The sequence below is a fragment of the Odocoileus virginianus genome, unplaced genomic scaffold (genome assembly GCF_023699985.2).
Source record: "Odocoileus virginianus isolate 20LAN1187 ecotype Illinois unplaced genomic scaffold, Ovbor_1.2 Unplaced_Scaffold_13, whole genome shotgun sequence".
Classification (NCBI taxonomy): Eukaryota; Metazoa; Chordata; class Mammalia; order Artiodactyla; family Cervidae; genus Odocoileus; species Odocoileus virginianus.
The window spans coordinates 1,112,848-1,257,026 of NW_027224275.1; the positions used below are offsets into that span (position 1 = coordinate 1,112,848).

At 41.1% G+C, this 144,179-nt stretch overlaps 1 protein-coding gene and 2 non-coding genes across 3 annotated transcripts; 1 reads left to right on the forward strand and 2 right to left on the reverse strand.

The window, feature by feature from the left end:
- Window positions 1-18,280: 18,280 nt before the first annotated feature.
- PASD1 (PAS domain containing repressor 1) lies at window positions 18,281-87,233 on the reverse strand. The gene is made up of 13 exons (XM_070462768.1): window positions 87,189-87,233; window positions 85,266-85,321; window positions 83,732-83,853; window positions 78,594-78,655; window positions 76,266-76,355; window positions 68,663-68,762; window positions 67,914-68,027; window positions 65,658-65,785; window positions 63,479-63,561; window positions 41,619-41,685; window positions 19,709-19,891; window positions 19,208-19,399; window positions 18,281-18,847 (listed from the first exon to the last, which is right to left on the reverse strand). Exons 2-13 carry the CDS (start codon window positions 85,295-85,297, stop codon window positions 18,281-18,283), a joined length of 1,740 nt encoding a protein of 579 aa, XP_070318869.1. The 5' UTR covers window positions 85,298-85,321; window positions 87,189-87,233.
- Window positions 53,885-53,991, reverse strand: LOC139033513 (U6 spliceosomal RNA). Its single transcript, XR_011486068.1, has one exon. It is a non-coding gene; the product is annotated as a U6 spliceosomal RNA (small nuclear RNA).
- Window positions 87,234-92,579: 5,346 nt separating the features above from the next.
- Window positions 92,580-92,685, forward strand: LOC139033514 (U6 spliceosomal RNA). The gene has a single exon (XR_011486069.1). It is a non-coding gene; the product is annotated as a U6 spliceosomal RNA (small nuclear RNA).
- The last annotated feature ends 51,494 nt before the right edge of the window (window positions 92,686-144,179 follow it).

Consider the following 144,179-nt stretch of genomic DNA (forward strand, 5'->3'; position numbering starts at 1 on the left):
CAACTTAGCAACTGAACAACAACAAGGGGACTTGAGCCCCTACAGTATCTATCAACATCCACCCCCAATATATATTTGATGTGGACAATTAAGATTCCCTCAACCTTCAAGAATCACCACCTACTCCTACTGACTAGAGAGCCATCCTGAAGATACGTCTCTAAAGCAAGTCTGAAGCCACAGCTATACCACACTGATTGAGGTGTCAGTCCTGCCATGTCTGTATCACATATTCTTGCCTCTGTTTCTAGTGTAGCCTGTCTCCTCATGCCAGCCACACACTGCTAAGACCAGTGTAACTCTAACAAACCTGGAATATAGACTAGGGCAAGTACCCTCTCACCCTTTGCCCCCAATCATATCTACTTCTCTCCCCCAATAGTTTCATTATTAGTGATTTACTCTTCTATCAAAACTCTGGAATAGTTTCATAAAGTTACAAAAGAAAAATAACGGCATTGATATCACAGTTATAATTGCATTAAATTTGGAGAAAACTGGTATCTTTACAACATAAATCTTTTCACTCAAGCTAATGGTGTTTCTTTATACATGTATATTTTTCATTTTATTTATTTGTTGATTTATTTTTAGCTTCCCTGGGTCTTCATTGCTGCACTTGGGCTTTGTTCAGTTGCAGCAAGTGGGGGTTACTCTCTAGTTGTGTTGAGTGGCTTCTCATTGTGGTGGCTTCTCTTATTGTGGAGCACAGGCTCTAGGCACACGGGCTTCAGTAGTTGCAGTTCCTGGGCTCTAGGTGCACGGGTTCAGTAGTTGTGGCACATGGGCCTAATGTCCCACAGCATGTGGAATCGTCCCAGACCAGGGATTGAACCCATGTCCCCTGCATTGACAGGCAGATTCTTAACCACTGGACCACCAGGAAAGTCCTGGTACTTCTTTTTGTTTTCCTAAATCTTATGTGATTTTTCCCAGCAAGTTTTTTGAGTTTTGTTCTTATAAGTCCTACATATGTTTTAATATTTTATGTATATAAATATATAGCATATATGTTAACATGACAAAGCTAAAACAAACCTAGATAGCATATTAAAAAGCAGAGACATCACTTTGCTGACAAAGGTCCATATAGTCAAAGCTATGGTTTTTCCAGTAGTCATGTATGGATGTGAGAGTTGGACCATAAAGAAGGCTGAGCATCAAAGAATTGATGCTTTCAAATTGTGGTGCTAGAGAAGACTCTTGAGAGTCCCTTGGACAACAAGATCAAACTAGTCAATCATAAAGGAATCAACCCTGAATATTCATTGAAAGAACTGATGCTGAAGCTGAAGCTCCAATACTTGGGCCACCTGATGCAAAGAGCTGACTCATTGGAAAAGACCCTGATGCTGAGAAAGATTGAGGGCAGGAGAAGAAGGGGTGACAGAGGATGAGATGGTTAGATAGCATCATGACTCAATGAACATGAATTTGAGCAAACTCCAGGAGATAGTGAAGGCCAGGGAAGCCTGGTGTGCTGCTGCAGTCCATGGAGTTGCAAAGAGTCGGACATGACTTAGGGACTGAACAACATCAAATATGTTAACATATGTTATACAATGTTATATGTAGAGTATAATGTATATTATGTATGACATGTTATTATTAACATTAATTACATAATGTATAAAGTATATATATTTATTGCAGTTGTGAATGGAATCTTTTTTCTGGCTAACTATCGTTGGTTTATGAGAAAGGTGATGATTTTTATAAAATTATCTTGTACCCATCTGTCTGGCTAAAAATGCTTCTTAATTGTGGAGTCTTCCAAGTAGGTGACATAGAATTTGCAAATGGGAAATGTCTTTTTTTTCCAGATTCTTCCCATTTGTTTCTTGTTCTGATCCCCCCACAATGATCTGCCCTTGGCTGTCATGGCAACACTGCTAGGGATTCACTGTGCATACTGATGTTTCATTTATCAGTGGTTCAGATATATTTAATATATCATGTTGATGGAGAATTCTTTTATTCCTGGTTCACTTGTATTTGTTATTTTAATCAGAAATGGAAGTTGAATTTTATTAAATAACTTGTGTTGATTTGCTGTATTTTTTAATGAATACAATCAATTTCATTGTATGGAGGTTTCAATATGTACCCAACCATTCCTCAGGGAATTGGAGGCTTGGATTTTTTTCAGACTTTCATTACTGTAAATGATGCTGCAAGTGATTATCTTTATAAAAAATGAATATGCATTTTTTTTTTTTTACATGAGCAGGAAGAAAAGCAAGTGACCAAGATTGTCGAGTATCTCCTCTGGTTCTAGTACTGGGGTTGGTCTTTCAAACCTGCTGGTCTTTCTGGTTCACCCATGTTTGAAATAGTTGGGGGACACTTCTAGCAGCTAAATTTTGATGAACATGCGAATGAGTAGGAGTCAGCTAACACAGACAGAGGAGTCTAATTATTTTTTTAGACTTCTATTTATTTTTCAGCTTAATCCAGCTCAATACATAACCCCTGAGTGCTTCTTGTGAATCAGAGATGGTGTGGATTTAAGGCAGACTCTACTCAGTCTCTGCCTTTAAGGGTCTCTTAGTCAGCACATCCTCAAGTAAATGAGAATACGGATCTGTTTCTTAAAAGTAGAATCATGGAGAAGTACCTGGTGGCCTACTAGTTAGGATTCTGGGCTTTCACTGCCATGACTCAGGTTCAGTCCCTGGTTGGGAACTGAGATTCCAACAAGCCTTGAGGCATGGCCAAAAAAAAGGCAAATCATGGGTCCCTAGCTGTAAAATTGGCTTCCCTGGTATCTCAGTGGTAAGGGATTCACCTGCAATGCAGGAGCTGCAGGAGACGTGAGTTCAATCCCTGGGTCGGGAGATCCCCTGGAGGAGGGCATGGCAACCCACTCCAGTATTCTTCCCTGGAGAAGCCCCATGGACAGAGGAGCCTGGTAGGCAATAGTTCATAGGATCACAAAGAGTCGGGCACAACTGAAATGACTTAACATGCATGCAGAGCTAGAAAATCATTTGGTTAAAAAATTTGAACCTTTATAGGGTCTGATTCTGAGAACTGAGATGCTACACAACAAGGTTGGTCTAAATCCCAGTGTGCAAAAGTATTCACCTCACTTTTGCTAGCAATAAGTATGGTAGTTTAATTTTCTGTACAAAGCTTATTAAAATATTCCGTTGCTTTGTGGTCATAGTGGTTTAGTTGCTAAGTCATGTCTGACGCCTTTGTACATATTTACACTCTCACTTGCCTTTTATTAATGCTTATCTTCTTGTTTATCCTTTGTGATTCTTTCCATTTCTTTTAAACACAGAAAATCTCACCTATCCCAGGGTCAGAAAGATATTTTATACATTTTTTCTTAGTTTTTTTACAGCTTTATTTTTTTTCAATCACTCAGTCATGTCTGACTCTTTGCGACCCCATGGACTGCAGCGCACCAGCCTTCCCTGTCTTTCACCATCTCCCAGAGCTTGCTCAAACTCATGTCCATAAGTTTATAGTCCATGAGTTTTAAGTCATGACTTCAAAGTTGGAGGAAAAAAATCAATCTCCCAGGCCTTTGCTATGGAGGTTTCCTCTCCCTGTAACGTCCACCAGCCCCCCTTCTCCAACTTCTAATGTTCATTTGGAGCTGAGACCGAGGATAAGCCTGCCCTGCCCCAAGACCCCTCTTACAGCTAAAAAGGGTCTTGTCATCATTTTTACCTCCACTCAACAAACGTGCTTCCATTAGAGCATCTCCATTTCTTTCACTTTTTTTCCCCAATATATAACTAACACTTGTCCACCCTGTTTTCTGGGCTTGGGAGAGAGTGGGGAATCAGTTTGACCCCACTCTATGACGCTAATCGTTCAGAAGTAAGGACAGAAGGTAAACAGTTATTTATTCAATGTGTTTAATCTATTAAATAACATATTTATTCAGCAAAATAATATATAATGTAAGTACACATGGAGATAAATTGTGCTGTTATGAGCATTTATGGGAAGGGAGAGGGTTTAGTTAATATAGTAACATTAGAATAAGAAACAAGAGACACACATACTGAAAATAATACATTGTAAAAGTGTATCATTAATAGCAAATTCTATGATTGCTTGCTTAGAAAGCTAAAGATGATTAAGAAATCTTTTTAGGAAGGCAGATGGATACAAGATTATTTTATCCAAAAAACTTAACCTTTTTATTAATCAACCACCAAATAGAATGAAGAAAAATACTACTCACAGTTGCAACTTCCACTTTGAGGAAGAGATATTGAAACAGAGACCTAAAGCAAAAGATGAAGTCTGCCATGTAAGGGACTTTTAAGATAGAAGCCTTTCTGGCAGAAGCAATAGCAAGTACAAAAGCCCAAGGCACAAAAGTGCTTGATGTTCAACAGCCACAAGGGAGGCTAGCATGGTTGGGGCATATGGCAAGCGAGGGTTGGGGGCAGACACAAGACGTGAGTTCAAAGAGATGGCAAGGCCCTAGAGGACTTTGCAAGGGGCTCACAATTTCTCTAAGTACAATGGAAGGTGTTGGAGGGTTTGAAACAAGCAAGTGACATGCTCAGTTTGATATTCTATAAAGACCACTCTGGAAGTTGTATAGGGAATGGATGGTAAGGAGAAAGAATGTAAGCAAGGAGACCAGTGAAGAAGGCATGGGAGAGACATTGCTGGGAACTTGCAGGTGAAGAGCAGCAGGTGGATTCCAGATAGATTTTGGAGGAGATCTTGAGCTAACAAGATATTTCTGTTGAGTGGATATGGAGAGTTAAAGAAAAGGAAGAGGTTAGGGTTGGTCCCAAGAGCATTAAGACCACAATTGCATAGCTGTCTTCATCACCTGGGGCTACCATAACAAAATACCACAGGCTGGGTGGGCTTAAACAATAGACAGCAATTTTCTCACAGTTCTGGAGGTTGGGAACTCCAAGGTCAAAGTGCTGGCAAATATGGTTCTTGGTGAGGGCACTCTTCCTTACTTGCAGATGGAAACCGTTTCAAGGTGTCCTCACATGGCCTTTACTCTGTGTGAGTGCACTGAGAGAGGAATCTCTAGTGCTCTTTCCTCTTCCTCTAAGGATACCAGTCTTATTGGATTAGTTCCCCACCCTTTCAACCTCATTTAACCTTAATTACTTCCCTAAAGATCTCGTCTCCAAATACAGTCCCATTTGGGGTTAGGGTTGCAACATATGAATTTGGAGGGTGGGTATAATTCAGTCTACAACAGTGGTTTAAGTAATAAATTCATTGTCTCACAGCTCTGCAGGCTAGAAGTCCAAGATCAAGGTGTGGGTAGGGTTGGTTCCTTCAAAGGCTGAGAGGGAACACATGTTCCAGGCCTCTGTGCTAGCTTCCAGTGATTTACTGGCCACTTGTGTGTTCCTTGGCTTGTAGAAGGATCACCCCACCTGTCTTCATCTTCCCATGTGGTTCTCTGTGTGCGTGTCCACGTTTCCCTTTTTGTATAAAGACACCAGTCATGGTGGATGAGGGACCACCCTGCTCCAGTATGACGTCTCATGTTCACTCATTACATCTGCGTGACCCTATTTTCAAAGAAGGTCCCATTTGGAGGTCCTGGGGGTTGGGATGCCACTATATGAATGTTTGGAGGACACAACTCAGCCTGTAACAGGAGATCTCTGCCTTAGAGAACTAGGTGAACAAAGAGTTCCATCTACCGATAGAGGGAAAACTATGGGGCAAACAGGCTTGTGGGGGTATCAAAAGTTTTGTTTTGAACATAATATATTTGAAATGCCAAGTGGGTATCTAAGTTTTGGGGTGTAATGTCGGCAGTTGTGTATTATGACTCTGGCTCAGTAAAGAAATGTGGTGTGACTGGTATATTTAAAATGGATAACTAACAAGGACCTACTATATAGCACAGGGAGCTCTGTTCAATGTTGTATGCCAGCCTGGATGGGAGGGAAGCTTGGGGGGGAATGGATACATGTATATGTATGGCTGAGTCCCTTTGCTGTCCACCTGAAACTATCACAGCATTGTTAATCGGCTATACTCCAATATGAAATTTTTTTAAAAAAAGAATTGTGAGGTGTGTGTGTGTGTGTGTGTGTGTTTTATAGTTAGGGGACCAAATGTGATCACCTAGGGTATGAAAGAGGTGCAGAAAAATCCAAGACCCAACTTTAGGAGTTGGGAGGAAGAACCAGCAAAGGAGAGTGAGAAGGAGTAGCCAGTGAGGTAGCAGATGGGCAAACAGGAGTGAGGTGTCCTAGAATCTTAGAGAAGGGAGTGTTTACAGGAAAGGCTGTCCAGTGACTCAACAGTGCTGAGAGCTACAGTAACACTAGGGCAGATAGGTAAAGGGTGAACTTGACAACACAGAGTTCATAGGTGACCAGTGATAAGAGTTATTTTAGTGGACTTGTGGCAGCTGAGGCTGGATTCAAGAGCATTGATGCCTACAATGGGAAGAGAGAGGAATTGAAGACAATACCCACAGACAAGTGCTTTGAAAGGAAGCAGGAAAATGTGGGGAAAGAAGATAGGAGTCAAGAGATGAATTTTTTTTTCAGCTGCTAACAAAGACAGCAGGTTTGCATGGTATGGGGATGGTCAAGTAGAGAGGGGGAATTCAGTGATGCTGGACAGAGGGGCAAGTGGAAAGGATGGATCTAGAGTGCAGAGAAGGCATCAAGCCTTAGAAAACAGAAGGGAGGCATCTGCTGTTTTAGCTGCGGCAAGGAGGAAAGGTTGGTTATAGAGGAAGGCAGGTGAATATGCTTGATGATGGTCTGATGAGGGAGTTTCCATTCCGTGTATTCTAATTTCTAAATCAAATATGGACAAGGCGAGCAGGAGGAAAGTGGGAAGACATGGGGACTTTGAGGAGAGAGCAAATCGCCATTGTAAGAATGGACTGGAAAACACAAGACAGAGGTCCTCCCTCACAGCAAGGTGTGCCCAGGTGAGTTGGAGACCATAAATCTCTAAGGCTGTGCAATGTGCCAGCTTGTGTGATTCTTTCCAGCAACACAGAGATGCTTAAGTGCAGGTGCACAAAGCATAAATGGTTGGGTTCATCCAATGTTGGGGATATGTCAGTCAATTGTGAAAGAAGGCAAGAAGGGACAGGGAGTGATGATATGATGGTTCATGACTCTAAGGGCACTTGGAGAGTAGAGACAGGAGATATAAAGAGATCTGATCAAGGGATGGACTGAAATCTTGAGAATAAGATTCTGTCCCACATGTAGAGCCTGGCCCTATGTAGGTGCTCAGAAAATATTAATTGACTTGGTCACAAGGGAGGACACCGGAGAGCTGCAATACTGCAACCATACACCAGGGGGCAAGAGACGACAAGAAATGAGTCTAATCAAGCCCTGCCTAAAGTCCGGGGACTGTGTGGCCAGACCTCCAGGCCCCCTCCTGCCTGCTCTCAGTTTCCCCGGGCAGTGGGAACAAATTATACTGCGTATCCATGCTGGAGTCTACTGAAGGTACCACCAGGTGGCTGGTGGTGGAGCATGTGGGGCAGGAAGAAACCATGAACCATATGACAGAGATAAGGGGACCTCCTTCATGTGTGCCTGTCCTGGGCTCTTGGTCCATGTCTGGGCTCTGGACAATGCCCCAGCCCTGTGCAACCACAGGAAGCAGACTCGAAGTGTTCTTGTGCACCCTCACGTACAGAAAACTGGTACCAAGAAGTTCAATCTGTGTTGGTCCTGAGGAGCCATCCCACTTCCCCTGAGGCTTGTCCCATGGGATATAGAGCGGCCCTAGAGTTACATGGCCCAAATCGTGTTTTGCTGAAGCAGGGGTCTGGGGAGCTTCTGGAGGAGAGGAAAGACCCATTGCTCAACATACCTTCCATATGCCTCCTGGACACCCATCCCATGTTGGGAGCACAAGACAAGGTCGACTCGCCAGTCATCTGTTCACCTACGTGCTCCCTCATTTACTCAAGCTTTCCCTGCCCCTACTATGTGTTAGTGAAGGTAACAGGCAATTATGCCCAATAGGATAGACCACAGAAAGGGAGGTGTCAAGGCCAATGTCTGACTACTGGCCGGGGTAACTGAGAGGACGAAGGTGCCTCTCCCTGAGTGGAGACCTAGTTTCTGGAGATGTTGAAGAACCTGTTTTTGGCTGTATCAATCTTGACATGCTCAGAGGACACCAATGGGTGGTGGTTTAGTTGTTAAGTCATGTCCAACTCTTGTGACCCCATGGACTGAAGCCCGCCAGGCTCCTCTGTCCATGGGATTCTCCAGGGAAGAATATTGGAGTGGGTTGCCATTTCCTTCTCCAGGGGACACCCATGGGGAGATATCTAGTACATAGTTGGATCTAAGGGCCTGGAAGCCAATGGGTAAAGAAGGGTGGGGTATTGGGGTTTGGGAGTCACGTCATTTCCCAGGTAGGGGCTATGGGCTGCAGAGGGGTTAGCACAGGCGTCAAAGATGGCGGTGGGTCTGAAGGGTGACTGCCTGGGGCCTGCTGTCCTGAACATGCTTGTAAGCTGAGCAGAAAGGACTCAGTGGGACTTGGGGGGAGGTCCTCACAACAAGGAGGGGACAGCTTCTGAAGTTTTGTCCATCTTCTCAGAGACCAGGCACTCTCTCTGAATCTTCATGAGAACTAAGGGGGGGCGTGGCACAAGGGCCATATCGGCAAGGATCAGACTTGTGTTTACTTCTTCATCCATTGGTCCCTCAATCCAGGAGGGCTCTTCATTCTGACCCCACTCTGGAACAGGCCTCATATCCTTCCCCTGCATTCTAGAGAATCTCACCAGGCACACAGAGGTAAAACAACTTGCTCACAGTCTCAGAGCAAGTGGGTAGCAAGTGAAGCCTAAAATAAAAGTTTAATGTCCTGCTTTCCTCAGCCCCATGTCCAGGTCAGGAAGTAGTGGGAATTGTTGTGTGTGGATGAGGCTTAGTAACAACTGCATGGCCCTGGCTCCTTCCCACGTGCCCTGCTGTCCACAAGCCCCTCTTTGCACGAAGCTTGCTTTTCCAGTGGACCACATGCTCCAAGGTTCTGGGTGTGAATCTCCCCATGAGCCAAGCTCTTTTCCGGAGACCTGCATCCTCGGTTGAAATCTCACCCTACTTCATCCAAACTTCCAAACCCTCTTCCCCCGGGGTTGGTGGGCTAACTTCTAAATAGATTACACAAACATTTGAATGTGCAATTCTAAATACTGCAATTTGTCTGTCCTGTCTGTTGACCTTTGCCTCCACGCCTTTGACATGTTTTGATTCTCCAGGGTTGTGGGTTTTGTTTCATCAACAAGGTGACCATGTGGTTAATTACCCTTTGACCTTCGGGGTCAGGGCCTCCATCTGGGCAGGAAACACCCAGAGCTCCAGGAGTTTCTTGGCATTTAGTTGTCCCTGCCAACAGCTCCCATGCTCCCCCCACCACCACCTCACCTCCCTGCAGTGTTCCCGCCTGTCTCTCTCATCCACCAAGCCCTCCCCCAAGTCTCACCAGAGGCCAGGACTTTTGCCCCACGGCAGCTACAGGCCATCCTCATCTCTGAGTCCCTTGTTGAGGACAAAGCCTGAGGCAGGGTGGCAAGATGACTGGATGAAGTTCAGTGGCTTAAGAACACCAACACCTGAGCTAAGTGTTAGGTGCACAGGGGAAGCCGCCTTCCTGGGGCCCAAGGCTGAGAAAGTGGGATGCCTTGTGCCCTAGGGATGGCCTCCCAGAAGTTAGCCCTAGAAGGCTCGAGGGCCTCACCAGCTTGACTTGTCACTTGAAGATCCTGCATCAAGCAGCTGGTTTTCTTTGTGAAATGTTCTTCAAGTAGCTGGATGGCCCTTGGTGGAGGACGTTCTTGGGGACATTTGTAAAAAGAAGATTCTGGCCTGCCCCTGAATCTCAGCCTAGAGGAGGCAATGGCATGTGTGCAGCAGGGGCTGAGCAGAGACACATGGGCTTCGGTGAGGCCCAGGTGAGGCAGAAGAAAGGGGAGCACAGAGTCTTCAGGCCGGGCTCTGCTTCATGGGTGAGGATCAGAAATCCAGAGGTGAGATGGAAGGATGTTCAAGGCATGGAGAAGAGGGACAAATCCATGAGGGTGGAAGAACCAGGACTTGTGCCCAACCCAGTGGTTCCACAAGGCTGGGGCAGAGTGTATGAAAGGTGGAGGGCCATGCAGTTGGGGAGGAAGGGTGAGGCCAGGCCCCCAGGCCAAACTAAGATCTTGGTTTTATTTGATAAGCAGTGGAAGCCATTCCACATCGTCTTGCTTAGCCATGAAAACAGAAAAACAGTGCAATGCTTTTCTATGCCCTGTGGAACATTTAATTGAGTCATGGTAATAAACTGGAGTCTTTGTTATGGTCGTTGGGGCCTGTTTTGAGAGTTGGGGATGGAATTTGTGGCAGCCCTAAGCCCCCTATTCCCACCCTGGGACCTTCTCTCCCTTCCAACATTTCTCCCAGGGATTTTGGCAGAAGTGAACAACACTCACATCCCAGAACATTCTGAGGCTGCCTTCACTTTCACTGCCTTCAGCTGGAACCCTTGAGATGCCATGCAGGGCCTTGGCCGGGTGGTGTCCCACCGATGCAGATGAGTAAGATCATGGAGCATGGATGGCATTTTAATAACGTTCTTCCTTCTTTATTGCTTCCCTTGTGGTTCAGCTGGTAAAGAATTTGCCTGCAATGTGGGAGACCTGGGTTCAATCCCTGGATTGGGAAGATCCCCTGGAAAAGGGAAAGGCAACCCACTCCAGTATTCTGGCCTGGAGAATTCCATGGACTGTATAGTCCATGGGGTCACAAAGAGTCAGACACGACTGAGTGACTTTCACATCACATCACATCCTTCTTTATTATCAAAGTCATTTGGGAATAGGAACAGTCACCAAGTTTTGCTGACCTGCAAATTACATGAATGTTCGGCCCGTGAAGTCTGCACTTGGAATATCCTATTATATCCAGACTGAGGCTTGGTCAGTGAGGAGGCTGTGCCACCCACCTGGGGCTGAGCTGACAGGGGCGGGGATTGTGGTATATGTGTTTGGAAGGGTCTGCCATGCAGGGGCTGCTGTGTAATGTTCCTCCAACTTCCTCTGCCCTCTCCACCCACAGAGAACTGTAACTCCAGTGCTTTCCCGGACAGAAGCTGCCAATTTGGCTTTATGCTGGAGGGGTAAATAAATCCTTGCCCAGCCACCAGGAGGTCTTCTGGGGTGGTTAGGCGACAGTGGTCACTCTTGCTGACTTCCTTACTAGGGGTACACACTTTACATCTTGGGGTTGCTGGTGGTACTGTTGAGGGAAGGCAGGCCGGGGTCTGGAGTCCTGGATCAACTGTGTCTGGGCCCCCTTCAGCTGTAGGAGCCCTGCACCCACAAGATCACGGTGCTCTGGCCACTCTGTGCCTCTACCCCAGCCCCACCCCAACATCGAAGCTGGTGGGAGCTGGGCAGCTGTGGTGAGGTTGACACTGTCCAGCAGAAGCACCAAGGCCAGGAAACTTGGGGTAAGTTGCCCCCATGTCCCAAGCCATGTGCCCAGCCACTAGTTGTGTGTGGGTCCCGGGGCTCAGGACACCACCCAGTAAGGAAAGCCGCATGGCTGAGGCTGGCGTGCTGGGCGTGGGCATCCAGGGATCAAGGCTCGCTTGGCCTTTGGATGGAGTCTCCCTCCCAGGCCCTTCCCTGACACGCACCTGCCCTTGGGCTGTTGGAAGAACCTCTCGTCTCCCTCAGAGAGGAGTCTGGGAGGAAAGACAAGCTGATTGAGTGTGTTGTGCACTGTGTGAGTGTGGCCTATGGGGCCTGGCGGGAGGATGATAAGACAGAAAAGCTTTGTCTTGTGTTGTTCCAGGTGTAGCTTCCATTTGTGGCACGGGCTGCAGAGCCCCCAGCACCTCCTGGGGCAGTTTAGCACAGACTGTGGGGACAGCCATAGCTATTTCCTGGTGGAGTTGTGGCCTTGGAAGCTTGGTCCATGATCAGTCTTCTTGACACAAGTCTGCTTGCTTCCCTGGGTAAGGCTGGAACAGAACCGCCCCCTCAGTTCATGATGAGTGCATGCAGGTCTCATTCCTTTGGTGCTAAAGCCACCCCTGACCCTCGTGTGGACACTGTCATCTCTTGGCCTTGTCACCCTGTCTTTCCCTGCACCTGGCATCAGACAGCTTTCTCTTGGGCTACAATCATCAGGAGACCCTCTGAAGCTGGGAGAATAAGAGCTCATGCCCGGGAAAAGAAGAGAAAAGAAAGTACCAACTGATCACAGCTAAAGCCATCAGTCTGCCCAGGCAGCCAAGTCTAAGGTCTCAGCCAAGAGTGCCAAGAATGTGTTGGAGAAGTAACTGGGCCTAGAACTGCCTAAGAGACCTTCCTCACTGTGTTTTGCCTTTAGTCACATTCAAACCAAACTCATGCTGAACCAGCCGGCACATGAGCACTGGTTCTGGGCTTTGAGCCCCGTGCCCTCCACTTTCTCCATCCTAAGATGGGGTGAAGCTGCAGCTACTGCTGTGGGGATCCCTGGAAAAAAGCAGGCCCGGGCAGCTGGCACCTCTGACCCTCTGGCCACCTGGCTTGGGGGCTGAGCTGGGAGCCGAACTGTTGATCAAGGTAGAGCCTGAGGGAACCACAGACTACCTCAGCTCAGGATCCTTGTCTGAAATCCAGAGGGTGGTGAAGCCAGAGTCATCTGGGTCAGATGGGACAAATCCTGGCCCAGAAACACCGTAAACATCAAATTCAAATAATAACCCCAAGTGGATGCCTCTGGTCGAGTCAACTTTTGTAGTGCCCCTCTTGAAGGCTCTACAATGCCATTAAGCATCATCTGCTCTTGGAGCTATGTAGAAAAGGCACCATCTCTTTCTCCTTCCTTTTTTTTCTGATGGATAAACAGAGGCCCAGAGGGCTTCAGTGACTTCTACAGCAGACTGAGGCTCCAGCTGCGTTATCTTGGGGAGTGTGCTGCTCTAGGACCTGCCTGACCACCTCTCCTTTCAGTGTAAAGGGGAAAATACTATACTCCAGGAGTTGGTGATGGACAGGGAGGCCTGGCGTGCTGCAGTCCGTGGGGTTGCAGAGTCGGACATGACTGAGCAACTGAATTGAACTGAACTATAGTTGGGGAGGGTGGTTGCTTCAACGGATTTTTATTTCTCACAGATCTAAAGGCTGTCAAGGAGATCAGGATCAAAGTGACAGCAACATAGGTTTTATTCTGAGACCTCTTCGATTGGCTTGTAGGTAGTCACCATCTTGTTGTGAGCTGATGTGCCTCTTTGTGCACAAAAGAGAGGGATCAAGCCATTTGTGTCTCTTCTTCTAAGTGCACTAATTCCACTATAAGGACCCCACCCTTATGACCTCATCTACAGCTAATCACCTCCCAAAGGCCCCACCTCCAAATACCATCCCATTAGTGAGAGAGTTTTAACATATGAGTCAAAGGGGGGCAGGCATTCAGTCCATAGCACCGTGGTAGAGATCTGGCTGCCTGGCAAATGTCAAGCTTCTCCTGTGGGTCTGTGGCCTCACTGCCCCTTTAACCTACCACTGGGGATGGGGGTTTCCTTTGCCTTATTCCAGCAATGGCTCAATACTTTAAGACTGATGTTCACAGCACATGATGACTTCAGGTTGGGTTATCCAAGCAACCCCTACCCCCTCTTCCCCTCCCCAGTGCACACACCGGGGAAGATGCTCTCCTTGGTGCTTGACTGAGAGCAAATCACTCTTCCTCCAGGGAGAACACTTGCCCAAAAGAAGAGAAGGAATCTGGGTGCAGAGCAGATGGGCACTGTGCCCTTGGGCAACCAGGCTCACCTCTGATGGGCTATACCGGGCACAGCCACAGTCTACAAAGAGAGGGTAGCACCAGGCCAACTCTGTCGGGACTCGGCTACCCAGAGGGCTTGGGCACATGGCCACTTGGGAAGGCAGGTGCCATTTCTAGGTTCCCAAAGTCAATTCTAAGTTCACAGAAAGTTGTAGTCAAAGATAGTTTTTATTAAGCAGCAGAACTGTGATGATTTTAGCACAATTTGTTGACCTATTTCAGCTTCCCACAGTTGGATTGCTATTTCCCATGGGTTTCCCCAGCACAACTGTGGAGGAGGTGCAGGCCTTGATGGTTGAAACCAAGGCCTCGAAATTCTCACAGCTTGAGATGGAACAGCTGCTTACTAGATTGCAAACCATGCTGGAAAATATTTCTTGGTAGAAAAAGGGTATTCTAAGCAAACTGCAGCCTGCCTGCCCATGGTAGAATAGGTAAGTGCAACACTGGGCAGCAAAATTTCCAAGACACAGGTTGTGAAGAACTAACAATGAGAACAAACATATTAGGAAAGAAAACCGAGTTTTTACCCCCCACCCCCCACCCCCCAGTCCAGGGGACCTGGAGGTCCCCTGGCTATGCAGGCTTCATTGGCCTGTCTTTCCCCCCTTCTCTCAAGGCCTGAGAGAAAAGTAGAGCTAATGCGGCTCTACTGATTCAAGTAGGACTGCTGTGATGACATATAGGGCTTTAGCTGGTTTGGCCCATTATTCCCAAAGACTTGGACAATCTCCAGTCCTGAAGAATGCTGGCCTTGTTCAATGGGTGCCACCTGTTGAGAGAAAGGGGACAAGATGGAGTCCTTTGCTAGAGTTCCTGGGCCCATTTTGCAGTGGTGTGAGGATCCCTTTGGTCTGAGCCAGTAAGCTGCTGAGAAGGACGTCTTTGGAAAACACAAGCCTGCAAGGTGCCAGTAGATGTTGGAGCTGGGGAAATGGTATACCCCCAGCTTCTCTCTCCAAACAGCATAGTAACTTAAAGAGCAGCAGAAGTAGGCCTGGGCTCTCCAAAAACTTGTCTGAAGGCCTAAGGCTACTGGATCTGGCTGTCCCCGACCCAGCTCCCGACCAGCCATGGCCAGTCAAGGCATTAGAAGGTCTCTCCAGCCTATCCCTGCCTCTAACTTTAGGTCTCACCATTCTGCACAGAATGGATGACTTCCATGCAGAGCCTCCCTGGCAGCTACCTGGCTCATTCAATGTGACACAGAGAGGTAACAACCCATTCTGGCCTGCGGACAGGGGAGGAGGGACAGACACCCTGATGGTGTCACCAAGAGTGGACTGTGGGGCATTTTGTGCTGGAGAAAGAAGGACCCCCTTGGACTGGTTTCTGAAAGTGATAGATTTCATTGAGTTGAACTCAAGGGGGTGGAGGACAAGGTTGGGGAACCAGAAGGAGCAGGGCTGGGCTATGGCAGAGGCTGAATGTGTTGGAGGACCTAGGGAGAGCAAGGCTCCAGAGCGTGGAGAAGGGGAGCCAGGGCAGGGTGTGTGAGCCCCTGCAGTCTTGTGGACAGGGAGCATCTGATACGGTCCTGCCTTTGGCTGCTCCCCTGGTTCTTCTCCCACCTGTGTCACATCCCCAGGTCCTTCTTTCTCCACTAACTGGGCATCTGCTTCTCAGGGTAAGTGCCTTGAGAACATGCATGAGGGTCTCAGTAGAGTCTGGCTTAGTAAATGAACCACAGTGTCCACTGACCATCTGATGGCATCATACAGGCTGTCCCTCTAATGGACCACCTTTCTGGAGGGCTGGTGGCCCAGCTGGTCAAGGGGTGTTTGTGAAATGAATCATACCATTTAAAATACACAAATTCCTTCATTCTGCCTTAGTTTACTGGATTTTTGTTGTGGTTAGTTTTTTTTTAAGGGGTTAAGCTCTTTTAAGATTTCTAAAGCCAGAACCCAAACATCCTTTGTAAGTGGTATTAGTCAGACTGAGAGTTTGTGGTCCCCAAGGGGACTGCTGGGAATGTATCTGGGAGCCAAATCTGCTATGTGACTGTGGTCTCGACCAGCTCCCATCCCTGCCCTAGCAACATGGCCACTGCAGATGGTCCCCAAGGTGCGGTTTGCCCTGCCAAATACGGGGCACTCCATGATTGGATGCCAAACACTCATCAGAAGGACTCCTGGTTTATTTTCAATACGAGGAAACGATCCCACACCAGACCTGGCTGGATGGCATCACCGACTCAATGGGCATGAGTTTGAGTAGACTCTGGGGGTTTGTGATGGACAGGGAGGCCTGGCGTGCTGTGATTCATGGGGTCGCAAAGAGTCGGACACGACTGAGCGACTGAACTGAACTGAACTGAAAGATACAGAAGTTCAGAAAGGTCTCCCATCTAGGGCATTGAGTTCAGCATATGGCAAGACTCACTCTGCCCAGGGAACACATTTTTGAGACGTTTCCAAGTAGGACTGCATTTAATAGCTACGAGAACAGCTCACTTTTTCATGGAAGCCTAGAGACTCTTTTTGCTCAGCTGTGACTGCTACCCCCATGTGGGTACCCATCCTCAAATTTTCTTGTGCTTTAAAGTGTGGATTTCACACACGGAGCCTATGCAGAAGGGGTGTATCCCTGTGCAGAACCTCCAACCTGGGTCGGGGGCAGAGAAGAAGGGAGTGCTATACCTGAGCATAGGTGGCTTGGCCCATGGTGGCCTGCTCATTGGGAGCCCAATTATTCTGTTGGACTACTTGGTAAAGATGATTTTTCGGATCTTTCGGCTGTTGCCAGAGGTGGATGTAGTCTTGTGGAGTCTCCAGGTTAACAAGCTGTGGGTTTTGGGTGATGGTAGTAGTCTGAGGAAGGTTGGTAGAATAAATGCCATGGGACCCTGAGCCGTGGGTCATAGAGAATAGATTCATGCAGGGCTGATATTGATTTTCAGGAAAGAATCTGTAATAGAAGAAACATGTTACAGAGACATGGGTCTAGCAATAAGGCCCAAGAGACATAGTCTTGCTCATTAAGAGGTACTCAAAGAACTTTTGGTTTGGGTGGCCAAATCAGGGGCCACTGGCTTGGACTCTCACTTTGGCCTGAATAAGACTCAATTCTCCAAAGTAAAGCAAATGGAAACACTGAGAAAATTTAGTGATTTGTATCAATGGTATTGTTGCTATTACTTGGACAGTCCTGCTTCTTTCAAGATGGTGATCTCTGTTTAAGTCACTTCACCGACTCTGAAGTCAGGGACTTGCCCTTCATCACTGAAGGAACCTGAGACCCAGAGGGGCTGCAAGTCCACTTTCTCCTCTAAGTCCAGGGCTCCCTCTATCACCCTAACCTTGAGAGCTGTGTGATAAACAGAGATTTCTGAGCATCATCCCAGACTCTGAATATGCACTTTCAATAACCTCCTCAGGTTGATTCTGATAATCAGGCCAATGAGAAACATGGCACTAACCCATCCCACATGCCTGGGTCACTGTTCCTAAAGGAAGACCCAGAAGGAACTCAGGAGAGCTTTAGGAGACCCGGTCAGAGACTGGCATTCATTCAGAAATAAATATTGGGCACCAAGACTGTGCTTACACCACCTTTCATTGCTGAGCAGAACCTTCTTTTTCTGGCATTGAGACCAAAGATTTTATCCCTGAGCTGAAACTGTGTTCCTGTCCTCATACTGCCTCCCAGGACTTGGTCTTTCTATGTTTTTGGCTCTTTAGGTGTCCAATGCCATATGGATTGTCAGTGATATGGAGACCCCTTCAGCTGCTCTACTGTGACCACAGGATCCCAGGAAAATGGAAGCAGGGAGTTAGGAGCCAGGAGTCCCTCAGCTGGGGATGCTCGAGACTTCCCGATAGACACCCTGTGCTGTGAAACGGCTTGGCTACAAGTCAAGCAATTTCAAGACTGGAATGCTACTTCCCTAGCTTGGAGGCTTCCTGATCTAGCCTTCTTATTTTCATAGAGACAGCTCTGTTCCATCGAGGCATGCTTGGCTATGGATCATGCCAGCAGAGGCAGCAGGGCCACAGAGCAGGATGAATGGGAGCAGGTTGCTTGGGATAAGGGTACTTTGGGTGCCCATGGGCACGTCACCCATAGTTTCGGGTGTGATGTCCAGCCACCATCAGAAAGCAGTGACCTCAGCCCTTATGACCATCTTGCGGCCTTCTTACCTGAATCTACCAGGTTTCTGGTCATGGAAGGTGTCAGCACGATAGTAGCCAGAGGCATTGAGGTTTTCAGCACGATAGTAGCCAGAGGCATTGAGGTTTTCAGCACGATAGTAGCCAGAGGGCTGCTGTTCAGCTACCATTTTGATAGGAAGAAAGATGGGTGGTGGTGGTGGTGGTGGTGGTGGTGGTGGTGGTGGTGGTGGAGGTGGTGGTGGTGGTGGTGGTGGTGGAGGTGGTGGTGGTGGTGGTTGGGATAGGGGCAGGGGCATGAAGCCATCATTGTAGCGGACCATAGAGAATCTAGGTTGGTTTGGCAGGTATACATGCAGCACTTGGTTCTCCCTGGTGGTATCATATTGTTGTGGCTGCTTGGGCAGCTGCTGCTGCTGCTGCAGTTTCTGCAGCTGCTGCTGCTCCTGAAGTTGCTGCAGCTTCTGTTGTTGCTGCTGCCGCTGCAGTTGCAGCTGCTGCTGCTCCTGAAGTTGCTGCAGCCGCTGTTGTTGCTGCTGCTGCTGCTGCTCCTGAAGTTGCTGCAGCTGCTGTTGTTGCTGCAGCTGCTGCTGCCGCTGCAGTTGCAGCTGCTGCTGCTCCTGAAGTTGCTGCAGCTGCTGTTGTTGCTGCAGCTGCTGCTGCCGCTGCAGTTGCAGCTGCTGCTGCTCCTGAAGTTGCTGCAGCTGCTGTTGTTGCTGCAGCTGCTGCTGCCCCTGAAGTTGCTGCTGCTGCTGTAACTGCTGCAGCTGCAGCTGCAGCTGTTTGCTGCTGCTGCTGCAGCTGCTGCTGCTGCTGCAGCTGCTGCTGCTCCTGCTGCTGCAGCTGCTGCTGCTCCTGAAGTTGCTGCAGCTGCTGTTGTTGCTGCTGCTGCTCTTCCTGCTGCAGCTGCTCTTGTTGCTTCTGCTGCTGCTGGTACTTCACCTCCTCCTGAATGGGCACCGGCATCCACAGGAAAGAGAGAAGAGCAACTCAGTGTCTGCCAGAGCCTCATATATGGAACAAACTATCCACCCTTTGCGGCAGAAGACAACAGGAACATTTCCTCTCTGGGCGCCCCAGCAGTCTGGTGACTCTCCGCTCCCAGCTGTGAGAAGCTGTGGTCCAGTACCGATACACACGCATGTGTGCATGTGTGCCCAGGTCCAGCAGGTCTGGACGTTTTATCTCAGGCAAGTGAACTGCACCCAACCGGGAAACCACCACTCCCACCAGAGAAACAGGGGAGCCCATGCTTTCCTGAGAATGAACTCTGCCTTTGGCTACAGTGATGAAAGCGGCCTGTCATACCTGGGCAGAAGTGTCAAAAGTCTGCTGAAGCTCCTTGGGGGAATGGGAAGAATATGGCACACATGAATCACTGACAGATGTGGCCTCCGAAATATCGGAGAAGGGACTCTTCACTGCCTCACAGTGTGGTTTCTTGGGTGCTGGCTCCAGTAAATCGTGACTGTGAACATGGCCTGTGATGGATGGCAGCTCCTGTAAGGACACAGTATCACAAAGGTCTTACTCAGGGGCCACAGCTTTCCTTAGGGCAGAAGACATTCTGGTCATGGAGCAAGACTGCCTACAGGCCAGCTCACAGAGAGCCTTGGCCCACCTCAGCTCCTGCAACTAAAAGAAAAGGAGCAAAGCCCTAGGTCCCTGCTGAAGATCATTCCAGATGTGCCATGCTGCCCTGGAGGCAGTTGCCCTCACTACTAGCAGGCTCTATTAACTAACCCCTTGAAGGCTGTCCAGGTCCCTACTCATCTCCCTTTTGCCACTGGCATAGAACTGGTCTCTGACCTGTGACTTGGAATCGTGCTTCTCTTGGAGCTGCTCCTTCAAAGTCTCCAGGGAGCTCCTCTGGTTTTTGATTTCGGCTTGCAGTATATGTGTCTGCTTGTCCAGCTGCTTCTGGAATTTCTTCATCATTTCCTCCTCTTGTCTCTTGATGTATGATGTTATGTGTGATGACAGCTGTAGGGGCTGTGGGGAGACATCATTATGGTTTATATATGGGGCCACCAGCTTCTCCAAATTCTACCACATTGTTTCATTCCCAAGCTTTGGCATACTGAGAATGTGAACAACACCACCCCAACCCTGATTTCATTCACTACTAGAAAGTGTGAAGAAATGTTAGGGAATCCAAAAATCCAATAATCAGAAAAGATTATGAGTAATGTTTAGTCTAATTTTTCCCCAAACATTGACTCAGAGACATGAAATAACCTTCCCACAGTCCTTAGTGGAAGAGTCAGAGTGTAGCAGGTCAGATCACAAATGAGACATGTAGAAACATCCATCAAAGCTCCTGCTAGTGATGCAGAAAGAAGGAGGCTCAATTGGCACTTCCTTTCATCCAGGCAGTCGTCTAAGCACCATCAGAATCCATAAATCTAACTTTCCCACAACCATGGTGTCCACACAACAATACTACTTGGAGGAAAACTCTCCCCTTAGCCCTGGAAATCTAATTTTAACTTGAGTATCAGTCTCAGATCTGCCGATAAACAAATGTATGTGTGTGCTTAGTCACTCAGTTGTGTCTGACTCTTTGTGACACCATGGACTGTAGCCTGCCAGACTCCTCTGTCCATGGGGATTCTGCAGGCAAGAATACTGGAGTGGGTTGCCATGCCCTCCTCCAGAGGATCTTCCCAACCCAGGGATCAAACCCAGGTCTCCCACATTGCAGGTGGATTCTTTACTGTCTGAGCCACCAGGGAAACCCAAGAATACTGTAATGGGCAGCCTATCCCTTCTTCAGGAGCTTTTCCCAACCCAGGAATTGAACCTGCATTACAGGTGGATTCTTTACCAACTGAGCTACCAGGGAAGCCCAAACAAATGTATAGGTTAATAAAATTAGAAACCGTGTTGCAGGACAAACTAATGCTTTGCACTGGCAGGAAAGAAGGGATGAGGCAAGTTGCACTTGAAAGGGAAGCTGGGAAAAGAGCCTTGTGCAGACTATACACATTTAGGTGGCCAGGGAACTTAAACACTGCAGCCAGGAGGCATGTTCTAAAGCACAGATTTGATTGGGGAAGTGACATGCTCAGATAGTGTTGCAGAACATGCCTTCGGGCAGCAGTGTGGAAGATGAACTGACAGGACAAAGTAAGTCTGGAGTCAGAAAAAAACATAGTGAAGAGGCAGTAGAATTAATTTAAGATAGAGATAACTGGGACCTGAAACTGATCAGAGACAGGAGACAGATAGGAAGAGTCAGGGGAGTGCCCAAGATGGAAGAGCAGGAAGACCCTGAACTCATCTGCTCCCATGGGCACACCAAAATTCTATCTACCGAGCAACTATTGATGAGAAAGATCTGAAGACCAGCACAAAAGATCTTCTACAACTACAGATCTTCTCTATAGAGAAGGAACCATGAAGAGATGAGTAGCAAGAGTGGGAGTGGCACGACAGTTCAGACACATACCCTAGGGTAGGTGACCCACAGACATGAGGACAATTACAATTGCAGAGGTTCTCCCCGGGGTGCGAGAGGTCTGAGCCCCACATCAGACTTGCCAGGCTGAGGGTCCTGCCTGGGAAGCTGAGTTCCCAGGTCATTTGGCTTTGAAGGCCGGTGGGACTTACTTTCAGGGGAGCCAAGGGGTATAGGAAATAGAGATTTCACTCTTACAGGATGCACACAAAGTCTCACATGCTCCTGGATCCAGGGCAGAAGCAGTAACTGGATAGGAGGCTGGGTCAGACTCACCTGCTGATCATGGACAGCCTCCCAAGAGGCAAAAGGCAACTGCAGCTTCCCCCAGGGACACAGACACTGACAGTAGCCATTTTTGGAGTTCATTCTCCTATGTGGACACTGTTGTTGGCAAGGGCCATTGTGGGATCCTCTCTCAAGCTTACTAGCCCTAGGACCCAGCCCCACCCTGACCCAACAGTCTATAGGTGCCAGTTCTGAGATGCCTCTGGCCAAGCAAATAGCCATGCAAGGATACAGGCCCACCCACCAACAGGCTGGCTGCCTCAGGGCCACCTGAGTCTTCAGCTACCTCCAGACTTGACCCAATCCATCAGCAGGTTCAAGACATGGAGTTGCCCACCAGTGAACTGGCACTACTCCTGGGACCTCCTGGGTCCCCACCCTGCTCACTAGCTGGGAAACATCAGCTCTGGGAGCCTGAGAGCTCTGCAGCCAGAGATATCAGCTCCTAGCTCCATTCACCAGGAGCTGGCACTATCCCCAAGATGGCCCCTGTCAGGACCTCATCTAAAGATATCACCAAAAAACTACTAGAATTTATAAATGAATTTGGTAAAGTTGAGGATACAACATTAAAATATGGAAATCTGTTGCATTTGTATACATTATTGACAAACTATCAGAAAGATAACTTAATAAAATAATCCCATTTATAATTACATCAAAAACAATAAAATCCTTAGGAATAAACCTACCTAAGGAGTTTAAAGACCTGTACTCTGAAAACTGTAAGACACTGGTGAAAGAAACTAAAGATGACATGAACAGATGGAAAGTTATACTGTACTTATAGATAGAAAGAAATAATGTTGTTAAAATGACCATACTACCTAAGGCAATCTACAGATTCAAAGCAATCCCTATCAAAATACCAATGGCATTTTTCACAGAACTAGAACAAATAATTCTAAAATTTGTATGGAAACACAAAAGACACTGAATAACCAAGACAATCTTGAGAAGGGGGAACAAAGCTGGAGGCATCATGCTCGCTGACTTCAGACTATAGTACAAATCTACTGTAATCAAAATAGTATGTTACCAGCACAAAAACAGACATATAGATCAATGGAACAGAATAAAGAACCCTGCTTATAACATATAAGAGAACCACAATTATATGTGTAATTAATTTACAACAAAGGTGGCAAGAATATACAATAGAGAGAAAACAGTCTCTTCAATAAGTGTTGTTGGGAAAACCTTACAGCTACACGCCAAAGAATCTCACAACATACATAAAAATAAATTCAAAATGAATTAAAGAGTTAAACGTTAAGCCCTGAAGCCATAAAACTTCTAGAAGAAATCATAGGCAGTATGCTCTTTGATATCAGTCTTTGTAATATTTTTTGATATGTCTCCCCAGGCAAGGGAAACAAAAGTAAAAATAAACAAGTGGGATTATGTCAAACTAAAAAGCCTTTGGGCAGCAAAAGAAACTACGAACAAAATGAAAAGGCTGCCTACAAAATGGGAGACTATATTTGCAAAAGAAATATCTGATAAGTGGTTAATATCCAAAATACACAGAGAACTGATACAATTCAACATATTCAAACAAATAAACAGTCCCCAAATGGGCAAGGTATCTGAACAGATATTTTTTTTTCCAAAGAAGATATATAGATTACCAACAGGCACATGAAAAGATTGTCAACATCACTAATCATCAGGGAAACATAAATCAAAACCACAATGAGATGTCATCTCACACCTGTCAGAATGGCTATCATCAAAAAGACAACAAATAAAGTGTCAGTGAAGATATGGAGAAAAGGGAACTCTCCTGCCTTGTTGGTGGGAATGTAAATTGGTACAGTCCCTATGGGAAAACAGTATGGAGGTTCCTCAAAAAATTAAAAATGAAACCAGCATAAGATCCAGAAATTCCACTCTTGGGTATTTATCTGAAGAAAAGAAATGCACTAGTTAGAGAAGATATATGTAACCCTATGTTCACTGCAGCACTATTTACAATAGCCAAGATATGGAAGTAACGTAAATGCCCATCAAAAGATAAATGAATAAAGATGGAGCATACATACAATTGAGATTCCAAGGTAGCACAATGGTAAAGGACCCGCATGCCAATGCAGGAGATACAAGAGATGCAGGTTCATCTCCTGGGTCGGGAAGATCTCCTGGAGAAGGAAATGGCAATCCACTCCGGTATTCTTGCCTGGAAAATTCCATGGACAAGGAGCCTGGTGGGCTACAGTCCTTGGGGTCACAAAGAGTCAGACATGACTGAGCAACTGGGCACAGCACAAACATAGAATTGGAATATTATATGTTATATGGAATATATATGCTCAGCCATTAAAGGAATGAATCCTTGTCATTTGCAGCAACATGGGTCAACCAATAGTGTATAATGCTAAGTTAAGTCAGAAAGAGAGAAACACATTGATTTCACTGTGTGAAATACGGAAAGTAAAAAGCAAAGCAAATGAACAAGTAAGACAAACAGAAACAGAGTCATAGATACAGAGAACAAACAGGTGGTTGCCAGAGGGGACAAGAGTGAGGTATTAGAGGAAAAGATGAAGGGATTAAGAAGTACAAACTTTCAGCTGCAAATTAAATGAGTCACAGATGTGAAAATTACAGTGTGGGGAACATAGTCAATACTTATATATCTGTATGGTGACAGATAGTAACTAGACTTATTGTGGTGATCATTTTGTAATGTACACAAGTGCTGAATCACTATGTTGTATACCAGGAACTAACATTGTGTTCTAGGTCTATTACACTGCAAAAACAAACTCATAGACAAAGAGATCAGATTTGTGGTTAGCACAGGTGAGTGGGGGTGGTGGGGAAATGGATGAAGGCAGTCAAAAGATACAAACTCCAAGTTAAAGATAAATAAATTACAGGGATGTAACATACAACATGATAAAAATATCACGAACATTATTATATGTTATACATGAAAGCTGTTAAGAGATCAAATCCTAAGAGCTCTCATCACAAGGCAAAAATCTTTTAAAACTTCCCTTCTCCCGCTTTGCTTTCAGTCTTCTGGGTATACTCGTCTGTCAGCCCATGGCACCCAGAAACAAGCCTATTACACTATCACAGGCAGAGCCAGGCTGCACACACTGCAGGTTATTTTGACCATTTTAAACAAAAGGTATATTTAAAGCTTAAAAAGAAATTAACTCGAAGGAGAAGAGAAAGCTATCATCAGTGAAAGGGGAAGCACAACTTTCTAGCATGATATGGACATAAACAAAGACAAATGTATTTCTTTCTAAATTTTCTTTTCAATAACTCAAAGAATTTTCAGAGCAGTCTAAAATTCCCTGCAAGGCAAGCAGACCACTTCAGGTGGAGAAGCTGAGGCTCAGGGATGTGCCAAGATCACAGTGCTGGGGCCAAAAAACAGTTGTTTTCTAGCCCTTGCTTCTTCTCATTAGAAGAGGATGTCATCTAATGAAGTGACTCACCTAACGCTTGGTAGTTATTGCATACAATTCCACATAACAGACCATAAACTCATTATCTTGGCTGCCAATCCTGATGACAATAATCCTGTCTAATACAAAGATCATCCAAACCTGTGATTATGTAGATAAATTTGGGGGTAGAACAACAGAGTCATGAATCCAGCTGTCTTGATTTGGCCTTCAACCATACATTGGTGCTGACAGTTGAAAGTACATTCTGACAATCCCTTGGGGAAACCTAGCTTGTGGTGTGGAAGTGTTGGTATGGGTAGGCAGGAAAACCATCCTCCCATGGGACAGTTATCTCCTCACAGATAATGAGCAGAGCGCTTAAAAACAGTGCCTTTTGTTAGTAGTTAAACTTCCTACTTGACTCAAACTTTCTCTCAAGCACAGTGTCTTTGGCTATTTCACGTTAAGAGGAAAACAGTACTTTGTCTTACTTAAAGAACCTCCAATCTCCCTGTTGGCTAGGGCCCATTGGATTCTCAGCAGCATCAGAAAATCCAGTACAACAGAAATGGTGATACAGTTTAAAACAAAACAAAAACAAACAAAAAACGAGTGTGCTTTCTGCAAAGTGAAATTGAGCACAAGAGTGGAAGTTTGGGGCTTTTCAGGGATAGTGGTACAGACAGATATGTGGAGCAAGACTCCCAGAGCACCTGATCTCTGATATCAGCAGCCAAACTGGAGGACCAGTCTCTTGCTCCACCTGATTCACCTGGTCTTTCCTGGGTCTGCTGGTACTGCTCATACTGCTGGTACTACTGGTCCCCCAGGCCCACCCAGCCTACCCGGTACTCTTGCTTTTTCTGGTCCTCCTGGTCTTCTTCGTCTTCCGGGTCTTCTTCATTTTCCGGGTCCTCTTCGTCTTCCAGGTTCTTCTTGTCTTCTTGGTCCTCTCGCTTCTCTTCGTCTTCTGGGTCCTCTTGATCTTCTTCCTGGTCCTCTTCGTCTTCCTCCTGGTCCTCTTCGTCTTCCTCCTGGTCCTCTTCGTCTTCCTGGTTCTCCTGGACTTCCTCGTCTGACTTTTCTGACTCAGCCAGATTACCCACCTTGTACACATGATTCAACTCATTTATATAAGCCACATGTCCCATCTCAGGTTCTGATTCAAAGCTCTGCAATGAGTATGTTTCTGAGGAAGAAAAGATTGGAATTCATAACGAAAAAGGCTAAATTACAAACATCCCAAAACGGATTACACAGATTTATCTGTTTATTTCTTGTTATATATTACAGAAAGAGGAAGGTACACTTTTATTCCATGTTATGGATTAGATGCATCAGGTACCAGGAGTAATTCAGAACATTATTTAAAAATCTGTTCACATTTGAAAATGAAGTAAAAGGAGGGAATGTCTCACTTTATCTCCATACACCATACATACTCCATACATAAGCAGGCACTCAACCATTCACATTGTGTCTTTTCATTATAAAAGATCTTTTGGCTCTGCTACTTGAATTTGGTACTTTTCAACTAATAAAGCCAAATCAAACCTAGTCATAAAGCACTTCTGAAAAACTAGGCTCCCAAGCAGACAGAATCTTGGGTCTTCCTGAAGTGCTCTTGGAGGTGGTGTGACACGACTTTCCTTCAGCAGCCCCCAGGACATTATTTGAATAATGCAAAATGATAGAATCATTTCAGTATAGAGTTTGGCAGTTCTCTTCACACACACTTCCCATAGGACCCAGTAGTCCCACTTCCAAGAATTTACCCAAATGCTTTAAAAGTGTATAGGCACACGAAAAACCTCTATGCAAATGTTCATAGTAGTTCTATTTATAATCACCAAAAACTTGGAACAATTCCAAATGTTCTTCTTCAGATGAATGAATTAAAAAAAAATTTAAAAAACCACAATGGTGCATTCATAAGATGAAGTACCACTCAGCAAGAAAAAAGGAATGAGCCACTGATTCATATGTTTGAATCCTAAATGCATTTTGTTAACAGAGACAGGTCAAAATGGCTAGACATTGTATGATTCCATTTACATGAAATTCTGATAAAAGGAAACCAGAGATGGAGTAGAGATCAATGGTTGCCAGAGGATGGGGGGAGGGGACAGAGTTTGAGCACAAAGGAATTTGGGAGGTGGCAGAGCTGTTCTGTTTGTACTGTGGTGGTAGATGTATGATTCTTTGCTTTTGTCAAGAACTGTACACCTCAAAGAATGGATTTTACTGTGTGTAAACTAAATTGGTCTTACACATTTTCAAAATTACAATCATGGGTTCATGGAGCTTGCCCATGCTCCACCAAAAACAACTGGTTAGAAAGGATTTTTTTCTTCTTTTTAAAAAAAATGTGATTAGAGGATAATTACTTAACAATATTGTGATGGTTTTTGCCATACATCAACATGAATTGGCCATAAGTATACATATGTCCCCTCCTTCTTGAATGCCCTTCCCACCTCCCTCCCCATCCCACCCCTCTAGGTTGTCACAGAGCACCCAGGACTTGCACTCCCTGCATCATACAGCAAATTCCCACTATCTAGTGTACGTATAGTGTATATGTATGTATATAGTCGTTTCAATGGTATTCTCTCAAATCATCCCACACTCCCCTTCCCACACTGTGTCCAAAAGCCCACTCTTTATGCCCGTGTCTCCTTGGTTGCTCTGCAAATATGATTATCGGTACTATCTTCTTAGATCCCACATATATGTGTTAATATATGGCACTTGTCTTTCTCTTAAAAGGATATTTTAAACAAAGCTTTGAGATTGACTGCAATACTGGAAGAACTTTTAACTAGACTATCTCAAAAATACAGGCATTACTTCTATATACGGGGATTCTACAGGTTATCAGTGATAAGATCAGCTAATTGGAGGACATGGTTTGCATTTTGCCTCCACTGCTGCTTTCTTTGTATTCTATTTTTTATACAATTATATTTATATAAAGTCTTAATTATATAAATGTATTAAGACATTATATATAATGTCTTAATTAATGAAATGTCTTTAATATTTAACCTTCTGTAGTAAATATCACTATTTTTGAGAGACTATCACTTCACTCTTTAGTAACAATTCTTATAGTACAGTTTTTTTTTAAAAAGAGGTTTCTTTGAACTGCAATTAACATACCATAGCAAAAAAGGCTGCATAAGTGTGAAAAGATAAGGTGCTACTCCTCCAAGGACTGAGATTTAGCACCAATCTTTAGATCAAGAAGAAGGCGAGGGTGGTGATGTTCTGAGAGAATAGCATTGAAACAAGTATACTATCAATGTGAAACAGATTGCCAGCCCAGGTTGGATGCATGAGACAAGTGCTCAGGGCTGGTGCACTGGGAAGACCCAGAGGGATGGGATGGGGAGGGAGGTGGGAGGGGGTTCAGGATGGGGAACACATGTAAATCCATGGCTGATTCATGTCAACGTATGGCAAAAACCACTACAATATTGTAAAGTAATTAACCTCCAACTAATAAAAATAAATGAAAGAAAAATTAAATGGGAAATTTACAATGTTGGTTAGTTTTTGGTGTAAAGCAACATGATTCAGTTTTATGTGTGTGTGTATATATATTAATATGGATAAATATATATAAATATATGTATATATATTCTTTTCCCATATAGGTTATTGCAGAGTATTGAGTAGAGTTCCTCTGTGCTATACAGTAGGTTCTTATTAGTTATCTATTTTATGAATAGTTGTGTGTATATCTCAGTCCCAGTCTCATGCTTCCCCATGCTTCCCCTTTGGTAACCATAATTTTGTTTTCTATGTCTGTGAGTCCATTTTTATCTAGATTCCACATATTTCAATAAAAACTTAAAAAATTAAGTTGGAGATAATAATACCATTCCCAAACACTTGAACCTTTGCTGAGATATTCATTTGCAGTGCTCTCAAACCATCATTCACAACAACTTACAGACGATGAAGAAAGTTACAATTCACTTTTGTGATTTCACACCATTATAAACAGAACACTATCTTCATTTGAAAAACTGTAACTACTCTGTAGGTCACTATTTTTCTTTTGATAGTCCCCATCCAAATGTCAAAATGTACCCACCAGACGATGCAGATACGCTTGTCAAGGACATTGAGTTGGAGGCATCAGACATAACAGGATTTACATTAAAGGCGTCAGTAGAATCTGATGATTCAGAAAGTTCAATCTCTATAGTATTTACTGGTTCCTAGGAATTTCCAAAAAGGAAGGAGAAGATGACATCTCAGTTTGGTGACAAAGAGATATACAAAATGACAGGAAACACAGGTAGAACACAAACTTTGATATATTTCACATCATTTCAGGAAACTGAATACCTGACAGAAAATTATCATGAAACATGTACTTAAAAAAATTGCTGGAAGGTAACAACAAGCAAAGATTATGGGTGTCATATGCTCTCCAACATCAAAATTCAGAAGAGAAATATGGTATAGATGTGGTAAAAGCACATGCATAAGAAAAATGTGTACCAATCGAAGGCTGTTGCCATATATATATATATATATATATATATATACACACACACACACACATATATATATATACACACACATATGTGTGTGTGTGTGCATTTCAGAGGTGTTGGTAGCATGCTGGTTCAGAAAAGTGAGAAAACTGTAAGAGAACTACCCTCCACTGATGGGGCCACTTTTCTAGAGATCTTCCACATGCAGACTAGGTTTAGAGAAAGGAAAGGACAATTGGGAGCTGTTTAACCACTTCTCTCTTTTTCATACAAACTAAAGTTGAAAGTATTATTAACAAAAGTACCTTTACTATACCGTAGCAGAGAGACAGCAATGACCCTGGGGAGCTTCTAGTGCAACCTCCCCATTTGATAGTGTCAAAAAGGAGAAGGTCATACAAGAAGTGAGGAGCAGAACGAGTGATATCCTCCAGTGATTTTAAGCTCAGTCTAAGCTATCTGTTGCTTTAAACAATATACATTACATTCACACTTAGCAATCCACTTCCACTTGTGTAACAACTGGAACCTTTCTGAATAGTCTGGGGCTCACTGTTCATACGAAATTTCAAGTACCTAGTTTATCAGTGAAATCTTGGAAATCTCTGCCAAAAGATTGTGTATGTGTTTGTGTGTTTGTTTTGGACTAGATTAACACATAGACTCATGCTCATTTTTTCTTAAGGAAGCTATTTGTTGGAGCACGTCCGTCCAGATCAGTTCCCAGCATTTCAACTTCAGGAAACTGTGCAACTTCACTTTTCAAGTACACTGTGTTTTGTACTCTTCAAAATGAGCAATATGTTTTCTGAGGATGTGACAATCTTTTCATTACACTGAGAAAGACATTCTGCTGGGGAGATATTCATTAAGATATGATATGACTTCTCTTTCTCTGCCCTCTTGCTTTGGCTCTTTATCATAGCTATATATCAATTTAATCACTAGCTTCTTGCTTCCTGGGTGATTTTCAAGGGAAATACACATACTTGGATGTTAAGATGTCCACTTTTTGTACATTCATAATTTTTAGCCCATCAACAGAAATGCAGTGAGTTTAAGTGATCTTAACTGATGGGATCATGTACAGTAATAGTAAATGGCTTGGGAAAAAATGAAGCAAAGAAACAAAGCAAAGAATATTTTTGGAAGCAAAAAGATTCCAGTTTAAAATACTGTTAGGTCAATATGGCAGATCTATTTCCAGCTTTTTAAGGAATCTCCACACTGTTTTCCATAGTGGCTGTACTAATTTGCATTCCCACCACTTCTGGGCATACACACTGAGGAAACCAGATCCGAAAGAGACACGTGCACCCCAATGTTCATCGCAGCACTGTTTATAATAGCCAGGACATGGAAGCAACCTAGATGCCCATCAGCAGACGAATGGATGAGGAAGCTGTGGTACATATACACCATGGAATATTACTCAGACATTAAAAAGAATTCATTTGAATCAGTTCTAATGAGATGGGTGAAACTGGAGCCCATTATACAGAGTGAAGTAAGCCAGAAAGATAAAGACCATTACAGTATACTAACACATATATATGGAATTTAGAAAGATGGTAATGATAACCCTATATGCAAAAAAAAGAAAAAGAGACTCAGATGTATAGAACAGACTTGTGGACTCTGTGGGAGAAGGCGAGGGTGGGATGTTTCAAGAGAACAGCATCGAAACATGTATATCTAGGGTGAAACAGATCACCAGCCCAGGTTGGATGCATGAGACAAGTGCTCAGGCCTGGTGCACTGGGAAGACCCAGAGGGATGGTGTGGAGAGGGAGGTGGGACGGGGGACCGGGATGGGGAATACATGTAAATCCATGGCTAATTCATTTCAATGTATGACAAAAACCACTGCAATGTTGTAAAGTAATTAGCCTCCAACTAATAAAAATAAATGGAAAAAAAAAATAAACCAAGCAAGAAAAAAAAATAAATAAATAAAATAAAATACTGTTAGGATGAAGGCCTGAAGACAGTCTTTCAAAAGAGGAAATAAAATACTGTTAGGATGAAGGCCTGAAGACAGTCTTTCAAAAGAGGCAGCTAGAAGCTATCAGGAAAGATGCAATGAACATGGATACATGGGGGCAGAAAAGCAAACAGTAAGCTCACACAAATTTAAGAGGACTTTCAGACTCATTTTTATTCCATAATTGTTTCCATGAGTAATACACTAAAGGATTTAAAAGAGAAGCATGGCCTTTGAGGCTAGACATGGAGCATTCTATCAATGCAGCCTCCAAGACCTGATGCAACTGTGAACTAGAAATGAGTGTACATCGCAAGGGTGGGACTCCAGAAGTTTCTCCCCCAATTTTCACATTTTCCCCGTAAGCTGGCTTAAAACTCAACATTCAAAAAACGAAGATCATGGCATCCAGTCCCATCATTTCATGGCAAATAGATGGGGAAACAGTGGAAATAGTGACAGACTATTTTCTTGGGCTCCAAAATCACTGCAGACGGTGACTGCAGCCATGAAATTAAAAGACATTTGCTCCTTGGAAGAAAAGCTATGACAAACCTAGACAGCATATTAAAAAGCAGAGACATTACTTTGCCGACAAAGGTCTGTCTAGTCAAAGCTATGGTTTTTCCAGTAGTCATGTATGGATGTGAGAGTTGGACCATAAAGAAAGCTGAGCACCGAAGAATTGATGCTTTTGAACTGTGGTGTTGGAGAAGACTCTTGAGAGTCCCTTGGACTGCAAGGAGATCAAACCAGTCAATCCTAAAGGAAATCAGTCCTGAATATTCATTGGAAGGACTGATACTGAAGCTGAAGCTCCAATACTTTGGCCACATGATGCAAAGAACTGACTTCATTGGAAAAGACCCTGATGCTAGGAAAGATTGAAGGCAGGAGAAGGGGACAACAGAGGATGAGATGGTTAGATGGCATCACCGACTGGATGGACATGAGTTTGAGCAAGCTCTGGGAGTTGGTGATGGACAGGGAAACCTGGCATGCTACAGTCCATGGGGTGGCAAAGAGTCGGACATGACTGAGCAACTGAATTGAACTGAGATTAATGTCAAAAGTGCTCTGCCTAAATTTTAAGAGATACTTGCATTTTACTTTTTGGGAGAAACAAAATGCCATAGGGCATCCAGTCATGGGAAAAACTAGGCAAAATAGAATTTTACAAATATACCCTGTTTTTAAAAAAAAGGGACAGAGAAATAAAAGTCATAGGAATGATCAAAAGCACTATGAATAAGCTCTAGAGATTAGAGGTCTACAATCCCTGGGTTGGGACGATCCCCTGGAGGAGGATGTGGCTTGCCTGGAGAATTCCATGGACAGAGGAGCCTGGTGGGCTACGTCCATGGGGTCGTAAAGAGTCAAACACGACTGAGCTTAGACTAAGTGCAGCACAAAGGGGTAAAATATGCCTAAATGTAGCTTTATTATTTACACCTCAGAAAAAAGCATTCAGCATAGTGTGATCTCAAATATATAAGGACAGAATACCAGGAAAAAAATCTGTTAAACAAGTATGCAAAAATATTGGTAAGGATTCTTTCTTTTAAATTATTGTATAATAGACATATGTTAGTTTCAGGTGAATAGCATAAGGATTCGACATTTGTGTGCATTACAAAATGATCATCTTAATAAGTCTGTTTACCACCTATCACCATACAAAGTTGCAATTCTTTTTCTAGTGATAAGAACTTTTAAGAGTTACTTTCTTAGCAACTTTCAAATTTGCAATACAGTGTTACTAACTTTAGTCCCATGCTATACATACATTACATCCCCATGACTTATTTGTTTTATGACTGGCAGTTTGTATCTCCTGATCCTCTTCACCCATGTTGCCCATTCCTCAGCTCTTCTCAGGATTATTTCAGCTGATGGACTATAGATGGTTTTTTAAATGATGCTTCTGTGTATTTCTCCAAAGTGATCCTTACCTTGATGCTTGGCGAGAAGAGGGTGCTAATCGGATCACATTTGCATTCAAAGCCTCATTCTGCTGATAGTGTCTTTCACAGTGTGCACTTCATAATATTTCAGTCAAACCTGACCTAACTCTGCACTACTGCCACGTGTATAGTGACTGTTTTTAAAAGCTATGGGACAGTGCAGAGCAAAAGCATGAAGCAGATTTTTCAGTTCCCTCCACTGAAATACAGAGAAGGCAATGGCAACCCACTCCAGTACTCTTGCCTGGAAAATCCCATGGACAGATGAGCCTGGTAGGCTGCAGTCCATGGGGTCGCTAAGAGTTGGATGCGCCTGAGTGACTTGACTTTCACTTCTCACTTTCATGCATTGGAGAAGGCAATGGCAACCCACTCCAGTGTTCTTGTGTGGAGAATCCCAGGGACGGCAGAGCCTGGTGGGCTGCCGTCTATGGGGTCGCACAGAGTCGGACACGACTGAAGTGACGCAGCAGCAGCAGCAGCAGCACAACCTTGTACTTATAGTCAACAAGAGGGCAGATCTCATGCTATGATTCTTAGCAGCAATAAAGTAAATTTTTTTAAAAAAAGGCTAAAAAATTCTCTCTGGAATATTCCCTGGTTAGGATTAGGTTAGTGGTTAACTAGTGGTTAGGATTCCACACTTTCACTGCTGAGGGCCCAGGTTCGATCCCAGGTCATGGAACATGGAGCCCCCAAGCTGCACAATGTGGCCAAAAAATTAATAAAACTAAGCCAAAACTTAGATAAAAATAAAATTTTTAAAAATTTCTCTGGTTCCCACCTCTCCTCTACCTGCCACTGTATTTATGTGATTCCCTTGGGAGCAAACCTTCTCAAAGGGAAGTCCTGAACATCTCCAGTTTCACTATCCTCTCTTAAACTTACTCAGTCAGATGTTATCTCCCTGCCCACATCTACACTCCACCAAAACTTTTCTCAAGGTCAGAGGTGGCTTCCAGGTCCAAAAGCTAATGATCACTACTGAGTCGACAACCTACCTAATCTATGAGCAGTGTTTGGCACTGTCATCATTCCCTCCTCCTAGAAATATTTCTTCAATTGGTTTACCTCTTACTTCACTGGTCTCTTTCTCTCAAATCTCTATTGCTGAGTTCTTCTCTTCTCTCTAGTCTCTTCATGTTGGGGCTGCTCCAGTCATAGTCCTTTGTCCTTCTCTCTATCTTTACTTCCTCCCTTGGTCACCTCATTGAAGCTTTTAGCTTTAAGACTATCCATTAAGATGACTCCCATATTCTTACCTCCAGTCCAGCTCTGCATTTCCAACTGACTACATGATAGGCATCTCAAACATTTTCAACACTGAGACCCTGTTCTTATACCTCCCCAAAAATACTCTTAAGCCTGCAAATTTTCCCCACCATTTTCTCCATCTCAGTTAATGCAATACCAGCATTTCAGTTGCTCAGATCAAGTACCTTAAAGTCATCCCTAACTCTTCTTTCTCACACATTTCATCTAATGTTAACAAATCCAATAACTCTATATTCAAAATATATCTAGAATGAGAAAGCTCCTCACAATTTCCACTGTTACTACCCTGGTCCAAGTTGTAATCATCATCTCTCACTCAAATTGCTGACATAACATTCTAACTAGGCTCCCAGCTTCACTGTCATCTCTGCTCCCCATAGCCTATTCTCAACACAGTGACTCTTTTCAACAAACCGAATGTATCATGTCATTTTTTCACTCACAATTCTCCAGTGGCTTCCCATTTCATTTAGAGTAAAATGCAAAATCCACACAATGGCTTCCAAGGCCCTACTTGACCTGACTGCCATGGCATCTCTGAGTTCATCCATACTTACTCTCACCTTTGCTCACTCTGCTCCAGCTACTCCTCTAAGTACCAGGCACACTTCTACCTCATGGCCTTGCATTGGTTCTCCCTCTTGAATCTCCCACCAGATATCTTCATGGCTAGCTTTCTCGTCTCCTTCAATCTTTGCTCATACTTAGAACTGAACTTCACCATCTTTTACATTTCTAATCCTTTGTATCCTGCTCTACTTTTTCAATAGCTCTTTACACCTTCTAATATATGATTTGTTTATTAACTATACTTATCTTGTTTATCTAAATCTATCTCCTGTTGGAATGTTCCTCCAGAACAGGAATTTTTCAGTTTTATTAGCTGATGTTTCTATTGCCCTCACATAAAACAGCATCTGTTACAAAGTAGGTGTTGACTAAACATTTGGTCAATGAATCAATAAATGAATCTAAAATGGCCTTTAAAACTAAGTACGTTTAAGGAGTTCAAAAATATAAAGAAATGAACCCATAACACAAAAACAGGACAATGTGAGAAATCAAGGAGCTTTGCTTTGAAGGTAGATGCTTCATTGTGTAGTAAGAAATATAGATATTGGAACCAGATGGGCCTCAGTTTGAATCTGGGCTCTGCCACTTATATGTGACTTTGGGCAAGCTTTTCAATAGCAGTAATTCAAGATTCACCATTTGTAAAACTGGAACAATAGTGACTCATAGAGTTGTTGTGGAGGTCAAGCACCTATCCCAAAGCTTGACACATAAGAAGTCCTCAATAATCTTTAATCATAAGTACCATGTCCTCCTCCCACTCCCTGCACTGCTAGAGTGAGTTAGGCTGAATTTCTTAGGCTACTTTTCTGGACACAATAAGCATCTGTTAAATTAACACATGATTAAGTGCCTATCACACTGTAGCTGTATGTGAACTGTGAAATTCCAGATGTTCAAACTGGATTTAGAAAAGGCAGAGGAACAAGAGATCAAATTGCCAACATCTGTTGGATCATAGAAAAAGCAAGAGAATTCCAGAAAAAAACATCTACTTCTGCTTTACTGATTACACCAAAGCCTTTGACTGTGTGGATCACAACAAACTGAAAATTCTTCAAGAGATGGGAATACCAGACCACCTTACCTGCCTCCTGAGAAATCTGCATGCAGATCAAGAAGCAATAGTTAGAACTGGACATGGAACAACAGACTGGTTCCAAATTGGAAAAGGAGTACGTCAAGGCTGTATATTGTCACCCTGCTTATTTAACTTATATGCAGAGTACATCATGCAAAATGCCAGGCTGGATGAAGCAAAAGCTGGAATCAAGATTGCCAAGAGAAATATCAATAACCTCAGATACACAGATGATACCACCCTTTGGGCAGAAAGTGAAGAGAAAATGAAGAGCCTCTTGATGAAAGTGAAGGAGGAAAGTGAAAAAGCTGGCTTAAAATTCAAAATTCAAAAAACAAAGATCATGTCATCCAGTCCCATCACTTCATGGCAAATAGATAGGGAAACAGTGGAAACAGTGACAGACTTTACTTTCTTGGGCTCCAAAAATCACTGCAGATGGTGACTGCAGCCATGAAATTAAAAGACACTTGCTCCTTGGAAGAAAAGCTATGACCAACCTAGACAGTATATTAAAAAGCAGAGACATTACTTTGCTGACAAAGGTCCATCTAGTCAAAGCTATGGTTTTTCCAGTAGTCATATATGGATGTGAGAGTTGGACCATAAAGAAAGCTGAGTGCCAAAGAATTGATGCTTTTGAACTGTGGTGTTGGAGAAGACTCTTGAGAGTCCCTTGGACTGCAAGGAGATCAAACCAGTCATCCTAAAGGAAATCAGTCCTGAATATTCATTGGAAGGACTGATGCTGAAGCTGAAGCTGAAGCTCCAATACTTTGGCCACCTGATGGGAAGAACTGACTCATTGGAAAAGACCCTGATGCTGGGAAAGATTGAAGGTGGGAGGAGAAGGGGACAACAGAGGATCGAGAGATGGTTGGATGGCATCACCAACTCAATGGACATGAGTTTGAGCAAGCTCTGGGAGTTGGTGATGGACAGGGAAGCCTGGTGTGCTGCAGTCCATGGGGTCGCAAAGAGTCAGACACGACTGAGCTACTGAACTGAATCCTGTAGCTATAAAATCAGTGGAAGAAGCTTTCATGATTGTTCCCTGAGTCAGGTTTGTCCTGTCCTCCTCATTAACACATAGCTTGGGCAAAGTGCTTCCAAGTCACATGTATACTATGGTTCTCCTGCCCTACCCAGCCCCTGCTACAGGCTCAAAGCCAGCATCTTCTGAAGAATTGCCTGCCACCTCCAGGCACAATGGATTTGAGTGGAAAAGCATTCTGAAAATGTACAAGATCCAATTTTGCCAAAATGCCTGTGTAGTGCAACACAGTCCAGGAACAACAGATCTCTATGGATGGGTGACAGAATGTCAGTAGCTGGCAACAACTCATCTAAACTCATCGTTAAAGACTTTGGGACAGAGTCAATTAGGAAGAAAGCAGGAGTCGCAATACTCATATCAGATAAAATAGACTTTAAAATAAAGGCTGTGAAAAGAGACAAAGAAGGACACTACATAATGATCAAAGGATCAATCCAAGAAGAAGATATAACAATTATAAATATATATGCACCCAACATAGGAGCACCACAATATGTAAGGCAAACGCTAACAAGTATGAAAGAGGAAATTAATAGTAACACAATAATAGTGGGAGACTTTAATACCCCACTCACAACTATGGATAGATCAACTAAACAGAAAATTAACAAGGAAACACAAACTTTAAATGACACAATGGACCAGCTAGACCTAATTGATATCTATAGGACATTTCACCCCAAAACAATCAACTTCACCTTTTTCTCAAGTGCACACGGAACCTTCTCCAGAATAGATCACATCCTTGGCCATAAATCTAGCCTTGGTAAATTCAAAAAAATTGAAATCATTCCAGTCATCTTTTCTGACCACTAGTGCAGTAAGATTAGATCTCAATTACAGGAAAAAAATTATTAAAAATTCAAACATATGGAGGCTAAATAACACGCTTCTGAATAACCAACAAATCATAGAAGAAATCAAAAAAGAAATCAAAATATGCATAGAAACAAATGAAAATGAAAACACAACAACCCAAAACCTATGGGACACTGTAAAAGCAGTGCTAAGGGGAAGGTTCATAGCATTACAGGCTTACCTCAAGAAACAAGAAAAAAGTCAAATAAATAACCTAACTCTACACCTAAAGTAACTAGAGAAGGAAGAAATGAAGAACCCCAGGGTTAATAGAAGGAAAGAAATCTTAAAAATTAGGAAGGAAATAAATGCAAAAGAAACAAAAGAGACCATAGCAAAAATCAACAAAGCTAAAAGCTGGTTTTTTGAAAAAATAAACAAAATTGACAAACCATTAGCAAGACTCATTAAGAAACAAAGGGAGAAGAACCAAATTAACAAAATTAGAAATGAAAATGGACAGATCACAACAGACAACACAGAAATACAAAGGATCATAAGACTACTACCAGCAGCTCTATGCCAATAAAATGGACAACTTGGAAGAAATAGACATTTCCTATCTCTTAAGAGTCCCTGTCTTTTGTTGCCTTCTATCCATTATCTTGAAAACTGTTATGCTGTATTTTTTGTCTTTTATTTTTGGCTGTTTTGGGCAGGAAAGTCAATCTGGTACCTGTCGCTCCATCTTGATTGGAAACACAAGTCCCCCAGTACCATAGTATATTGTCCAGTTACTGAAATGACTAAATTTGAGACTGTCCAAAGACAGACTTTAGTGATAAGTGATAACCAAAAGAAATGGAGTAGCAGGCAAGTTATCATTATAACAAAGTCAAAAACAGAAGTGATGGTAGACCGAAACTGAAAGGAAATAGCAAAATTAAATAGCAATTGTGCCACTGTGATAAGATTATGAGATTCTTTAAAAAAAAAACTTACCTTTAAATGCTAAAATTACTTAGGTTTTATAAAGTTATAAAGTGAGGGATTTTTTTTAATCCAATTTTCCTCAAAACACTAAGTTGAAGGACTGGATTCTTCACACATAGCACACAACAGATCCTGGGTAAGTATTTGTTGACAGACTGATGAAGTCAGGCTGTCAGCTATGTAGATGTCAGACTGATGGCCAGAGATATATGGATGTCTTGGCCTCTTTTCCTAGCATAACTGAAATTAGTTTGTGTATAAACAGAGCATTGTTCCACATAAATTAACTTTCTTCTACCTAATTTCCTCGCTGTTTCATACCATCTTGAACAGAAATCTGGGTTAAGCAGAGGTACCTCTTCAGAAGGGAGAAGTTTTATCTACATAGAAGTAGCTTGTTAAATGAGCAAGAGTTAGAAAATATAATAGAAAAACCAGTACTTCATATTGAAAATACATGTTCATAATATTTCCATGTTACTGAAGAACTTAAATACTAAAAACACCTGCTGTCTGCACAATCTCATGAATGTGAATACTTTTAAGCAAAATCACATGGAAGGCTGAAAGCCAAAGTGACAGTCTACACATCCAACCTGTCAATACTGCTCTTTAAACCCCTTTACCAGACATTTGAAGAGTGCTATAAAAATAGACAGTTTTAACATACAATATTCTTCTGTGTATTTAATATTTATGAATAACTACTATGTGTGGCCACTACTGTTCAAGGTGTTTGGTGACATGCTGATGAACAAGACTATCCCTGCTCTCATAGAAAATTCATTCTATTGCAGGAATACAGACTATCCCATGATGGGTTTGGCTAAAAAGTTCATTCAGGTTTTTTGTAACATCATATGGAAAAACCCAAGTAAACTTTTTGGCCAATTCAATAAATGCAGTTCCTTTGAGTGTTATCAAATCCTTATGAGGTAGCCTGGCAGAGATTATTACCACTCCCATTTTACACATAATGAAACTGAGGCTTCCCATGGTAAAACAACATTTCCCAGGTCACATAATTAACTGGTAAATGGCAGAATCAGGAATTGAGCTCTTATCTTCTGATACCCAAGCCATCTTTTCTCTCTATAGTAGCTTTTCTCTCTCTATAGCTGATTCACCACCACAGTGAATCAGCCTAGTAGCTATGTTATATGCACCCATGGAGTGACAAGGTGAATGACTATTCATTGGGAAGGCTTCCTGGGATGGTTATTTCTTGTTCTATATCTGTTTTTCTTGCACTTCGATCTTATCTCCCAGGCTAGAATTTAGATCATTGAGGGCAGACCCAAGTTTCATATTTCTATTCAGGCGTATCCCTGTAGGGTTCTCTAGTGGAACGTCTGGTGAATGAATAATTGGATAATACATTTAATGGCTTATGGAAAGGATTGAGGACAATTCACATTAATTAGGGATTCTTTCTACACATAATGGGCAGAGGACTCTGCCATCTCATAAGTCTACTCACACAGCCTATAGGAGCAGGCTATAGGCTATATAACCTCTGATTTCAAAATGCACTCACAAGTCAAAAAGACTTTGAATGATGTCTGGCACAGAGGCTAGCTTAATTCTTTTTAAAGCTACTACAGGGACCATTACAAGCATGGCTGTTACTGCTCCCAATAAGAAATAACTATAAAGTGGCACCTGTGGAATACCACTCATGTTCATGTCCATATGGAATACTTCTTGGAATTAAAACCTTTATATATAGGTTGAAGGAGGCTGAAATTGCCACCCCAAAATATGACTTGTTGGCATAAGGTTATTTGAGCTGGTTATTTCTAAGAAACAGCAGGCAGAGGAGGAGCTCTGAAAACCAACAGAAGTTACCATTTTGTAAGATAAATTTATGTTTATAAGGGAAACCTCCATTTATAAGCGTGTCTCCCTTTCTGCACCAGGTCGAAAAGGATGACTCTCAGTTTCTAGAAACTTATTAACGCAGAAGGCCAGGACTTAAATCTGCAGAAAAACTTTACCCTTGTTTACTGTGTCCCCACTACTGACTCCCCACTCCCAACACCTTCTTTTATCTTAGCTAAAAATGGTATTTAAGGTGGTGGTTTGAGTCATTTCAGAGAGTTATTCAATATTCTTGGGTCTCTCCCATGTATGTAAGAGATGTATTAATACCCATTACTAAGCTTCCATTTGTCTTTCTCCTGTTAATCCTGTCTCAGGGGCATCTCACCTGAGAACCTAGAAGGGTAGCAGGAAAATTCTTTTCTTCCCCCACCTTGGCCACACACATTAACTAAACAGTCAACATTATGGAAATAAGGCATGACTCTATGTACTCAGTGTACATACTTCTGCATCAGCAATTTCATGTTCTGCGGATTCCATTCCAGAACATCTTCTTTCTTCTTGAACGCTCCTATAAATAGGTGAAAAGAGAGATGGTAAATACATCTCACTTGCCACTAATTCTCTGTAATACAGTAAAAATGAGGTTCTGTTAAGAAAAAACCAAGCACCCCAAATGGTATCACTTGTGCTAACACCCGTGTTACCAAACCCAGATTTAATGCCTAACCTAACTGCAGTCTCAGCCTTTACCAGTAGTGGAATCTTAACCCACCAGTTTGGAACTTCCTAGTCAGTACCAATTAGGTAATCTGTCACATGGTCCTTTCTATCCCCCAAAGGAAGAAGAATGTCCTGGCCCCAAAATAATCCTTTCTTTTCTTTTGCTAGTAATTCCCTGGCCCCACTCCTCTTCCTATAAAAAAAACGTCCATTCTATATAACTCTTGGGATGCTGCCCAATTCATGAATCACCTCATAAAGTCAACTAGATCTTCACATTTACTCAGTTAAATTTTGTTTTTCAACAGTTCAAACAAGAAACAAATTTTTCTTTTATTTTTCTTTTTTTCTCTCTTTTAAAAAATTATGAAAGTATGATAATACATTTATAGGAGACTTGGAAAATACAGAACAAAGTTACATATAGTTCCACTATATATTACAATTATTTTTTAAGTAGATAAATTAAGATTTTTAGTTGGAGTTTCAATATCAAACTCTCAAAATTAATAGAATGAATATATAGAAAAGTAGAAGGATATAGTAGACCTGAAAAGCACTGTGAACCAATTTCAACATAATTAAGATTTATACAATTTTCACACAACAGTAGGATACAAATTCTATTCAAGTTCCCATAGACTATAAACTAGGAGACACTGGAACATATCCAGGGATGTAAAACAAGGTGGTCTAAAGGTATTGAAATCATAGAGTCTGTTCTCTTATCACTGTGGAATTATGTTAGAAATCAATATCAAAAGATATTTGAAAATAACCCACATATTTTCAAGTGCAATGTGACATTTACCAAGAGAGATCTTTGACTTAGCCATTGAAAGCCTCAATAAAGTTAAAAGACTGAAAAAAACACAGAGGGTGATTGCAGAGAAGAAAGCATTTAAATGAGAAATTAATATCAAAGATACTTTAAAAACCCCATGTATTTGGAAATTAAATGTCCACTTTTAAATGATGGGTGTATCTAAGAAGCCATAACAAGGAAAATTAGACCTGAGAATATAAAGAAATACTATTCATTAAAAAGGAAATTAACATGATATGCTAATATTAACTCTCTTATTTTTCTTAATACATAACATTGTCAATCTTTGAGGTGTCACTTTTCCTACAGAGAAAGTAGTTCTGCACCATATTTATAATAAAGTAAGTCATCTGGACCAGCATTAGAATGAAGTTTGCTGTAGGTCTCAGTGCCTCTTTTTTACAATGGTAAGCAAAGCAAGCTTAAAAAAAGAAAAAAAAAGCCAATGTGTATGAACGAATGTTCTTAAATTTAACACATTATGAAAAAATGTCTTCAGGCCAAATTCATTTTGTTTCTTATAATTAGAGAAACTCTCCATTCTTTGATAATTAACAATTAATTTCTATCAAAATTAGAATTTTGATGCCCAGGGAGAGAATGAAGCTTAATGGTACACTCAAGTCTAAATACCAACTTACTTTTCACGAAAAAAGTTCTTGAAGGAAATTAAAAGTGCTACTCCAGTGAACACACAAATGATAAGAAAGCAAAACAGCCTTATTGCTGATATGGAGAAAGTTTTAGTGGTCTGGATAGAAGATCAAACCAGCCACAACATTCCCTTAAGCCAAAGCCTAATCCAGAGTTTAAAAAACCTGTTTATTTTCATTTACATGCAGAGTACATCATGCGAAATGCAGGGATGGATGAAGCACAAACTAGAATCAAGATTAATGGGAGAAATATCAATAATCTCACATATGCAGATGACACCACCCTTATGGCAGAACTCTTGCCTCTTGATGAAAGTCAAAGAGGAGAGTGAAAAAGCTGGCTTAAAACTAAACATTCAAAAAATGAAGATCATGGCATCCTATCCCATCACTTCATGGCAAATAGATGGGGAAACAATGGAAACAGTGGCAGACTTTATTTTCTTGGGCTCCAAAAATCACTGCAGATGGTGACTGCAGCCATGAAATTAAAAGACACTTTCTCCTTGGAAGAAAAGCTATGACCAACCTAGACAGTATATTAAAAAGCAGAGACATTACTTTGCTGACAAAGGTCCATCTAGTCAAAGCTATGGTTTTTCCAGTAGTCATGTATAGATGTGAGAGTTGAACCATAAAGAAAGCTGAATGCTGAAGAATTGATGCTTTTGAACTGTGGTGTTGGAGAAGACTCTTGAGAGTCCCTTGGACTGCAAGGAGATCCAACCAGTCCATCCTAAGGAAATCAGCCCTGAATATTCATTGGAAAGTTGGATGCTGAAGATGGAACTCCAATGATTTGGTCACCTGATGCAAAGAACTGACTCACTGGAAAAGACCCTGATGCTGGGAAAGATTGAAAGTGAAAGTTGCTCAGTTATGTCTGACTCTTTGCAACCCCATGGACTATACAGTCCATGGAATTCAGGCCAGAATACTGGAGTGGGTAGCCTTTCCCTTCTCCAGGGGATCTTCCCAACCAAGGTCTCCTGCATTGCAGGCAGATTCTTTATCAGCTGAGCCACAAGGGAAGCCCAAGAATACTGGAGTGGGTAGCCTATCCCTTCTCCAGTGGATCTTCCCGACTCAGGAATCGAACTGGAGTCTCCTGCATTGCAGGCGGATTCTTTACCAATTGAGCTATCAGGGAAGATCTGGGAAAGATTGAAAGCAGGAGGAGAAGTGGATGACAGAGGATGAGATGATTGGATGGCATCACCCACTCAATGGACATGAGTTTTAGCAAGCTCCAGGAGTTGGTGATGGACAGGGAATTCTGGTGTGCTGCAGTCCATGGGGTGGCAAAGAGTCACACAATTGAGCAACTGAACTGAACTGAACTGAATCCAGAGCAAGGCTGCAGCTCTTCAATTCTATGAAGGCCGAGGGAGGTGAGGAAGCTGCAGAAGAAGAAAAGTCTGAAGCTGGCAGAGGGTGGTCCATAAAGCTTAAGGAGAAAAGCTCTCCCCATAACATCAAAATGCAAGGTGAAGCAGCAAGGGTTGACATAGAAGCTGCAGCAAATTATCCAGAAGACCTAGCTAAGATCATTCATGAAGGTGGCTACACTGAACAACAGATATCCAGTGCAAATGAAACAGCCTTCTGTTGGAAGAAGATGTCATCTAGGACTTCCATAGCTACAGAGGAGAAGTCAATGCCTGGCTTCAAAGCTTCAAAGGACAGGCTGACTCTTTTGTTAGGGGCTAATGCAGCTGGTGACTTCCAGTTGAAGCCAATGCTCACTTATGATTGTTAAAATCCTAGAGCCCTTAAGAGCCATGCTAAATCTACTCTGCCTTTGGGCTATAAATGGGACAACAAAACCTGGATGACAGCACATCCATTTATATGGTTTACAGAATATTTTAAGCCTACTATAGAGACTTACTGCTCAGAAAAAAAAGAAAAGATTCCTTTCAGAATATGACTACTCAGCAACAAAACACCTGGTCACCCAAAAGCTCTGATGGAGGATGGACAGGAAATTAATGTTGTTTTCATGCCAGTTAACACATCACCCATTCTGCAGCCCATGAATCAAAGTGTCATTTCACCTTTGAAGTCTTATTTTTAAAGAAATACATTTCATAAGGCTATATAATTGCCATAGATAGTGATTCTTCTGATGGATTTGGACAAAGTAAATCCAGAAGTCTCTAGAAAGAGTTCACTATTCTAGATGTCATTAAAAACATTTGTGATTCATGGGAAAGTTAACAGGAGTTTGGTAGTAGTTGATTCCAACCCTCATGGATGACTTTGAGGGGTTCAAGACTTCAGTGGAGGAAGTAAACTGCAGATGTGGTGGAAATAGCAAGAGAACTAGAATTAGAAGTGGAGCCTGAAGATGTGACTGAATTGCTGCAATCCATGATAAAACTTTAATGGATGACGAGTTGCTTCTTATGCATACACAAAGAAAGTGGTTTCTTTGAGGTGGAATCTACACCTCATAGAGATGCTGTGAAGATTGTTGAAGTGACAACAAAGGATTTAGAATACTATATCAACTGATAAAGCGGTAGCAGCAGGGTTTAAGAGAGTTGGCCCCAATTTTTAAAGAAGTTCTACTGTGGATAAAATGCTATCAAATAACATTGCATGCTACAAAGAAATCATTTGTCAATCCACATGACAAACTTCATTGCTGTTTTATTCCTACTTTCCCCGGTCCCCATCATTGTGCCTAGCACATCAGAGCTGCCATGGAAGATGGACAGGATTTGGGGTTCACACACACTTGGGCTTTCAAACTTCAGCTCTCCCATTTCCTTGCTGTGGGACCTAGAGCAGCAAGTCTCTTAACTTCCCTGAGCCCCGATTTCCACGCGTTCACTTTATTTTCTTATTTTATGTGTTTTTATCATTTTCACTTTACAGATGAGGAAAATAAAGCTCCATAAAGTGAATGATGTATAAGGTTTGTAAAATTAATCAACAGAAACGTCAATTAAATAGTCAGGAGACCAGGAGGGAGTGCTCTCATGGCCTGTGACAACAGCAGAGCCCAACAGGAAGAAAAGAGTTCTCTTCTTTCCTGGCAAGGACTCAATCAATCAACAAAAAGCCACGGACTCTGTTTACCTACCGTAGCCTTCCCCACTTCCTTTTCCCCTCTGTAAAAGCATTCTTCCCTTGCTGTGCAGGGACTTCTAAGTGGCTTATCATGGTTTCAGATTTTGAATTGCAATTCTCTATTGATCCCAAAGAAATGAATCTTTGCTGAAGAAACATCTGGCAGTCTATATTTGTTTCAGGTCAACACTTTGCTTGCCCTTGAAGGGACGAGAGAAGATGCCCAACAGCTCCAGGACTGGTGAGCAAATGGCTGTGGTATCCACAGAGTGCACAGTTGTTCATTGTTTTACTCAACCATGGAGTTTGAAGGTGTGTCTTTCTCCTGGATCTGGGCTCACATCCTCTTTACATTTGACGCTATCTAGGAATTATTCAGGATCTATTTGAAGGTTTCATTTTTCAGGTAAAGGCCTTGTTCTGCATGCAAGTATTCATCTGGCACTCAGGTCTGATCTGGCGATCAGATTGCTTCAACCAAAGCTGGGTGAAAATGCTTCTGGCCCAATTCCAGAAGAAGCTGTTTCAAATAAAACCGTGCAGGTTCAGCCTTCAGCCTATTCCTTTGAAAGGGCTGTTTTTCAGAGTGACTTTTAAAAACACCCTGGGGAACACATGTACACCCATGGCTGATTCATGTGACTGTACGGCAAAACCACCACAATATTGTAATGTAAATAGCCTCTAATTAAAATAAAAAGAAAAAAAAACAAAAATAAAAACACCTTCAGCCCAGGTCCTCCAACACAAGATATTTCCTTAAGATTGGCTGCAATTGGCTCGCAAACTGTTTGAATTGAGCCATTTGTATTACAAGCTGTTTAAGCTGTTTTAAATATGTTCTTTACTCTAGAGGAAAAACCTCTAGAAAATGGGTCCCAGTTATCTAAGTAGTTTGAGGGCAATTCACTTCTGATCCCAAATAAATCCATCTTTGCTGGAGAAATATCTGGAAGTCTATTTGTTTTAAGTCAACAGAAGGATGTAGTCACTGAATATATTCAAGAATATAGCCATTGCATATAATTAAAACCAACATATTTGTGTGGGAAAATACAAATTATTTTAATACATAAGGGCCCAAACTATAGTCTGTGAGCCAAAATTGGCAGCAGCCTGTTTTCATATGAGGTAAGAATGATTTTTACTTTTTAAAAAAGTTGTAAAACAGAGAATATACTATAGAGACTTTATGTAGTTTGTAAAGCCTAAAATATTTACTATTGGGTCCCTTTCAGAAAAATGTTTTTCAACCTTTGGAATATATTCAAGAAAAGTATTTCTTAAGACATGATTTTGGTGAATCAATGAGTTTGGGTAAATTTTTTACATTGGTCATTCTATGGATTATTTCTGGATGAACTAATTTTTGGCAATTTGACTACTAGACAAATTGACCATGTAGCCAAAAATTTTTTTAAGAATTTGTTTTTGATGAATTCACCTGGGCCTGGTCATGACTTCTCCCAAATGAAAGAGTATGAATAAACAGACATATCATAATTTGAGAAAAACACAAGTAGGTGAAAGATTTCTTTCCCCCCAATGACTATGGAAGCCAGTGGAAAACAGAGTCCCATCAAAGAAGTCCTGTCTAGTCTCACCTGGGAAAGATCTTGATGGATCTGAAATTGTTAAAGGATTATAGTTTCCTGAGAACAAAGAGACAACAAATTCACCCTCCCTTTAAACAATTTTAGCATTTGAATATAGAAACACTTTCTGAGTGGCTGCTTCCAGAAATATCTTTGGATTAAATGATCATTTTCAGTGTCAGAAAATTTTTCTTTCTTTTTTTGATGGGAAGGGCAAAATAAGATATTTTATTCAGATATTCTGAATGAAAGAAGCATATTATCTGAATCTACGAGACTTCTCCAGTAGACAAATTCATACCACTGACTATACTATGTTAAAGGCCCTCTCAGATTTTAGGTTCAAGCTCTGGCAAAAAAATGATATGCATTTTCTGACCCATTACTACAGGGTCAAGAAGAGTAGAGCAGGAGAATGTTTGGACTATGTATTTGTGTGTGTGTTGCGGGGGCACTGGGAGATAGGCAGAAAATGAAATAAGATGGCTTGAGGGAGGTGGGAGGGGGGATCAGGATGGGGAACACATGTAAATCCATGGCTGATTCATGTCAATGTATGACAAAACCCACTACAATATTGTAAAGTAATTAGCCTCCAACTAATAAAAAAAATAAAAAGAAAAAGAAACTGTCTAAAAAAAAAAAAAGATGGCTTGAAAAATAACTGACTCTTCTCTCAGATTCTCTACTCTGAGCACCACATCCCTCACTGCTCCCTGGTCAAAGTGCAAAGAGGATTGGTGCCCATTAGAGGATGACATAGGGTCTGCAAGTCAAATAACACCTTCCATTCTTCCTTCTCAAGACATGGACATGGATTCTAAGGGCTTTAAGAATTGTATTGTTTTTGCGGGCTATATAAAACCTGAGGCTAACATATCTCAGCTGATATTATAATTGAACTTATATAGAATATATAACTTCTTATATACTATAGAATAAGTAAGTTCAGTCTTGGAAGAAAAGCTGTGACCAACCTAGACAGCATATTAAAAAGCAGAGACATTACTTTACCGACAAAGGTCTGTCTAGTCAAAGCTATGGTTTTTCCAGTAGTCATGTATGGATGTGAGAGTTGGACCATAAAGAAAGTTGAACACTGAAGAATTGATGCTTTTGAACTGTGGTGTTGGAGAAGACTCTTGAGAGTCCCTTGGACTGCAAGGAGATCCAACCAGTCCATCCTAAAGGAAATCAGTCTTGAATATTCATTGGAAGGACTGATGCTGAAGCTGAAGCTCCAATACTTTGGCCACCTGATGCAAAGAACTGACTCATTGGAAAAGACCCTGATGCTGGGAAAGACTGAAGGCGGGAGGAGAAGGGGACGACAGAGGATGAGATGGTTGGATGGCATCACCGACTCAATGGACATGAGTTTGAGCAAGCTCTGGGAGTTGGTGATGGACAGGGAAGCCTAGTGTGCTGCAGTCCATGAGGTTGCAAAGAGTCGGGCATGACTGAGCAACTGAACTGAACTAAAATTCAGTCTATGTAACTGAACTTATATAGAATAGTCCAGCTGATTTTACATATTAGAATATGAAGGCACAAAACAAAATTTTGAGTTTCAACTATTTAAAATATGGGTCCTTTTAAAATTATCTGGTAGGTAATTACTTTTATCACATAGCCAAGAAAACGCAATCCCTGTTTTAGTTGTATGTTAATCGGCTTGCTTCCAAACACTACTCACACACAACTAAAAAGGAACAAAACTGCAATGCTCCAACCCTCCTATATTTCGATGTTTTACAAAGGATGGAGTCCAAATGGGCAGGTTTCCAGCAAAGGCTTACTCCATCCATTTCATAGAAAACATTACTCTTTCAAGGGCCAGTCTGAACTTCTCTAATGTGTTTTTTTTTTATTACACCAGTCTTCCACAAACACATCAAAAGAGATAAAACATCTAATGGCACTTGGTATTTCCTCACCAGAATGGAAAAACAAGAAATGCACAATATTCATAACACTTTTAAAGTACATACAAACCATCAACATGGTAAACATCCTAGTCTGATGCCCCCTGTACCTTAAAGGGTAAGTAATCTATGATGAGAAATGCTGTGATGTCAAAGAATAAAAAGAAAACAGACAAATGTGAATGAAACAAGAACCCTATTGCTATGAAAATATGGTAGACCATCAATCACCAAAAATTTTCTTTGCAAGGTTTTTATCATCTTGAAAAGAACATTGCTGATATTGACCTCTTCTGAACAGTGCAGGAATACTAAGCAAATAAGAAGGCACCTTTAGAATCTGATTAGTGTTTTGTGGTCTGCCCCTCTTTCAAATGTAGAGAAGGTGACATATAGTGTTGGTTAGTGAGTCCCTGGGACATGTCTGGAACCCAGCCTGGATGGCAGCTACTAACACTAAAGACATTCATAGGCAGAATGAATGTCAAGGGTACACAGTTCTCCATCATATATTTGCGGAAAATTCATTCCAGGAGAAATTCATTAATCAGACTAGAGACTATCCTAAGACCAGCACTGTGTAGTAAGATATAGAATTTGCTCTGTTCCCCACTAATAAAGCCTTTAGGCCAAGCCTTCCAGCAGAGGATAGAGGGTTCTACAGGGGTGCATCCATTCCTCAAGAGAACACAATATTTGAAAGACTAGAACTGACAGTTCAGATGTGTTTTTATAGTTCATCTGTTACCATACTTACTTTCAGACATCACTACTTTCATATTATCAAATATGTGATGATCAAAAATTTTGATCTACTATCAAACATTTCTTCTAGCTTGAAATAGTCTAAAAATTGTTTTATAAATTGAGGTTCATCACTCTTCAGTCAGAATGACTCCCTTGATGTAGTACTTCAAAGGAAGGAAACACATCCAACATTTCTACATCTCAGAGCAGAACGAATTTTTTTTTTTCAATTCAGCCAGTGGCTCCAGAGGGCCTGGCCTGGATACATATGTTCATGGTAAGGTTTTGCCTAATAGCCCATGTTTTATATGGCATTCCAATCTTCCTACTTTAAAATCTACTCCTTCAGTCATTTTTTGAAGGTGACATCCTGTGTGTTTCTTCCGTCACTTTTATAGGACTAGTATTGAACCAGTTGTGGAACTAAAGAAACAGAAACCATCAAGTCCCAGTATATGTAAAAAAAAAAAAAAAAAACTTTTTATGTCTTTGTTGCTTATCAAATACTTAGGCTGCAGTCTAAGTATTGGTTGCATAGATATGAAATCTGACTTTAAATTGGGCCTTCTTCAAAACACTCTCCGACATAAATCACAGCAGGATCCTCTATGACCCACATCCCAGACTTTTAGAAACAAAAGCAAAAATAAACAAATGGGGCCTAATGAAACTTAAAAGCTTTTGCACAACAAAGGAAACTATAAGCAAGGTGAAAAGACAGCCCTCAGATTGGGAGAAAATAATAGCAAATGAAGCAACAGGCAAAGGATTAATCTCAAAAATATACAAGCAACTCCTGCAGCTCAATTCCAGAAAAATAAATGACCCAATCAAAAAATGGGCCAAAGAACTAAACAGACATTTCTCCAAGGAAGACATACGGATGGCTAACAAACACATGAAAAGATGCTCAACATCACTCATTATCAGAGAAATGCAAATCAAAACCACAATGAGGTACCATTACACCCCAGTCAGGATGGCTGCTATCCAAAAGTCTACAAGCAATAAATGCTGGAGAGGGTGTGGAGAAAAGGGAACCCTCTTACACTGTTGGTGGGAATGCAAATTAGTACAGCCACTATGGAAAACAGTGTGGAGATTCCTTAAAAAGCTGGAAATAGAACTGCCATATGACCCAGCAATCCCACTTCTAGGCATACACACTGAGGAAACCAGATCCGAAAGAGACACGTGCACCCCAATGTTCATCGCAGCACTGTTTATAATAGCCAGGACATGGAAGCAACCTAGATGCCCATCAGCAGACGAATGGATGAGGAAGCTGTGGTACATATACACCATGGAATATTACTCAGCCATTAAAAAGAATTCATTTGAATCAGTTCTAATGAGATGGGTGAAACTGGAGCCCATTATACAGAGTGAAGTAAGCCAGAAAGATAAAGACCATTACAGTATACTAACACATATATATGGAATTTAGAAAGATGGTAACGATAACCCTATATGCAAAAAAAGAAAAAGAGACTCAGATGTATAGAACAGACTTTTGGACTCTGTGGGAGAAGGCGAGGGTGGGATGTTTCAAGAGAACAGCATCGAAACATGTATATCTAGGGTGAAACAGATCACCAGCCCAGGTTGGATGCATGAGACAAGTGCTCAGGCTTGGTGCACTGGGAAGACCCAGAGGGATGGTGTGGAGAGGGAGGTGGGAGGGGGGACCGGGATGGGGAATACATGTAAATCCATGGCTAATTCATTTCAATGTATGACAAAAACCACTGCAATGTTGTAAAGTAATTAGCCTCCAACTAATAAAAATAAATGGAAAAAAAAATAAATTGGGCCTTCTTTTCCTTTTTCATCCTGTAAATCAGACCCCTTAGCTCTTAGTAGCCAAGTGGACAGATGGCTTATCACACGCTTGTTTCCTAGAAATCAGTAAGTGAGTGATGGGATGAGACTAGCTCTCCTCTGAACTGAAGGAGACACAAGCTGAATGCACTTTGGATACTTCTGTCTTAGAGCTTTTAATTCTCTGAAGAAGAACTAAGTCAGTCCCCATGATGGCAAGGCACAGTGAAGAGGGTCAGCAGGAAAGTAGAGAGCAAGATGGAAGAGCTGGTCCAACCTGGGTGGCAGGAAGGACTTTTGAGAGAAGGAATGACCTGGCTCTTAAATGGTGAAAAGGATGTGAGCAAACCAAGCACGGAAGGGAAAGACATGTTACCTGTGCAGAAAACAGGAACGGGATACAGTGAAAAGAGTCCAACAGCACGTCCATGGAATGGGGACTTCACGATGGTTTCTGGTTTACTTGTTCATCTCCATCCACACTAGGCAGTAAGTTTTATGAGGGCAGGCAGAGTGCTGGACATGGAGAATGCAGCCTCAAGGAGCGTATAGTTTCATGGGGAATCCACACAATGAACAAAGAGTCCAAAGATAACTGTATTTTTTGCAAACTGCAAAAAGCATGACAAAGTAAAAGGGCAGGGTGCCATGGAAAGAGAACTCAAAATGGACCTGGGAGAGCACCATGCCAAGCATGTGACAACACAGTTGAAGAGTGTTTCAGGTTGAGGACATAAGTGTGCACACAAGCACTGCATTGGAAAAGAGCTTGGGGAATTCACAGAGGCCAGGAGGCCAGTGAGGCTGGAGCAGAATAGATAGGAAGGCATGTGGCACAAAATGAGATGGGAGGACTAGACAGGCACAAGAGCAGAATGCCTTACAGATCATACAAAAGGACTGTGGATTTTCCTCTAAGAGCAGGGGAAATCACTGAAAGCTTTCAAGCAGGAGATCATATTGATATTTCAACAAGCAGTTTTGGAACAACTGGAAATCCATATGGTAAAAAGTACGAACTTCAACCTAAAACTCGCACTTTATAAAATATGGACACAAAATGGATCACAGACACAAATACAAAACTATAAAACTTTTGGGAAAAAAAGGAAATCTATGTGAGCTTTGCTTTGGCAATGATTCTTAGACATCGCACCAGACACGGCAGGATCCATCAAAGGAAAAAAATGGTAAAATCGTCCTCCTTCAAAACTAAAAACTTTTGTTGTGCAGAAGAACACTGTTACTGGAATGAAAAAAAAAGCTACAGGCTAGAGAAATACAGGCACATCACATATCTGACAAAAGACTTGTATCCAAAATATACAAAGAATTCTCAAAGCTCAATAATACGAAATTAAACAACATAATTTTAAAAACAGGCAAAACGTTTTTTTTTTTTTTTATGGAACGCTTCACGAATTTGCATGTCATCCTTGCGCAGGGGCCATGCTAATCTTCTCTGTATCGTTCCAATTTTAGTATATGTGCTGCCGAAGCGAGCACCAAACATTTTAATATTCAAATGATGAAAAGATAGTCAACATCTTTACTCATTGTGGAATGCAAGTTTTTTTTTCCTGGGCTGCACTGTGCAGCATATGGGATATTAATTCCCTGACCAGGGATCAACCCATGCCCCCTGCAGTGGAAGTGCAGAGTCTTAACCACTAGACTGCCAGGGAAGTCCTGGGATGCAAGTTAAAAGCATAATTCAATACACTAGAGAAGTGAAATAAAAACTTATGTCTACACCAAAAACTTGTTTAGGAATGTTTATAGCAGCTTTATTAATTAATAATTGGCAAAACTCATCAATAACCCTGATGTCCCTCAATAGGTGAATGACTAAACTGTGAGACGTGCATACAACGAAATGCAACCCAATAGTACATAGTTATTGATGCAACAACTCAGATGAATCTCAAAGGAACTACACTGAGGGAAATAAACCAGTCTTGAAAGATTATTTATTGTGTGACTCTGTTTATATGACATTCTCAGGAAGATGAAACTATAGAGATGCAGAATAAATCAGTGGTTGACAGAGGTTAGGGGTGAGGTAAGATAGGACAGATATAAAGGGATGCACAAGGAACTTCTAGGGGAGTGTGATGGAACTGGTCATTATCTTGACCATGGCCATGGTTACACAAATCAGTGAATGTATTAAAAACCATAGAACTGAATACCAAGAAAAAACAAATCAATTTTGATGTTTAATTGAACAAATAAATGTGCTTAATAATTTAAAAATGAAAATATGTGTCCACAAACATACTTGTAAAAGAATGTTCATTGCAGCTTTATTTATAGTAACTGCAAACTAGAAATGAAGGTTCATCGAAAGGAAAATGCCTAATGAATTGTGGTCTATCCATAGAAGAGAATACTCCACAGCAACAAAAGGGAATGAACGACTGAACCTGTGACATGACACAACTCAGGGACATTTTTCTGAGTTTAAGAGGACAGACTCAACAAACTATATAGATCATACAGTTCCATTTTTATGAAGTTCTAGTAAAGGAAACTTGAATCTACAGTGATAAACATCACAACAGGGGTTGCCTCTAGGTGCAGGGATAACAGGAAAGGGTACAAAACACCTATCCAATGTTTTGAAAATATTCTATGTCTTGACAGGAGTGTGGATCCCATGGGTCTATGCATTTGTCAAATATACTTAAGATCTGTGCCTTTCATTATGTGTACATTTCACCTTAAAATGTAAATATTAACTCATTTGAGGAGGTTTGCTTTTCACAATGACATGACTTGGCAACCCTACAGTTACTTTATGTGCATTCCAGACTTGAGCAATAAGTAAATATATGGAGGATAATGGGCCCAGGCCTCTCTGACTAGTGAGAAGAGTGTTGCAAAACTGGAAAGTGGGGGGACTGGAGTGAACCTTCTGGAGCTGGATTAAGATGGAGGTATTGGTATGAAGTCATGGTTTGGATTTTTTGAAACTACACCCATGAACAAAGGTACACATGCATATAGATGGGTAGATACAGAAATAAATACAGATATAGATCTTTATGCCTATGTATATGTGTGTGTATTTGCTTCCCAGTTCAGAAGATACCTATACATCAGTAACAATGAGTACAAGCAGCACCCAGATCCCAGTTTCTAAATAGCTGTGCTTAAGGAAAACAGGGCTCCCCTTTGACTAAGTCTTAGAAAACCAGCTGATTTTGTGGTTGAGGCAGAGAAAGTACAAAATGAACCTGGAACATCATACAGTGCCCAAAAGGAAGGAATGCTGCAAGATGCTGGGAAGCATCAAAAAGACACAGGAGCCAGATCAAAGGGGCTGTTACTGGTTGATGCAAGGACAATCAGAGCATTGAAATAAATAATATTAGCAGAAGATTAAAATCCGCTGGATGGAAAAATGAATAAATAATGAATGAATGAATGAAGCAGAGGGGTGGGGAGAGAGAGAAAGAAGAAAAGGGGAAGAAAAGGGAGAAAACAGGAGGAGAGGGGAGGAGAGGAGACCGGACAGAGGAAAGGAAGAGCAGCAGTTGGATGGAGGGGGAAGAGAAGGAGGCGATGATAAAGCAAACGGGGTAAAATGTGAACAGTTGTGAGTAAAGGAGGATGCCAAGACACAAATAAAAAGTTTAAAAGTAAAAAAAAAAAAATGTTTAATGGAGCTAACGCAAAAGAATATCCTGGAATTTTTTTTAAGTAAGGCATTAGGGGTCTGGGAGTAACACACACACACTACTATATAGAAGATAGATAACCAGGACTTCCCTGGCAGTCTAATGGTTAAGACTCCACAATTCCACTGCCAGGGACTCTGGTTTGATCCCTGATTGGGGAACTAAGATCCTGCATGCCACACAGCATGGCAAATAAATAAATAAAATAGATAATCAACAAGGTTCTACTGTAGAGCACAGGGAACTCTACTCAATATGAATCTTAAAAAGAATGTAAAGCAAAAAGTATTAAGTCAAAAGAGAGCAGGATCCTGCCCCATTTATTCAGAGGCCTAATATACAGCCTGACATCTTCATTACAGGATGACAAATGCAAACTACCAGGAAAAAAAATATTACATTCTTCATTGTCTGAGTAGAACAAGCAGCTGCCAGCGTATTTCTCCAGAACTACTTTGCATAGAGGCTGATACTCAGAAAATTCATCCCAGATTTTTGTAAACTTTGCTATTTATTAAACTTCTTTTCATTAATGTCTAAACCTTCAGTGATTTTGGGGGTTGCTTCCATGGGTTTGGAGTGCAAAACTTACTTAGAGCTTTCCAAAAAATATTAACATGAAAATTGATCTTATCAATCATAAACCTAATAAGACAGTCAAATGATTTTATGCTTTTAGATGATCAAAATAATTAAGTCACGTAGCTGAAGATGGAAGATGGTTTGCCTAGTAGTCACACAAACACTATGAAATCTAAAACCCAGAATCCTGAGACTGCACCCTTTCTTCTTTTATTTAATGTCTGACCTTCTCAAGGATAAGACCCTTTTCACACCAATAGGACAGGAGAAGTTAAATAGCTCAGGGGCTATCTCCTTCAATGCCAGGCTGCTGCAGAGCTCCAAGTCCTTCTCTTATCTGTCAGTGCCCTGTGCCAGCAGGAGTGTGTGTGTGTCTCCAAGGTGGGTGTGAGGCCCCAGATCAACTGACTGCAAGCTGAGAATTCCATCACGGTCAGACTGGGTCACACCTCCTCCACCCAGCAAGGAGGCATGGACACTTTACATGGAATAGTTTGGGTGTTAATGACTCTAGAACTCTAAAAAAGACAGATGTTTAAAAGGTGTTGGCTTGAAACAGAAAAGGAGAAAAATCTTAACTTAATAGAAAACATTAATAAGAATATTAAAAGAAGTCACCAGACACAGATTTCAAACCTTGTCCATAAATCGGGTTAACAGGTAGCCCTTTGCACTTAATAATGTGTTTATAGCTCAGTAAGGATTAAGTACGGTTGTTTTTTGTTTTGTTTTGCCACGTGGCTTGCGGGATCTTAGTTCCCTGACCAGGGATTGAACCCAGGCCCTTGGCAGTGAAAGCCCAGAGTCTTAACCACTGGACCACCAGGGAATTCCCAGGATTGAGTACAGTTTTAAACTGTAACTATTCTATATTTGTAAGTACTTCTTAGTTGATAATAACTTGACTGTGCATAGTATTTTACAAAGCATATAGATTTCATTTACTTATCAAAGGAGAAAGATCTCATTTCCTGAGTTCACAGTCATGCACATTCTGCAGTAAATTAGCCTCACCATTTATAGATAAAGAGCATGAGACTTAATGAAGCTTCTCTAAGATTACACAACCTGTAATTGGCCAAGCTAAGAAAAAAAGAAAAACAAATATTGTAGCTTAAAAAATCCCAATCCCACATTTTGGTTTTGGTTTCTGTTTTGCGATAACTATATCACAAGACCTCCATAGTATTTGCCAAAAGGGACAGGAAGTGGTGTGGAATAGAATTAGACAAGTGACCTGCAGAGGAGAAGGAGAAAGCCCGAACCGAGGTTTCACGAGGCAGTGGAAGACAGGAGGAGACAACAGTAGATGACTATAGCATGGCCACCTCCAGCTGCTCCACCAGCTGGCTTGCTCCCTCTTCCTCCCCCACAGTTGCTCACACCTCTTGGTTGGAGTCCTCCCCAAGTACTGTGGGTTCTAATCTTCCAATCATCTCTGCCCTCCTTTCCTGCTAGTCGTCCCCTGCTGAACCTGCTCCAGACACACTGGCTTCTCAAACACACCTAATGTGCTCCTGCCTCAGGGCCTTTGCATCTGCTCTTCCTCCTCTGGAATATTTCCTCCCAAATCCAATTCTTTCAGGTGGTAATTAAAAAGTCACCGTCTTGTTGAGGCCTTAGGTGGCCACCCTAATTATTATGTTAACCAGTGGAAATTGCCAATATTGTACCATCTCTTAAAAAATAGAATGTCAACTGCATGTGGCAAAGTCTAATATAATTTCACTTTCCCTTACAAGCTTCCCTATGTCTCTTCAATGCTTATCATTTTCCCTTGGCCCTCCTCACCATCTAACCTATTCTGATCTATTGTTTGATTTTCTTTCTCCTCTACTAGAATATAAGCTCCCCAGGAAGATAAGGATTTTTGTTCACTGTCCTATCCTCAGAGCCTAGAACAGAAACTCCCACATAGTAGGTGCTAAATATTTGCTGTATGAATAAGTTTCATTGGGTTGGAGTGATGAGACTAGACAAGCTAGATAGAAAGTGCTAGAGAAACCAAAGCAAATGGCATGTGATACAATGGGGTGCAGGGCACTTTCCCTGGTCGAGATGAGGCACACACAGGGATGAAATCAGTACAGAACAGTACAAAGGCTCCATTCAACAAAATCTCACTAATTAGGACCGTGTACAAGCTGTATACTGTTACCCTGTTTATTTAACTTATATGCAGAGCACATCATGTGAAACGCCAGGCTGGATGAAGCACAAGCTGGAATCAAGACTGCTGGGAGAAATATCAATAACCTCAGATATGTAGATGACACCACTCTTATGGCAGAAAGTGAAGAGGAACTGAAGAGCCTCTTGATGAAAGTGAAAGAGGAGAGTGAAAAAGCTGGCTTAAAGCTCAACATTCAGAAAACTAAGATCATGGTATCTGGTCCCATCACTTCATGGCAAATAGATGGGGAAACAATGGAAACAGTGACAGACTTTATTTTCTTTGGCTCCAAAATCACTGCAGATGGTGACTGCAGCCATGAAATTAAAGACACTTGTTCCTTGGAAGAAAAGCTATGACCAACCTAGACAGCATATTAAAAAGCAGAGGCATTACTTTGCTGACAAAGGTCCGTCTAGTCAAAGCTATGGTTTTTCCAGTAATCATGTATGGATGTGAGAGTTGGACTATAAAGAAAGCTGAGTGCCAAAGAATTGATGCTTTTGAACTGTGGTGTTGGAGAAGACTCTTGAGAGTTCCTTGGAAAGCAAGGAGATCAAACCAGTCAATCCTAAAGGAAGTCAATCCTGAATATTCATCAGAAGGACTGATGCTGAAGCTGAAGCTCCAATACTTTGGCCACCTGATGCAAAGAACTGACTCACTGGAAAAGACCCTGATGCTGGGAATAGATTGAAGGCAGGAGAAGAGGATGACAGAGGATGAGATGGTTGGATGGCATCACCGACTGGATGGACATGAGTTTGAGCAAGCTCCAGGAGTTGGTGATGGACAGGGAAGCCTGGCATGCTACAGTCCATGGGGTCACAAAGAGTTGGATAGAACTGAGCAACTGAACTGAACTGAACATCTTGCAAGATTCTCCTCACAGCTCTGTACAAGAGAACACTTCACCGAAACAAGCTGAAAGGGGAATTCACCAGGGACATTCTATCTGGTGCAGTTGCTGACAAGTGGAGTCTCCCTGGGGACCGCCTTCTGCAGGAGAATTTCTGAAGACTGCAGACAAAGGGAACAGATACTAGAACTCTAGGACATAACTGTCGTCTGATTTTCCAGTGTTACCTACCCTACCTTTGGGGGAAAAGATACTACCTTTGTTGAAAATGTTTGGACTAATTGATGAGATCTCCCACCATACTAACTCCTCTCTCTCTCTCTCTCTCTCTCTCTCTCTCTCTCTCTCTCTCTCTCTCTAATATGACATACATTAAAAGAAAAAATGTTTTCTCAAAGTAATGTCCCCAATCAAGTACTTCCCAAAGACTCCTGGAGTTTTCTCCTTGGAACCCCATACCAGCCACAGCGCCTGAAATTGACATCCTAACAGAAACCAGCCCAGGAGAATCTGGGTCCCCATCCCAGCTCTACTGCTTAACTGACTGCATGGCTTTGGGCAAATAATGCATCCTCTGTGACTGCACTTTCTCATCTTTACAATGAGTCTAAAATCTATGCTAACAATTTGTGGAGAGTAAGTTAATAAACATGAGATCACATCATGAGGAAAAAAGTACAAGATGCACTTCTATTAAGATGATGCACTTCTATTAAGATGATGTTATGACATAACTTTGGGCTTCACTGATACACAGAAACTAAGAGTACTAACAGTAGTTCAGTGCTTCCTCTGACTGTAGCAGTAGGAAGATGGGAAAGGGCCACACAGTATTCAATTCTGTGCCTACTCCTCAGTTCCGAAGTATTCATTATTTTTCTATGTTCAAGCAAGACCTTCTCCTCCAGTGTATCTGTAGCTCTAATGGAAAACCCAACCACTGAGTCCCTCTCCTGAAATGAAAGGTTCTTTAGCCTCAGATCTGAAACATGCAAGGACAGGACATCTTTCCTGGGAACAAACCCTTTCTTCTAAACATTTTAAATTTCCCTCTCTGTGTTTCTTTCATAAGCACAAACCTTTCAAGCTTCTTAACAGGATGCTCCTTGCCTTTCAAAAAAATACTGAAAATTAAATTACCAAGGGAAGTTCCAGAAGCATCTGGGGAGCTCTAGGTCCCTATGAACTTTGTGCCTGATTACTTTTTCAACCATCCCTCAAGACCACAAAAGGGGAACAGATTATCTATCGATTGCCACTCAGGGTGCCTACAAACTAATGCCTGATGTGTATCTCTCTTCTTGTTGCTATCTGAAAATATCCAGAGGACAAAGAATAAGTCTATGGAAAAAAATAAGGCAATACTGGTTCACGCTGAGCTGTAACAATACTGTACTGTATTTGTGAAGTCTCATGACATAGAATGGATTATCATTTTGATAGGATCCATCAGTGAGTCCCTGAGCAGATGTTCATTTCTGACTCCTCAATGTCAAGCTCTGTGCTAAACAGGGATAAGCCTGACAGGTTCTCCTTTATAGACATCAGACTAGTGGATAAGCCAGGTCCACCAACAACCCATCATGTGAGACCTGAGGTGGTTGGACCTGGAAAAGCAGCCATAATGTTGGAAAAGAGGAGAGGGATATGAGAAGGAAGTGAGGACAAGCTGGAATTAAACAGAATTTTCTTCATCAAATCCATCAGTTAGTTCCTGTCATATTTTATCTTACTGTCTACATGATGAACAATCTATTGCCTAATATTTGAAGAAACCATAGGCATATTTATGAAAGTATTAAAATATATAACATTATGGTGCATCCCCCTAATAATGATAATTTCTCACTATATTAGAAAAGACATGATTTTAATCCTTTCCTTATACTGAGTGGAGACCAAGTGGCACAGATGTAGTAGCTGGCTTGTTTCTTTATCAGAATATTTTTCATTCAATTAAGTTCCACTTTAAAATGCAGGTCTCCTCAGTCTCTGAACTCTCACTCTCTGAAGATTTGCCATAATGATCTACTAATTGACACAAAATTCATTACCCAAACATACTAAAGAAACCTGCTGCAAGCTGCATGCAAGAATATGTTCAAGTCATGTACCCTCGGGTAGAAGGGTACGGTTGGCTGCTGTTGTAGCTCAGGTGTTCTCACAGAGAAGCACCTAGAGCTCCTGTTTAAACACTGTGTGCTGCACAGATATCCCCTCTCCCACCTTATGCACTAAAAGGTCTTCTAATAAAGTAGAGGAACTAATGAAGGACATGGGTAAGTCTAAGAGGCCCAAAGAACCGCATGCACTACAAGAAACACTATAGTGTTTGATAAAGCACATTAAGAATTTTGAATGGCTGTTAATCTTAAACTTGGCCATGAACATGTCCCTAACTCCTATGAACCATAAATATAGTGATGAATATGTACAAGAAATTTGAGATTCTGCAAAAAAAAAAAATCTTGCTGGGGCACGTGAGTGTGATGGTGGCATGAGCACAATTACATTGTGACACAATTACAAACTCGGGCATGTGTTAGCGAGAGTTGTAGGGTACCAAGCAAAGGGAACACAAACAGACTGCCACCACAAGCTCTGTTTTTCATCCTGTGGCTCTGTGTGTAGCTTTAGACAATGGTTCCTCACCAGACACTTCTGAGCTCTGCTACCAGAAAGGGAAGATTCTCCCCTCTTCCTCAGATTCAGACACAGATGAACCTCAGACATTTCCTGTTTAACTCATTTCTTCACCGGCTCTTTCTTCCTTACCTCATTCCACCACCAAAGCCTAACAGAGACCATAGCCTCCAGCTCCCTCCTCCCACCACCAGACCTCACACAAACATGCCTTCCATCAGAAGAATCCTCTCAAAGCATCATCTTGTTTAGTTTATTTTGCTAACTTTTACTGGCATCTAGTGCTCTTTAATGTATTATTTTGCTATTTATTTACATCTCCACATACACTGCAATGTAGAAGGAATATGTAATCCTTTCTCAATATCCTACACTGAGCAATGTCTACTATTATGGCTTACTACATATACAATATCTACTAATGAGTTTATCAAATATGAAGTGACTAGATAGTATCGCAAACAATTTCTATTTTGTAAAAATTCTTGGCAGATTGTTAAATAGGCAAATTAAGGAGTTTTAGTGACATCTAGCAAGTTGGCATTTTCCTTTAGATTAGGAGTGCATTTTTATTTTTTCCAGTCAAAATAATGGAATTACTCCCTTTGTTCTCTGAAAATTTGTTAACAAACAAATGTTAAAGAATAGATTAGATTCACAAAAAAGAGGAGCACCTGTATAATAGCAGTTACTACAATGCTTATTTGTTCTTCTACCATTTAAATTGTTTCAAGAAAAAGAAGCAATCAAGTCTATGTGTACAGGTATTGTCTTAATTTGAAAGTAATTAAATGTGTCAGTTAATGTTGCTCTGTTTATCGCTTTATTTCTTTTATAGAAAGCCAATTACTCATATTTATATTTAGTTAGAAAAAACACGAATTATACTAGCTGAGAAAGGAAATTCAAACTAGTAGATTGCTCATTTGGATTCAATTGTTTTCTTTTTCCATTTTGATGGAAAAATAGTCATAGATGTGATTTCTCTTGTTTCAGTTTTGTTGAACAGAAGTGCACCCTAGTTCCCCATTACTTACAACATTAGCCTCTCACCTGTGGTCCTCAGATGGCCTATCCCCATCCGAATTTGGGACCAATGGACCAACTTCACGAGACTTATTTAAGTCGCAAAAGCCCTGCAGAAAAATTGGCATTTTAGATACTTAAAATGTACTTACATAGTAAAAATATCTGACATATTTGTATAGGTTGTAGTAAATTTGAAAATCCAACTCATCTATATATCATTGTGAGAAAGGCACTCAATTTCACAGATGTGAAAATTGAGGATTTGAGAGCTAGGATGATTTGGTCAAAGATGTACAACTAGTAGATGCAGGATCAAGGTAGGTCTACTTCAAAGTTGAACTCTTGAGTTCACCACCCTTCCACTGCTACACAGCCACTCTGGGAACAAAGTCTTCCTCCAAAAAGCCCTCTTTTCTCACAAGATTTGTTCTTTGAAATGACCACTAATATGAAACAAATATCTCAGAAACCCAGAGAAAAACTGGCATAGGTCACAAACAGAAATCCTTGTGCCAAGAGGGAGCCCAGGGTGAGGGTGCCGTCTCAAATGAGATTTTTCTTTCTCAGATGAGGAAGTAGATTTAGGGGTTGTTGATGTTTTAGTTGCTCAGTCGTATCTGACTCTTTGTGACCCCATGGACTGTAGTCCACCAGGCTCCGCTCTGTCCATGGGATTTCCCAGGCAAGAATATTGGAGTGGGTTGCCATTTTTTTCTCCAGGGGATCTTCCCAACCCAGGAATCTTCCCAACCCATGGCTTCTGCATTGGCAGGAAGATTCTCTACCATTGAGCCACCTCTAAATGGGATGTCTGCCTTCTCATGGCAAATATGAGAGCTCAAATCCCAGAGAACTGCTGGAGTGGGATACTGAATGGGGCCAACAGACTCAGCAACTTACTTCAAATGCTTTTCTCTTGACTAATCTTCTTACTGTCTTAACTTTAGGGGGAAAAAAGATCACATAGATCACTACTCTAAATTGAGTGTAAAGAAAGCCCTCACATCTTCTGAAATGTGGTCAGTTAAAGCCCAGATTTTAAACCAGAGAGGAAAAATAAAGCAGATCTTTTGCCCCCTCTGGATTGTAATGATACTAATAATAATGATAAAAATGACTATGATGATCATGACTGTAAGGACTCATATTTACTGAGTGCTAACCATATACCTTAGCGGCAGCAGCAACCATATACCAGGGGCTGTCTTATTTGCACTTCACAATAACCCTCAAAGAGGCACTGTTTTCGCCATTTATAGAAAAATAACCTGAGGCTAAAAGATGTAAGTGACTTGGGTAAGGTCTTGTAGCTAGTAAGAAAGGTTGTGAACTCTGGACCCAGAGGCCTCTCATGTAAGTACACGTATTGTATGTTACAACATCATCACATTAACAACTTTGTCTAGTCATATGACGGCCTTTGTTCCCTGGAACTCTCCATGTGAGTTACTACCTCATGACTTTTACAGCTGCTGGACCCTCTACTTGGACTGCCTTCCTTTCTTTCCTGGGTTGGCATCTTATCGTCATTCACAGTCTCTGTTCAAAAGGCACATCGTCAGAGAGAGACCTTCCCTGACATTCTACTGGACTCCCACTTCCACCAGTCATTAGCACACAATTCTGTTTTATCATCTCCATGACATCTGTTAATGTTACTTGTCTACTGTCTTTTTTTTCTAGCACTGAGCACAGTGCCTGGCACACAGTAGGTGCTTGCTAAGTACACCACTTGGTAAATAACCCATTAGTCCGAACCAATCAGATGAATCTAAAGATGAAAGATGTTTCCTTTTTTTTCCTGTTTTTTTTGAGACAGAATCTGGGAATTCTCTATTAGAAAGATACTAAGTGAGCAACGGGCAGACAGAAGAGCTGCTTCAAAACTCACCTGGTCACACGCCTTCTTTTATCCACCTGCCAAAATGGTGATTTCTCTTACTGTGTCCCAGACCCCAGATCCTGTATACTTGTTTAATAGTATATCAAAACCACTTGTCAATGAGTGTGCATTTCTTTGGGGTGTTCATCTTCTGAAACACAGGAGCTGGTCTTTTCTCACTCACATATCCTAACACAGCCCTCTGCACACATCAGGTGCTTTAGCAGTGCTGTACAGTAGCTGAGAGACCAAAGAGGACACGTCCCTTTAAAGGAAGCCTGCATGGCCACTATGGGGGAGACACAAACCCAACATACTTACCCGTAGAATCTGAGCCCTAAGAACACAAATGGTCCCCACCAGGTAATAGGAATCCTCCAAAGGAAGATACATGGCAGGTGACCCACAGGTATATTTGGAGAAGCAGCTGCGGAACATCACAGGAGGCTCTAAGGGAGAGAGAGACACACAAGTGACAATCTAATAGAAAAGCAGGCCAGGTACACAAAAGAACAGTCACCTGTCCCATCCGTGTGCCATTTATCAACCCATTGACAATTTTCAGAATTCTGAGCCACCAATTTTTCCTGTCTTCCTTACATTCCAACCCTCCCCACCCTGGTCTCCACCAGAACAAGGAGTCATTACTGGGAAATAATTGTGAGTTCAGGGTGATTTTTCAGTCTTCCAATCTTACCTTGTGAATGGACATTTTAACTCCAAAAGAAATTTGCTCCCCTTCTTTACATAAACCGTGTAGGTATAAAATATTTGTAATTTGCGTGTACATGGAATCAAGTATTTTTTAAGGTATTTGACTTTTAGTTTCCAAGGCATGTGACAAAGATACCTGGCAACCACTGTGTGAGCTAATTTTCATTCTTTACTTACCCATTCATTCATTTGTTATATTTTTAGAGCTCAGTGGCAAAGAACTGAGTTAATTATATTCTTAGTTCATGGCATATTATGAACACAGATAAAATTCCAACTCTCATTTTTATTTATTTTTTCTCTCTGTCCCTTTCCCACCCATAGGGATCCACTATTATCTACCACCTTTAACATGTGGTCAAATATACCACCCTGTCAAATGTGTGCTAAGTTGCTTCAGTGGTGTCTGACTCTTTGCAGCCCCATGGACTGTAGCCCACCAGGCTCTTCTGTCCATGGGATTCTCCAGGCAAGAATACTGGAGTGGGTTGCTGTGCCCTCCTCCAGGGGATCTTCCCAACCCAGGGATTGAACCCACATCTCTTATGTCTCCTGCATTGGCAGGTGGGTTCTTTACCACTAGCGCCACCTGGGAAGCCCCAGTCAAATATGTAGCATGGTTCTATGTACTATTATGTTCTCACAATTTACAAAAGTTGTCTTGTGCTATAGATCTCATTGTTTCACAATGAACAACATGGTTTTAAGATCTAACCAATGGTATTATGTATATCTAGAGTTCATTATTTTAACTACATAAAGTTTTCTGTATTGTATATTTCCCCCAAATTTTACTCGTTCATTTCCCTAATGATTACACCTAGGCTGTCTCCAACTCCCTCCTACTACAAACAACACTATGACATACATAATGCAAATCCCCTTAGACACAGATCTCTGCAGCTTCGCCTCTGTGGTATCTCCATCCAGTGATAGGATTACTGAGTTACAAGATAACTGACTTAAGTTCACTCTGTTTTCGTGGATGGCTTCATGAGTTTACAATCCTCTCAACACTGTATTAGTGTTTTCATTTCTCACATCCTCACCAATATTTGGTATTATTCACACTGTTAATTGTTGCTGTTCTGATGTGTGTACATTGCTACTCATTGGTTTTTTAATTTTTCATTCTTTACTTACTAGTGAGTTTGAGCATCTTTTCACATATCTGTTGGGCTATTTACCTCAGATTCAAGCCCTAGATCTTTTAATGATCCCAAGAAAGTGTTTATATTAATTTATCAGCATGTGGTTCCTGAAGCCTTGAGAATTTCAAATTCTGATCCTGTATTCACATTAAGACACACAGATTTGGGTTTTGATTTCCTCTAAATAACACATACTTTTGCATTCAAACTCTGAGAGAGTTAGCACACTTACTCTTCATCTAAACCAATGGGCAGAATTTTACTGATCATTTTAAGTCTCTAAGATTTATGTGTTGGTCCTTGAACAAGTGTTACTACTCCAGACTGCAGTCAATAGAATCAATGTATGATTTAAAAATCAATTAGGCCCAGCACAAAATCAACTTCTTATCACTGTGTCCTGTATTTTATCCTTTCTTTAAGGTTGTCTGTGCAATAAACTCCTTAGGTTATGTTTAAGCAATAATTTCCTTGTTTTTTGTAGAAGGAAAGAGCCCTCCTTATCAGCTCAGTCTACCATGTTACCATATGACCTCACCTTGTCAATTTTGCTATAACTTTTTAAAGTCTAATTAATGTTTGTGGTCCACCAAAACCTGTGGTCACAGGGGTAGCAGAGAGAGTGCCAACAGTAGAAAGGCGTTTATATTACTGATGAAGGGCTGAATAACTCATGAATTTCTTATAAATAAGATTAAAAACTATTGATTACCACTAGAAACATCCTTCAGAGTCAGGATGACTTTAACATATTCATAAGCAGAGGTGTTACTGGATTCAGCATCTCCTCTTTTGAAATGACAGCAAAAGTCAACATGCTTTCCAACTAAAAAAAAAAATAACAGACACAAAACAATTTTACATTTGTATTTAACTATATTCTGAAGGATTATATCATATGACTATTGCCTTACTTAGACTAGATTTTAAAAATATTATTTTCTTTTCATGAATATTAGCACTTGCATAGCTATCTATGTTGTATCTATAGAGTGGTTCACTTCAGTTCAGTTGCTCAGTCCGATTCTTTGCAACCCCATGGACCACAGCACGCCAGGCCTCCCTGTCCATCACCAACTCCCGGAGTTTACTCAAACTCATATCCATTGAGTCAGTGATGCCATCCAACCATCTCATCCTCTGTTGTCCCCTTCTCCTCCTGCCTTCAATCTTTCCTCTACCCCTATAGAGTGGGGTATCACCTAAAACATAATTTACATAATACTTATACAATTATACAAAAGCTGAAAAACTGAAAGTTCATGATAAAGAACAAGATTTAATAGTGGAGAAAGTTTAATATTAGAAATAAAATTTGCAAAAATTATAGCAAGTTAAATTAATATATGATCGGCAGCTATATTAGCTCTAATGTCTTTATTTTTATTATTCCTTTAAGTGATTGTTATCTGTCTCTTAAAATCTAAGCATTTACTATTTGAAAAAAGAAAAAATCTGTACCTGAGCTTGACACAGGAATTTTGAAAGACATCTTTGAAAATACTCCACTTTTCTCAGTATCAGGCAGAAGGCTTAAGAAGGCTTTACCCACGATGCCATTCTCAAGAGGGAAAGAGGGAATCAATTTTGTTATATGCATTACTGGCATTTAATTTCTCTATCTCCTTACCGCCATTAAGCTTATGACCTGCCCCACCTCACCCATCTTATAGTCAGACCTGTTAAACTTCTAAAGTCTCAATTCACATTGACCCATTCTATGACCATCACCTCCTACCTTCCCAGTGTGTTCATGCAAGTATTTGTTTATTTGGCTGTGCTGGGTCTTAATTGTGGTCTGTGGGATCTTTGATCTTCTTTCCACCATGACAGGCCCCCTGCATTGGGAGCTTACAGTCTTAGCCAGTGAACCACCAGGAAAGTCCCTCAAATGTATTTTAAATAGCATCAATTCCCTGACATTCTCTTCCTGTCTTTTTGTATACCACTTATCGCTACCTGACATCATAGTCACATGTATAAAATATACAATATAAAATAAAATAATGGATAGAGTCCCTCAATAAAATATAACTTACATTAAAAGACAGACCTTGACTGTCTTATTTACTGCTACATCCTCAACACCTAAAACACAGTCTGGCATGAGTGAGCACCAATAAGGTTGGATGAATGAATAATGCTGTACCATGTAGTTGAAACGTGGTGACATGAATTAACTGAATATCAGACATTAAGAGTTTTTTTTCATTTATTTTTATTAGTTGGAGGCTAATTACTTTTATTAAGAGTTTTTAATGTGATAGAAACAAAATAATAAGCAAAGTACTCTTTGTAGTTTAATGATGGCTTTGGGTGATGAACTACAAATTAAAATGATTTTAACTGGTTAATATTAATAATCTACAGTCAAAACTCAGAAATGTATTTTTATGGAACATTTGTAGAAGCCAGCCTACAAACTGGCCAATGCTCAAATTAGCAGATGGCTCCTGTCTCAATCAAGAAAAATCTTGGCTCAATGCAGGGCAGAAATATAACCCTAGTTTAGCAAAAAAAACACGAATTAATAGGCAATAGGTTTTGACAATGAAAGTCACATAGTAAGAAACTGACTTCTCAAAAGGATATTTCTCTTTCAATTTAACTTTTTCAATGAAAATACTTTATTGATTTAGTTATAAAATACACTTTAGGTACCAAACCAAGTTATCTCTGATCAGTAGAGACCACTCATTCATTCCTTCACCTAACACCTGATTAACAACTGCTCCATGCCAGAACATTGTACTACATACATTCAAACTAACTAGCTCACCTAATTAGATTCCCTGTGAGAGGAAGAACTCTCCTCTATTGAATTCATGAGGAAATGGAGGCTTGTACAATTATGGAGAGGAAAGAAGTTCAGAGATGAGATTCACACCCAGCTCCACCCAACTACAAATTCATTGTTCCTTTTACTACACCACAACTACCGCATTTTGGATATTTTACCTGAAGCAAATTATTATTATTATTATTTTGCTGAAACCTCTGATAGTTTAAAAAGATGAACCTGACATGTTTATTCTAAATTTCAATGAACACAAAGTTCAGTAGGGAAGACAACACATGCACAATTACAATGCATAGTATAAAATAATAGGTTGATATCATTTCAGCCCTGGAAATAATAAATAATAAATAATAACAATAATACCCCAACAAGAGGTACAAAGTGCTAAGGCTCACCAGTTCTTTCATTGGTAGAAGAAAGTATAGCATTGTCACCTAAAAGAATTCAAAGTTGATAGGGTCCACATGGGGTCTCACTCACCTGGGCACCTCTGGAATTCAGCAGCATGTCTCTTTGGTATGCTGCTGTCCCACCACCCTCAGGGGGCAAAGGTGGGAGGTGGGGGGAAATGAATTACCAAAAGCAAACAGCAGGGGTACGCCAGCAGTGACACTTGGGGCATACACCCAACAACCTCACAGATTACATGCTTCCTCTCCAAACAATCATAACGCCCTGCAAAGCAAAGGAAAGCCCTGTCCTCCAACATGTGGATGATCTTCTCCTTTATAGTCCTTGGCTTACACACTCTCAACACCACACTACACAACTCCTTAATTTTCTAGCTAATAGAGGCAATCCAGTATCTCCCAACAAGTTTCAGCTTTCTCTTCCTAGAGTCATCTATCTCGGAGTCCTTTCAACACCAACAAAAAGATCCATTACCACCGATAGAAAATCCCTTATATCTACCCTACCATTCCCTATATCAAATGTTATAAAATATTTTAATGCTCAGTCTGGTTTTTGGATTTTTGTATTGTTGTCTTGTTTTATAGGTTGTCAGCCCCTCCCCTAATCTCCCCTTCCTCTCTGCCATCTTATCCTGAACTAAGGCCCAGAACAGGTAGAAACAGGCTGGATGACACCACTTAAAGGCAGGGAAGAGCCAAAGTAGAGATTTGGTTCCAGCTTTCAAGTGCTAACTTCCTACTGTGCAGGGCATGATGGCATAACATTGTCTGCTTGTACCCCTTGTCCCCAGTGTACAGGATCTTTGCACACGTGTCTGAATCATTGAGGGGTTTCCTCTGCTCTTCAGGGCATTACATATTGTTTGGGGAGGAAGCATGTGATCTGTGAGGTTATTGGGTGTGTGCCCCAAGTGTCAGTTGCTGATGTACTCCTGCTGTTTGCTTTTGGTGCTGTATTTCCCCTCAGCTCCCACCTGTGGCCCCCTGAGGGTGGCAGGGCAGCAGCATATCAAAGAGACAGACTGATGAATTCCAGAGGCACCCAGGTAAGTGAGACCCCTTGTGGACCCTATCAAAAGTGAGCAGTTGGATGCATGAGACAAGTGCTCAGGGCTGGTGCACTGGGAAGACCCAGAGGGATGGGATGGAGAGGGAGGCGGGAGGGGGGATCGGGATGGGGAACACATGTAAGTCCATGGCTGATTCATGTCAATGTATGGCAAAAACCACTACAATATTGTAAAGTAATTAGCCTCCAACTAATAAAAATAAATGGAAAAAAAAAGTCAGCAGGTTTTTTTGATCATGCACATTCTCTTGGATGGAAATAGCAGCCATAAGTTATTTATTAATTAACTACATTCTTTAGGGAAGGTGACAGTGACAATGCATGCTTGAGCATGTTCAGTCGCTGTGCCCAACTGTTTGCAACCCCATGGACTGCAGCACACCAGGCTCCTCTGTCCTCCACTGTCTCCTGGAGCTTGCTCAAACTCATGTCCATTGAGTTGGTGATGCCATCCAACCATCTCATCCTGTCATCCCCTTCTTCTTTTGCCTTCATTAGGGTCTTTATTATTGCCAGCATTAGGGTCTTTTCCAATGAGTCAGTTCTTCGCATCAGGTGGCCAAAGGATTGGAGCTTCAGCTTCAGCATCAGTTCTTCCAATGATATTCAGGGTTGATTTCCTTCAGGATTGACTGGTTTTGATCTCCTTGCTGTCCAAGGGACTCTCAAGAGTCTTCTCCAGCACCACAGTTCAAAAGCATCAATTCTTCACATTCCAGGATGCCTGGCTCCAGGTGAGTGATCACACCATCGTGGTTATCTGGGTCATGAAGACCTTTTTTTGTATAGTTCTTCTGTATATTCTTGCCACCTCTTCTTAAAATCTTCTGCTTCTGTAAGGTCCATACCATTTCTATCCTTTATTGTGCCCATCTTTGCATGAAATGTTCCCTTGGTATCTCTCATTTTCTTGAGATCTCTAGTCTTTCCCATTCTATTGTTTCCTCTATTTTTTTTTTTTTTTTTGCATTGTTCACTTAAGAAGGCTTTCTTATCTTTCCTTGCTATTCTTTGGAACTCTGCATTCAGATGGGTGTATCTTTCCTTTTCTCCTTTGCCTTTTGCTTCTCTTCTTTTCTCAGCTATTTGTAAGGCCTCCTCAGACAACCATTTTTACCTTTTCACATTTCTTTTTCCTGGGGATGTTTTGATCACTGCCTCCTGTACAATGTTACAAACCTCCATCCATAGTTCTTCAGGCACTCTATCAGATCTAATCCCTTGAATCTATTTGTCACTTCCACTGTACAATCATAAGGGATTTGATTTAGGTCATACCTGAATGGTCTAGTGGTTTTCCCTACTTTCTTCAATTTAAGTCTGAATTTTGCAATAAGAAGTTCATGATCTGAGCCACAGTCAGCTCCACGTCTTGTTTTTGCTAATTGTATACAGCTTCTCCATTTTTGGCTGCAAAGAATATAATCGATCCCATTTTAGTATTAGCCATCTGGCAATGTCCATGTGTAGAGTTGTCTCTTGTGCTAGAGTGGTATTTCTTATAAAGTTCTTCTTTGTATTCTTGTCACCTCTTCTTAATCTCTTCTGCTTCTGTTAGGTCCTTGCCATTTCTGTCCTACCCTTATAGCCTATTCTTAATACGAGATCCAGAGTGATTCCGATAAAACTTAGATTCAGATAATTTCCTGCATCAGCTCCAAATGGCTTCCTCCCATCTCTGAGGAAAAGGCAAAGTCATTACAATGGCCCTAAACCAGGTGACCTCTATTACTGCTCTGACTTCATCACCTCCTACAACTTTTCTTCATGCTCACAGCACTCCAGTCCCAGTGGCCTCTTTATGATAGCTTTTCACACCAAGTATACTCCTGCCTTAGTGTCTTTTCACTTGCATTTGCATCTGTTTGGAATGCACTTTCTGCATGACTCACTCATCCTGTTCTAGTACCTGTCGAAATGTCACCTGATCACACAGGCCTTCACTAACTACACCATGTGTAATAATCCCACCTCCAGTCACTCTCTGGGTAATACTGTCCCCTACTGACAGATGAGAAATGAAAGCTCATGTAGTTAGTGACTGAGAGTTAAATTTTAATCTCTAGATTATTTGACTCCAAAGACCAAGTTCTTTCCACCTCACCATCCTATCGGCTTGGAGTTGCCCAATAGACAGAGGTTCAGTTCAGATGCTCAGGCATGTCCGGCTCTGCAACCTCGTGGACTGCAGCACGCCAGGCTTCCCTGCCCATCACCAACTCCTGGAGCTTGCTCAAACTCATGTCCATCCAGTCAGTGATGCCATCCAATCATCTCATCCTCTGTTGTCCCCTTCTCCTCCTGCCTTCAGTCTTTCCCAGCATCAGGGTCTTTTCCAATGTGTCAGTTCTTCACATCAGGTGGCCAAAGTATTGAAACTTCAGCTTCAGCATCAGTCCTTCCAATGAATATTCAGACTGATTTCCTTTAGGATTGACTGGTTTGATCTCTTGCAGTTCAAGGAACTCTCAAGTGTTTTCTCCAAAACCACATTTCAAAAGCATCACTTCCTCGGTGCTCAGCTTTATGGTTCAACTCTCACATCCATACATGACTACTGGAAAAACCACAGCTTTGACTAGATGGACCTTTGATTTTTAATGAAAAATTGTAGATTCCTGGAGCTGGGCAGATGCTCCAGAAATGGTTTGGTCTCCATATTTATATGAGATGGGTGATTTATAACATGAAATTTTAAATCAAAGCTTGGAAAAAAAATATATGCTGTTAAAAACTAAGAGTTAAGATTTAAACAGAAGTGTGAAACTGTGTCCCAGGTATGGTCTTTTTCAACCGTGTTTTAAAATAATATGGGCTTCCTTTGTGGCTCAGCTGGTAAAGAATCCTCCTGCAATGCAGGAGATCTGGGTTTGATCCCTGGGTTGGGAAGATCCCCTGGAAGAAGGGAAAGGCTACCCACTCTAGTATTCTGGCCTAGAGAATTCCATGGACTGTATAGTCCATGGGGTCACAAAGAGTTGGACACGACTGAGTGACTTTCACTTTCACTGAAAAGAATATATCAATTCATTTCCATTTAATGTTTATGTACAGAGTAATAGTTACAGCTTTAAGTACACCAAACTCAGATTACCACGTGCCTGGTTTAAGATGAGCAGTTCAAACCCATGTCTCAGACATCTCTACCTTAGGGTGACTCTGTGCATGTGTGTCTGTTACCTCAAATGTTGAATGGTGAAAGTCTCTTAAGAATGAAAGCTCTGAACCAAAATGCATAAAGAATCAAGGATAACAGTATAAAAATCTTTATAGGAGGATTCTCAGGAAAAGTCATTGGTCTCAGTCAATGGCCAATTTGCTTTAAGTAATATTAAATATTCCAAGAATTTGGGTAGTTTTCTCGTCTTCACTATAACAAACTTTAATGAATGATGTATTACATTCATATTCTTTTAATGTACATTTAATAAGACCATTCTCCTTCTATGATAAGACTCCTCTAAAGTCCAAGAATGAATATCTCTAATGCTATGCATGCTAAGTTGCTTCAGTCGTGTCTGACTCTTTGCAATCCCATGGACAGCAGCCCACCAGGCTCCTCTGTCCACAGAATTCTCCAGGCAGGAATACTGGAGTGGGTTGCCATCTCCTTCTCCAGGAATATTCTAATATTTGCATTTCATTCAGCTGTTTTGGTATCCTATAAATATAAGCTGAATTTGGAAATGTAAATTGCTTTCTAAAAGAAAGGAAGAGAATGAGGAGTTTAAAAATGGATATAGGTATCTTTAAATAAAGAGAAAAGAGGAGAAAAGCTCTCTGAGTTTCTAAGTGGGCCATAAAACATGCTGGCTGGAACAGTATAACTAGTGGAATAAGCACTGAACTTAACTAAAGAATAATTTAACAAAAATTCTATTAATGTGTGTGGTTCAAACTTGAGTGCTACAGATTGGTGGGTTAGGGTGTGCCAAGTTCTTCAGACAATTCTGTGGAGTGAAGAATGTGCAATGAAAGCAACAATCCAGATATGATTAGCACAATCAGTCAAGTAACAGATTTGGGAATGGTGGTGGTTGCGGATGTACACTACACAGCTCCTTTTCACACACAGGCATGCATGCAGTATGAAGGTTTGCAGTCCTTTCATGTTTAAGTGATATACACAGTGGGTGTACAGCTTGAAGATCCAGAAAAAATTTAGGAAATCATATATTCTAAGTCAATGGTGCTGGGAAGACTGTAGAAAGCTCTCCTGAGAGGGATATAGTGACACCAAAGGACTCAGGAAGGACTATTTTGAACATCTGATACTCTGACTATAACATATGTGAGTGTCTCTCCAGCAATATGTACAACATTGCTAAGTTAAGCAATCATTTATTTTTTTTCCCCAAATTAGATTATGGCTTGTTCTTCAACATAAAGAAACAAAAAGCAAATCAGACCTGGAAATGGATGTCACGAGCTAGCATGACCAAATCATGACATTCATTGTTTAATGGTAGACTCAAATGTACAAAATCAAACACATCCATCTGGTTGAGGGCTGCCCAGCAAAGCATTCACCTTGGGGACCATCACCTTCAAGGGAAGTTTATAAACCACACACCAGTGCACATCCAGTGTTTCATTACATTATATCAGAGTTTGTTTTTCATAGCTTTAAAACTGAAACCAATGGAGAGGACAATAAAATAGGTGCACATTTTGACAACATTAGCAATGTCTTTTCTGATGAGTTGTATGCTGCTAAAAACAAATAATGAACCCCTACACAACAAAGTGAATGATCCTTTCCCCAAAACTGAGAGAACTTACAGGTAAATGGCCAAGAAGTGAAGTGATGTTATGGGTCACAGAAATTATAATTCCATCTGTGCTCACTATTATCATAAATCCATCCAATGACTAATGAAAAGAGAATAATAATGTAATTAAGTAGTGGAACAATAATAAAATGATAGCTTTATTTCTAAATGCATAAATAATTGTAATCACACACTGAAAATGTATTGTTGTCCTTAAATATCAATAAAGCAAGCCCAGAATTAAGTAAAATTCCATTATTCTCCCTCCTACACAGAATCTACTTAACCTTAAGCATGAGATATTTATCAAATGATATCTCACTTAGACAAACACATTTCAGTGTACACCCAATTAACACAAAACTCTCCAATACAAGCTAGGAAGATTCATTTCCATGTGTTGGTTATTTCACACTTAATTCAAAATTAATTCCAAAAACAGTAAGAATATTTTGGAGGGCATTTTCATTTGTAGTTAATTTAGTCATCTATTTATAAATATGGCTATTGCCTTCACTTTCCTGCTATATAATAGAATAGATATCCAGACAAATGCCTCCTGGTAAAGAACACCTAAAATGGTGGATAAAATATATAAAACAGAGAGAAGCTTATGGTAAAGTACGGGAAACAATCTGATACAGAAATGACTAGAACATGAGAAGTCAGAGGATATCGAAGCTTACATATGCCTTGGGAGCATCTATGCAACATTGATGGCATAGAGCCAGGGGGACAGAAAACAAAGCTTGGACACACACAAAGTGAAGGCTGAAATCAAAGACTCCCATATCAAGCCAGGAAAGGAAACTCTCAGCAGACAAAATAGAAAGATCTTATCCAACAAAGAGAGCCAGGGAACTTACAACCTGCCTATCTTGCCTCAGCCTCAGCTTGGGCTAGAAAAGGAAAAGAAGAACTGGTCTCCTCTGGGAATTGCAAACAGAAGCCCACACTCACACTAACTACCTATGTAGCCCTCAACACCCCAAGCCTATAATTTACTTTCAAATGGTCCTGACCCCAAATATCCAGGAAAAAGAAATTGAACTCACCTCTTGAGAATAATTTTAAAACCAGGGCTCAAAGAATGTAGATAAATTTCCAAATAACATAAGTTTGTCATAAATGATTAACAAAAACAGGGAAAACATGAAACATGAACAAGAGGCAGTGTAAACAATAAAATGCACAATGAGATTTAAAACTGCAGATACGAGAAATATCAGAGATAGAATATAAAATAAGTATGCTTAAAAGCAACTATACTGCAATAAAATTAATAAAAATAAATAAATATACCAAAAACATGCTTAATATGCTTAAATAAATCTTAAAAGGGTATTGAAAATATAATGAACAGGAGACTCCTAACTGACTAGGCATATGTGAAAATTAATCAGATTGTTTAGAAATGATATTATCAAAATAAAAACTCAATATGTAGGTCAAATAGCAAGTTAGAGCATAGGTAGAAAGATAATTTCTGAACTGGAAGACAAAGCTGAAGAAATGACTCAGAAGCAACACAAGGAGACAAAGGAATGGAAGATAAGAGAAATGAAATAACACAGAGAAGAGCAGGAAAGTGCACTAGACATTTACACATGTTCACTTTACTCTCACAACCACTCTGTGAAACAGAGATATTGTAAAGAGGAAGAAGTCAGAGTTGAGAGATGGCAATTCTCTCAATGATGCATAACAAGTAAGTGATAAAGGAACAGTTCATATCCATATCTATTTGACTCAAAGGATTGTGGTCATTTGGGCTTTAGTCTGTGGCCTTTGAACTCAGTGAAACCTACCAGTTCCTTTGGAAGTAGAAACCATAAACATCTCATGTCCTTGAGGAAAAAAAGTAAGGAATGAAAGGCTTAATCTACAGACTCTAACAACCTGTGTTGAATGAATCTACCAGATAATTAATTAACTTGCCACTAAACTATGCAAACACTTGTTCATTTTTGTTGTCGCTGGAGTTTGGTGGGTTCAGTTGGCATAAGAAACATCCAGGCAACTTTGGATTAGATTATCTTCTCTCCAAAATGATTTTAAAGATGCAAATAAATGAACCTACTGAGTTTAAAAAAAAAAAAAAGAAAGAAAGAAAGAAACATCCAGGCAGCCTGCTAGACATGAAGGCTCCTGGCCCTACCAAGATAGAGATTCCAATTCAAACAGTTTAAGGTGGGTCTCAGGAATCTGTGTTTTTACCAAGTTCCCTAGGTAATTCTGAAGGTAGAGTCCCCTAGCCACACTTTGAAAAATAGTATTCTGTATCTTTTACTGCATGCATTCTGCATATAAAGCAACCAGAGAACAAACTCCCTCTTACTTGTAGTGTCTTCTGGATAAAATCTTCATAGCTTCGAAATGATCGAATCCAATTCAGTGTCTCTGTAGACGTTTTTATGAGGAAGAAAGGATAAAAAACAGTCACATTAAAATGATTAGCTTATGGGTATTGATTTTTCAAAGTTATAATTAATTTTATAGAAAAGACTCTCATGAGAAAATGCTGAGTGCTAATGAAGAATCTGAGGTAGACTAACTAATTGCTTATAACCTATCATCAACAAAGAAGTGTTCAGAATTGAAAAAGACCTTGAAGATCATCCATCTCAATTTCTACTCTATGCAGGATGATCTTTCTAACAACGTTATGATCTTCAACTCCCAGTTCTTTCCCTTTCTTGACTTCTTTAAGTCTTCCAAATTCTATCCAAACCCAATATTCACAATATACCAGATAAGGTACAGGCTGTTGAATGCTCCAGATGTATTAAGACACTGAATATGTCCTCAGTCCCTGGCTAAAATACAGAATTCCATGACTGTTTCATCAAATTAAGCTTTTAGCAAAGGACCTCAACTAGAAAATCCTTAAGCTGTATCTTGTAATTCTCCAAAGATGCGGACACTCCTCTGTCTCCCATACCCCCTTCTCCATGTGTCAAGATTTTCTGGTTTTGAAACTATAAAACTCCTAGAGGAGAACATAGGCAAAACACTCTCCGACATAAATCACAGCAGGATCCTCTATGACCCACATCCCAGAATTTTAGAAATAAAAGCAAAAATAAACAAATGGGACCTAATGAAACTTAAAAGCTTTTGCACAACAAAGGAAACTATAAGCAAGGTGAAAAGACAGCCCTCAGATGGGAGAAAATAATAGCAAACGAAGCAACAGACAAAGGATTCATCTCAAAAATATACAAGCAACTCCTCCAGCTCAACTCCAGAAAAATAAATGACCCAATCAAAAAATGGGCCAAAGAACTAAACAGACATTTCTCCAAGGAAGACATACAGATGGCTAACAAACACATGAAAAGATGCTCAACATCACTCATTATCAGAGAAATGCAAATCAAAACCACAATGAGGTACCATTATACACCAGTCAGGATGGCTGCTATCCAAAAGTTTACAAGCAATAAATGCTGGAGAGGGTGTGGAGAAAAGGGAACCCTCTTACACTGTTGGTGGGAATGCAAATTAGTACAGCCACTATGGAAAACAGTGTGGAGATTCCTTAAAAAGCTGGAAATAGAACTGCCATATGACCCAGCAATCCCACTTCTGGGCATACACACCGAGGAAACCAGATCTGAAAGAGACACATGCACCCCAATGTTCATCGCAGCACTGTTTATAATAGCCAGGACATGGAAGCAACCTAGATGCCCATCAGCAGACGAATGGATAAGGAAGCTGTGGTACATATACACCATGGAATATTACTCAGCCATTAAAAAGAATTCATTTGAATCAGTTCTAATGAGATGGATGAAACTGGAGCCCATTATACAGAGCGAAGTAATCCAGAAAGATAAAGACCATTACAGTATACTAACACATATATATGGAATTTAGAAAGATGGTAATGATAACCCTATATGCAAAACAGAAAAAGAGACTCAGATATATAGAACAGACTTGTGGACTCTGGGAGAAGGCGAGGGTGGGATGTTTCAGGAGAATAGCATCGAAACATGTAGATTATCTAGGGTGAAACAGATCACCAGCCCAGGTTGGGTGCATGAGACAAGTGCTAGGGCCTGGTGCACTGGGAAGACCCAGAGGGATGGTGTGGAGAGGGAGGTGGGAGGGGGGACTGGGATGGGGAATACATGTAAATCCATGGCTAATTCATTTCAATGTATGACAAAAACCACTGCAATGATGTAAAGTAATTAGCCTCCAACTAATAAAAATAAATGGAAAAAATAAAAAAATAAAAAAATAAAAAAACAAGGCTATTTGGAAAATTCAAAAAAAAAAAAAAAGATTTTCTGGTTTTCCCAATGAACACTTTCAGCTCCTGAACTAACTCAGAGCCTCTGCTATCAACATCCACCCCACTTCACCTCCCTCAATCCCACCTGTTCCATTGACTTCACTAACCCAGGGACTTCACTAACACAGCCCTCCAATCTCCAGTTATTTGAATGTATGTCCACAAATGTTTGTTTCTTCTCCTCAGAAATGGTGAGGAGACCCATAAAATTGCAATGCCTATTCAAAATGTTAAATCCCTTGACAAAGACAAATCTGACAGCGGCACTTGCTCTCTTGGTGGGAAGGAGTCTCAGATCCTTCTCTATGAGTAGATAAGAAGGGACCCAGGCATGAGCAGAAGAGCTCCTTGAACCCTCATTTAAGAGGGGATGAGAAGAGGGCATGTATCTACGTGGGAAGGAGGAATAATATGAAACATAAACCATGCCGGTTGCACAACCGCCTCACAATCAGTGTTCCTGACCCCTGTCCCAGCCTGGAAACTGAATTCTAGTCACAACTTCTCCAGCTCAGAAAACAAACCATGCCCCTCTCCCATGGCTGATTTCTGAGGTCATTTCCCCACTGACTTTCAGCTCCACCTAGTGACTTTCATCTCCTACACTCCCTACAAAGAAATACAAAAGACAGTCCATATATTTCCAGAAAATAAAACCTATGTATTTTATAAAACAACCATAAAGGGTTTTTCTACATTAGTATATTACCCATGAACTTGTCCTTGTTTTGTTTCTAGGGTAGGTACCATATACAATTCTTCACTAAAACCCCACTGTTCAGCATAGTATTTGACACACAATAGGAACTTGGCAATTCTTGTTAAGCTGAACCTCATTCATTCATTTATTTAACTACCACCTACTGGGCTCCTACTACATATCCTACTCTGTTTTAGGGGCTAATGATAGAGCATGGACAAGACAAATAAATTGACCATTCTTTTTAATCTTACAGACCGGTGGGGAAGGTAGACAGATAACCAACACATAGACCAGGGAATTGGTCATTGCATGTACCTTGAAGTACAATAACTTCAACTGGATGCCCAGGGAAAGCCTTGCTGACAAAGTGAAAAATGGCAGGAAGAGAGCCATGAGAAAATCCAGGAGCAAGAAGAGCATCTCAGGCAGGGGAAGCAGTAAGTTCAAAGGGAGACAGGAAAGATTTTGGCCAATTTAACTAACAGGAGGTCAAAGGGACTACTGTAGGGTGACCAAGGGATAGAGCAGTGGGACATGAAGTCTGAGAGACAGGTAGGACCAGATTATGTAGTGTATGTGAGGGAGCCAGCATTGTTTTGAGTGGAACAGCATGTGCTTTCAAGCAGAAGAGTGACATACAGGTTTTTTTTTCCTAATATTTTTATTAGAAAATATATTTTTCTATATTTTGTTGAGGCAAACATGAAGGAGTTCCCCAACCAGGGGCCCCTGCATTGAGAGCACAGGGTCCCAATCACTGAACCATCAGGGAAGTCCCTTCATATATATTTTTAAAAGATCACTATGGCTGTTTATGAAAAATAGGTCAAACTAGGGAGCAAGAGTGAAGCAAGGGAGCCTCGCTGGAAAGCGTGTTCAAATGGAATAGATGGTGGTGGCCTGGACTAGGTTGGTTCACCAAGGCTATGTAAGTGGCAGAGTGAACGGATTTGAGATATACTTTAGAAGCAAAGCTAAAAGGATTTGCTGATGATGGTGGAGGACACAAGAATGACAGCTGGAGTTTATTTTGAGCTGCTAGAAGAATGGTGGTACTTATACTGAAACTGCGAAAATCAAGCCTGGGAGTGTGAGAGGAATTGAGAGGTCCTAAATGGCGATGTTACCTTTCCTGTTAGACATCCAAGCAAAGAAGTCACAGAGGAAACTCTCACACTGATTTAATAATGAGTATGATTCTCAAGTATGGAGGTAAGGGAGGAGGTTAGGGCTGCAGTTAGATTTTAAAAGTGGGAGGCACTGACATCCAGGTAGCCCTTCAAATTAAGGGACTGGATGAGATTACGTGGGAAATGACTGTAGACAGAGAAGACAAAAGGTCCTAGGACTGAGCCCTAGGGCATATCCATGATTCAAAGTTGAAAAGGGAAAGAGGGGATGGGAAAAAGAGAGAGAGAAGGAGTGGCCGATGAGTTAGGAGAGAAGCCAGAATCCAGTTACCCAGGTATCCTGGAAGCTGAGAGAAAAATGCTTCGAGAAGGAGGGAGTGGTCACCTGTCCAATGTTTTTGAAATATCATGAAAGATGAGGATAGTTAAGGGACCAAAGACCTCAGCAATGTGGAGACCACTGCTATTCCTGACAGAAGTAGTTGTCCTGGAGTGGGGGGAGCTCCAGGCTCAGTGAAGTGGGTTGAGAAAGGACGGGGCACGAGGAAGTGAACACAGGGTCGATACAATCATTTCGAGAAGTTTTGTTGTGAAGGGGACACAGAAATAGGGCAACAGCTGAAGGTATCATGGGGCCAAGAAAAAATATTTTTAGGGCAAGAGAGATCTTCTATAGCATGATTACATGCTTATGAGCATAACCTGCTCAGATGTTTTCAGTTAAATATACTTAAATATTATAGGTACTATTTGACACCCTTGGGACCCTGTTTCCCTTAGCAACATTTATATATGCCTTCAAGTGCCTAAGATACAGAAATCTGCACTACTGTTGCCCAGAATACTTCTACTAATTCTCATTTCCTTATTCCACTTTTGCATGAACTTCAGTAATGCTTTTAGCATCGAGCATAAGAAAATTATAAATGGAGAGAAACTAAATATCCACATAATAGAAGTTGCTTCAGGAGGTCATCTCGTCATTGCTGCTGCTGCTGCTATTAGTATTTAGTCATTCAGTCGTGTCCAACTCTTTGTGACCCCATGCACTATAGCCTGCCAGGCTCCTCTGTCCATGGATTTCCCAGGCAAAGAATACTGGAGTGGGTTACCATTTCCTCCTCCAGGGGATCTTCCCAACCCAGGGATCGAACCCGCATCTCCTGCATTGGCAGGCAGATTCTTTACCACTGAGTCACCAGGGAAGCCCCATCTCGTCACTAATCCCACACAGTGATGTATGAGGTAAAGAAGAGTTTCAGTTGTCCCACCCACAGCTAATTTTCAATATAGCTAAGCTCAGTTGAAACCTGTTTTTTGTGAAAGAGCAGAAATACCTTGTGAATTTTCCGCTTTGTTTTTCCCCACAGGACTGTCCTCTCTTTGCAAAAAATCATGTAGTCCTTTGAGGAGAGTATTGGTTCTATTCCTACTCTGGCCTTCAGGCGGATCTCCATATCTAATTGATAAAAGACAAAAAAGGTTATTCATAAGGGTACATGCATGCTAAGTCGCTTCAGTTGTGTCTGACTCTGCAGCCCTATGGACTGTAGCCTGTCAGGCTCCTCTGTCCATGGGATTCTCCAGGCAAGAATACTGAAGTGGGTTGCCATGCCCTCCTCCAGGGGATCTTCCCCACCCAGGGATCGAACCCATGTCTCTTACGTCTCCTGCATTGGCAGGCAGGTTCTTTACCACTAGCACCACCTGGGAAGCCCATAATAAGGGTAGGACTGAGAATTCAAATGATAGAACAATGGATGGGGAGAAATAAGGAGAGAGAAAGGGAGATATTATTGTCAACATCTGGGCAAAAATCTGGTCCTTTGATAACTCATATAACACAACTGTCAACATTAAAATAAGAATATGAAAGCCAATCTCGTGTCCCTCAGACTCTGAGGCTGTTGAGGGTAGGTTGGGACCATATTTGTCTCCATGTTTCCAATAGCAAAGTCCACACAGTGGACTTATGAATTGCACAGTGGCTTATGAATTATATCAAATAAGTCCAAATGAATTTGAATATAATGGTGGCTCTTTGTTCTACCATATATTACCTGCTTTTTCAGAGTACTTCTGATTAAAGAAAACTGTTTCTAAATCAACTCTAATTACTGAAGAGACTTTCTTGAAGCCAATGCTCCCTCTCACAGAGAAAGTTGAGCAACGAAATGCTAATTTAGATTTCAATTTTTAACTTTAGAAAAACACAGACCATTCTGAAAAATTCTGACAAAAACTTTTTGACCAGTAGGATGAAATTCTCAAACTGGAAAAATGACATTATTAACCTTCTCAAATGTATATGAATTTCAATTCTAGGCAAGCCAAGGCCCCCAAGCAGACTTTTCAACTGATCAGGGAGTATAAAGCGTTTATTCAGTGTCAGCTCTGAGCAACCACTGTGCAAGGCAGGGAGGGCACAGTTTGATGAGGGAGGCTGTCAGGACATAGAGGGTGAGCATGCATGCTCAGTCACTCAGTTGTGTCTAACTCTTTGCAACTCCATGGACTGTAGCCTGCCAGGCTCCTCTGTCCATGGGATTCTCCAGGCAAGAATGCTGGAGTGGGTTGCCATTTCCTCCTCCAGGGGATCTTCCCAACCCAGGGATTGAACCTGAGTCTCTTATGTCTCCTGCATTGGCAGGCGGGTTCTTTACCACCAGCACCACCTGGGAAGCCCACAGGAAGCCTACAAAGTGTTATAATACAATTAGGGTGAGGGATATGAAGTACCCATCAGAGAGTCAAATTTCTCTGAGTTAGTCAAGTTTCCCAGAGGAAGTAGAATTTTGCAAGATATAAAATAGGAAGGGAGGACAGGGGAGAAGTGTTTGAGGAAAATATCAGTCAATTAGGAATTCATACCGCATCCGTTTTCTTCCGTCACCTTCATCCATTTTTCAGTGATATAATAAAGAATCCTGAAATCAAAGTGGAGCCACATTTTACTAAGAAATCAGTCTATGATGAATCACATAAAGCAATAAGATTAATCAAAATTCTCAATTTCCCTTGAGGAATGCCTACTTCTTTTAAAGAGAATCTCATTAAGCATCTGTAGATGGTAAAGACTTGCTTTATTGTGTGATCCCCAATGAATGTTTGTCACAATAATACTACAAATGAATGTATTTGGAAAATGTTGCAAAAACACTATGAAGTTACACAACTTAATCCCAAAGTCAGGTACTTGTTGGTTTACTTCTGTACCCTTAGATTCCTTTAACTTCCACTGATTTCATGAAACAAAGACAGTGAAAGAAAGACAGATGTGGATTGAAAACTTCATACCTAGCCACTATATCATGCCACAATAGACAAAAGCCTGCACTTATCATTGATATCACAGAAATCTTCAGCATAGAAGAATGACCTTGACAACACCAGAAGTCTCTGCTTTGAATTGTGTAATTAGACTCACACATCACCTCAAGGTTGAAACCTCAATATAGAAGTCAATGACATTCAAATACATATGAATTAAATAAGAGGGAACTGTTAAAATATAGCAAACATCTTCTAAATGCTCTCAAGAAAATAAGAGAAAGCTCGGGTGTCAAACCCTGGGCAGATACTGAGAACAAGCTGGTTAGTTCACCAACCTGTGCTGCTGGGGAGATGATTAAGCATAACTTACATCCCTCACATCTAGCAGAGTGCTGGGAAAAGACTGAAAAAATGAACAGAGCTTTCAGATGGGATATCATCAGGCAATCTAAAATATAGGTAACTAGATTCCTAGAAGGGAGAGGAAAAGTAATATTTGGATAATGGCTAATTGTTCCCATACTGGATGAAAAACATAAATTCATATATTCTTGAAGCTCAATGAATCCAAGAACTAAACACCATGAAAAGCTTACCAAGGCTTGAAAAGCAATTGCAAAGCAAAAGCAATTGCAAATTGCAAAGCAATTGCAAAGAGAAAATCTTAAAAGCAAACAGAAATAAAAGATACATTTAATACAGAGTGGGGAAGAATGTCCTCTGTCTGACTTCTCATCAGAATAACCCAAGCCAAGAGAAAATGAAACATCTTTAAAGTTCTGGGCAAACAAATCAACCTAGAATTCTATATCTATTAAAACTGAACCCTTCAAAGAAACTGAAGGTAAAATAAAGACACCTCCAGATGAACAAAACATGGAAGAAGTCAAGGCCAGCATACTAGCACTATCAGAAATGTTAAAGGAAGGACTTCAAATGGAAGGAAAAGGATGCCAGATGCAAAGTTATATCTACATAATGAAATGAAAAGAACTGGAAATAATATGTACATGAGTAAATATAATATTTGCATCTTCAATTTCTTTAGAAGATAACTGAAATAAAAGCAAGGAACTGTAAGGTTTATAATACATATTGATATCAAATCTATTACAATAATAATACAAAAGACAGAAGAGTGGAAAGCAAAAACCTACTGTTATGAGGTTCTTACATTATACATGAAGTGGCACAATGTTAATTCACATCAGACAGTAATAAATTAAAGATGTATACTATAAACTGCCTAGAGCAACAAATAAAACACACATGAGACATAGATTACAAATAAAAAGAGATAAAATGGAATATTAATTAGTCATTTCATCCAGAAGCAGAAAAGGAAGGCAAAGAAAACAAAAATCAAATGGGACAAACAGAAAACATATAGAAAGACTTAAACATCACTGTATTAATAATTATGTTAACTGTCAGTGGACTAAAGGCACAAATACAAAGCCTAGGAGTGTCAAAACTGGGGACAAAAGTAAGACCAAACTGTCTTGTCTACAGGATACTCACTTGAATTATAAAGTCACAGCTTCACTTGAATTATAAAGTCACAGCCTATAAGTAAAATAACAGAATATATATACTATGTAACCCTAATCATGTAAAGCTTAAGTGGCTAATTAATATTAAAGATTCTAGGTAAGGAATAGCCTTAGAGTAAAAGAAGGACATTTCATTATGATAAAGGAGTCAATCAAGAAGGTAAAACAATCCTAAACAGGTATACTCCTAATTACAAAGTTTGAAAGTGAAGTAAGAACTAAAAGGAGGAATAAACAAACCTACAATTACATCTGATGAGTTTAAACACTCCTCTATCAGTAATTAATGGACCAAATAAAGAGAAAAGAAGTAAGGATACTGGAGACTTACTAGCCTGCCAACAGACTTGGCCTCATTTGATGACAGGCTGCGCTAAGCAACAGTAGAACACAAGCGTAACATTCCAACTGTCATGATGATTCAAAATGTACTGGTCCATGAGACCAGTCTCAGTGAATTTAAATCATTAAAGGCATACAGACCATGTTCTCTGATGAAAACAGAATTAAATTAGAAATCAATAATAAACAGATAAATCCCTGGAAAACCCCCAAACATTTGGAAATTAAATAACATCCCTGTAAATCATTTCTGAATTAAAGAATAAACCTTTGGAAAAGGCTTAAACACAAAAAAAATCAGACAGTATTTCTAACTGGATTATAATTAATATTAATGTTAAATTCCAAAATATTCAATAACCTAATTGTAATTTATTAAAATTGCATTATATGTATTTATGGTGTTATATAGTCCCATCAAAAAAAAGCCAAATCTCAATAATTATTCAAATCACTTTTTTGTGTCCTTAAATAACACATGATTCTTTGTATATACAGTAAAAGAAATTATACAGTGTTAGGGGCTAATTTAACAAAATGTGCAAAACTATTACACAGAAAACAATGTCTTTATTGATTAATATAAAAATATCTAAATAGGGACTTCCTTGGTGGTCCAGTGGCTAAGACTCTGTGCTCCCAATGCAGGGGGCCTAGGTTCCATCCCTGGTCAGGGAACTAGATCCCACATGCTGTAACTAAGACCCAGCACAGCCAAATAAATAAATATTTTTTTAAAAAAATCTAAATAAATAGAAAGAACATCATATCCCTGGACAGGAATTTTCATAGTTTTATCAGATCTCCCCAACTAATCTACAAATTAACTTTGATCAAAACTCAGTATATTTTTGTTTGGGTTTGGCTTTCTATATAACTTTTATAATTACAGAATTCCCATCAAGATCAACAAGGCAGAAATATCTACAATAATTTTGAAGAATAAAAATGTACAAAGATGTGTTCTACTAGACATCAAGACTTCTTTGAGGTTAATAGATAAGGGTACAAAGCATAGGACAGAAGAGACCCATTAGGAACAGTTCCATACATAAATAGAAATTTGATTTGTGACAAAAAATCATTATAATTTTGAAATTTCTACTAAATCCCTTAGGATTATACAGTGAAAATGAGAAATAGATACAAAGGATTAGTCTGACACAGTACCTGAAGAACTATGGACAGAAGTTCGTGACATTGTACAGGAGACAGGGATCAAGACCATGCATAAGAAAAAGAAATGCAAAAGGCAAAATGGTTGTCTGAGGAGGCCTTAAAATAGCTGAGAAAAGAAGAGAAGTGAAAGGCAAAGGAGAAAAGGAAAGATACACCCATTTGAATGCAGAGTTCAGGAGAGATAAGAAAGCCTTCCTCAGCAATCAATGCAAAGAAATAGAGGAAAACAATAGAATGGGAAAGACTAGAGATCTCTTCAAGAAAATTAGAGATATCAAGGGAACATTTCAGGCAAAGATGGGTTTGATAAAGGACAGAAATGGTATGGACCTAACAGAAGCAGAAGATATTAAGAAGAGGTGGCAAGAATACACAGAACTGTACAAAAAAGATCTTCATGACCCAGATAATCACAATGGTGTGATCACTCACCTAGAGCCAGACATTCTGGAATGCAAAGTCAAGTGGGCCTTAGGAAACATCACTACGAACAAAGCTAGTGGAGGTGATGGAATTCCAGCTGAGCTATTTCAAATCCTGAAAGATGATGCTGTGAAAGTGCTGCACTCAATATGCCAGCAAATTTGGAAAACTCAGCAGTGGCCACAGGACTGGAAAGGGTCAGTTTTCATTACAATCCCAAAGAAAGGCAATGCCAAAGAATTCTCAACTACCACACAATTGCACTCATCTCACACGCTAGTAAAGTAATGCTCAAAATTCTCCAAGCCAGGCTTCAGCAATACATGAACCATGAACTTCCAGATGTTCAAGCTGGATTTAGAAAAGGTGGAGGAACCAGAGATCAAACTGCCAACATCCATTGGATCATCAAAAAAGCAAGAGAGTTCCAGAAAAACATTTACTTCTGCTTTATTGACTATGCCAAAGCCTTTGACTGTGTGGATCACCACAAACTGTGGAAAATTCTTCAAGAGATGGGAATACCAGACCACCTGACTTGAGAAATCTGTATGCAGGTCAGGAAGCAACAGTTAGAACTGGACATGAACAATGGACTGGTTCCAAACTGGGAAAAGAGTATGTCAAGGCTGTATATTGTCACCCTGCTTATTTAACTTATTATATGCAGAGTACATCATGAGAAACGCTGGGCTGGATGAAGCACAAGCTAAAATCAAGATTGCAGGGAGAAATATCAATAACCTCAGATGTGCAGATGACATCACCCTTATTATGGCAGAAAGCGAAGAAGAACTAAAGAGTCTCTTGATGAAAGTGAAAGAGGAGAGTGAAAAAGTTGGCTTCAAACTCAGTATTCAGAAAACTAAGATCATGGCATCTGGCCCCATCACTTCATGGCAAATAGATGGGAAAACAATGAAAATGGTGACAGATTTTATTGTGGGGTGGCTCCAAAATCAACTGAAGATGGTGACTGCAGCCATGAAATTAAAAGACACCTGCTCCTTGGAATAAAAGTTATGACCAACCTAGATAGCATATTAAAAAGCAGAGACATTACTTTGCCAATAAAGGTCCATCTAGTCAAAGTGATGGTTTTTCCAGTAGTCATGTATATGGATGTGACAGTTGAACTATAAAGAAAGCTGAGTGCTGAAGAGTTGATGCTTTTGAACTGTGGTGTTGGAGAAGACTCTTGAGAGTCCCTTGGACTGCAAGGAGATCCAACCAGTCCATCCTAAAGGAGATCAGTCCTGAATATTCATTGGAAGGAGTGATGCTGAAGCTGAAACTCCAGTACTTTGGCCACCTGATGCAAAGAACTAACTCATTTGAAAAGACCCTGATGCTGGCAAAGATTGGGGGCAGGAGGAGAAGGGTACAACAGAGGATGAGACAGTTGGATGGCATCACCGACTTAATGGACATGAGTTTGAGTAAACTCCGGGAGTTGGTGATGGGACTGATCTCCTTTAGGATGGACTGGTTGGATCTCCTTGCAGTCCAAGGGACTCTCAAGAGTCTTCTCCAACACCACAGTTCAAAAGCATCAATTTTTCAGTGCTCAGCTTTCTTCACAGTTCAACTCTCACATCCATACATGACCACTGGAAAAACCATAGCCTTGACCAGACGGACTTTTGTTGGCAAAGTAATGTCTTTGCTTTTTAATATGCTATCTAGGTTGATCATAACTTTCCTTCCAAGGAGTAAGCATCTTTTAATTTCATTGGCTGCAGTCACCATCCGCAGTGATTTTGGAGCCCCCAAAAATAAAGTCTGACACTGTTTCTACTGTCTCCCCATCTATTTCCCATGAGGTGATGGGACCAGATGCCATGATCTTAGTTTTCTGAATGTTAAGCTTTAAGCCAACTTTTTCACTCTCCTCTTTCACTTTCATCAAGAGGCTTTTCAGTTCCTCTTCACTCTCTTCCATAAGGCTGGTGTCATCTGCATATCTGAGGTTATTGATATTTCTCCCGGCAATCTTGATTCCAGCTTGTGCTTCATCCAGCCCAGCGTTTCTCATGATGTACTCTGCATATAAGTTAAATAAGCAGGGTGACAGTACACAGCCTTGACGTACTCCTTTTCCTATTTGGAACCAGTCTGTTTTTCCATGCCCAGTTCTAACTGTTGCCTCCTGACCTGCATACAGGTTTGTCAAGAGGCAGGTCAGGTGGTCTGGTATTCCCTTCTCTTTCAGAATTTTCCACAGTTTATTGTGATCCACACAGTCGAAGGCTTTGGCATAGTCAATAAAGCAGAAATAGATGTTTTTCTGGAACTCTTGCTTTTTCGATGATCCAGCGGATATTGACAATTTGATCTCTGGTTCCTCTGTCTTTTCTAAAACCAGCTTGAATATCTGGAAGTTCACATATTGCTGAAGCCTGGCTTGGAGAATTTTGAGCATTACTTTACTAGTGTGTGAGATGAGTGCAATTGTGTGGTAGTTTGAGCATTCTTTGGGATTACCTTTCTTAGGGATTGGAATGAAAACTGACCTTTTCCAGTCCTTTGGCCACTGCTGAGTTTTCCAAATTTGCTGGCATATTGAGTGCAGCACTTTCACAGCATCATTTTTCAGGATTTGAAATAGCTCAACTGGAATTCCATCACATCCACTAGCTTTGTTTGTAGTGATGCTTTCTAAGGCCCACTTGACTTCACATTCCAGGATGTCTGGCTCTAGGTCAGTGATCACACCATTGTGATTATCTGGGTCATGAAGATCTTTTTTGTACAATTCTTCTGTGTATTCTTGCCACCTCTTCTTAATATCTTCTGCTTCTGTTAGGTCCATACCATTTCTGTCCTTTATCAAACCCATCTTTGCCTGAAATATTCCCTTGATATCTCTAATTTTCTTGAAGAGATCTCTAGTCTTTCCCATTCTATTGTTTTCCTCTATTTCTTTGCATCAATTGCTGAGGAAGGCTTTGTTATCTCTCCTGGCTATTCTTTGGAACTCTGCATTCAAATGGGAATACCTTTCCTTTTCTCCTTTGCTTTTTGCTTCTCTTCTTTTCACAGCTATTTGTAAGGCCTCCTCAGACAACCATTTTGCTTTTTTGCATTTCTTTTCCATGGGGATGGTCTTGATCCCTGTCCTCTGTGTCATGAACCTCCATCCATAGTTCATCAGGCTCTCTGTCTATCAGATCTAGTCCCTTAAATCTATTTCCCTATTTAAATACATGAGTCTAAAAAAATAAAATAAATAAATAAAAATACTTCAGTAACAGAAGAGTTGGGTGACTTGCTGGCAGTCCAGTGGTTAAGGCTCTGCCAAAATAAATAAATACATACATACAACAGTCATGTTTTATATGTCTTTGTTATTTCCAACAGCACCCAGCTCCACACAAAGAAGATACTCAAAACACACCATTAAATTTTCCTGCCAGTGCTCTCTTCGGCAGCACATATACTAAATTGGAAAGATACAGAGAAGATTAGCATGGCTCCTGTGCAAGGATGACATGCAAATTCGTGAAGTGTTCCATATTTGTGAATGGATAAAGAAGTAGTGGTACATATACACAATGGAATATTACTCAGCCATATAAAGGAACACATTTGAGTCAGTTCTGATGAGGTGGATGAACCTAGAACCTATTATACAGAGTGAAATGAGTCAGAAAGAGAAAGATGAATATCATATTCTGATTCATATATACAGAATCTAAAAAAATGGTACTGAAGAATTTATTTACAGGGCAGCAATGGAGAAACAGACACAGAGAACAGACTTATGGACACGGGGAGAGGGCAGGAGAGGGTGAAATGTATGGAAAGAGTAACATGGAAACTTACATTACCATATGCAAAATAGATAGCCAATGGGAATTTGCTGTATGGCTCAGGAAAATCAAACAGGGACTCTGTATCAACCTAGAGGGGTGGGATAGGGAAGGAGATGGGAAGGAATTTCAAAAGGGAGGGATGTATGTATACCTATGGCTGATTCATTTTGAGGTTTGACAGAAAACAACAAAATTCTGTAAAGCAATTATCCTTCAATAAAAAAATAAATTAAAAAAAAATTTCCTGCCAGAATCTCCAAATGTATTCTCAGATTATATAAATATAAGGGGCAGTAATTTATACTGTCTCCACTATTGATTAGGCAAGTTAAACTAAGTTTCAATTTCCTTGCCTGGAAAAGGGGGATAATAATAGTACCCACCATTTCATAGCCTTGTTGTAAAGATTGAATGAGCATGTAACTTGTTACATGTTACATGAACATGTCTCTTTGGCATAGTGGTAAATCCTGAATGCTAAAGAAATGTTAATTATTATTATTTTTAAAAACCCACACCACTTAATATCCAATGACTTCCTTTAATCACTGGACAAGGTCGTTCCAGGCACCTGTTAATTACTGATCTGTTCCACTCAGTAATTCATTCTAAAACAAAGACTTAGAAACTGACACAGGGAAAAGAATACACAGAGAGTGAAAAAAAAGAAGGCCAAAAGTAGCCAGCAAAGTATTTTCCTATGCAATGTAATAATTATTTTCTTTCAGAGTAGCAGAGTTGTGTGTTGAGTGGCTTTTTCCAAAATCAATGGGAAATCACCTAAAAAAAAAAATCATCAAATTTTGTGAAAGTTGCTCAGCCATGTCTGACTCTTTGCGACCCCATGGATTGTAGCCCGGCAGGCTCCTCTGTCCATGGGATTCTCCAGGCAAGAATACTGGAGTGGGTTGCCATTCCCTTCTCCAGGGGATCTTCCTGACCCAGGGATTGAACTTGAGTCTCCTGCATTGGCAGGCAGATTCTTTACCATCTGAACCACCAAGGAAGCAAAGATCAAAAAAGTCAAGTGAGTCATGCTTGCAAAGATTTCCTCTTTTGGGGAGGCAAAGCCACTTCCAATTTTATGGTGTGTGTACACAGATACACACACATTTTGTTTTAGTTCACAAGAGAATACAGTGAGTATATAGATTATGATTACTCTCTGTGGTTGAGAATCACTGATGCAGATACTTTCTAGTGCAATGATTAGGATGGCATAGGTTATCCATGTTCAGTTGGGATAAGATTCACAGTCAAAGGAATCTTCACTCAGTTTCGCAGTCTCATAACTGCCAAAAGCAAATAAGTCAACACAGTCACAGTTCAGGCTCCAGGGAAGCACCAGTCTCTGGATGTCAGTTTAGGCTTCTGCTGATCCAAGCTAGGCTTCTGCTGCTAATGCTCTTGCAGCACATTGCAGGGGCCATGTCTGGGGCCCACGTGACACACATAACCTGTGCACAAACAGTTTAGGACTAAACGACACTAAAGTCTTAATCTTGAATGAGAAAGTGAACATATCCTGAGAACTACTGGACAACTCAGCTAGGCCCACTGTGTTCAGTCTCCCATCATCCCTGGACATCTTTAAAGAGTCTCGGCGTTTTAACACTCTGCAATCGGGGAAGCAGAGAAAATGGGCTGATGAGCAACAGAGCAGTGAGAGCAGGACTTTTTCTGGATGCACATCTAAGGGAGGAGAAAACCTGTGCATAAAGACTACAACACTAAGGAATTTACTTATACATCTCAGGGTTGATGACCTTTCAAATAAACTCTCCACCAATTCAGATAGACTCAAGGACTCAGCCACCTCGGCCTGTTCTGCCTGAGGAGTTACACAGTTGAATTTTAATAAAGTTCCATGTGGAATGTCTACACTGGTTGCATTCTTCAATTTGAAATAGGGTAATATTTGCCTGGGACTAGGAGTTCAAACTCCTTTTATCCATCCTCCCAAGACTGTGTTTCTTATTTCATGGAAAGTCTCAGCATTTGTGACACTCTCCAATGACTTTTTCATATGGTTTTTAACCAATGCAGAGGCCACTGGAAAGTATGTTTGTGAAGAATCTATATTATGAAAAAAAATTATTATTATTATTAAACTAGCTGGAAAAGGTAATGAGGTTGTATAATATATATCAGTCCAATGTATGATATACAGATGAACAAAGAAAATATTGTGCAGAAAACAGGACTAGGGGGCAAGAAACATTCAGAGGTATCTTTAGATGATGAAACTTTGGGAGGTTAAATTTTTTTTTCTTGCATGTTTAAAGTTTGCTCTAATTAGTATGTGTGGCATTCAAAATTAAGAAACACCTCTCAAAAATAATACAAGAGAAAGCTTCCCTGGTAGTTCAGTGGCAAAGAATCTGCCTGCCAATGAAGGAGACACAGGTTCAACCCCTGGTCCAAGAAGACCCCACATGCCATGGAGCAACTGAGCCGGTGCACTGAAGCTATTGAATCTGTGCTTTAGCACCCGTGCTCTGCAACAAGAGAGGCTGCTGCAATGAGAAGCCTGAGCACTGCAACTAGAGAGTAACCCCCACTCTGTGCAACTAAAGAAAAACCCATGTGGCAACGAAGACCCAGTGCAGCCAATAAATAAATAAAACTAAAAAAAGTAATATGAGAGCCAGTGTTAAACAGTGTGTTAAGCAGTGTTTAACAGTGTTAAACAGTTAACATTTGTCAGCCCACAGCTGAGTGGCATTAAATACATTCACACTGCTATGCAACCATTAGCACTCTTCATTTCCAGAAGTTTTTCATCATCCCAAACTAAAACCCTGTCCCTATTAACCACTAGCCTGCTTTCTGTCTCTTATCACACTTTGTTTATAGGCATTTATTGTGGTCTTACTCTGTATCTGGCACTCGGGTAGGCACTTTGATATCTTCGCAACAGCCCTGTGAAATGGTGCTAGTATTATTCTTATTTTACAGATGAGGACACAGAGGCTCAAAACGGTCAAGTAACTTGCCCAAGATAACATGCTAGGAAGCAGTAAGGACCATTTGATGTAACCATGACCTTTCACCTTGGTGCCCTTACTCAGGCTCTGTTTTCTGCCTGTGATGTTCTTTCCACCCACTGGTTGAAGGTGTCTGTGCCCATTATGCAACAATCTTTGGTACTGCCTTCTGTGAAGCCTCTAGTCCCGCAGCAGTGCTTATTCCCTGGCCTTGAATCAGTGGATTTATGTAGATATCAGCCATAAATCTGTGTGTTTCTAAGGAATAGTGCGGACAGGGATTAAATGAATTGCAAAATTTCAGAGGGGTATATAGACAATCCACAGACGCAATTGAAGTAAGACCAGGATTAGGAATTTAATGGATTGCAGATCTCTTTCAGCGCCAGTTTTTACTGTACCGTACAGAAACTTGAACTATTCAGTCAGAATGGTGAAGGATGGAAGAACCTTTTGCCTTTTAGTATTCCTCACTGCCTCAAGGTAAGAGACCTGGAGAGAACATTCCCCTAAAGCGCAAAACCAGTAAGAGATACACTTGGAGACTTTTAGATTTCTCTGCTGAGTTTGCCTTTTTTTTTTTTTTTTTTTTGGTTAGCCAGTCCGTCTTTTAGAAACAGGATTAACTGGGTGAGAATTGTTCACCAGCATTTTGGCAGACAGGACTTGGTGTTTTTTCCATTCATTTTTTGATTCACCAAACATTTATTCAGCATGCATTTTCTGCCCGAACAGTGTGGGATGCTGGGAATACAACAATGGACCCAGTTGACCTGACACTGTCCTCAGAAGGTGACACAAGATATGCTGAGAACAGACCTCAGCTTCGCTCTCAGAAGGAGTGGACCTTTGACCTGTTGCTGTGTGTGCACCTGTGCCATGGGGCTCACCGTCTCCATTGCCTGGCTTGCCCACTACCTCACCCAGGCAAGCACTCAGGCTGATGCAGGGAGAGCCTGTGGAGGAACTCATGTTCAAGAAAAGAAAAGCCACTCTTTAGCGACACCCCAAAGGAATCAGGAAGCCTGATTCTGTTTCTGGGTCTCTTTTGCAGCGTGGCTTTGCCACTTGCCCTTCCGGGCTTACTTGGCATGGTATGTGGTACACATACTGCATAATCCACTGTAGGTTAATTTCCATTCTTGACTTTAACTATTGGAAAATTATGTTCCCTTCAGATGGATGAACAAGTGATGACATATAATCTTGTGAGTTATAATTTTTGAAGAAAGTTTTGATTGAAAATAAATTGGAAAATCCCACTGACTGGGCTGATATATTTATGCCAAACACATTTAATGACATTATTGTCTACATGAGAATTGTAAAAATTTCATTCTTCCATGCTGATTAAATATATTTAATAAACCTTATATGAATGAGAGAAGATGACTTCAAATTGATGAAGCATGCCATCATACATTTCTTCCTATAAACTTAAAAAAAAAACAGCATTCTATTGAAATTTGAAAGACCACTTTTTTGAGCAATTGTTTATAGAAAAATGTGTGTGTGTCTCTCTAGAAAAACAGAGTTGATCCCTGATGATGCGCAGCAAATTTTATAACTTCAAATACACGTTGTGATTGTCTTCCACAATGATGTCGTGAATGTCATTTTAAATACTTGGAGTTTTTTACTTGAAAAAGAAACAAATATATGGAAACCACAGTTAGAGCCAAAGATGCATTCACCTCTACATCCTGCTTTTCTTCAGACTCTCTGGTTTTCTTTCCAATTTCACATAAACATTTGAAAAGATGTTTACACAAGCCAAACACTTTCTGGCCATTATTGCACAGTGGAGGTCACAAGGGCTTCCTTGTCTCTCTCAGCCTGGCTGAGCTGAACTGACCGACTGGCAGGAGGAAGGTGGGGGAAAGCCCAGAGCAGTTCGGCTTGCTGCTGACACAGGACTAAATCTGCTTGACCAGCTCATGAGGCCTCCCAGGAACTGTCTGGGATTCAGGCAGCCCCACAGAGAAGGCAGTTTTTCCTTGGTGATTGAGTGCTTACTAGTTAACTTCAGCCCCTTCAGGGGTGTGGAAGGGTGAAAAGCTGTGCACACACTCTCTCTCTCTCCCTCCCTCCCTCTCTCTCTCTCTCTGAAACAGTATTTTTCATGATGGCATATTTGGTATTACTGGAAACCACGGGGGACATTTTCCCCTGCCTCCTCCCCAGCGATGCCCCCGACCACTCTCTACCATTGTCCTTTCTGTGGCATATTTAGGAACCCTCCTCTTCGCCTTTCTCCAGTTCATTCCAGTCACTTGACTGCTATTCTTTCCTCTGTGTGAACCTCCCCGCCTCCATCCAGTAACCTCAGCGTCTTTACTAGTTCATCTTTACATTATGGTCCCAGACTTCAAGTACATTTTCTGGCCAATATCCTTGTCTTGGTGCTCAGAAAGATGCCCAAGAATCGTCAGTCTGATCACCCCCCTCCTCCATTGCTACAGACAGGCAGCTACGCTCTGTTAGAGAAGATGAGGCTTCTGTGCAGCTCAGTACCGCTACAGAGCCAGGCTCTTTCCCCTGGCATTGCTGATAATGGGGACATCCATTAGGTATCCTCATGGCCCAACCCTACATCCAGACCTGAGATACCACTTGTCCCTGGCATGTTAGATTTCCGCAGCTGGCTGACTGTATGGGGCTTGATCTCGGGGTTCTCTCCTTCTTGCCCCAACAAGTGGCATCAAGAAACTGCTCTGTAGTGCCAGTTCTTTTTTTTTTTTTTTTTTTTGCCATTGCTTCCCTCTTTGAGAAGATTATACCTTCCTCACAGTCCTTTTGACTTTACATTCTTGTTAATATATCTCTAATGAAAGCTACCACTTATTGAGTGGCTACTCTGTGCCACTTTCTATATGTTAATTCTCAGAAAAACCTTGACATGTCAGTATTATAATCCAGATTTTACAGTTGGGATACTCAAGACTTATAAAGTTTAAGGAACTCAACAAAGCTCACACAATTATAAAGAGGTAGAATTGGAATTTAAACCCAGGTCCCGTTAATTGCAAAGCCCAGACTTTCCAATGCAAGGGGTACATTCAATCCCTGGTCAGGGAGCTAAGATCCCACATGCCTTGTGGCCAAAAAAACCAAAACATAAAACAGAAGCAATACTGTAACAAATTCAATAAAGACTTTAAAAATGGTCCACATCAAAAAAATCTAAAAACAATTTTTTAAAAAAATTAAATGTGGTTCCCAGCTCGGCAAAATGGGTCCTACCTGAAATCATAGTCTCAGGCTGCACCAGACCTGCTAAATAAATTGTGGTGCTGGATCTCCAAGTGGTGCCTATGCACAATGACTTTGCAGAAGCCCTGGGCTAGAAGACCAAAGGAGTTGGGCTGGGAGAGGCTGAGGGCTCCAGCTGAGTGGAGCCACACACAGTTTTATGGAATTTACTCACACATAGCTCGGTGTCAGTATTTCATGAACCACTCTTCATTCCTCACAACAGCCCAGTGCGTAACATACTATTACTCTCACTTACCACGTGGAATATCATTCAGCCATAACACAGAAGGCAATCCTGACATTTTTGACAAGGATGGATCTTAAGGCATTACGCTAAGTGAAATACATCAGATGGAGAAAAAGACATACTGCATGATGCCACTCATATGTGGAATCTAAAAACAAACAAGCAAACAAACCTCATAGACACAAGATTAGGCACTGCCAGAGGTGGGGCATGGAGGGGAGATGGAGGGGGAAATTAATGACAGTGGTCAAAAGATACAAACTTCCCATTTTAGCAAATAAATTTTGGGGAGGTGATTTACAGCATGGTGACTATAGTCAATGATACTGCATTGTATATTTGAAAGCTGCTCAGAGAGTAGATCTTAAAAGTCTTCATCACAAGGGGAAAATTTTAACTATGTGAGGTATATATATTGTACCCCCTAAACTTACACAATGTTATATGCCAATTATATCTCAATAAAACTGGAAAGAAGTTTTAAGATTGCAGCTGACATAATTTGTCTGAGGTGCTAGTGGTAAAGAATCCGCTTGCCAGTACAGGAGACACAAGAGATGCAGGTTTGATCATTGGGTTGGGAAGATACCCTGGAGAAGGAAATAGCAACCCACTCCAGTATTCTTGCCTGGAAAATCTCATGGACAGAGGAGCCTGGTGGGCTACAATCCATGGGGCCACAAAGAGTCAGACACGACTGAGCATATCAACACAGGGCACAGGACACAGGTAAGTACCTGACAGAAGTGGGATTCAAATGAGTCTTTGCACATGTGCCTCATCTCCTCTACATTGCTTTTCAAACCTCAGCGAAGATGTCTTGCTACACCACCCACTTTATTTCTCTTTCATTAAATCCTGAGATGATTACTCTGAAAGCTCTCTGAACTATTTTGGAGGCCCAATTGTTGGAAAAGACAGCATCTGAATAAATGGGACACTTCTGAGCTTTCTGGCCACCCCCTACTCGGACACAGCTCTCTACATCCTATCACCCAACCTTTGCCTGGGTTGTACATGAAGTCTCTAAGTAATCTCCATCCTCGTCCATGGTCAAACTGAGTGTTCCTTCCACAACCCTGTCCTCCTGAATCCCAAGGTTACCTAGGAATCTGGCTGATCAACAGCAAGGAGGTGACCTAAGGTTTGTTCCTGCCCCGTCCTCATTCATCAACAAACCCAACATTTGCTTCCCTTGGTTGTAAGATATTAGCAGAGAAAAATCCCAGTTGTATGACCAAACTCCTAAGCATAACCATCATCAGTCTAGTCCTGCAAACAAAGGTTGCCAAGCTACCCTCCATAACTCTCTTGTTTCTCTGACCCCATTTGGGCCAGTATGATCAGCATCTGCCTCTGCACTGGGGCTCATGTCTGCCTGCTTCTGTTGATCATCCATGCCAGACCTCAAGTTCAAGCCTTTTCATCTCAAACCCTGCAACCACATCCCCCTCGTCCATCTACACTCTTGCCCTGCTCCACTCCATCCTCACCTCTCAGACAGCATGATCCAATCCACCAACCCAATTCTGTCCCTCCTCCTAAGCCCTCCCCCTGGGTCCTCTGCTATCCCAGACCAATGGAGAGGCCATGATCTCTACAGTAAGCAATTTATTTGCTTCTCACAACATTGCTATGAGGTCTGATCTGATGTTATCATCTGAGTTCCTCAGGAAACAGGTGCAAGAAAGTAGCCCAAGATCATCCAACTAGTAAGTGGTACACCAGCGATTTGAATCCAAAGAGACTAGTATTAGAGTTAAAAACTATACCCAACTGCCTTCCAGTCTTATGTCATCCTTTCTAAGAAGTCTTCCCAGATCTCCCCAAAGTCTTTCCTTTCAAGACCATGATAGATACTGTGCCTTGTGTGTTTTAGAATGTAAGCTTTCTCGGGCCATAGGACTCTTACCCCGCTTTCTGTATATTAAAGTACCTAGGACTCTTCTCCAGACACACAAAGCACTGGGAACTTGTTTAATCCAATTAAATGTACAAAAGTACAAAATGCAGTATAGAGAACTTAGATATATTGTGCGAGTGCTGGCACAAACTAATGTTAACAACTCTCCCTTTTCTTTGCAAGGTTCACAGTATCATACACCCAGATGACAGAATGGAAGAAATGGAAATTCTGAGTGTCACAAATCAAAGGGATGTGGTCCCCAGGAGTCCTAGGATTTTATAGAATAAATACTGCTCAAAAAATCCAACCTATTCAATGTCCAAAGTGAATTTTGTGTGAGGCTTACCAATCCTAGCATAACTTAAATGGTTTCAAAGGGGTAAAGAATGGGTAATGGTCTATGAAAGCACTTACAAAATAAATGAATTCCAAGTGTCTGGCATTTTTAAAGTGCTGGTTCACAATAACTGTACTGTCCAGGGCTACTTCCACTCCATGACAGGCAAAAATAACTGCAGCTTCAGTTTGATTTCCACTAAAAGGACAAAACATCTCCTAGGACTTCATTTCTTGGAAAAGCAGAACTGATCCACAGTCTCTGCTGCTCTGATGTGCCCGATTTGTTTGCTAGTCGCTGTAGCTGGACAACAAAAAAACTAGCTAATGAGCCTTGTAGGTATCCAGGTGGCAGACTAGGTTTTTAAGATTTTAACTAGAGTTCATTCAGCCTGTAGAACTTAATGTTTTTCATTATTCCCAAAGCATGTCCTAGAATTAAACCTAGATACCAATACTTAGAAGCCTTAACCCCTGAGAGGCAGAAAAGGAGCTCTAATGATGGAAGATTCATGGGGACAATACTACTGTTTTGCTTCTGGATGGCCCGTCAGACCCATTCTTCAACCTCTATTATTAAGCCTAGACTTCACTTTGTAATGAGAGTCATCTACTGTGGGGTTCAGATGGGAGTTCTGTTTTTTTCCTGAAAAAAATTTCTTTTTTTTCTTTATTGTGGTATATTTAACAAATAAAATTGTATACATTTTATATATGTATAAGCTATAAAATGATAACCACATCAAGTTAATTAACACATCCATCACCTCACATAATTGTCTTTAGTGTATGTGTATGTGTGTGTCTGTGTAGTGAGAACAGAAGCTCTACTCTCTTAGCAAACTTCGAGTATGGCATTATTAACTAACGTCACATTGCTGTACATTATTAGATCTCCAGAACTTATTCTGGAAAGTTTGTACTCTTAAAACTATGTTTCGTGGTCCCTATACTTCAAACCATGGCACTGAATATCAACCTTGGTTTTCAATTAGTCCATGAAATTTGTAATCTTCCGACTGACATTTTAAAAATCTAGCTGAGAATGATAATCAACTAATATAGCAAAGTTGCAGGATATAAAATTAACACACAGAAATCTCTTGCATTCCTATACACTGAGAAAACAGAAAGAGAAATTAAGGAAACAATACCATTCACCATTGCAACAAAAAGAATAAAAGTACTTAGGAGTATATCTACCTAAAGAAACAAAAGACTTATACATAGAAAACTATAAATCACTGATGAAAGAAATCAAAGAGGACACAAACAGATGGAGAAATATACCGTGTTCATGGATTGGAAGAATCAATATTGTCAAAATGGCTATACTACCCAAAGCAATCTATAGATTCAATGCAATCCCTATCAAGCTACCAACGGTATTTTTCACAGAACTAGAACAAATAATTTCACAATTTGTATGGAAATACAAAAACCCTCGAATAGCCAAGGTAATCTTGAGAAAGAAGAATGGAACTGGAGGAATCAACCTGCCTGACTTCAGACTATACTACAAAGCCACAGTCATCAAGACAGTATGGTACTGGCACAAAGACAGAAATATAGATCAATGGAACAGAATAGAAAGCCCAGAGATAAATCCACGAACCTATGGTCACCTTATCTTCGACAAAGAAGGCAAGGATATACAATGGAAAAAAGACAACCTCTTTAACAAGTGGTGCTGGGATAACTGGTCAACCACCTGTAAAAGAATGAAACTAGAACACTTTCTAACACCATACACAAAAATAAACTCAAAATGGATTAAAGATCTAAATGTAAGACCAGAAACTATAAAACTCCTAGAGGAGAACATAGGCAAAACACTCTCCGACATAAATCACAGCAGGATCCTCTATGACCCACATCCCAGAATATTAGAAACAAAAGCAAAAATAAACAAATGGGACCTAATGAAACTTAAAAGCTTTTGCACAACAAAGGAAACTATAAGCAAGGTGAAAAGACAGCCTTCAGATTGGGAGAAAATAATAGCAAACGAAGCAACAGACAAAGGATTCATCTCAAAAATATACAAGCAACTCCTCCAGCTCAACTCCAGAAAAATAAATGACCCAATCAAAAAATGGGCCAAAGAACTAAACAGACATTTCTCCAAGGAAGACATACAGATGGCTAACAAACACATGAAAAGATGCTCAACGTCACTCATTATCAGAGAAATGCAAATCAAAACCACAGTGAGGTACCATTACACACCAGTCAGGATGGCTGCTATCCAAAAGTCTACAAGCAATAAATGCTGGAGAGGGTGTGGAGAAAAGGGAACCCTCTTACACTGTTGGTGGGAATACAAATTAGTACAGCCACTATGGAAAACAGTGTGGAGATTTCTTAAAAAGCTGGAAATAGAACTGCCATATGACCCAGCAATCCCACTTCTGGGCATACACACCGAGGAAACCAGATCTGAAAGAGACACATGCATCCCAATATTCATCGCAGCACTGTTTATAATAGCCAGGACATGGAAGCAACCTAGATGCCCATCAGCGGACGAATGGATAAGGAAGCTGTGGTACATATACACCATGGAATATTACTCAGCCATTAAAAAGAATTCATTTGAATCAGTTCTAATGAGATGGATGAAACTGGAGCCCATTATACAGAGCGAAGTAAGCCAGAAAGATAAAGACCATTACAGTATACTAACACACATATATATGGAATTTAGAAAGATGGTAACAATAACCTTATATGCAAAACAGAAAAAGAGACACAGATGTATAGAACAGACTTTTGGACTCTGTGGGAGAAGGCGAGGGTGGGATGTTTCAAGAGAACAGCATCGAAACATGTATATTATCTAGGGTGAAACAGATCACCAGCCCAGGTGGGATGCATGAGACAAGTGCTCGGACCTGGTGCACTGGGAAGAGCCAAAGGGATTGGGTCGAGAGGGAGGTGGGAGGGGGGATCGGGATGGGGAATACATGTATATCCATGGCTAATTCATGTCAATGTATGACAAAAACCACTACAATATTGTAAAGTAATTAGCCTCCAACTAATAAAAATAAATGAAAAAAATAAAAAATAAAAATCTAGCTGAGAATGAATATAAATCTAGTTTAGAACGAATGTAAATCTAGCTGAGAACGAATATAAAGCAAAAATACAAAGATTTTTGTAGTATCTCTTTTAGATTTTCTTCTGATTTCCCCTAGACTTCATCTGAATTCCTTTAGGACTCAGACATATGAAAGCACCATAACTTAAAAAGTTAAAGGACTGCATTTATTCATCATGCATTCATAGACTGCTGACATCACACCCCAGACTTGGGAATCCAGAGATGAGGATGACGTACATAGTCTCTGCTCTGGAAAAGTTCATAGTCCATAAGGAGAGGCATTTAAAACACTAATTATAATCCCTCTGTTAAAAAAGGATTTCATCAAGTTACAATCACCTGAGAATATTTTTTAAAGTATAGAACTGAAAAACACTGCAAACTTTTCAATTCAACTACCGAGAGTATATTGCTGTCCTTCCTCTTTGAAATCACAAAGAAACTAGAGTAAGAATCTGTCTTCAGGCCCCTTGCCTGCATGGAGATGAAAACATCTTCATTATCTTATTCTTCTCCTTAAGCAATAAACCTTCTCTGGGATCGGGCCCAGATTCAACCACATTTACTGAATTAAGCTTTATAATTGTAGGAAGATAGGAGACTTTTTCAGAAAAGTTAAATATAGGAATAACATTCAGTTCAGTTCAGTCGCTCAGTTGTGTCCGACTCTTTGCGACCCCATGAATCGCAGCACGCCAGGCCTCCCTGTCCATAACATTAGGTGCCATTTATTAAGCACTTACTACATCCCAGGCTCTATTATTACACTATCTTTCCCATTTTATATATGAGGAAAATGGGGTCCAGAGAGGCTAACTAACTTGCCCAGGGCCACCCTCAGAGTCCATGGCTGTGTCTGAGCATTCCCTCTCTGGCACACAGCCTCTCCATGACTCAGCACTAGCCCTCTTTCAACACTTCACTCATATGCAAGTGTCATGCTTCAGTCATTTCCCAACTACCCTCCTCACAGCCTCCCCTCCATTCTCTATCTGTGACCTTCCAACTGACTAGAAATAAGCCTGAACATCTCATGTTTCTCCCAAACCTGGTGCCCTTTCCCAGCAACAAATTACTTTGAAGTTCTGTAGCAATCACACATTTATGTCCAATAACATTTCTGCAATTGATCACGTCCTCGAAACTCACCAAAAATTATAAATATGCTGACGGACTGTCTAAACACATCAATGCCCTTTGCTGAAAAACAAAGGAGTTTGGTTTCTATCCTAGTGAGTGCCCAGTCCTTTGACAGTGATTTGTGAGACACAAGATTGGAGTATTTGAGAACTTCTGGTCTATAGCAAAGAGTGACAGTCCAGTGTACTTCAAGACTCTAGACAGCATCAAGGATGAAGCACAGCAGCACCCAAGCTTTGTAGGTGGTAAGAATATTGAAGTGTGCTCCATTCATTCCTTCCCACCTCTCCTTCTTCCAGTGGTTGGAGATGATGGGTCCCAAGCCCCTGCTACACCTCTCTTCTACCCAAGAGACCTCCTAGAGCCCATCTGGCTGTTCGCTGCTGTCATTATCCAAGTGGACCACGGCATCAAACCAAGTCTCTAAGCCTCTAAGATTCATTCAAGGTCCAAGGACACATTGTTGAGAAATGTTCCTGAGGTTTCCTAGAATCAGTTATTTAAACAGAAAAATGTCCTAGTGACTCAGATGGTAAAGAATCTGCCTGCAATGCAGGAGACCTGGATTTGATCCCTGGTCGAGAAGATTCTCTGGAGAAGGGAATGGAAACCCACTCCAGTAATCTTGCCTTGGAAATCCCATGGACAGAGGAGCCTGGCGGGTACGGTCCATGGGGTCACAAATAGTTGAACACAACTGAGTGACTAACACACACACTACCCTTGACATATCACAACTCTGTCCCATTTAAGCTGCTCACTAAGGCTGTGCAAAACTGAGCTAACAGAGCTGGCTGAGCATTGCCTCTCTTTTCAGGTTTAATCAATGGACACTTTTTCCCTCTACCCTATTATTTTCCACTCCCTTTTTTCATCATTTAGTCCCTATGTTCCAATATTGGTTTGTCATACCAAAAATTAAGAATGAGAAATGCAAAAAGTGTAATAGATAGTGCATCTGTAAGAAACAGTGTAAAGACAACATGTTAAATGAAAAAGCTCAACAAGAGGACATTCTACCTCCTGATATTCTGGTTCTCTTTAATAACTCTTAGGTAAAAAAATAGACACAATTTTGGAAGCAAAGGTAAGTGTCCCCTCATCAGATAACACATCTTTCCTGAGGAGTTGTGTATAAGTCGAATCCCACTTATTCATTTGACATTTGATAGATGGTTTCTAAGTGTGGACTCTATGGAAGACACTGGGGGATAAAGAGATGAAGTTGATGTGGATGACCTTTTGAGAGATCAGACCTGTAAATAGATGACTAACTGCAAGGTCAAAAGCGTGCAATTTAAATTCATACAAAGTGCTCTGGGAGTTGAAAGGAGGGAGTAGAGACAAGGCACACAAAGGGAACACAGGACTAAACAGAGACACAGAAGCTGGAATAGAATGTCACAAATAGCAAGGGAGCACCTGGGTGAAAGTAACTATACATTTTCTTAAATGCAACCTCCTGAACTCTGCCACTGTGAAGCTTAGCATTCCCGGATTATTGGAAAGCTCAGGCTGCCACTCTTAGAACCACAGAGAAAGCAGACTTGAAACTATGACAGAGGAGAGGAGAGCAAATCATGACCAAAGAAAAGCCATTTTGATCTGTGCTATTCAATTGAACTTTAACTTCAATCCACTGAGGAAAACCAATATGCATAATGTTTTCTAACAAAAAATATATCATTAAACATTAAAGCACAGCCGTTTCATACTGTTCATGAACAGTATGAAAAGGCAAAAAGATAGGACACTGAAAGATGAACTCCCCAGGTCGGTAGGTGCCCAATATGCTACTGGAGATCAGTGGAGAAATAACTCCAGAAAGAATGAAGAGACGGAGCCAAAGCAAAAACAACACCCAGTTGTGGATGTGACTGGTGATGGAAGTAAAGTCCAATGCTGTAAAGAACAATATTGCATAGGAACCTGGAATGTTAGGTCCATGAATCAAGGCAAATTGGAAGTGGTCAAACAGGAGATGGCAAGAGTGAATGTCGACATTTTAGGAATCAGTGAACTAAAATGGACTGGAATGGGTGAATTTAACTCAGATGACCATTATATCTACTACTGTGGGCAAGAATTCCTTAGAAGAAATGGAGTAGCCATCATAGTCAACAAAAGAGTCTGAAATGCAGTACTTGGATGCAATCTCAAAAATGACAGAATGATCTCTGTTTGTTTCCAAGGCAAACCATTCAATATCACGGTAATCCAAGTCTATGCCCTGACCAGTAATGCTGAAGAAGCTGAAGTTGAACTGTTCTATGAAGACCTACAAGACCTTCTAGAACTAACACCCAAAAAAATATGTCCTTTTCATTATAGGGGATTGGAATGCAAAAGTAGGATATCAGGAAACAATTGGAGTAACAGGCAAATTTGGCCTTGGAGTACAGAATGAAGCAGGGCAAAGGCTAACAGAGTTTTGCCAAGAGAACACATTGGTCATAGCAAACACCCTCTTCCAACAACACAAGAGAAGACTCTACACATGGACATCACCAGATGGTCAACACCAAAATCAGATTGATTATATTCTTTGCAGCCAAAGATGGAGAAGCTCTATACAGTCAGCAAAAACAAGACCAGGAGCTGACTATGGCTCAGATCATGAACTCCTTATTGCCAAATTCAGACTTAAATTGAAGAAAGTAGGGAAAACCACTAGACCATTCAGGCATGACCTAAATCAAATTCCTTATGATTATACAGTGGAAGTGACAAATAGATTTAAGGGACATGATCTGATAGACAGAGTGCCTGATGAACTATGGACAGAGATTAATGACATTGTACAAGAGACCAGGATCAAGACCATCCCCAAGAAAAAGAAATGCAAAAAGGCAAAATGGTTGTCTGAGGAGGCCTTACAAATAGCTGTGAAAAGAAGAGAAGTGAAAAGCAAAGGAGAAAAGGAAATATTTGAATGCAGAGTTCCAAAGAATAGCCAGGAGAGATAAGAAAGCCTTCCTCAGCAATCAATGAAAAGAAATAGAGGAAAACAACAGAATGGGAAAGGCTAGAGATCTCTTCAAGAAAATTAGAGATATCAAGGGAACATTTCATGCAAAGATGGGCACAATAAAGGACAGAAATGGTATGGACCTAACAGAAGCAGAAGATATTAAGAAGAGGTGGCATGAATAAACAGAAGAACTATACAAAAAAGATCTTCACAACCCAGAAAATCACAATGGTGTGATCCCTCACCTAGAGCCAGACATCCTGGAATGTGAAGTCAAGTGGGCCTTAGAAAGCATCACTATGAACAAAGCTAGTGGAGGTAATGGAATTCCAGTTGAGCTATTTCAAATCCTGAAAGATGATGCTGTGAAAGTGCTACACTCAATATGCCAGCAAATTTGGAAAACTCAGCAGTGGCCAAAGGACTGGAAAAGGTCAGTTTTCATTCCAGTCCCAAAAAAGGCAATGCCAAAGAATGCTCAGACTACCGTACAATGGCACTCATCTCACACGCTAGTAAAGTAATGCTCAAAATTCTCCAAGCCAGGCTTCAGCAACATGTGAACCGAGAACTTCCAGATGTTCAAGCTGGTTTTAGAAAAGACAGAGGAACCAGAGATCAAATTGCCAACATCTGTTGGATCATCGAAAAAGCAAGAGAGTTCCAGAAAACATTTACTTCTGCTTTATTGACTATGCCAAAGCCTTTGACTGTGTGGATCACAACAAACTGTGGAAAATTTTTCAAGAGATGGGAATCCCAGACCACCTGATCCGCCCCTTAAGAAACCTGTATGCAGGTCATTAAGCAACAGTTAGAACTAGACATGGAACAGCAGACTGGTTCCAAATAGGGAAAGGAGTACATCAAGGCTGTGTACTGTCACCCTGCTTATTTAACTTTTATGCAGAGTACATCACGAGAAATGCCTGGGCTGGATGAAGCACAAGCTGGAATCAAGATTGCCAGGAGAAAATATCAATAACCTCAGATATGCAGATGACACCACCCTTATGGCAGAAAGTGAAGAACTAAAGAGCTTCTTGATGAAAGTGAAAGAGGAGAGTGAAAAAGTTGGCTTAAAGCTCAACATTCAGAAAACTAAGATCATGGCATCTGGTCCCATCACTTCATGGCAAATAGATGGGGAAACAGTGGAAATAGTGTCAGACTTTATTTTGGGAGGCTCCAAAATCACTGCAGATAGTGACTGCAGCCATGAAGTTAAAAGACGCTTACTCCTTGGAAGAAAAGTTTATGATTGACCTAGACAGCATATTAAAAAGCAGACATTACTTTGCCAACAAAGGTCCGTCTAGTCAAGGCTATGGTTTTTCCAGTAGTCATGTATGGATGTGAGAGTTGGACTATAAAGAAAGCTGAGCGCCAAAGAATTGATGCTTTTGAACTATGGTGTTGGAGAAGACTCTTGAGAGTCCCTTGGACTGCAAGGAGATCCAACCAGTCCATCCTAAAAGGAGATCAGTCCTGAATATTCATTGGAAGGACTGATGTTGAGGCTGAAACCCCAGTACTTTGGCCACTTGATGCAAAGAACTGACTCATTTGAAAAGACCCTGATGCTGGGGAAGATTGAAGGTGGGAGAAGGGGACAACAGAGGATGAGATGGTTGGATGGCATCACCAACTTAATGGACATGAGTTTGAGTAAGCTCCAGGAGTTGGTGATGGACAGGGAGGCCTGTCCATAGGAGTGCTGCAGCCCATAGCGTCACAAAGCCTCGGACACGACTGAGTGACTGAAGTGAACTAACAGAAAGTACAGCCTCCAAAATTCCAGGAAAAGAGCAGTTCTTTTTTTTTCCTATGTGTAGGGGTCCCCTGGCCCCAAGAAGATGGCTTGCTGGCCATGAGCAACCCCCGTCCAGACAGGTTTACAGGTCCATAATGCCTGAAGACTGGTGTGCAGGGGTCTGAACCACGTGGGAGTACACTGTGTGACTCAACTTTCAGGCTCCCGGGAATTGGTCACCGGGGCCTGGAGCCTGTAGGGATAGGCTCGGGCTCGGGTAGGGACTTCTGGGGCTGACTCAAGGCTGCCATGGTCCACCTTGCTCCTAAAGTGAGTTGCTAATAAAGAAGCTCTTTCTCACTGCCCACTTCCCTTTGACCTCCCCTCCTCACTTTTGCCCCAAACTGTTTTTGGATGAGTGAATAAATGAACAAATTAAGCAATCATGCTTCAATATTGGTTAAAGGACTGAAATTTGCAAATGATTATATAAGTAATTAGTTGAATCAAGATTATCCCCATGTTACTTTCATGTCAATTTCTGTGTGCCTCCTTCCCTAAAATGTCCAGGCCTTTTAGATTTTCTACATAATCATTCCTCTGACCCTTACAAAGTTGAGTAATCACTTATCCTTTGACTTGGATATTATAAATCTGTGTAACACTTTAAAACGCTTCCATTATTACTTGGGTAGGGATGCAAGATTATTGAATATTATGTTAAAATTTATAGAAACTAAAGATTATATTAATCATTCACCTAATTCAAAGATTCCATAAAATGACTGAGATATACCACAACTAAATAAAGACTTATGTTTAACTTTCAAGTTTTTTATTTACAAGGTTTTACTGGCTCATAAGATAAACATGTGGTATGAAACTGTCCATGTCATGTCTACTTTATATGCAATGTAAACAGATGCTGACTTTTAAAAATTCCAATCATATTCATTGAAAAAGAAAAATCACTGAAACTTAAAGCCAAGCATTTCAAAATTCTGCAGCATGGAAAATTATTTTTTACTGTTTCCTTTTAAAGAAAGTTAATTTGTCAAACCATAGGCAAACTCACTTTTCTACAGTGGAAAAAGATGGGTTCTCAGAAACATGGATTGGGATTTGGTCTGTGGCTCAGCAAATGATTCTTTTTTAAAAAAATAGCAAGTAACTCTTGGTATTCTGAAACTCTTTTCTTTACTCTTCTCTGAAGCAACACGCCTTCCCGGCTTCATTGGAAGAGGAGGAGGTCTCTTTGCTTGCCACAGGTGTGATGCTGGCCCTCTCCTGTCCAAAAACATGGACCCAGTTACCAAAGTCCATCCTCTTGAAACCACTGAGTGGAGAGGGGGAGGGGAGAGATCCTTAAGTAGCAGCATTTAAAAGCAGAGGGGACCTTGTCAATAAATCTCATTCTCAGTTTGGGGAGCTGGAGTTGCTTTCCAAACTCATCTCTGCAGCAGAGAAAGTGCTAAGCCTAATAGAGCAGTTTCCAGAACCCATTGGAGATAACCCAGTAGTTCCTGCTCCCTCCAAACCTGCCAGAGCCTAAATCAATGCAAACATTCACAGGCTGCTGTCCCAAGAGTTGCAATTCGCTGCGGGTATCCTTCTTGTTCAGAAATGGCTGGCAAATCTTATTCATCAGGAGTTCCAGAATACCAAGGGCAGATGCCATCACCCACATATGTGAAAGAGCCTAGTGCAAGTCACCCAGGCTTTCCTAGAGTCCATTATTCCCACAGAGCACTAGCACCAAAGAGTGTTAATAGGTTTGCAGCAAAAGTCAAAGTCAAATGTTCCTTGGTTGGGTACATTTGGAAAAGGCTGAGTTAAATATAGTGAAGCAGATTTCTTGATTACAAAACATCTCAGGGTATAGGGTAAACAAAACATTTCATAGGTATAGGATCACTGGGAATGTGTCTTTGTTTTGAATTATCTCCCATCCTCAAGCCCCTTCGATAATCAAAGGCATTCTAACTTAGGAATGACCAAAAGGAAAATCTGAAAATCTAACAATAAATACTGAATGAGCTCTGGGATAAAAATACCAGTCTGGGAGCACCCGCCCCACCACCCCCCCACCCCCCGCCTCAAACTTTGTAAAAGGGTCCAGGGAAAGACGAATGTGGTAACTACAGAAGTCACTTTTAAGTAGTTTACTGATTTCAGTCCCAGGTGTTCCCAAAAAGGTGCACAGCACAGCCTGCACTATAGATAAAGGACTCCCACCTAACCTTTTCTTTTGAATAACCATCGCAAGGAGCGTTTGCTTTGCCAGCACATATTCTAAAATCGGAATGATACGGAGAAGATTAGCACATTTAGCTCAGTTGGTAAAGCATCTGCCTACAATGTGGCAGACCTGGGTTCAATCCCTGGGTCAGGAAGTTCCCCTGGAGAAGGAAACGGCAACCCACTCCAGTATTCTCGCCTGGAAAATCCCATGGACAGAGGAGCCTGGTGGGCTACAGTTCATGGGATCACAAGAGTTGGACATGACTTAATGCTATCTTTTTCAAGGACAATGTGCAAATTTGTGAAGCATTCCATACATTTTACATGTTGATTATGCTTAAATAAAGCTGAATGTTTTTTTTAAAAAAAGACTTTTCTTCCAACATGACAAAAAGCAATTGCAATGATTGTGCATGACATGTTTCTCTCTCAGAATTATCTATGTAATATAAGATTCTCCTTTTTGCAAATACTATGAACCATAAATTAATATGACCTCAATGTCTGACATCTAAATAACTTAGAAGTAAGAAACAAGGCAAAATCTGTTCAACAGGTGTATCACCACACTGGAATTCCTATACTAAGGAAATATTCCCAGCATGAAATTTCAAAGATGCACAAGAACGACTTTGTGTATCTATTGAGATATTTTTATAAAATGAGAAACCTGGCATGAGAGACATCAAAGTCCCATGCAAATTTTGTAAATATATTTATGGAACTGACCAGTTATGTACTTGGGAAAATTCCCTCTTTGGAAGAAATGGATGAGAATAACTGTTACATCTTAAGATTTATGATCTGGAGGCGGTCCTAAAATTGGGGAGGAATAGGATGGGAGACCACTTTCTCCCCCACAAATTCATCGAAAGAACATTTGAACGCTGAGTAAATTCCACAAAACAACTTCTGAATGCTGGCAGAGGACATCAGGCACCCAGAAAGGCAGCCCATTGTCTTCGAAAGGAGGTAGGACAAAATATAAAAGATAAAAAGAGAGACAAAAGAGGTAGGGATGGAGATCTGTCCCAGGAAGGGAGTCTTAAAAAAGAGAGAAGTTTCCAAACACCAGGAAACACTCTCACTGGCGAGTCTGTGGTGAGCCTTGGAACCTCAGAGGGCAACATAAACAGGAGGAAAAATAAATAAATAATTAAAACCCACAGATTACGTGCCTAATGGCAACTCCCAGTGGAGAAGCAGCCCAGACGCTCGCATCCACCACTAGCAAGCGGGGGCTGGACAGGGAGGCATGGGCTGCATTGCTTAGGGTAAGGACCAGGCCTGAATGCCCCGAGGGCAATCTGAGGGAACTAACTTGAGATAGCAACCCAGACTGTGGGATAGCTATCCCGCGAAAAGCCCTAACCTAAGACACCGCCAGGCCTGCTCACAGAACAAAGGACTGAGCAGAGCTAGCCGGCTGCGGACCGGCCCATCCCCCGCCGGAGACAGGCAGGCGAGGGCAGCCAGAGCCGGAAGGGGGCAATCGCAGCCCCAGAGAGGCATCCCATACCAAACTGCAAGCAGGCTTCTCTGCTAACCAAGACTTCTTGGGATTCTGGACGGTCGACATCCGCCGGGAGGGTCTCAGCCAGAGACCAGCTCCCCAGAGACACATGGCACACCTGAGAAGGCGCGCCCATTGTACACCCAGAAAACCAAGAGGCTTAGACAGGAGAGGGGGTAAGCCGCAGCCTCCAACTAGGGGTGACTATGCACACCAGGCACCTGGTCACCTGAGTTGCTCAGACCTGGAATGGGCACAAAACGCAGGCCCAACCAAGTCTGCACCTTTGTGGAGTACCCGAGAACCTGAACCTGAGAGGCTTAGACCTCGCAAGTGCACGCAACCCAGGGCCCCCATCAGACCGGTCCCAGCAGAGAAACCTAGAGTCTGAGCAGTATAGACTGGGAAAGCACACATGCCGTGAGCCGGGGGCAAACCCAGTGTGGCTGAATCACTGTGAGCACACACCAGTGATATTTGTTTGCAGTGTTCCTCCCTCCCCACAGCACGACTGAACAAGTGAGCCTAAAAAAAAAAAAAAAAGTGACCACCACTGCACCCCTTGTGTCAGGGTGGAAATTAGACACTGAAGAGACCAGCAAACAGAAGAAGCTAAAATAACAGAGGGAACCACTTTGGAACTGACAGGTGCAATAGATTAAAACCCTGTAGTTAGCACTGACTACATTGGAAGGGGCCTATAGATCTTGAGAAGTATAAGCCAGATCAAGGAACTATCTGAAACTGAACTGACCCCACACTGCCTGCAACAGCTCCAGAGAAATTCCTAGATATATTTTTACTATTACATTTTTTTTAATTAATTTTTTTTTAATTTTTAAGTCCTCTATTATTCCTTTAATTTTCATTTTTATAACCTACTATTACTTTGCAAAAAAAAGACCCTATTTTTAAAGCAAACTTCATATATATATATATTTTATAATTTTTGTGACTTTTTTTCTTTAATATTGTATTTTTGAGAATCTAACCTCTACTCTAGATTTTTAATCTTTGCTTTTTGGTATTTGTTATCAATTTTGTAACTTTAAGAACCCAATTTTCAGTACCTATTTTTACTTGGGACCGAGATTACTGGCTTGACTGCTCTCTCCCCCTTTGGACTCTCCTTTTTCTCCACCAGGTTACCTCTATCTCCTCCCTCCCCCTTCTCTGCTCTATCCAACTCTGTGAATCTCTGTGTGTTTCAGGCTGTGGTAAACACTTAGGGAAATGATTACTGGCTAAATCTGTCTCTCTCCTTTTGATTCTCCCTCTTATCCTCCTGGCCACCTCTGTCTCCTTCCTCCCTCTTCTCTTCTCTGTGTAACTCTGTGAACATCTCTGAGGGATCCAGACTGTGGAGAGCACATAGGGAAGTGATTACTGGCTAGCTTGCTCTCTCCCCTTTTGATTCCCCCTCTTCTCCTCCTGGTCACCTCTATCTCCCTCCTCCCTCTTCTCTTCTCCATGTAACTCTGTGTACCTCTCCAGGTGTCCCTCACTGTGGAGAAACTTCATCATTAACCTAGATGTTTTATCATCAGTGCTATATAGATGGAGAAGTCTTGAGGCTACTGTAAGAATAAGACTGAAAACCAGAGGCAGGAGGCTTAAGTCCAAATCCTGAGAACACCAGAGAACTCCTGACTCCAGGGAACATTAATTGATAGGAGCTCATCAAACGCCTCCATACCTACACTGAAACCAAGCACCACCCAAGGGCCAACAAGTTCCAGAGCAAGACATACCATGCAAATTCTCCAGCAACACAGGAACATAGCCCTGAGCTTCAATATACAGGCTGCCCAAAGTCACACCAAACCCACTGAGATCTCAAAACTCATTAATGGACACTTCATTGCACTCCAGAGAAAAGACATCCAGCTCCACTCACCAGAACACCGACACAAGCTTCCCTAGCCAGGAAACCTTGACAAGCCACCTGTCCAACTCCACCCACAGTGAGGAAACTCCACAATAAAGAGGAACCACAAACTGCCAGAATACAGAAAGGCCACCCCAAACACAGCAATATAAACAAGATGAAAAGGCAGAGAAATACCCAGCAGGTAAAGGAACAGGATAAATGCCCACCAAACCAAACAAAAGAGGAAGAGATAGAGAGTCTACCTGATGAAGAATTCCAAATAATGATAGTGAAAAATGATCCAAAACCTTGAAAGCAAATTGGAGTTACAGATAAATAGCCTGGAGACAAGGATCAAGAAGATGCAAGAAAGGTTTAAAAAGGACCTAAAAGAAATAAAAAAGAGTCAATATATAATGAATAATGCAATAAATGAGATTAAAAAAAAAACACTCTGGAGGGAACCAACAGTAGAATAACGGAGGCAGAAGATAGGATAAGTGAGGTAGAAGATAGAATGGTAGAAATAAATGAAACAGAGAGGAAAAAAGAAAAAAGAATTAAAAGAAATGAAGACAACCTCAGAGACCTCTGGGACAATGTTAAATGCCCCAACATTCAAATCATAGGAGTCCCAGAAGAAGAAGACAAAAAGAAAGACCATGAGAAAATACTTGAGGAGATAATAGTTGAAAACTTCCCTAAAATGGGGAAGGAAATAGTCACACAAGTCCAAGAAACCCAGAGAGTCCCAAACAGGATAAACCCAAGGCAAAACACCCCAAGACACATATTAATTAAATTAATGAAGATCAAACACAAAGAACAAATATTAAAAGCAGTAAGGGGGAAACAACAAATAAAACACAAGGGGATTCCCATAAGGATAACACTGATCTTTCAATAGAAATTCTTCAGGCCAGAAGGGAATGGCAGGACATACTTAAAGTGATGAAAGAAAATAACCTACAGCCCAGATTACTGTACCCAGCAAGGATCTCATTCAAATATGAAGGAGAAATCAAAAGCTTTACAGACAAGCAAAAGCTGAGAGAATTCAGCACCACCAAACCAGCTCTCCAACAAATGCTAAAGGATCTTCTCTAGACAGGAAACACAGAAAAGGTGTATAAACTCAAACCCAAAACAATAAAGTAAATGGCAACGGGATCATACTTATCAATAATTACCTTAAATTAAATGGGTTGAATGCCCCAACCAAAAGACAAAGACTGACTGAATGGATACAAAAACAAGACCCCTATATATGTTGTCTACAAGAGACCCACCTCGAAACAAGGGACACATACAGACTGAAAGTGAAGGGCTGGAAAAAGATATTCCATGCAAATAGAGACCAAAAGAAAGCAGGAGTAGCAATACTCATATCAGATAAAATAGACTTTAAAACAAAGGCTGTGAAAAGAGACAAAGAAGGACACTACATAATGATCAAAGGATCAATCCAAGAAGAAGATATAACAATTATAAATATATATGCACCCAACATAGGAGCACCGCAATATGTAAGACAAATGCTAACAAGTATGAAAGGGGAAATTAACAATAACACAATAATAGTGGGAGACTTTAATACCCCACTCACACTTATGGATAGATCAACTAAACAGAAAATTAACAAGGAAACACAAACTTTAAATGATACAATAGACCAGTTAGACTTAATTGATATCTATAGGACATTTCACCCCAAAACAATGAATTTCACCTTTTTCTCAATCGCACATGGAAACTTCTCCAGGATAGATCACATCCTGGGCCATAAATCTAGCCTTGGTAAATTCAAAAAAACTGAAATCATTCCAAGCATCTTTTCTGACCACAATGCAGTAAGATTAGATGTCAATTACAGGGAAAAACTATTAAAATTCCAACATATGGAGGCTGAACAACACGCTGCTGAATAACCAATAAATCACAGAAGAAATCAAAAAATAAAACAAGATAGGCATAGAAACGAATGAAAACGAAAACAACAACCCAAACCTATAGGACACTGTAAAAGCAGTGCTAAGGGGAAGGTTCATAGCAATACAGGCTTACCTCAAGAAACAAGAAAAAAGTCAAATAAATAACCTAACTCTACACCTAAAGCAATTAGAAAAGGAAGAAATGAAGAACCCCAGGGTTAGTAGAAGGAAAGAAATCTTAAAAATTAGGGCAGAAATAAATGCAAAAGAAACAAAAGATACCATAGCAAAAATCAACAAAGCCAAAAGATGGTTCTTTGAGAAGTTAAACTCTCAGGAAGCATTTAACAGTAAGATTCCTGTGTGCTGTTTCCTATCTCTCTTGAGCCCTCTGTTCCTTATCAGTCCCTGTCAGGGGCGAGAGGAGCAGGCAAGCCTCTCCCAGGATGGAGATCAAAGAGATGGGATGCTTGCATAGGATTTCCTTCATTAGCTTTTCCATTTGGTGAAAGGGATTATTTACGACCCTCTTTTGATATGGATCGCCTTTTGGCCTTATGGCCTCTATTGCTCCTTGCTTCCTTGGTAAACTTGTAAAGTCTGGTCTCTTGATCTTTATCTAAAGAAGCTACTGGTATATATACTCTTACAGAATTCAATAAAGCACCTTTGCTCCATCAGAGCTTGGGTCCCCGTGTCTTTCTTCTTTCTTTCTTTCTTTCTCTCTCTCTCTCTCTCTCTCTCTCTCTCTCTCTATCTCTCTATTTCTGGCTGATTCCCTGGAGCACAAAAGCCAGCTGTGTAACCCAGGGAATATTAGCCTCTTTCCTTCTTTCACTTTCTCATCGTCGACTCTGGACCACCAGGTTCTGGTCCATTAAAGGACCAACAATAAATAAAATTGACAAACCATTAGCCAGACTCATCAAGAAACAAAGGGAGAAAAATCAAATCAACAAAATTAGAAATGAAAATGGAGAAATCACAACAGACAACACAGAAATACAAAGGATCATAAGAGACTACTACTAAAAAAAAAAGAGACTACTACTATCAGCAACTATATGCCAATAAAATGGACAACTTGGAAGAAATGGACAAATTCTTAGAAAAGTACAACTTCCCAAAACTGAACCAGGAAGAAATAGAAAATCTTAACAGACCAGAAACTATAAAACTCCTAGAGGAAAACATAGGCAAAACACATAAATCACAGCAGGATCCTCTATGACCCACCTCCCAGAGTAATGGAAATAAAAGCAAAAATAAACAATGGGACCTAATTAAATTTAAAAGCTTTTGCACAACAAAGGAAACTATAAGCAAGGTGAAAAGACAGCCTTCAGAATGGGAGAAAATAATAGCAAACAAAGCAACTGACAAAGAATTAATTTCAAAAATATGCAAGCAACTCCTGCAGCTCAATTCCAGAAAAATAAATGACCCAATCAAAAAATGGGCCAAAGAACTAAACAGACATTTCTCCAAAGAAGACATACAGATGGCTAACAAACACATGAAAAGATGTTCAACATCACTCATTATCAGAGAAATGCAAATCAAAATCACAATGAGGTACCATCTCACACCAGTCAGAATGGCTGCTATCAAAAAGTCTACAAACAATAAATGCTGGAGAGGGTGTGGAGAAAAGGGAACCCTCTTAACACTGTTGGTGGGAATGCAAACTGGTACAGCCACTATGGAGAACAGTGTGGAGATTCCTTAAAAAACTGGAAATAGAACTGCCATATGACCCAGCAATCCCATTGCTGGGCATACACACCGAGGAAACCAGAATTGAGACACGTGTACCCCAATGTTCACTGCAGCACTGTCTATAATAGCCAGGACATGGAAGCAACCTAGATGCCCATCAGCAGACGAATGGATAAGAAAGCTGTGGTACATATTCACAATGGAATATTACCTAGCCATTGAAAAGAATACATTTGAATCAGTTCTAACGAGGTGGATGAAACTGGAGCCCATTATACAGAGTGAAGTAAGCCAGAAAGAAAAACACCAGTACAATATACTAACGCATATATATGGAATTTAGAAAGATGATAATGATAACCCTGTATGCGAGACAGCAAAAGAGACACAGATGTATAGAACAGTCTTTTGGACTCTGTGGGAGAGGGCGAGGGTGGGATGATTTGGGAGAATGGCATTGAAACATGTATATTATCATATGTGAAATGAATCACCAGTCCAGGTTCGATGCATGATACAGGGTGCTCAGGGCTGGTGCACTGGGATGACCCAGAGGGATGGGATGGGGAGGGAGGTGGGAGGGGGGTTCAGGATGGGGAACACATGTACACCCATGGAGGATTCATGTCAATGTATGGCAAAACCAATACAATATTGTAAAGTAATTAGCCTCCAATTAAAATAAATAAATTTATACTTTAAAAATTTATGATCTTATTTTTCATAACTCTTCTCATTCTCATTATAGAAGTAACAAAGTTCCCAGAGAACCTAAACACCAAATTATATTTACTGCAAGAACAATAAGTTTTATTTTATACATCACAGTTCAAAGGAAATATGTAGGTTGATTTTTCATCTATGAGAATATATTATCATATATATACCTATATAAATATAAAATTAGAAGCAAAAAATTAACATTCAAGCTCAGTTTTATTTGCCTTTGTTCAACAATTGAGTTTATATGCATGCATACACAAACACACATACAAACACACATATCACTGATCTAAAATATCTAGTTTACCAAAACCAAGACATCTTTTCTTTCCCTCTCTTGACTTTAAAATTCTCTCAGGGAAATGGGTACAGGGCTACCTTTAGTGTCCAAGTAGAATAACATATGATTTGCATTTTAAGTTTGTAGGTGGTAAAAATCAATGACATTTCTAAACAGATACTTTTATTTCTTGTGCTACACAATTTCATGTGGGTTAAGAGTTGATTGTTACTACTTGAATGATGTTACATCTTGTCCTGTGCTTTAGCTAACTGAGGACATCTTGATTGTATGAATTACTCATTAATTCAGGTGTTATTATTTTTATTATTTTAAAATATGGCTCATTACTTAGATTTCCCCCCAGTCAGCTAGAACTTGCCAATCAGTTTCAAAACACAGAGGACTCTTACTTTCATTAGGTTACAAGCACACAGTGTAATATAAAAAGTAAGCATAAAGGAAAAATCCAAAAGATAAAGGCATTTTCTTATGCAAGAATAAGAATTGAAGAAACTGTGAGCTCTGTCTGTGGACACTTAGTCTATCTAGCTGACTTTTGAAAGACGAGATGTTTCTAGATCAAAATAGCCTTTCTAGAACAACACGGAAGTCAACAATCATGTACATTTAAAATAAAAATGTGTGCTGTGTGCTAAGTCATTTCAGTCATGTCTGACTTTTTGTGATCCTATGGACTGTAGCCTGCCAGACTCCTCTGTCCAGGGGATTCTCCAGGCAAGAATACTGGAGTGGGTTGCCATGCCCCCTTCCAGGGGATCTTCCCAACCCAGGGATTGAATCCGTGTCTCTTACATCTCCTGCATTGGCAGGTGAGTAGTGCCACCTGAGAAATCCCAAAATAAAGATAAGAGAACCCTCTTCAAGAACTAAAATATCCCAGGTTAGAAGTGACTTTTTCCACAATGCTATGATTCTCATACCAATGCCATGGTCTTCAGAAACTGGGACTGCTCTTCACCCAAAAATGTTCTTAAACTGCTGCCAGCTTCTACATGAAGTCAATTTTCCTGAGTCTCTCCCTAATTGTAGCTCCTCTTGAATCACAATGGCAGCCTACTTGACCCAAGGCACTGAACTTTCTTATGCTAACTTGACCTGTCTGCTTGATAAGAGCCCCAGAGATGAAGTGAAGATCTGCCACTATACAAACTCTCCTCTTAGTGCAATTAGAGAAAAATGTTTACTTGTAATCCTTTACTTGGTTTTTAGATACAGAAGTGATGCTGACGTTCAGGAATTTCTTCTATCAAGTGTGATGGATTTTCTTTGCATTAATCAAGGAGTGTCCCTGCCTTCTCTGAGGGACACATAATCCTTGTACTATCTGGATGGTACTAAGGATAAAGGCAAATAGCATGGTCCTCAAATAAAAATCTGTTTCTGATGTTTAACAAACATACTTCACAGCATCTATGAGCCTGAAGGTATCTGGGGGTCTGGATTTTATGAATTTGTGTCAAAAAGATACCATTTTTCTCAAATTTTTCCAGAATCAAGCCCATGCTCTCCCCAGATTTTTCCTCCTTGAGCCCTCTAGAGCTCACTGTCTACTTCTCTTTCAGGGCACTTGCCACTGTCTAGGATGTCTGATCACTATTTGAGTCCTTGTCTATCCCCCCCACTGCAGTATGAGCACAAGGGCAGAATCTGGTGTCCTGACTCCTTGTCCCCAGCACCCGGCACTGACTGGCAGTTCAAGAAGCACCCATTGAAGGAAACTGGGGACCATTCCCAATATGTGACCTCAGTTCACACTGGCCAAAGAGCATCTGCAAGAAGCCGGCTGGCATTCACATCCAGTACTTACTCCACTGGCATCCAGAACTACTTGGTCCAGCTCTCACCTCAAGGAAGAGCCTCTGACAAAATTTGTCATTTGAAATCATTATGAAGCAAGCAAGAGCAGTGGGACCCTGGGCCCCACCTTAGTTAGGTAGGTTTGGGTTTCACTTCATTTACTAGGCCTATTCCATGTCACTTCACTGCAGATAAGATTACATTAGTAAAGGGAGAATATAAGAGGTTCCATATGTTTACTGAATGTGGGTATCATACATGGTTACACGTGTTCTCTTCTCAGCTTGTCACCCAAGGCCCTCTAGAATATGATCCACCTCACCTCTTCAGCCACACCATAGCTTACATCTTTCTGAATTCCAGGAAGTATGCACCACTGCCCAGTCACACACTCCTTTATCCAGTCTTTATCCAGACCCATCCAGTCTTCCTGCCTAGAAGGCCCTTCTTCATATTTTTAATGATTGAAGCCATATCTATCCCTCAAGGCACTTTCCCCAAAGCATCTTCTCCAAGAAGCCTTTTGTCATTTGCTCTCCTGCCCTCCAAATGGCACCTGCCCTATCTGGCTGTGTATGAAAGTTCTTACGTTGTCTGTTTCCCCCCAAGTGCAGGATAAATGTTAGCTCCTCCCTACAACACATGATTGTCTGAACCTAGCCTGCAAAACTGTGAAGAATAGGTTGTAGTCAACTGGTTAAGGGCTGTGACAAGAGTTTTCTCTTTCTCCAGAGACCCTAGGATGAAGCACAAGCTGGAATCAAGATTGCAGGGAGAAATATCAACAACCTCAGATATGCAGGTACCACCACCCTTATGGCAGAAAATGAAGAGGAACTAAAGAGCCTCTTGATGAAAGTGAAAGAGGAGAGTGAAAAAGCTGGCTTAAAACTCAGCATTCAAAAAACTAAGACATGGCAGCCTATCCCATCACTTCATGGCAAATAGATGGGGACACAACGGAAATAAAGACTGTATTTTCTTGGGCTCCAAAATCACTGCAGAAGGTGACTGCAGCCATGAAATTAAAAGATGCTTGCTCCTTGGAAGGAAAGCTATGACCAACCTAGACAATATATTAAAAAGCAGAGACATTACTTTGCTAACAAAGGTCCATATGGTCAAAGTTATGGTTTTTCCAGTAGTCCTATATGGATGTGAGAGCTGAACCATAAAGAAGGCTGAGCACCAAAGAACTGATGCTTTTGAACTGTGGTGTTGGAGAAGACTCTTGAGAGTCCCTTGGATTGCAAGGAGATCAAACCAGTCAATTCTAAAGGAAATCAGTCCTGAATATTCATTGGAAGGACTGATGCTGAAGCTGAAGCTCCAATCCTTTGGCCACCTGATGCAAAGAACTGACTCATGGAAAAGACCCTGATGCTGGGAAAGATTAAAGGCAGGAGGAGAAGGGGGTGAGAGGATGAGATGGTTGGATGGCATCACCGACTCAATGGACATGAGTTTGAGTAGGCTCTAGGAGTTGGTGATGAACAGGGAAGCCTGGCCTGCTGCAGTCCACGGGGTGGCAAAGAGTCAGACATGACTGAGTGATTGAACTGAACTGACTGAGAGGCCCTAGGATTCATGAAGATAATAGTCTAAGATATAGAAAAAGATGTAGGAACAATGTAGGAGAGATGAGTTAATATGTAGATAGCCTTCTCTCTTTACATAAAGGTTTATTTTAAGTGAGCCATTGAAAGAAATCTTAGTGAATCATGTAAGACTCTGGAGACTTCTCTGGCAGTCCAGTGGTTAAGATTCCAAGCTCCTACTGCACAGAGCATGGTTTCATTCCCTGACTGGGGTACTAAGATCCCGTGTGTCACAAAAAAAGAATCTGATAGGTAAGTTTTCTCTGTTTTTAGTCCATTTTCAGTTTAAAAATCTGAAAATAAACTGGTGAAACAAAGCAAGGAAAATTATACAGGAACTGTTGATAGCAGAACTTTCTAGGAAATCACATATACAAACTCACAGAAATACTGAATTTGAGTCAAGAACCTGATACATATTACACTGGAGTATTTTAGGCCACTCTTGGTTCATATTTCTTAAAGTTCACTCTATTTGACTCCAAAAGAAGTTACCAAGGGAGCAAGAATTCTGTTTTCAGGACACTGAGTCCTATGCTTCTGTTTTCTGGGCAAATTGAGATGTCTTCAGCAATTTCAAATGCTTCCATGGATTTAGTTAGTTGTTCATATCCCAAATAGTTATCGACTATGGGCAAGGCACTGTGCTGGGTTTTTTTATTGCTGTTATTGTCAGTCTTAAAGCTAAAAGACCTACAGAGAAACAATAATTATTTCAAAGAGCTACATAACAGCCAAAATAATTATCTAAAAATAGAGAAGATAGAATATTGAAAAGTGTAAGAATCAAATGGGGAAACTGATGTTGTCAGATAGGTTATGTTCTCTAACTGAAGATGTGAACATTTTAATTTAATTTGTAAGCTAACTGGGCACTATAGCAAATTTCTGAGAAGGGACTAATAGGATCAAAGCAACTCTAAGAAGGATGATGCCAGGAGCTGAGTGGACAGGCTGAGGAAAGGCTTGAGTTTAGGAGGTCAGCAGGAGGAACAGAAGAAAGCTGCAAGAGGGGATGGATTTCTGACACAGTATAAAAGAGGCAGGTGAAAAGGAGAAAAGACAAAGAATGAGTTAAAAGGCAGAGGTGACACTGCTGCTACGGGCCTGAGGCAGTAAGGGGCTGAAGTGGCTGAAGGTCATAAGGCCAAAGGCATCCTTTACTGGAGGGAAACTGGGTTGTGGAAGAATCTGAAAAGAAAAATCACCAACTGTGGGTTCTCTTGCATGTTTAGGTATCAATGAAACATGCAAGAAAACCTACTCTCTATTTGACAAGACTGATCAATCTGACCATGTAGACAGACAAGAGCAATAGTTGGATGCATGACTTGGTGATCTCTTCTAGTCCATTCTACAAGACACACACAAAGGACAGAAGGAGAGGGTGGGATGCTTTGAGAGAATAGCACTGAAACATATACATTACCATATGGAAAATAGATAACCAGTGCAAGTTTGATGTGTGAAGCAGGGCACCCAAAGCCAGTGCTCTGTGACAACCTGGAGGGATAGGGTGGGGAGGGAGGTGGGAGGGGGGTTCAGGATGGAGGGGACACATGTATACCTATGGCCGATTCATACTGATGTATGGCAAAAACCATCACAATACTGTAAAGCAATTATCCTCCAATTAAAATAAATAATTTTTTTTTAAAGAACATTTGAAATTTGACACATCACCATGAGTGCTCCAAGGGAGTGACCTGAGGAAGGGAAAATAAAAACTTGGAAATATTCAATGAGAAGGATGGAGGGAGTGAGCAGCAACCAGGGGAGAGAAGAGAGCCCAAGCAAGTGAGGAGACCAGGCAACTTCTCCACCCTGGAGGATGAGGAAGAAGCCCAGAATCAGGAGAGAAACCAGGAGAGAACTGGCAAAAGCACATACAGATGTTATCAGTTTTGCATGATATCAGAGCACCATAATTTCTGCCTTCCCAGACTCTATACCACTTCCATCTGTTCCATCTGAGGAATCACTTGTTCCTCATCAATAACATCTCAAAATATAAGATGTTTTTCTTCCCAGTGTTCAATTTATTAGCACTAGCATTTTACAAACCATTGTGCTTTTCTTCCTAGCAACACCTAACCTGGGCAAGCTCCCTCCCAGCCCTGCACGGAGCCTATCCACCCAGAAAGGCTTAGTTGGCCTCCGTCATGGGGCCTCTGGACAAAGAAGAGGGATTTGCATAAAGGTGGTCAGCAGAGTACAGCCCCTCTTGGAGGCCTTGCGGCGTTGAAAGGGCCATTCTCCAACCTGGCAGCGTAATCCTAATGGAGAGCTTTTGTGCCCCGGCTGTGGCAGGCCGCTTTATTCAGCTGACAATACAGTGAAAGAAGGAATGACCCGCCTCCTTTTGGTAAAGCTCAGGCAGCTGGCAGCCCACAGGCTGGACAGCTTACCCGATCAGAGGCAGGACAATTATCAGCTTCAGCCCCCAAAGGTGCTCTGCGAGGCACAGACCATTGCTGGTGCGCCTGGCTGCATGCTGGGTGCTCTCGCCACACAAGACAAAGGCCCGGGAGCCTGATCTCTGCAGATGAGAGGGGCTGAGGGACCTGCCATTCCCTACAATACTTCATGAAGAGATCGAAATCTATCAGCATGGCGCAGCCCTTTCGACTGTTTTGTGGCACTCTATAATTTCCCATTAGAATGCTGGGAAAGAGCCAGGTTTCTGGTTTCTTTAGTGATTTCAAATTTTTAAAAAGAAACCTGATTTTCGTTTTCCTCTTTCTGAGACTGTTAGATTTACAAAATAGAGCAGAGACTCAAGGCAAACAGAATTCTACCACTTAGAGGCAAATACTGCCGTTTCGGATGATTTCTTCCCAGTCTTTTTCAATGTAGCTTTGACAATCTATAAATACAATTTGTTCTCTGACTAATCTCTATTATTCAATTAAGGAATAATAAGCCCTTTCGAAATATAGTGGTTTCTCCTAATTTATTTTAATTCCCTTGCCTTAAGGTAATTCCCCAGCCCAATCCCCAGTTTTCCTGAATCCTAGTCCATTCTTCTGTGTATACTAGGCTGCCTTATCCAAAAATCAGGGAAATTGTCTCCCAGAAGCTGTTGAACATTTTTTTAAAGGGAGTCATATTCACTAATGAAAACCCATATGCAACAAAAATAATTTAAGATCAATCTATGAATTATGTGCCAATATCACACAAAAGATTAAAAAACCATACATGTATTTTTATTACATCAAAACATAATCTATTCCAAATAAGCATCTTAGGTTTTACTTTTGGAAATGTTTAGTTGTTCAAAAATCTTTTTTATTTTTGATTTTCAGAACTTAGAATAGTTGCTCAACTCAGAAGGAATACTGTTTAACTACAAGTCAAAAGTATCCTTTAAAAAATGGCATATGTTTGTTGACATATGTTGATTTTGGAAGGAAAATGCAACAACTGAATAAGAATATTATTAAACAATTTTTCATAACCCAGAAAAGAAAAATAATATTTACTTTATTCCTCTTTTTATCTGCTATTATATTTTCTCTAATCACTTTATATTTTTTTAGTTTATAAAACTGACTCATTATTCTATTATATGTTTATTAATTTCTCTTTGGAAGATCATTCTCATTGTTTTAAAATCTTTTTTTTATTAACTATGGTGTCATTTTTTTAGAAATACAACCTTCTGTCTATGGCCATACCACCCTGAATGCGCCCGATCTTGTCTGATCTCGGAAGCTAAGCAGGGTCGGGCCTGGTTAGTACTTGGATGGGAGAAATACAACCTTCTGGGACGAACTATCAATTGGTTATGAGAATGTTAATGTTCTATAATTTTGCCACTTATTTGTATCACAATTTTGAGAAATTAAGAGATGATAGAGTATGACTGTTTATGTCATTCAATGAGGAATTTATTTGGCTATTTTTAAGATATTTAAATAAAATTGCTAAGGACAAACAACATTTTGATTTTTAGTAAGATTACTAAAATAAGTACTTCAATCTGCTATTTACATTTTATTGAAAGTGGCTCAGTCACGTCTGATGTTTTTGCAACCCCATGGATGTAGCCCACCAGGCTCCTTAGTCTGTGGGATTTCTCAGGCAAGAATACTGGAGTGGGTTGCCATTTCCTTTTCCAGTGAAAAATTTAAAAATTCACACCACTTTAGTAAATTTATTAATTCTTAATTTATTAGCTACACAGTTCTCAAATTAGAAAGAGGGGCCAAAGAAACCTTCCATTTCCTGAATGAAAAACTGTAGACCTCCTCACTTAAAATGATCTCCCTCATTGTTACTGACTCTTGGCTGTGCCCACGCCAGACATCCTCTTCCCAACTCCACTCTCGCACAAGCTTTTTCTTGGTGCTGATGGTTGAGACATGGCCACATGAAAAGAATGCTCGGTGAATGCCTTGGCTGACAGCTGCAATATCCTCCCTGCTCAATACACTTCAAATACCTTCTGGGATCACATATGGTGGAACTTTACACAAAAGGTTCCCACTTGCTTCTTGTGGAATGCACAGAAAAATGAAACAGCTCGCACTGACAGTTTCCAGAGCCTTCATGTTTCACCTCAAAGTACAATCCTTTTGTAAAGACAGACCCTTGTTTCCCAGGCAACTCCTGCCTGTGACTTTCAAGTGTTCTTACTTCCGAGCGCTGTGTGGTCCTTGCCATACAGCAGAACTCGCACCTAAGTACCCTGAGAAGATCGGCAGACAGAGCTGATACTATAGAAGGCAAAGAATAGACAGATTTAACTAAGCTCTGTCTGCAGGGTACCCAGAAATGTTTCAAAGTGGTCTTGACCCAGCCTAAGAAGGAAAATGAAGCTTTCCACAATTTATGCCTAGACTAAGGGATATACGTATTGCTTTCTATGAAGAAACAATTGACTTACAAGTTCATTTTCCCAAATGGGAGATCTGAAGTTAGAGTATAGCAAGCAAAAAAACAAACAAAAAAAAATTGCTTTAGTCCACACTTTTAAAAAAATTACTACTCAAGTGGCTTAGTGAAAGTGAAAGTTGCTCAGTCGTGTCCGACTCTTTGCGACCCCATGGACTATACAGTCCATGGAATTCTCTAGGCCAGAATACTGGAGTGGGTAGCCTTTCCCTTCTCCAGGGGATCTTCCCAACCCAGGGATCGAACCCAGGTCTCCCACATTGCAGGTGGATTCTTTACCAGCTGAGCCACAAGGGAAGCCCAAGAATACTGGAGTGGGTAGCCTATCCCTTCTCCAGTGGATCTTCCCACCCAGGAATCAAACTGGGGTCTCCTGTATTACAGGCGGATTCTTTACCAACTGAGCTATCAGGGAAGCCCCCAAGTGGCTTAACAAGATCACAAAATTAGTGGAAATCAGACAGGCCATGGAGATGGTGGAGTAGGAGGATGTGGAGCTCACTTCCCTTCACAAACACATCAAGGTGACATCTACATGCAAAGCATTCCTCACTGAAACAAACAGGACACCGGCAGAAAGACTCTTCTATGACTAAGGCCATACAAATCTACAGGAAGTCAAGTAGGAAGAGAAAAGAAGCGAGCGGGTTGGGACCCATTCCCCTAGGAGGAGACATGGCAGAAGAGGGGGACATTGGGCACTCAGAGATCCTCCCTGGGGAGTGAGCTGTTTGAAGACCTCTTAGTGGTTTGAAAGCCAGTGGGACTTACAGGCGGGCTGCAGGAAACCTAGACTCTGCTCATGAAGAGTGTGCACAAAGGCTTGCTCACTCCTGCACCTGAAGGGTATTATGCTTAGTGACATAAGTCAGACAGAGAAGGACAAATACTCTATGATCTCACTTATATGTGGAACCTAAAAAACACAAGTGAACAAATGCAACAAAATAGAAACAAATTCACTGATACAGAGGAAAAACTAGTGGTTACCAGTAGGGAGAGGAAAGGGGGAGGGGCAAAAAGTGTAGGGGATTAAGAGGTACAAACTACCATGTATAAAATAAATAAGCTAGGATAAGAATACAGCACAGAGAATATAGCCAATATTTTATAATAACATTAAATGGAGTATAATCTATAAAAATATTGAATCACTGTGTTGTCACCTGAAACATATAATATTGCAATCAACTATACTTCAATAAAAGGTTTTTAAAAAAGTGGAAATCAAAAACATTCTTGAAGTCAGAATGCTTAGAATCCAGCCCTAGCTCTGCAGTAGTTGTGTGACCTTAGGCAAGTCACCTTCCATCTCTGAGCACCTATAAAATAATGCTAAAGCCCTGATGTCACAAACCCATACAGTCATTCTAGAGAGCATCAGATACCATAAAGGAGGGGCAGTTCCATAGAATGTCTAAGGGTTCACATTAATAAGGAGACAAACAGTAAGAAGACACACTGGGAATTCAAGACCTCTTGGCTTCCTCCTGAAAAACAATAGCCTTCACAAATTCAACAAATACTGCAGTAACTAAAACATACATTGCTAAAAATTAAAAACAAAAAGGAAAAATCTTGGAACATTGTGTGCATACATATATTATGGTTAACTAGCAATGATGAGAAAGAATGCTAATCAAATTCATGAATTTATGCTTTAATTTCCAAAGCTAAATATTAGCTTGATTGAGTAATATCTAGTGTGCCTTGAGCTCAGGCATTAGCATATGAAAGGCTGACTGCCCTTAGCTCCTTGTCCTCCCAGAGGTGCCACTTGTATATGTAAATATGGAGTACATTTATTAGTGGTCATACTCACTCTACAATTAAAGAACAACCTGTTACTTATATAGTATGCCCAATCATTAGAAATAGAATCAGAAGAAAAACTCATCAACCCTCAAAGCATCCTTCCCTCCTGGGGCATTTGTTAGACTTGAGTCAGGACAGACTCCAAATATATCAAAGAACAAGAACAATATTTTCAGGGACCTCCTGGAGGTACAGTGGTTAAGACTCCACCTTCCAATACAGAGAATGCAGGTTCAATCCTTGGTTTGGGAACTAAGATCCCACATGCTGCAGGGTGCAGTCAAAAAATTTTTTTTAATGAAGAAAGAACAATATTCTATTTCTCATAAACAATATTTGTAAGTCAATTTAATATTTATGTAATGTTTTGGAAAAGCCTGACAGAGTTCTTAAGCTCTTGATAAAGGCAAAGGGAAAATGCAACATTTCCTTGCAGAGTCTAAATGAGGAGACCTACTTGCAAGGAGGTTTATGTGCTCTATTACAAAACCTGGCAATTATTTAGCTCCTGGGCTTCCCTGATAACTCAGTTGGTAAAGAATCTGCCTGCAACATGGGAGACCTGGGTTCGATCCCTGGGTTGGGAAGATCCCCTGGAGAAGGGAAAAGCAAGCTACCCATTCCAGTATTCTGGTCTGGAGAATTCCATGGATTATATAGCCTATGGGGTCGCAAAGAGTCGGACAGGACTGAGCAACTTTCACTTTTCAAGAGACTGAAGCTTTGAGATCGTCACCTTGCAAACCCAGGGGGAATCTTTGCCACAGGTGGCTTGAACCTATGGACATTCAGACACAGCATAAGTCACCAGGGCATGACAGAAAGAGCAAGTAGGTGTGACTTTGTTTTCCCACACCAGAGCTACATCCCACACCCACTAAGAGTCCACAGAAACCTCGAGGACTCTGGGTCTTCATTTCCAGCTCAGTCTGCTCTGGGACAATGGAAGGGTCCAGTTCCCACCCCTCCCCACAAAAGCCAGGCCCAGGCTCAGAGGCAGGAATCTCCCTGTGCACTGAATGACTGATGAGGGGTTGGTGCCCAGGCCTTCTCATCACTAAGTCCAAAGGCCTCTCTCACCTGGCCACACTGGCCCAAGGACTTTAAAAATCATGGGTCAAGTGTTTTCCAACAATTCCCTGGAATTTCATGAAAGGATCCTCTTTGGAAGTCTGGTGTGGTCATGCCTCAATCCTTCCTTTTCTTCTAGAACAGCTGGAGAAATAAACAAAACAAGACTATGTACTTCAGACACAACTGGACTGTTTTCTAGAGCAGGCACTTTTGTTGACAGTATTTATTCCTAAATGTGATCACTGTTCATGTCTATTATATAAACTTACTGTTAGTCGCTCAGTCATGTCCAGCTCTTTGTGGCCCTGTGGACTGTAGCCCGCCAGGCACCTCTGTCCATGGAATTCTCCAGGCAAGAATGCTGGAGTGGGTAGCCATGCCCTTCTCCAAGGGATCTTCCCGACCCAGGGATCAAACCTGGGTCTCCCGCATTGTAGGCAGATTCTTTACCGTCTGAGCCACAAGAGAAGACCCATTTGCCATGCCCTCCTCCAGGGGATCTTCCCAACCCAGGGATCGAACCCAGGTCTCCCATTGCAAGCAGATTCTTTACCATCTGAGCTACCAGGGAAGCCCAAGAATACTGGAGTGGGTAACCTATCCCTTCTCCAGGGGATCTTCCCGACCCAGGAATCAAACCAGGGTCTCCTGCATTGCAGGCGGATTCTTTACCAGCTGAACTATAGGGGAAGCCCAAGAACAAAGTCAGAGATATCACACTTCATGATTTTTAATTATAAGTCGCTCAGTCATGTCTGACTCTTTGTGACCCCATGGACTATACAGTCCATGGAATTCTCCAGGCCAGAATACTGGAGTGGGTAGCCATTCCCTTCTCCAGGGGATCTTCCCAACCCAGGGATTGAACCCAGGTCTCCTGCATTGCAGGTGGATTCTTTACCAGCTGAGCCACCAGGGAAGCCTTCCGGAGTAATTAAAATAAACTGGCTACCTAGTTGACAGCAGAATTGCTTAATTTTATAAAGCAGGAGGGATCTGTGATTACTCGGGAAATAACATTTTCTCCTTTGTCCACCTGCAGCCCTGGTTTGGAAAAGACCTACTAAGAGGTCTTGCCATTGTCTGGGATGGACTTCAGCCTGAGAATTCCCTGTACCATGATATTTGGAATTAAGCAGCTAATTTAAAAATAAGGGAGAATAAGTAAGATCAAAGCAGGTGTTTGTTCCATTAAGAGCAACAGGGAGAAATTTATTGCTTTGCTATTTCATTTACCTATGAAGATACACTGCACATCAAAACCTTTCATAGCACTGTTTAAAAACGTATTTTCCTGATAGAAATAGCAACATTCACAAGGCAAGGACAAAAAAGAGAATCATTTAGTGGAAAAACAACCAGCTAAGAATAGAAAAATGAATTATCACTCCTTAGGTCAATACCCCCACCCGCCACTGGCCTTACCCACCACCCAAGGTTCCCTGAAGGGAACACCTGGATCCACTGACATATATAAGCAAAGGGCCTCTTCTTTTAATTCAGCTAGACATAAAATAACCCCAGTTGCCCTATCCAGACACCTGGATGACTCACTGGCCTGCCTGTTCACACTGCTCTCCCAATATCAAGCAATTAGAACTCTGGGGCTCCTCACCAGCCATTTAAAATCAAAACAAGGAAAAAATCATACGCTTTTGAGGGGTGAGTCACTATGTGAAACGCTGATCCTCTTATTTTGTTTTGTTTAAAGAAATAGGTTGAAAAATAATAATGTAACATTTCCCTAATGAGTATGATGAAAATTATCCTTGCTTTCCAATTCCTTCTTCATGTTTTGCAGTCAGAGAACTTAGTAATCCACTGCTGAACACCACCCAGAAAAACACAAGCAAACTATACAGACCTTGCCCTCTCCCTTTTCTATCTTCTCTTTCTCTCTCTGCCTTGCCAAATTTCACAGCTTATCTATTCTCTCCCTTTTCAAGTTTTGCTTCCGTCTGAAAAAGAGCAAAATTCCTTGAAATGTTACAAATCCTGGCTTCTCCTACTTGCTTACAACCTCCAAATTACTTGGCACCTTTAATCATACTTCCCCAGTTTGCTTGCCACTAACCTCATTATCACCACCACTGCAGCCAACATCAGTCCTGGCTGTGATAGCATCTAGGCACACCTGTTTTTAAATATTCATGACCTGATCACTTTCCATGGGAATTTTTTTTTGGATATTCCCATTTTCAAACTCATGGCACATGGCTTCATGGTAGTTTGACTTTCAGACTTGTAAACTATATTACTATTTACAAGCAGAATTTGAATTTATAAAATGAAGCCAGTATGTGTTTGCCAATAATAAAGTCAGGGACCACTGAGAAAATAATTAAACTTCTCTACCTATATAGTGAGCTCATCTGGTCCCATTAGGAAGTGAAAACTCCATTTAAAAAATTCATATAAGAGTTAAAAGTCAAGCCAGTGCCCTCCCCCACATAACAAGGTCCAGAAAATGCCGTTCTTTCTTGACAAATAGTTAAGTCAAACTTTCGAGAGTCCCCTCTCTCAACCAATTTGACCATATTCCTCAAAGAAAGAAAAGTTTTAAAAAAACCAATTTAAAGACAATAAAATCATTTTAACATAAGTTGTTCTACCAACCATAAAAGATTTCCCTCAAACTGAGTTGTTTACTTAAGTTTTTGTTGCCTTTTTTTTTTTTTTTTTTTTTAACTTTGGAGTGGTCTTATTTACTTACTGCTATAGGTACATTTGTTAATACTCATGAAGGCTTCAGTCACATATATACAGGCTTTTAAGTATATGGATGTGGCTTCAGTTTGTATATTGGTATTACTCCATTTTATAAGAAAGAATTTTCTGTAGCTAGGCATTCTATGCTTTCAGTGTTGATACACACACACACACACACACACACACACACACACATCCCTATGCCAGCACATTTGAAAACTAAAAACCAAAAATCCCCACTAATATGATATGATACTTGCACATCAATGTTCATAGCAGCACTACTTACAATAGCCAAGACATAGAAGCAACCTAAGTGTCCATTGACAGATGAATGGATAAGAAAGATGTGGTATATATATATGTATGTATAATGGAATACCATTCAGCCTTTTTAAAAAGAATGAAATAATGTCACTTGCAGCAACATGGATGGAGATTGATGTTATCATACTAAGTGAAGTAAATCAGACAGCGAAAAACAAACAACATAGGACATCACCTATATGTGTAATCTTAAAAATGATGCAAAAGAACTTATTTTAAAAACAGAAACAGATTCACAGATAAAGAAAACAAACTAGTGGTTACCAAAGGCGAGGGTGGAGAGTCAAATTGGGAGTATAGGATTAATAGATGCAAACTACTATTTATAAACCAGGTAAGCAACAAGGATGCACCATAGAGCACAGAAAATTACACCCATTATCTTGTAATAAGCTATAATGGAGTGTAATCTGCAAAAATAATGAATCACTACGCTGTACACACAAAACTGACACAATATTATAAATCAACTATACTTCAATTTTTAAAAACCACTTAAATGATACAATATTTAAAATTTTAGTATTAAAAAAAAATGGAAAATGAACAAAACCCTCATGGGGATCCTTTGAAAAGCTACCTTTGCAACACGGCCCTCAAAATCAGAAAGTGTGCAGACTCACAGCACACAACTGCTCTGTCTCTTAAAGTCAGCTGGTCTGTGGCTTTCCATTCCACGTCTACTGTGTTAACGGAGACCCACTGAGCCCACCTGCCTGGGAAAGCCTCTGACTTTGTCTCTCACTCACTGACGTAAAAAAAAAAAAAAAAAAGTTTCTAGACTTAGGTTGATGCTAGAAACTTTCTCAAAATTTCTGAAGAGGCACACAGAGTGTTTCCCACCATGATACCTGTGACGGTACCTCACGGAGGACTCCAAATACAAGGCTTCCCTCTGAGGCACCCCACTGGCCTTCCAACCAGCCCTCTCTCCCGGGATGTGCAGGAAGACGAAGACCAGAGGGAGATGTCTCGCCAACAAAGTCCCATGGTAGGGAGTAAGATGGCTCCCCGCCACCCAAGTCCTTTTCCCTCAGACTGGCCCTTACCTGCGGGGGCACAATTCACACGGCTCCCACAGTCCACTGAGAATGCACACAGACGCATTCACTGTGAGCAAGGGGCTGGAGGGCAGGGGTTTATATGAGACGGAGGCGGGGCAAAGGGCTCGAAGTTCCTCCTTGGCCCCCAATACTCACGAAAAAAGCCCTGAAGTTTAACTTAAAAGAGCCGCCTCTGACAGATTATTGAAACAATGAAACCCGCAAGGGAGTGAGGGCCCCAGGGTGCAAAGTGGAGTCCAGAGCATTTCCACCCAAAGAACCTGAGGTTTGGGGGCGCCGGGACCACTTACAGACCTAGAGCCTGGGAAACTCCTTTCGCGCCAGGCCCTCCGCCCTTGGATTCTGAGGCTCTCGGCCAGCAGCACCCAGTGAGAGGTGTGGAAGCAGAAGGTGGAGGTCGTCCTAGTCCAATCTGGGTTCCGAGTGAAACTGAACAAGCTCAGGTCTCATCCCAATCGAAAGCGGGTGCTTTAGCACTAGCGGAACCAAAGTCTCGTCCTTGGCTAAGTGTCAAGTCGTGTCAGACTGAGGCTGCTCAGCAGGCAAGCTCAATGGTGCCAGGAACCCCTAAAGGTCAAAGGGGGAACAACTGAGGAAGGGTGTTTTGATCTGAGGTAAAGTGTGACCATCCATCCAAATGGCAGCAGCCTCTCCATTCCTGCCTTTCCCTGAAGAGACACCCACCAGAGCTTCGCAGGGTTGCCCTATGTTACATGATCTGTTTTCTTAAGCCTGTTCTAAAGATTCTTTAAGGAAGACAATTCCCCATTCTTTCTCAGCAACTCATTCCAGAATGGAACAATACTCACTGGGGAAGAGATTTTACACTACATGTTGTTTTCTCAAGCTGGCCAATTTTCTGAGAAGTAAAAAGGACTTTCAGTGAGTTGAAAGATAGGAAGCCAACTTTAATTCAGATCCAGCACGCGGTGCAGAATGAACAAAGGAAATATTAATTTACCAACACCATTAATAGTAAACTTAATTTATAAGGAGGATGACCCTTGCCCTTCAGACAAGGAGGATATGCCACAAAAAGTTCTCCAGAACTTTCTCTCTCCAATGCAATCCTCCTGATTTCAAAACTGGATCACTCAAGGAAATTCCCTGGCAGTCCAGTGGTTGGTGTTTTCACCACCAAAACCCTGGTTCCACCTCCTAGTCGAGAAACAGCACCCCTCTCCCACTTCCACAAGAAGAACTGTGCTGCCAAAAAAAAAAAACCCAAAAACAAAAAACTGGATCACTCAATCGTTTCACAATATATACACATATCAAAACATCACGTTAAAATGGCATTTTTAATTTGTGAATCATGTCTCAATAAAACTCAAGGGTATAGGTGGACCACTCTGTGGGTCCCCACTCCGTGAGGTAGTCTTTAGATGTATTCCTTTCTCCATACTAAAATTAAAGACAAAAATCCTAAACGTTTATGGAGTTTAGAAAGAAGCTCCTGAACTCAGTTTAAACAGCATGAGTCCTCCTGAGGTGTATTTTAAGTAGACCATTCTGATTTGTAACCATATTACACCTTTCAGGCATTACAAACAAACTCTAATTCTTAAGTTGAAAAGCTTCATCATGGCATGACATCTGAAATAACCAGGAAATGATACAGCAAAACGCTGTTTAGTGAGGCAGGCATTTGTGTAACAATTCCCAAATCCTAAAGCATAGTGCGGGATGGTGGGGGGCAGGTAAGAAAACTCAGGTCCCTTCTTAACCAACTTTCATGTTCTTTTTATCCTTAAACAAATGGATTCTTTCAGAGCCAGGCTTCATGCAATGGGGCAATGACAGCACGCATATGTATGTAATGCTTGTCATTTGTAGAGCACATCATCAGTGTTAATTAACTTTAATTATGCAATTAGTACTGAGTTGTCAGAAACAACGTTCAAAAGAGAGGCATTATTAAATGCATTCATACTAATAACCATCAGCAGAGCTTCCTCAGAAATGAGGCATAACTCTCCCCTGCTCCACCACTTCCAAGCAGAGGGATTAGCAGCAATGGAGCAGGAGAGCTTCGGCTTAAGCATAAATCCTGCCCAGTCCTAGAGAGGTTAATTAGCATCTCTGAAGCCATGGTGTCCTTCTCTGCATGGCCCAATAATAAATAATATCTGCCCCAGGACTTCCCTGGTGGTCCAGTGGTTAAGAATTTGCCTTCCAATGCAGGGGGTGCAGGTTCGATCCCTGGTCAGGGAGCTAAGATCCCACATGCCTTGGGGCCAAAAAACCAAAACATAAAACAGAAGCAATATTGCAACAAATTCAATAAAGACTTTAAAAATGGTCCACATCTAAAGCAATCTTTATATATATATATATATATATATATATATATATATATATCCCTGCCTCATAGAGTTGGGAGGATTCACTGGGATGATGCATGCAGAACGCCTGGCACTGGGTCTAGGAGGAAGGAGGCCCTTGTCAGTGAGGCTGTAATTCCCATCAGGAATCACAGAAGCAGGGAGCGTGTCCATTCCCCCCTGAAGACAACATGTACAGGATTTGAGGTACTTCCACTGGTCTTGCTTGGAGGTATCATCTTACGTCTGGTCTTTCTCACAGGGGACCTGCCAATATCAGAAAGTAGCTAGACATTCCTCAGCAAAGAAAGGACAGTCATGAGTAGCCTCTATAGCAAGCCCCCAAATTCCATGGAAGTCTCCAAAGAAATTCCCTGAAAGATGAAAAACCCAGTGATGTAAGGTTTTTATCTCTGTGTGGTCATCAAACTTCTGGTTGTCTGCTTCATCCCCAAAGAAGTTAGCTCATTTTCACATCTCTTAAAGGGAAAGATAACATGTTTGTACACAACCAACATCAAGTCACTCCTGGCCTGTAAAGACACCCACACCCTCGTCCATCTCCAGTTCATTCAGAGGCCATTTTGTGGAGCTGTGGTAATATTTCAACTACATCTGAAATATACTGATCAGTGTGTGATTAGAGATTCCATTAAAAGCCCCCCATTTTTCCTGATATAATATTATAGTGGTTATACCTTAATGAATTATGGTCTATTTTGCTTTTCAAAAAATTCAATGATAAATACATAGAGGAATTTAAGGAGTGCTATTTTAATTCATTTTGAACTTTTAAAAATCTATTGATGAATTCTGGAAGGATCCTCCTTTAATGTCTTGATGCTTTTCAGTTCTATCCATCAAGTAAAAAGTGGACAGCCTCTATGTTGCTACCTACTACATTCTCCATTAAGCCAGGAGTATGTGCCTGAAACATGATCTGCTTCTAGATGCCAACCATCTTCTGTAGAGCATGGTTGTTGCTCCCTGGCAAAAACTCCAGAAACAGAGTCATACTTTCTGGTACTAAAAATGCTCCTTAGGCATGAATTGGCCTACCCATTTTAGTCCATGTCAGCAGCTCTAACCTGCACTTTTAACTAGAATCCTCAATTCCCACACTCGGCCTCTCCAAAACTGTTCTCCACCCAGCAGCCAGCATGGCCTCTAAAAAATGTTCACGTCACATCATACCTATGGACTAGATACTGTCAGCTTCCCAATCACCACAGCTATTGAGGAAGGCCCAAGCCCGTTCTCACCTCCTCTAATACCCTCTCAGTTGTAATGGATGCTTTTCTGTCCTCACAACAGTAGGACATACACACACACACACACACACACACACACACTCACATATATAATCTTGTTATGTGTATATATATATATGTATATATATATATATATATAGAGAGAGAGAGAGAGAAATGACCTTATACATAATAGGATATTATATACATTATACATTATATACATCTTATTTTATACCTATAACTTTGCTATAACTTTTACTAATTATTTTGATTTGAGAAACTATGGAGGAGATATATTCTGCCATTGGAACCATGAAAAGAGAAAAAAAAAAGGTCCCTTATGGGAGATTATTAACTAAAAGGAAGATGTTGAAATATGTTCTCAGAGAGCCTAAGAACCTATGCTTTGTTCTTCCTCTACTCTCAACAAGAATCAGTTTAGAACATGGAAATTGCCTATGTTATCCACCTTCAGAGTGCTCGTGAAGCTCCCAAGGGAGATGCAGGTGGGTGGGAGTAGGGAGCTTGCTGGGGCTCATGCCCTGGTGACCCTGGCACATCCAGGCTGGCCCTCCTAGATGGTCTGGCCCAGATACTCACTTTCTAACTGAGGACATTGAGGTCCACTGAGTCCTGTGAGGACTGTGCAGAGTCTGAGGGCTAGAGCTTGCTGTGCCCAGATGGCAAACCTGGGCCAGGCTGTTTCCACTTTATCATATCAACATGTATTTTGCCCCCACAAAAACGTTGCTTTGAAACAGAAGGTGAACAGGCTTCTGAAGCTCTTCCTGAATCCCCAATAAATAGAAAGATAGACTTAAACATGAGCGTGTCAATAAGTACATTATGAAAATAGTCTAAAAACCTCAATTCAAAGATAAGAATTGTCAGACTGGAGAAATAAAGCAAGGCTGACCTCTACTCTTTTCTACAGGAAAGACATTTAAAAACAAAGATGAAGAGCATTTAAAAGTTAAAGGATGAAAAACTAGATAGCCTGCAAATTCATTAGAATTTCCTATGATTACGTAGAAAAGATGAAATGGCTACATTCATATTAGATGAGGTAGACTGCACACCAAGTAATACTACCAGAGATAAAGACTAAGAGTCCATAACAATAAAAGACCCGATTTAAGAAGACATAATAGAAAACAATTCCATTTACAATAGCATCAAAAAGAATAAAAATACTGAGAAACTTAACCAAGGAAGTCCCTCTTCCTACATACCCGTCCTATGCACCTCTTTCCATGGCTGTTTCTGATTGTAATAAACTTATAATCTAGCTTAAAAAAAAAAAACAAAAGAAAGAATAGAAGGACATGTTCCTGGGACATCAGCAAGAGGGAACACTCTGGTTCCAGTTGATCAGAGAATCTCTGGCTCTGTGCCATGGACACCATATTTTCTTCTTACTGGAATCTAAGAAGACTCTTGTATGGGTACATGGTGTGTGTATGCCCATGCTTTGCAAGGCAGTCAAGGATCTGGGGGGAGTTACAAGTGAGTTGAGCTTCATGTAGCAGGATGGGTCACCATCACAACTTCCCAAGGCCAATCTTTCTTTTTTTTTTTTTTATTTAAAGTGCACCTTTAAGATGCCAAAAAATAAAAGCAAGCTAGTTTTACTTGTTTTTTTCATTTGCTTGTATTTATTTGTTTTTTATCAAAAAAAAGGAAAGAAAGGAAAAGGACCTCTGGCAAAAGCTGCCTTCCAAACTATAAGCAGTTCTTCAGGAAGTTCTTAGGTAAGGAAATAAATATGCTGGCCACAAGAACCCTCCCATTCCAGTGCATTCCAGTCATTGCCCTGGACCCTTATGGTAGCCCTCTGCACTGGACTATGACAATGCTTCTTTAACTGTCCTGTCTTTCTCTGGCCTTTCCAGCCATCCAAACCAGTGGAAGGGGCTGGCAGGGAGAAGTGGGGGCTTCCCTTAGCTTGAAAAGTACTGGACTTGATAGATTTTAGTTTGTCTTCGCCTCCCCAAACTGGCTCAAGGCCGCCTCCTTTCCAGCTTCCTGTCTGCTGCCTCCTGCAGTGGTACCATCTCTGTTCTGGTCAGGCCACTTTCTTCACTTGCTCAAGGCTTCTCCCTCTGACCCTCTTTCATGCCACCACAATCATCTGGCAACTCCAGAGGGCAGGGATCACATGGGAATTTTCAGCATGGTGCGGGAACAGGATAGGGTGGGGTACGGGGGTGAGTTGAATGTGTGATTTGATGCTACAGTAAGTTAAATAAATTTCTCCTCAAAGCAGCTTCAGCATCCCACCTTTCATATTTCCAAAACGCCCATGTAGTCTTGCACAACCCTGAGACTGAGAGCCTCTTTAAATTCTGTGTCTTAGGCACCTCCCTTGCCTTACCCCACTTAGTTCCAGCCTTGTTGGTCTCTTCTTTTTTATGAGAGACCTCAGTCAAGTTGGGCCATCGCTGACCTGTTCCGTCTTTTTAAGGTGGTCAATATAAGCCCCTAGAGCTAAATTCCCCTCCCCAAGTAAAGAGCCATGGGACTCCACCCGCCTCTGTTGTAAGGCAGTTACTAGCCATCTTGGAACAGCTGAAACCAAAAGTATAGGCTTCGGGTGCAGAACCTAAAGACAGTGTGAGTGAGGCAAGCTTTTGCCTCTGGTCATCTTTTTTTCCGCATTCATGTAATTATTTGTAGCTTCCGTTACTATGGAAAGAAAACACCACTTCCATATGACAACTGTAGCAACTTAAGGTGCACAGCTTGTCTCAGACCATGAAGCTTCAAAAATACTGAAACGTGAAGGGGTTTCATGCCCCCCCCCCCGCCCCCACCACCTTTTATTTTTTTTTAATTTTTTCCCCGCCACCTTTTAAAACATCAACCAAATGTTCTTCTCTCTCCAGAAAAGTCACCAGAATATTCTCCACTATCTCTGTGTTACCTGTCATGAAAAACCAGAGGACCTTAACAGGGAATATTCAAGGGCTGAATTCAAAGGAAACTTTAGTAAACCTTCAATTTTTAAAAGGTTGGTAAGCTTCAAAAAACAAATAAATGGAGATTTACTGTGTACCTGTTCTGCACCAGATGTGTGTAGATTTTTTCACATACATTTAACGTGAGTGTGGTTCAACTTCTTTTTTACAGAAAAGAGAAGCAGGCCCAGGAAAGATAAATAACTAGTCCAAAGAGACAGAACTAAATTTCAAACCCAGAGTGGACTGTCTCCACCTCACTTCAGTTCAGTTCAGTCGCTCAGTCGTGTCCAACTCTTTGCGACCCCATGAACCTCAGCACACCAGGCCTCCCTGTCCATCACCAACTCCCGAAGTTTACCCAAACCACGTTCATTGAGTCAGTGATGCCATCCAACCATCTCATCCTCTGTCGTCCTCTTCTCCTCCTGCCCTCAATCTTTCCCAGCATCAGGATCTTTTCCAATGAGTCAGCTCTTCCCATCAGGTGGCCAAAGTATTGGAGTTTCAGCTTCAACATCAGTCCTTCCAATGAACACCCAGGACTGATCTCCTTTAGGATGGACTGGTTGGATCTCCTTGCAGTCCAAGGGACTCTCAAGTAAATCTTCTCCAACACCACAGTTCAAAAGCATCAATTCTTTGGCACTCAGCCTTCTTTATAGTCCAACTCTCACATCTGTACATGACCACTGGAAAAACCATAGCCTTGACTAGACGGACCTTTGTTGACAAAGTAATGTCTCTGCCTCTTTTTTTTTTTTTTTTTTTTTTTGGTTTTTCAGTGTAGTTTTATTTTTTTTTTCCATTTATTTTTATTAGTTGGAGGCTAATTACTTTACAACATTGCAGTGGTTTTTGTCATACATTGAAATGAATTAGCCATGGATTTACATGTATTGTCATAACTTTCCTTCCAAGGAGTAAGCATCTTTTAATTTCATGGCTGCAATCACCATCTGCAGTGATTTTGGAGCCCAAAAAAATAAAGTCTGACACTGTTTCCACTGTTTCCCCATCTATTTGCCATGAAGTGATGGGACCAGATGCCATGATCTTAGTTTTCTGAATGTTGAGCTTTAAGCCAATTTTTTCACTCTCCTCTTTCACTTTCATCAAGAGGCTCTTTAGTTCTTCTTCACTTTCTGCCATGAGGATGGTGTCATCTGCGTATCTGAGGTTATTGATATTTCTCCTGGCAATCTTGATTCCAGCCTATGCTTCCTCCAGCCCAGCGTTTCTCATGATGTACTCTGCATATAAGTTAAATAAGCAGGGTGACAATATACAGCCTTGATAGACTCCTTTTCCTGTTTGGAACCAGTCTGTTGTTCCATGTCCAGTTCTAACTGTTGCTTCCTGACCTGCATACAGGTTTGTC

Coding starts and splice junctions, on each gene's coding strand:
- PASD1 (XM_070462768.1), bottom strand. CDS start 85,297: ATGGATGAAGGTGACGGAAGAAAACGGATGCG. Junction 68,763..76,265: donor CACTTCTTGGCCATTTACCT/GTAAGTTCTCTC, acceptor TTCCCTCTTGAG/AATGGCATCGTGGGTAAAGC. Junction 41,686..63,478: donor AGGCCATCTGAGGACCACAG/GTGAGAGGCTAA, acceptor ACCTATTTATAG/GAGCGTTCAAGAAGAAAGAA.